This window comes from Myotis nattereri (genome assembly GCF_964212035.1).
Source record: "Myotis nattereri genome assembly, chromosome: 1".
NCBI lineage: Eukaryota > Metazoa > Chordata > Mammalia > Chiroptera > Vespertilionidae > Myotis > Myotis nattereri.
In genome coordinates, this window is record NC_138075.1 from 148,576,570 (window position 1) to 148,720,748 (window position 144,179).

The following is a 144,179-nucleotide window of genomic DNA, read 5'->3' on the forward strand; positions in this document are numbered from 1 at the left end:
GATAAAGAAGGTGATAGAGTCAGAAAGGACAAAGAGACGGCTTATTTAAGAACAGGAGAGATTTGCAAGCATGGTGGATGGATAGAAAAGTGTCAATAATTCCAAATAAATCTAGAACTTAAGGAAGCTCTAAATAATTTCTTCACTAAGAGCTAAAAATATTAATAATATTAATTTTGAAGGAGAGTTTGGCATATGAATTGTAGCAGCAACACAATAATTGCAACAAATATAGCTATTCCTTATTTTATAATAACTGTATATATAAATTGTTACTAGACAAAATTAGTAATTAGTAATTATGCTTTTTATCCATAATACAATAAAATCCGCTTTCTGTAATTTTTCCCCTGGACCGTGTTACCTTAATGGTAATAATAATTTTCTTTTTTCTTTCTTGGCTTCCTCCTGCATTGTTTTCTTCTGTTTCTCCATAGCTAGGATGGAGGCAGGAGACCTACACACTGCTGGGAACAGCCTTGCTTTGTTTGCCCTGGGTCTGGAACCACTTTTGCAGTAACATATTTCTTTAAGAGACATCAAGAGAGAAAATAGTTTTTCTATTGTTTTGCCAATAACTTTCTTGTTGTACAAACATTATCTATACATGAAGAAATCTTTCTTTTAAATATTTTAACCTATATGCGTGCGTAAAGGTGCATGCGTGTTGCTTCAATTCCCTAGTTCCCAGGTTCCCATGATGGCTGTGCAGCTTGGCTGTATGGCCTTGGACATCTTATGTATTCTTCCCAGATTTCAGACTTGAAATGAGCAGGTGGGACGCAACAAGCTCTGAGATTGTCTCTGACTTTTAAATTCTATAATTATATTATTTCTTATCTTTGTTTGGCAAGAGCTTGCCTTCATTTGATATATTCCTAAGCGTATATCTCAGATTGACTCGACAGTCCAATTTTTGCTCTGGTTATCACACCTTTTTGTTTATGAGGTCATAAGTAATGCTCTCTGAATGCTTAAGAACTTGCCCAAGTTCATGTAGGTAGGTCAGCAGGGGTGTAGACAGAAAAATAAATTTAAAGTCTTGCAATTCCCTATTGCAGTATTTAAATCTAGGACAAGCCACTTATAAAAATGTGGACTCTGCATGGCTATCCTTTCTTCAAAAGATCTCAAAGCCTTTTCTACATGCATTGAATGAATCCTTTGCTTTTGAATCCCATTTGGAAGCAACTGGATTGGTACGTTTTAAGCACATTAATGGAGAGTGGTGTGTGAGTTTATTTCTACCACTGGATACTTACTATAACTGTGATGAAAGCAACCAACCATTTATAGGAGTAAATGGATTCCCCAGAGCTTGCATTGAAATTTATTAGTATGATCTGTATTAACACACTTAATTTTTAAACACCCACTCTTGTGTTTGTTTAGTTCACAGTTTGAAGGTTAGACAGTATAATAATAAACTCATCTTGAATTCTCTCATCCCTGTGATACTCGTAGGTGGGGAAGATGATCACAGGGGAGTGATTGGCTGGACAATGGGTTGCCTTAAATAACATTGTTTTTTTCCTGGGATTAAGAGGGGACAAAGTTTCACTTGTGTCTTAGAACTTTAATTAAATGGAACTTTTAAAACATAAGATATCAATTGCATTCCTACTAGTTAAGTGTATGCAATGAAGGCACTCGCTTATCTTTTTAAGGTAAGGGTTTTCATTCTTTGCATGACAGTCTATCCATGGAAATTGAGCAAAATGTTTTCAGTTACAGAACACTTGTTTCTCACAGCACACTGATCCTTAGGTATTAGAGCTGTGCAAACGAGTCGAAGGGGTATGTTCACATGGCCAATTAGAAGTAGGAGTGCTTTGAGGTAGGAAAAAAAAGTTTTAAAAGTGTTTGCCCCTCCATCTTTTGAATGTGAGTGGGCAGGGGAGAAAAATAGGAGGGAGGAAATGAAGAGAGTTGCCTAGGTGCCTTAGGGTGGACTGAAGATGTTTGTAGCTGCTGAGAAATAATGATTTGCGAGTGTCAAAGAAGAATTAGGGAATGTTTCCACACATTTGAATACCTCTTGTAGGACCAGGGCTGAGTGAATACTCCTCCAGGGAGGCTTTTATTGCCTTCGTTCAGTTCTTTTGTTATAACTTATCGACAATGGCTGAAGTCATAATTTTTGGAGACTTGCTTAACTGTTTTATGTGAATGTTTCTCTCTGTAAAATGTGGGGTATTCTAATATCTGGATGATGACCAGCATAACCACAACTTCCCCACTTTCTCTGTGACGTAAAGAGCTCGGAGTACACTTGATTCCAGTTGACATGTCTTGTTTCCCTCCTTAGGGCTTTCTTATTCATCTGTTTTATTTTCCTTCTGCTTTAAAAAAAATCTGAAATATGTTTTCTCATCTAAACCCCACATTTTCTTCAAAACGCATTTCCAAATTTATGGTCCCCTAAAGCCTTTGATGACTAAACTGACCGCACAGATATCTGTGGCTTGTTTTGTTTTTAGCTCGTCAGCCCTGACCTGTTCAGGTTGCACCCGAGAGCTGTCATTGTCTTCCAGATTGTCTACTCGTGTCACGAACCTATCTTCGGATTCCTCGGGCAGGGACTGATTTGCCTGCTTCTTGCTCATCACGGAGCACATGCTGGGCCCGGAGACTTCCGGAATGAATCATTACATGCTGAAGACTGTGAGAGATCAAAAAGAGAATCACCCTGAAGCTCCTCTGGCAAAAGGTCAATTGGAGTTTATGACAAATGTCAGTCGCCGAGGACGAGATAGGGGTATTGTTCTCAGATACGAAAGGGAGATGACACCAGCACAAAGAAATGTGGGGCGATTGTTCTGTATTCTTAACAGTCTGTGTATAATCCTGAGTGATACACGGGGGCTGGCCCGGGGTGCTCGGTCTGATTCCAGGGCTATCTCCGGCTTATTTCACAATGCTGCCCTTACAACATTAGCATGCTAATCTGTGTTATTGGTCACAGACCACATTCCCAGGCATCTTTTAACTAGATGGACTGAGACTATTGCCCTAGAAAACCAGGGTAATATTTAGCATAGTGGCCTAGGATTTTTGAGAGGGTAGCATTAGAGGGAAAACTCATGGATTTAGATAATTTTCCCTCCGTAAGGTTCTTACCAACACACACAGTGAAAAATCCTCTGAAGTTGAAATATTTCTTTCTGTTCCCCTGCTTGTGCTGTGTTATCACATCTGTGCACCTCACTGAGCTTGAACATTGCAAAAGAAAGACCCTGCCTCCCCACCCCCAGCTCCTAAACTACTCTGTTTATAGTCAATTTGCCTCCCTGGACCTTGTGTTTTAACACATGCTGTAGTGTTCAGATTGCAAACACAGCAGAGGGATGTTTAAAGCCTAAAAACAAACTGTTTTCATTGCAATGTGCAAAACAGCATTCCACGAAGACATTTCAATTAATATTAGCTGAGTGAGGGGAGTCCTCTCTCTGTGGCCTGTTCAGTGTTTGGCCTCTCTCTGCTGAGACTGCCAACCAGGGTGCTGCCAATTAATGCCAGCTGTGATCTATTGTTTGCTTCTGACACCTGGGAAGTCCCAGATCATCCGAATCCTGCAAACAGCAGCTGGCTTAGTGGAGGCTGCCAGACTTCAGGGACTCCGAGATCTCTCAGCGAAGGTAGGGGGCTATCTTGTTTTAGTTAAGGCAATAGTCCGGAATAGCCCGTTTAAAATCCGAGATGATTTGCATTAAATAATCCCCAAATTTGGGGAGGACCAGCCCAAGCCGACAAGCCTCACATCTCCCTGTAGGTCCCCAAAGAGTAATCTTCTGAAAAATAAACAAATGGTCCTAATCCTTTCTTATAAAGTCCTAACAAGTGCCTGTTATGCTGTAGAGGTATTTTCAGGACTTCACATAGATTTTGGACAGCGATTTTCAACCTTTTTCATCTCATGGCACACATCAACTAATTACAAAAATTCTGCAGCATCTCAAAAATATTTTTTTTTTGACAAAAAATAGATGTACTGTAATTTTGACTCATTCACACTGGATGGCTATTGTTGTGTTGCTGTTGTCTTTTTAAAAATTTGACAATCTAAGGGAAAAGTGATCAGTGCCCATGACTTAATAGTCAGGTATTGCATGTTTTAAAAATTCTTATGGCACACTCGTTGAGAATTGCGATTCCGGAAGGCTCTCAATTTGGCCCAGTTGTACTATAATGTAATTTTACATACCTTGAAAAATGTGTATGCCCTACATTTGATTAAGTCACACAGATCATTCTGCATGTGACTGTCTTACAGATAAGACCGAAGAGCCAACGTTTACTGAGTGGTTATTATGTGCCAGGCACCGAGCCCTTTGGAAGTTCAGTCATTTCACTTCATTTATCTCTAACAAGCATGCTTCAATGTAGTAGTGACATAAAGTGGATGAAAGTCAGGCAGGTGCAAGGCTTTCTTTTTCACCTTCACATACTATTGTTCTTAAACGATAGTCATGATTTATTCTGAACTTGAGCTCACTTTGAGGAAGAACTTGAGCGAGTGAAATTGCATGACTGCATTTTACGGCGGCGGGCTCGTATGGCCCGTTGTCTCATCCCTCTTCCTTTGGTGGTTTCGGGAGAGTTCGGATATTTCCTCTTAGGCTTCTTTTGTTGTTAATCCTCACCCGAGGATATTTTTTCCTTTCATTTTTAGGGAGAGTGGAAGAGAGAGGGAAAGACAGAGAAACATCGATGTGAGAGAAACATATCGATTGGTTGCCTCCTGCATGAGCCCAACCAGGGCCCTGGCTGGGGAGAAGCCTGAAACCAAAGTATGTGCCCTTGACCTGAATCGAACTTGGGATTCTTTGGTCTACAGGCCGACGTTCTATCCACTGAACCAGACCGGCTAAGTCTCCTCCGAGGCTTCTTGAATTATAAATGTCAGGAGGACCGAAACTGCCTGTCTGTGTCACAGTTGTGCCTGCCCGACAATTTGTAAACCGCAAGAAAAGCCGCGAGCAATAGCAAAGATCATCAGAGACTGCCCTTCCTAGGAGATACAATGTGAGGGGCTGGTCACTTGCCAGGTGACTCTTCTATTCCGGGCTCCTAGGCTGCCATGCGGAAGCCTGCTGATTGTGTTAAAGACAGCCACTTTCTAGTGCTGATCGTGGGAGGCTAAGACAAAGCCGTTTGCACTTGATTTATTCAGTACATGATTCCATGTCTCAGGAAGTGACAATCCAGTGAAATAAGCCACTGCTCCAGCTCTCATTAACAACTTGATCCAAATCCACTCAAAATGCTCACTCTTAATCGGGTAATGAAGATTGCCTGATTTGTTTGCTGAGATCTGTCAATAGGGTAATTAAAATAGAATTTACGTATAGTTTCCAAATAATACTCTATTTCTTACAAATCAATCTGAAGTTTCCAAAATTCGAATGTACTTTTTACATTAATAAAATACATAAATCATATAAAGATGAGAGTGCCTTTATGTTCCAGGTGCCAAATTGCAGTCATTGCACCCATTTCTTTAAAATAAGGTGTGCCAGATCAAGAAAATGGGAAAGAAAAATTAGTAAAAATTATCCTCAATTATTTCTTCCAGATAGATCATGATCAGTTTTTAATTTAAATGAAATATTTGATGCATTTCATCTTGACCAGCTTGTTTCCAAATCTAAAGTCCAAGTGCTCTGGTCCGGACTCAGTGGACTGTCTGAGGGGAAGACTGTGTGTTAGCATGAGCTCCACCACTTTATTCAGAGTTTGATTCAGGGCAGAATTAAAACCATACTTTGTTTTACCCCCCAGACAGTCACTTAGTACTGGAAGTTTGCTTCTATAAACAAAAGGCCATCATCACTTCTTCCTCTGCTCCTTAGATCTTTGGAAATCAAGTCAATTCTCAGAGGCCCTATATATAATTTTTATTGCCTAAAGAACAAATCAGAAGTATCTTGACTTTCCCTACCCACCCCCTTGACACTATTAGATCTAGAAGAGGCCCCAGCATCACATAACATTTGTATCAGACAACTCTCCTTACATTAATTATAGTCGCTCCAAGAATCAGTGTTTTTCTTCTACTGTACTTTGTTAAGTAAATGGGAACACTATGATTTTAAGCAAATCAGATAGCTACTGTACTAAGCCTTAGTAACTAAGGTAAATGTGGCTTGATTCATATTCTCCTGGTGAAAGATCTGTCGGGGGTTAGAATAACATTTTGGGATGCTAGCCAAGCCAAATTTTAAGACTTTTCTGGTTTTGACCACAGCCAGAGAGCTGATAGCTTCTTGAAATAAAACAAGGGTGTTTTACACCTCCCAGGAATTACTGAGCATGTCAAACACAGGTTCAAGAAATATTTTCACTTGGACTTTAAAAAGTGTGCAGGGAGCATAGGTAAGCTTAGAATATGGCTATTTTTAACTGAAAACGACGTTCTTTTTGAAGATGCTGATACAACTCCTGACACTGTTGGTGATGAGTGGTGTGTTACAGCCGTCTCAGCTCTGAGGCTATCAAGTAGTGAAAGGGAATCTTCTCAATACAAGTCCCAGGACACCAGCACGGCTCTTAACCGCCCTCACTTTCCTGAGTCAGTTGGAGATGACGAACTAAACAGTCTGAGGAGAAGTTCCTGCCTAAACAATGAAGGAAGAAGAAAACCTCCAAGAAGGACATTTTAAAGATTAAGTCACTTGGTTTGATTTTGATACAGTGTGGGAACTCCAGTTTAATTTTAATTTATACTAATTTCTTTTAACAGCCTTTCTCCTTTACACACCAGATCAGTTGGGATAAGGGAAGCATAGCTATGAGAATGCTGTTTCTCAGTTGAGTCCAAAAGGCAAGTTCTGTAATCAAAAAGAGGATGTCAGCAGGGAGGCCTAATCATATGTTTTCTTAAACCAAACTCCCTTTTTCCTTTTCATTAGGCTTTCTTGGGGCATTCAGCTAATTAATGATAATAAATAGTTATTGAGCACCACTAATATGCTAAATCCTCCAGTGTCATGCATTTGGAAGTAAAAGGACCAAGAGATAGATAAACTTAAGAAGTGTGTGTGTGTGAGTGTGTGAGAGTATGTGAGTGTGTGTATGTGTATGTGTGTGAGAGTGTGTGTGTGTGCACACACAGCAATATGTCCTAGAACCTGGAATTATGATTGTAAACTAGGAAGTCCTACATAAAGATGGGATGGGATGGCTTCAGTCACAGAGACAGATGGAACCTTCACTCTGTGTGATCGGTCAAGATCTCCGCATATATAATAGGTGTCAATAATTATTTCCACATTTGTATTTGGACTTCGGTCCCTCCCTTAAATCAGAGTTATAAATCCTACAAAGCCAAATTAAACTTATTTCATGGGTGATTATAAAGAAAAAGGCTGTCCTTCATTTTTCCTTAAGGAAAAGCCAGAGACCTTGCAAAATGGAGATGCGAAGAGAGATGTTCAGAGGATATGGTCCCCCAGAGAAACCCTGGGCTTGCTCTTGTTATCCAGAGGGTGGGATTGGAGGTGTCTCATCAACAAGCTTGGCCTTTGTGGCCAGGCACCTCTGAATTTGGATTCTGGCTCTCCACTCAGCAGCTTTGTGACTTGGAACATGTTACTTAGCCTCTCTTAGCCCCAGGTTTCATTTGTGAAAAATGGAGATAATACCCAGATTACAGAATTGTTTTGGGAATTAGGGATGGTTATGTAAAGTACATAGTATTAAGTACATGGCACTTAATAATTGGTAGCTGTTATTATTTTTTGATTGCAACGATGAACAGGCCTCAGAAACCATAATCAGATAGCTCATGTGAGATCATGATAGAGCACTCTCGTCTGAAAAAGCATGAACTAATTAAAGCCTGTGAGAGAAATCATGGATGGGTTTTTGAAAACAGCACAGGGCCTAATTCTCACAGATGAAACTCCATTTGGTAGCTCTCATTGGTATGTACAAGTTGCACCTTGATGTTCTTTTGTTTCCCATGAGGGAATCTAATCTCTGGAATAAAAGTTACTTGGACTTATCGAAAAAGCACATGCTTCAAGTCTGATTTGCATCAGGTCACTAGCAGGCTTCCCTTTTGCTTTCTGACAGTCTCCCTGGCTTAATGGGAGATCACCCTTTCTGATTCACGCAGACAAAACTGTAAGCTGCTAACTTAAAGGTAACTTCAAAACTGAAAGTTTGAGGATCAAATATATAATATGGTGACTGCAGGGTGGAGCAAAAGTAGGCTTACAGTTGTTTGATGGAAAATAATGCAACAATTAATAAATAACAATACAAAAATAAATGTTTGGAGTGCTCACCACTGCAAACCTACTTTTGCCCCACCCTGCATAGTTGGTGACATTGCACTGTGTAATTTGACATTTGCTAAGAGAGTAGAACATAAATGATCTCACTTAAAAAAAAAGTAGGTGAATATGTGAAGGGATGGATGTGTCAATTTACTCAACAGGGGTTCCTTTTTTTTTAAATTAAATCTTTATTGTTCAGATTATTACATTTGTTCCTCTTCCCCCACCCCCCCCATAACTCCCCTCCTCTCAGTTCCCACCCCACCCTCCACCCTCACTCCCCACCCACTGTCCTCATCCATAGGTGCACGATTTTTGTCCAGTCTCTTCCCGCATCTCCCACACCCTTCCCCCCCAACCCCAAGAATAGTCAGTCCACTCCCTTTCTGTGTCCCTGATTCTATTATAATCAACAGTTCATTCTGTTCATCAGATTATTTATTCATTTGATTCTTAGGTTCATTTGTTGATAGATGCGTATTTGTTGTTCATAATTTGTATCTTTACCTTTTTCTTCTTCTTCCTCTTCTTAAAGGATATCTTTCAGCATTTCATATAATACTGGTTTGGTGGTGATGAACTCCTTTAGCTTTTCCTTATCTGTGAAGCTCTTTATCTGACCTTCAATTCTGAATGATAGCTTTGCTGGATAAAGTCATCTTGGTTGTAGGTTCTTGGTATTCATCACTTTGAATATTTCTTGCCACTCCCTCCTGGCTTGCAAAGTTTCTGTTGAGAAATTAGCTGACAGTCGTATGGGTATTCCCTTGTAGGTAACTGAGTTTCTTTCTCTTGCTGCTTTTAAGATTCTCTCTTTGTCTTTTGCTCTTGGCATTTTAATTATGATGTGTCTTGGTGTGGTCCTCTTTGGATTCCTTTTGTTTGGGGTTCTCTGCGCTTCCTGGACTTGTAAGTCTATATCTTTCACCAGGTAGGGGAAGTTTTCTGTCATTATTTCTTCAAATAGGTTTTCAATATCTTGCTCTCTCTCATCTTCTGGCACCTCTATAATTCTGATGTTGGTACGCTTGAAGCTGTCCCAGAGGCTCCTTACACTATCTTCATATTTTCGGAGTCTTTTTTCATTTTGCTTTTCCGGTTGGGTGTTTTTTGTTTCTTTGTATTTCAAATCTTTGACTTGATTCTTGCGCTCCTCTGGTCTGCTGTTGGGAGTCTGTATAATATTCTTTATTTCAGTCAGTTTATGCTTAATTTCTAGTTGGTTCTTTATCACAACATCGAGGGTCTCATTAGATTTCTTGAGGATCTCACTATATTTATCAGTGGTCTCACCAGTCTTTTCAAAGTCCTTTCTAAGTTTATCGGCAGCTTCTAGATAGTTCTTGAGAGACCTTAAAAGTGTGGTTTTGAACTCTATATCCTCCATTTCTGTCATTTTCTCCTGTTTCTTGGTCTCCGCATTTTTTATGCTTTCTTGGTGCACCCCCTTGTGGTCTTTGTGCCTTGATAGTTGTAGGTAATACTGGGGGGGATTTGACCTCCAGGCCAACTGGCTGTGAGAATCAGCTGTGTCTGAAGTGGGAGAACTTCTGTCCTCTAGGGAGGTGCTAATCTAGCCTTTGCCTAAGGCTATCCCGCAAATGCCTCTGTGCAAGGCTTGGGAGGGGCGGGTCCCAGGGGATCAACAGGGCGGGCGGAACGAGCAGTTATGGCTGCTCTCAGTCCTTCCCCTAGAGGCTCTGCCTCTCAGAGTCCCAGCAACCACTGTTAGTACCTCGGAGAGAAAGCTGCCCTCGAGTTCCGACCAATGCCAGACAGTCCCGCTTCTCCCGTTTGAGTCTGAATCCTCAGGGACGCACCCAGAACTGGAGCTCAGAGCCTGAGACTCCCTCCAGATTGAAACAGACAACCGCGCCCTCAGCTGCCAGCCCGCTCCGCATGCACCTCCGCACCTTTGTATTTTCCGCACTGCGCCTCCTCTGAGTCTCGGTATGCTTTTCTCTTTCCTTCTAGTTGTTGAATTTCCCCTCAGCCAGCCTTCCCGTGGTTCTGGGTGATGTCCATTCCGTCTTTTAGTTGTATTTTTTTTAAAATATATATTTTATTGATATTTTACAGAGAGGAAGGGAGAGAGATAGAGAGTTAGAAACATCGATGAGAGACAAACATCGATCAGCCGCCTCCTGCACATCTCCTACTGGGGATGTGCCCGCAACCAAGGTACATGCCCTTGACCGGAATAGAACCTGGGACCTTTCAGTCCGCAGGCTGACGCTCTATCCACTGAGCCAAACCGGTTTCGGCTAGTTGTATTTTTGAAGTGGTTGTGCGAGGCAGCAATCGCCGGTGTTTACCTATGCCGCCATCTTGGTTTCTCCAGGGGTTCCTTTTTAACATATATATTAATCTATACTAATAATAGGGTAATATGCTAATTGGACCAGATAGACCGGACATCTTCTGGACATCCTTCCAGACAAAGCCACGGTGGCAGGAGCCAAGGCAGAGGCAGTTAGGGGCAATCAGACTAGCAGGGGAGAGCTGTTAGGGGTGATCAAGCAGGCAGGCAGAGTGGTTAGGGGCGATCAGGCAGACAGGCAGGTGAGTGGTTAAAAGACAGTGGTCCTGAATTGTGAGAAGGTTGTCTGACTGCCGGGCCTAAATCAGCAGTCAGACATCCCCCAAGGGGTCCTGGATTTGAGAGGGTACAGGCCGAGCTGAGGGACCCTCCCCCCATGCATGAATTTTGTGCACTGGGCCTCTAGTATACATAATAATATATATCACTTTAAATATCTTATAATTTGATTTGTTAATTAACCTCAATAAAACTGGGGGGGGGGAATTAAATTTATGATGAAAATCCTAATGCAAAGAGGCGTACCACGTCTATTATAAAATGTTGGGCATGATAGATTCACATTTGTGTAGTTGTAACATTTTTGCTTTTTTTCCCCCAAGAAGCCTCAAAAAACATGTTAACAAGCTACTTGAAATTAATACTCTGCTATTAGAGTGTGTGCAGATGGGCTCACTTCCTTCCTTTCCACCGTGCTGGAGTTCCTAGAAGACATGACATGTTCCCTCCTTAACCAATTCCATCCCTCAGATCAATAAGGCTTGGCATGAGGCCAGATCGACCTCTCTTGGACTCTGTACAAGACCTTGTCCTGTGTTTTGCTTTTATTAGTTCTTACCACTCTAGTTTCTCTCACTGTTGCATTTTTCATTGGTTCAAACTCTCAGTAGTCTTGCTTTCTTGCCAACTTAAAAAAAAATTAAAAAATAAAACCAACCTAGAGCAGGGGTGGGTTCCCCCTCAACTCACAGCACTAATTATGTAATCACCATTCAGAACTCAACACAGTAATCCAATTTGTTTTAAATACAGGCAACTCTTGAACCTTTGCATTTGGAAATGTCTTTCTGTCCACTTGTTGGGTTTAGAAGGAACTGCCTGTGCAAATGAAGAAGAGCCACTGTGTGTTAGCCTTCCTTCAGCGGTCCATACTCTCAGCTGCCTTTCAGCAATTCACCCCTACAGTTCTTGTGAGGAAGCCTGTTGTGAAAGTTAATGGTTATAAAAAGCACTTATTTACATCTGTTTTCGTGTAGCCATGAAGAGTGCAATTAATTAAGAAGTTTCTGGTGTGGTAAGAATAATCATACAGCAGGAATGCAAACACATGATTTCCAGAGAATTTTATTCCATATGGAATTTTTTTCCCTAACTAAGAATTAATTGCAACTTTAAAGAAGGTTTGATTGTGTCTATGAAAAAACATTTTAACTACTGAGGAATTCTAAATGACTTCAATTTAAAATTTTCTTTCTTTACATTGTGAGAGTTAGGAGAGAAAGGCTTTGATCAAGCTCTGAGTTATAGAATTTATTAGAGTGGAGGGAAGAGGATAACCTTCAGATGTCTTCTGTGGTGAAATGTTGAAGTTAAAAATTTTAAATGTTTGCAGACTAAAGACATATTCGGCTGTGAGGCCTAAAAGGATAAACAAAATGTGACATGTTTTATTTTGTTACTTAACCCTTGTTTAAAAAAGCACAACAAAAATGTATATAAATCATATTTTTATGCCTTCCTGAACACATGGATATGGATTTTTGGTGATTATCCTCCATGTAGTGGCATCATGCCATATGGCATGCAGTGGTTAGAATATATGCGATAGCTTTAATTTTGGGATGGCAGATTTTTAAAGCTGAAAGCATGGAAACATATACAACACAAATTCTGTGAAGGGATGTCTCTTCTTTCTGTTGCCATGTGCTACTCATTCCAATATTTTGCTGTAGTCCAGCAATGAATAATGCAAAGAGATGAAGAGGAAAAAAACAGAACCACAACAGCTGAAGGCAAGGTTGGTGGAGAGCTGGTGCTCATTCCTGCTCAGACGCAGAATAAGAATGTGACATGTGAGAGAAGGGAGAAGGAAGAAAAGCAACTCGGGTGCAGGCAGAGAACCAATCTCGACCAAATGCAGTTACATCAGTTGCTGAGAAAAAGAATTTCGATCAATAATGAAGAGCTCTTATCACATGCAACTTTAATTTGATTGGCATGGCATTTTCATTATATGCTAATGAATTACGGATGATGAGACCGGCTGTCGCCTTCTGAGTGCAATTGAACATCCACCAATCAGTTACTTAAAGGCCAGGCTGTCTGAAATATTAAAGGAGGTTGTTGCTATTTTGGAGATGAAAGTAAACAAACTGGGTATCTTGAATTAATTGAGAAAAGGATACACGCTGATAAGTAGGATTTGGCAAGTTATTAGTTCTCTGAGTGGATGTCAGCTCAGGTGTTCTATTCTTAGTGGAATACGTGTGTTCCTGCAAAGCTAACTGAAAAAAAAGAAATTCTCTTAAGGGAATCCTGTTTTTCTATTGAGTAGCATTATACAATTATTGACTATTACTCTTGGGGAAAAAAAAAGCTGGTCCTAGAATGTAATACAATCACTCTCAAGTATGCAACCCTTTTGACAATACATGTTTAAAAGAAAATAACCACCTGCTAAAATATTTAAATAATCCTCAAAATAGCAGTAACATTCAAATTATTACAACTGAGTAGTACAAGAATCATTAAGAATAATAATATAAAAGAAAAAGAAAGTTGCTAAATTTTCACCTGTTGCCCATCAAAAGATGATTTTAAAGCTGTAGAATTTTGACTAAATTTTTCATCAGCCTCAAACCATTGGAAGATTTCTAAGTTTATTTTTTCATCATCCTTTCCATTTTTCTTTTACTTGGCCTTTTTCTCCAGACATATTTTTCTAATTATTTTAGAATATTAGGCTAAGGCCTAAAATATCTAATCTTTATAAAACATAAATTCTGTTCTGATGTTTGCTAAAACATTGTCAACTTGGATACTTAGGTAATGGCAAAGACTATCAATTTGCAAATATTTTTTATGCTATAAAATTATTTTTTATGCTACCTCATACCCATTAGGATGGCTACTATCATAAAAAGAACATAGCAGATGTTGGTGAGGTTGTGGAGAAATTGGAACCCTGTGCACTCTTGGTGGGAATACAAATGATATAGTCTCACCCTGGCTGGTGTGTTCAGTGGTTAGAGTGTTGGCCCACACACTGAAGAGTCATAAGTTCAATTCCCAATCAAGAGCGTGTACAAGGGCTGCAGGTTTGATCCCCAGCTCCAGCTGGGGCAGTTGTTACAGAGGCAAACAGTTGATGCGTCTCTTTCACATCTCTCTCTCTCTCTCTCTCTCTCTCTCTCTCTCTCTCTCTCTTTCTTTCTCTCTCTTTATTTTTCTATCTCTCTCCCTTCCTCCCTTCTACTTTCTCTAAAAATCAATGGGAAAAATATCCTCAGGTGAGAATTAACCAAAAAAATAAAAAATAAATAAAAAAGATGTAGTCTCTGTGGAAAACAATATGGGAGTTCCTCAAAAAAGTAAAAATAGAATTACCATATCCACTTCTATATATATCTACCCAAAAAGGTTGAAATTAGGGTCTTAAAGAGGTTTCTGTACATTCATAGCAGCATTATTCCCAGTAGCCAAAAGATATAAGCAACACATATGTCTACCTGTTGAAGGATAACAAAATGTGATATATACACATAAAAATATTGTTCAGCCTTAAAGAGGAAGGAAATTCTGATACAATATGGGTGAATCTTGTGGACACTATTTAAGTGAAATAGGTCAATCCCAAAAGGACAATTACTGTATAATTTTCCTTACATGAGGTATCTGAAGTAGTCAAATTCACAGAGACAGACAGTAGAATGATGGTTGCCAGGTACTTCAGGGAGGAGGGAATGAGGAATTATCATTTTCTGAGTACTAAGTTTTAATTTGGGAAGATGAAAAAAGTTCTGGAGGTGGACAATGGTGATGGTGTGATGGCTATACAACAATGTGAATGTACTTAATGCCACTGACATGTACACTTAAAAATGCTTAAGATGGTGAATTTTATGTTATATGCAGCTTACCACAATGAAAAACAAAAATTAAGATGTAAAAAATTGATTTGTTTTTTTTCTTCTGTGACTAGGTTTGCTAATTAAAGCAGTGCTTGCTACTCTAATTAAAGTAGTATTACTGAATCAACACAATTTGTTGAGAATTGGTAGACTCTTCTAACATCCATAGAGAAAGCATCAAACAGACTTGGCTTCCTCTGTTGATACAGAGGTGGCATTAAATGCCCAAGTTCTATTGCTATAGGGGTGCCTCTTCTTAAAACACAGACTTTTGGGGGGTAACTCTATAAATAAATTCGGCAGAATAACAGAGTTAGAGCAAAGGCCTGGAGTGTTTGAGGAAAAGCCAGGAGAAGGGGGAGAGGGAGGAGAGTATTTAAGATGAAGTTAGAGCTTGAACCAGGGACTTAGGCTTCTCCTTTGTGGGCTAAAGGGTGGTGGTGGTGGGGGAGGGTTACGTTAGGGTTCTGAGCAGAGGAATATCATGTGTGTTTAAATGTACACAAACTGTACTATGAGTGAGGTGAAGTAGACATGCAGAAATGGAATTTCAGAGGAGGGTGCAAGATTACGTTTATTTGGGGGAAATCATGGAACAAAAACCTAAGGCAAAGCTACAGAGGAAAAATAACTCTATTCCTTTTCACACTTGAGCATGCTTGAGAAATCTCTAAATAACAAAAAGTAAAAAGAGTCTCTACCTGTAATACTCTGTAGTATTAACTTGTTTATTGATGTCAGTAAATCAACCTTCATTTACTGAGTTCTAGGTGAGGCCAGACTATTTCTGTTCTCAAAGGGTCTGTAGTGACTGCCCCAGAGGTAGACCTCGGCATCCCTGCGTCTCCTATGCACAGGTTTTTCCTGTAGTTTAAAAAGCTTCTGAGATTTTTTTCTGAATAAGAAGTTTCCTTACAGAGTTTTACACAGAATTACTGGACATATCATTTTATACAGTGGGGCCTTGACTTACAAGTGTCCCGACTAACAAGTTTTTTGAGATATGAGCTGTCTCTTGGCTGATTTTTTTGCTTTGAGTTGCAAGCTAAAATTCGGGTTATGAGCCAGCTTCAGATACCCCACCGCTAGTTGGCGCAGTGAACGTCACAGTGAACGCCACAACATCAGCCCCGCATCACTTGTCTCACTCGTTCACTTTTTGATTTGACATATGAGTAATTTGAGTTACGAGCTTCATCACGGAAGGAATTAAACTCATAAGTCAAGGCCCCACTGTATTTCAATTAGAGGCCTGGTGCATGAATTCATGCATAGGTGGGGCCAGCTGGCCCTGCCCCTGATGGGGGTGTGTGGCTGATCAGGGGTGGAGCTGGCCAGGGGGGAGGGGCCGCAGGCGATTGGCTGGCCCTGCCCCCTGGTCGAACTCCCGGTTGAACTCCTGGTCGAGGGGACAATTTGCATATTAGCCTTTTATTATACTTTAATATTTAATTGTCAGAATAATTAATTTTCTAACTGACATTAAAACACTTAGTCTTTGGCGCTTAGTGGTTTAGGTTCCTTTAAGGAGACTATCTCCTTATGTGCCCTAGTTGTCACATGAGATTCTAGTACCACTTTTGAGCCTGGGTGAATATGAGTGAATCTGAAGACACTATGTTAAGTGAAATAGGTCAGTTTAGGTGACCATAGATGATATACTCAGCCTCCTTCTTGAAGGGGCTGAACATAATCAAACAAATGGCGTAACACATGACTTGGGCCAATGATTCTAGAGTTCTTGGAAGAACAAAATGAATCCTACCTTTTATCTCCTTGAGAAAACATTCTATATTTATTTATAGTAACACTTTCCTCAAACTCAAGCTGACTGTAAAAAGTGAAGGAATAAGTATGATGTACCAAATAAAGTCCACACATGCACACACGGTAAGAATTACAAACAACAAATTCTAAACATACACCTCCAATGTGCTAAAAGCTGTACTATGATAAAAAAATTAACTTTCAAATTTGAAATGCCTTGTCAATGTCATCTTTTCTTTAACATCCGAATGTTCACTTAAGATGATCTACCCAAAGTTAAAGTTGGATAGAGAAGAAAGAAGCAGAACTTAAGAGTGTTTCTCATTTGTATATTCAAATAGATTTCTTTGACACTATTCTACTCTATAAATTGGTCACCTAACCAATTAAGAGATTTTAGCTTTGATGAATATATTGAGTTAAATTTTCTTAAATATTGAAAAATCTTGTCAAAGCTTTCCTATTAATTATTCTCTCTTTCTCTCCCTTTCTGAATCTGAAATCTGTATTTGGTACAAATTCAGTGTTTATATATGCTAATTTCAAGTTTCAATTACTACATTTTTTTCTTAGGAAAAAAATACTTGGTTGGTGATTGACTAATTATAAAAGGTACGTCCCAAATGAGAAATAACCAAAGTTTTTGACATTTAAGGAATATATGATCTGTCTCTTTAACCCTAAACATAATTTTATTATTTTTCCTGAAATTTTATTTGTGAATTTCTATAGATTAATTCTAATTTTGTTTAGAAATTTATCTAAAAATACTAAAACCACAAAAGTAACAACTACCCAGGATTACACAATTTAAGAAACAAAACAAATTTACAAGTGAAAGCCACTCTTGCCGCCTTCTTCTGCTTCACTAATTCTATGTTTTTCAACTTTTCCCTCTGAGTGACATTCCTGTGTGTCCATATTTACCAAACAGGTGATCATGCTGTTCATTGGCCTGGCAACGTACGTTTTCCCTGTTAAACTGTATTGTTGGCTATCTTTCTGGTCAGTTCATTTAACTCTATTTTATTTTATTATTTATTTATTTATTTATTTATTTATTTATTTATTTATTTATTTATTTTTATTAAATCTTTATTGTTCAGATTATTACATTTGTTCCTCTTTCCCCCCCCCCATAACTCCCCTCCTCCCAGTTCCCACTCCACCCTTCGCCCTCACTCCCCACCCACTTAACTCTATTTTAGAAGTAAAAGTCTGGACATCTGTGGGGGAAAATAACCTGCAGGTGAATTTTGTTTGGTTTGGGCCACATCATGTTCTTGAAAAAAATTGAATTTGAATCTTTTTTAGTTATAGACATCCTGCTTCTTATTAATTGCACTCAACTCTTCGTTATCATAATCTGCTTACTGATAGGAAGCATTTACGTTTGTGACTCTCCAATATTATTCCATTATATTGTTGTACTCTCATTTATGTAACTCCTCTCCATGCTAGAACTTCAAGTGCCCTCTCCCCCACTTATTTTACTATTAAAAAAATGCTTCTCTGACCCTCTTTAATATCTATTCCATGTTATTATTTCAGTAGGGGTTTTTAGAAGTGAGATTGCTGGATTATGGATCATTGCACATTTAAAATTTTCATTGTTTTGCAACAAAAAGCACTAGTTTACACTTCCAGTAGAACTATGTATATGAGTCAAATTTCCTATACTCTTCACTAATGGGTTCTAGTGACTTCTTAATTTTTTTCATTCTGATAGGTGAAAAAGTTATTATGATTTTAATTAGTATTTAAAAACTATTAGTGAAGTTGACTGATTTTTTAAAAATGTTTATTGGTATATGTATATAGTCTATGAATTACATATTCCTATGCTATACCTGTATTTTATTTGAATTGTTTGTCTGAAATGTAAAATATTAATTCTTTGTTGTAAGCAATGCAAATATCTTCCTTTAGTTCCTTGGTTAACTTTTAACTTTGTTATTGTGGCTGTTGGCATATAAGAGTTTAAAAATTTTAATCAAATTTTTCTTATGTTCCTTCAACAACATTTGTTGTTGTTGCAAGCTTGAAGAAGAATTAATACTTACATCTATTGTTGTTGGAAATGTAAGTAATAGTATAAGTAGGCAATGGTAAGATTTAGTGAAAAAGAATCCCACCATATATCTGTAGACAGCAATATTTAATGCAGCATTAAGTTTAAGAATAAAATCACCAGACGTTTATTTCTTCAATATTCACCAAATATTTATCAAATACTTTTTTAATGCAAAGCATATTTGAAAGTCTAAAACTGAATATCCACATTTTCCCTAGTATATCTTTAATAAACATCATATGGTATGGAAGTTAGCATTTTTTTTGGAATTTTTATTTTAAACTTATATGTGTTTTCTGGAAGCAACAGAAAACATATAACATCACTTCCCCCGGCTGCATTGTTGTATTTAGACATGTTGCAATTTAGAGTAGCTTTTTGCTAAGGATTAGAAAAAATGAAAATTTAATCTCTATTCTCTATTTTTCAGTCTCCTGCTTTTATACATTTGACCTATGAAGACAACTGATTTTGTTTAATTCTACTTTTTAGTCTGTGGCAAAATTATCAATATTAGTTTACCTAAACTAGGTATCTTATTTGTAATTGAAATTTCAACCAAAATAAACAGTATGATGTGGATTCATTTTGAGGATGATACAATGGCTGAAATCAATATAGTAATGGATTACAGAAGTTTTTCTGCATTTTCATCTGGATAAACTTTATAAATCTTATTCCCTAATGATTATAGAAGTTGTAGGTTTGGGGTGGTACTCACTTGTCTCTGTCCAGAGAGTCTGACGCATGGGACACATATATAAAGAATCAAATGTTAAAAAACCCACTACTTTTAAGTATATATTTAAGTGTTTTCTACCTCACAATCCTGGATTCTCTTGAAATACTGAATTTGGGATTTCCTGCTTGACCTTGGGACCTATGCATTCAGGGTTGCTTGTAGAGCTCTTACAGCCTTTAAGACAGATTCTGAAACCAGGTATTGAACCAGTTGTATAAAAAGGATTGAAGGTGAAATCACATGTTCATCTTACCAAAGCAGAGAGACAAAGGTATGCCCACAACATCAGGTCTTCTTACTTACAGAGATGTGAAGGACAAGGTGGCCCCATGCTGGAGCTCAGGAAGGGAGAAAATGGGGACGATCCTGAGTGTGCAGGAAGTTAAAAAAGCTGAGTTCCTGCTCTTGAGGCACAGTAACCCTGCCTAATAGTGAAAGAGCCCAGTGAATAGAAGGCTCTTGTCCACTGGATTAGCAACTCATCCTTTTGAATATAGAAATGAATAGTTTAGTGTGGTTCAGAGGCAGAGAGACCAGAAACATCTTCTTCGGTGATTATCCATGTGGAGAGAAGTTGGAAGTCTTATTTCTCTGAGCTGAAGCTGAAATGTACGAAGAGTGGAGATGTTTGCCTTAATAGCACCTGCAAGGCTCTCATGCTCTTTACATTCATATTTTACAAATTAAGTTGAGCATTGACAAAATTAGCAAACAAGATGCTAATCTACAAATGTCTCTGGAATGCTGTACTGAAGTTTTGCCATGTTGACACTTACACCTTGCAAATTGTTTTTAATTGCCACAATGGTGAGACTGAACTGTAGAAAACCTGATCATATTATTTTAATTAACTGGCTGTGTGTATTTGTTATTGTATGCTAGTCATTATACACTAGATGCTGTGGAAACACATACTTGAGTATGACTGGGTTCTGGCTCAATAAAGGTCACAGTTTAATATAATTGTTGAACATGAGGCTTTCCAATTATGTTGTCTGTCTGAGTACTAGTTCTTCCACTTAATGCCTTCAGCTGTGAAATGGGGATAATGATAAAGTTGTATAAAGATTGAATTAATGAAAAAAAATTGAATTAATGTATTTAAAGCATTTGGCAGAGTGCTTGGAACTAGATAAGTGTTCAATAAATGTTTGCTATATCATTATTATGATTGTGGCCTACTGTACTACTACTGTTACTACTATGGGATAGTGCATGAATTACTGATTGCCTGCAATTCCCACTTCTGAGAAATTCAACCAGAGTTGTTATCTACTGTAAAAGTGATCATATGACCTTGCTATACTGACTGATTAAATCAGGTATTAATACCCATAATCAATAGTTTTGAATTATTATCTCTATGAAATACTTTGAATAGTAGAGCTTTTGTTAGCCTTGAAGAGATTGAAATCTATTCAAAATTATGGCATTGATGACTTGGTCACCTTCAGCACCATATGGCTGTGTAATTATTTGCTACTAGAGGCCTGGTGCACGACATTCACGAACTGGGGGAGGGGGATTGTAGTCTGGGACCCCTCGGGGAGTGGGCCTAAGCCAGCAGTTGGACATTCCCCAAGGGGTCCTTAGCACTGCCGCAGAGGTGAGAGAGGCTCCTGCCACTGCGCTCGCCACCCATGAGCCTGGCTTCTGGTTGAGCAGTGCTCCCTGTGACCAAGGGGCAGCTCCTGCGTTGAGCGTCTGCCCCCTGGTGGTCAGTGTTCATCATAGCGACTGGTCTTTCCGTCACTTGGTTGATTTGCATATTAGCCTTTTATTATATAGGATACTGATCCCACCCATATGCTCATGAGTCATGGCTCTGTCACTGAACTGAAAAGCTAGTCTATATCTATGTCACAGTGACTTATGTCCAATGTACCCCATATCCCACCTACACAGCTCAATGATCTTTATCATGGGCATTGCCTTAAGAAATAGATTCCTCAGTTGTGCCTTCAGATCTGTGAATGATGGAAATATGTAGGTGGGGTAGTGGTGGAGGATTATGGTTTACCACTTGAAAACTACCTCCTTTTTCTAGGAAAGCCACATAGAACAATGGATCCTAATGTTTCAGTATGTGCCTGGGGCCTGGAGCAGGGAATGAATGTATAAAAATTACCTCCACTTCTAATGAGACATCCCAAAATATTACTTAGATAGAAAGCCAATGAACTATTCAGTTGAGACTCTTTATATTCCCCCTTATTAAGATTCAGGATTGCTTCCAACGTGAGAAATATAATTGTATTGACATGTATTGACATTTATGAGTATTTATTGTTTAGGATAAAGCCAGGCTACTGAAATCTAGAGATTCTATAAAATAGTGGCTTAATAACAAGGAATTTTATTTCTAACCTAAGAGTTCCAACATGGCAGGGAAGCTATGCTCCTTATGTTCATTTGAAGACTCAGCTCTCAGAGTCATTTTTCTGACAGTTCCAAGGGCACTGTCATTATCTGCATGGTCTCCACTGGGACACCAGCTTGTCACTGTTTACGCTGATGGCAAGAGGAATAAGAGCATGGAGAGCAACCACGTCCAGTTCCAGAAGTGACCACTTCTCTTCAATTCCATCGGTGAGAACTTAGTACATGCCTATAAACTGCAAGAGAGCCTGGGAAATATAATCTATCCGGGCAGTTATGCCTCAAAGATCAAGGGGAAAAGGAATTTTAGGTGGAAAGCTAGCAGTCCCACCATCAAGCCCTTGCTGAGAAACATGAGTTACACAATTGTACTGTCAAATATTACCTATGACTAAAAAACTCTTATAAAAATTCAGCTACCACTGAGTACTGAGATAAGGAAAAGTTTATGACTTATTAAAATTAGAATTTTATACTCAATTCACTTACATATATATATATATATATATATATATACATACATACATACATACATACATATATATTCATAAGTGTACCTTGATTAAATCCTCAGAATGATATTGCAATCAACATATTGTAAATATGGAAGATGATGTGAGAAACTATAAAAATTAGTATACTATAAGGCATGTTGGTCTCTGATTTGGGATATGGGGGGTTTTGTACCAGCACCGTCATTATCCACATGGCTAACCAATGCATTTAAGCTTTCTGAGCCTTAGTCTCCAAGTTCTCTAGAGTTTTAACAGTACAGTCCTATCTGATACTGTCTTTAAAATATATCTGAAAATCATCTACTGTACTTTTCTTCTACTACTACCATCCTGGTCCCATCTCCTTCCAGAGTCTATACATCCAACTCCTTTTCCTTCTCCTGGCTCACATCAGGTTGTTTTTCTCATGTTTATCACCCTTGATGTTTCTGCAGTTCTTAGGCCACTCTGAGTTCTTTTTCAGAACCTCTGTGTTGATTAGTCCCTCTGACTGCATCTCCCTCTCTCCATCCTTTACATGACCATATCCTCTCATTTTCAGGGCTCAGCTTTGATGTTACCTCTTTAAAAAGACTTCCCTGATCACCCTATCTAAAGTAGGTTTCTTCAAACATAATCTATTTCAAGCACAGTTAACATTCTTCAATCATATTCAGTAATTGTCTTCTTTATTTATTTGTTTGTTGTCTTTCTGTTTCCTTCACTGTACCATCAGCCTTCATTGAACTATTAGGTCTATTAAAGGAAGGGAAATGTCTGCATTATTCATCCTTTCAACTACATCACATAGCACAGTGTCCAGCATTTAGTAGGTACACAATAAATATTTGTGGAGTAAGTTAATATAAGACTTTATAAATATATGTTCTAATAATTTGTTAACTAAAACATTATTTAGTATAATTAAAATAAAAAATTGTACTTTAAATTTTATAGGAAAGATATTTTACAGAATATGTCTGTGAGACCTATTTTAAGACAAAAATTGTTTGTTTCATAAGATGAATTACTTAAAAATGTTGTCTACTTTGTTATTTCATATCCTATCGATCTTTAAATATTCTATTTGAATATTTTCTCATCCCAGTTAAGATGGAAGAGGGAATTCTTTAGTCTTAGGTCTTCATTTTGTTTTGTATAATTTCAATCATGACAGTCTTTATCAGATCATGTTTATTTAAATATTTATTTCCTTTTGCATATGTTGGGATTGAATATGTTGTTTTAATTAGCGGCACTGCTTTCTTGTTGCTAGATGTATTGCTTTGGCATTTGACCAAAAGCAAAACAGAATCAGCACAGTGTAATCTATGGCAAGGGAACTGACTCTCACTGCAGAACACCATTCGTCAGCCATAGGCTGAGATGGCCTATTCCGCAAAGTGTGCATTGTAGCAACCATAACTAGGTACTCCTGAACAGTCAGAGTTGGCATTTCCGGTTTTCAGAAGACACTTTTGTGTTTGGCCTTGGGTCAGCCTACAACTAGATGATAGTGAAATAAAATAAAGCTGGAGAAATAAAAATAACCATTAAAGGAACACATTACTTTAACAAGTTTCTCTTCTGGATGTTTTATAACTGGAGTATTGGACTTCTCAGACTCTGTAATGAGATTTCATCACACAAATGTACAGAGATAATAAAATGAATCATGTGTTTGCTGTGTAGGGAAAATGACATGACTTTTCATGGGAATTGACTTGATAGTGTATATGTATTTCTGGCTAATTTAACATGATAAGTTATTGTATTTAATTTATTAACTTACCACTTCACAATTAGGTGCTCGTTTTCCTTTAACAAACTCCATTTTTATTGAGTTTTCTCTATGCCCAAGGCATAATGGGGATTTTTCCCCCCAAATGAACAATAATCTTAGTTACTTTATTGTGAAAGATACAAATGCAAAATTAATCTTAAAAAAGGAAATCCTGCATCTGTAATATAAATAATGTCTTGAAAGCCAAGTCCATGTCTATGAATCATTTGCCCCTCTCTCTCATCCCTCCTCCCCTTTTTCTCTGAATATTCTGGTCATGGCAGTTTTTTATTTGTTTTTGAACCCCTTTTTAAGTTCTTTCTCTTCTCTTCTCTTCTCTTCTCTTCTCTTCTCTTCTCTTCTCTTCTCTTTTCTTTCTTTCTTCTGTCACCATTTAAAGTAGGCCACTTGGAGGCTGAACGTCATGTGGGAAAGGGGAAAGTTGCCTCACCAGGGTGCAAACACAGTTCAACCTTTATCAGGGAATCAGGTTCTACTGGTTTGATATTGGTTTGATTTGATATTTCCATGTAAAAGGGCAAATGGCACCATAGAACCTCATCAAAATCATCTTCTCTTTAGGGTGCAAAATAGTACAAGGCATGGCCTTCTAAAGATTCACATGAAAACTGTATCAAAATGTCACTGGGCATGGAGTCCCCCAGATATGAAATATCCCCAAAGGCAAGGAAGGGTCAACTTAACCCTTTACAGAATTATTCTAAATGCAGATTGAAAAAGTTTTCAGTACAAACATGCATAGCACTAAATAGTCTGTACATTACATGCGAAACATTTTTACTCAGGAAATTTCTTAAAAGCAGGTTAATTTTTGTAAGACAATGGTCTTCTGTTTCTATGTGTAATGTGTCTATAGACCTTTTCTGTAAAGTCCCTGCTTTGTTTAGTTTCAAGTAATGTGGTAGAGGGTGTATTGTAAAATTACAGTTAAACTCTGAATAACGGGATGGGGGTCTGGAATCCCAGAAACTTAATCAGAGTGTCCCTTGGTATCTGCTGGGAATTGGTTCCAGTCCCCACCCTACTCGGTGAATATGAAATCCAGATCCTTAGGTGGATATGAATGATCAAGTTCCTTATGTAAAATGGTAAATAACAGTGCATACAAATGGCCTTCTGCCTCCATGGATTCCCAATGCGGATTGAAAATACTTTGGAATCCTCTCTGGATGTGAAATCCCAGGTATGGAGAGCCAACTGTACAGTATATTTCTTTCTTTTTAAAAAAATATATTTTATTGATTTCTTACAGAGAGGAAGGGAGAGGGAAAGAGAGTTAGAAACATCGATGAGAAAGAAACATTGATCAGCTGCCTCCTGCACATTCCCTAATGTGGAAGTGCCCTCAACCAAGGTACATGCCCTTGACCGGAATCAAACCTGGGACCCTTGAGTCCGCAGGCTGATGCTCCATTCACTGAGCCAAATTGGTTAGGGCTGTACAGTATATTTCTTGAAAAAATCAAACAAACCTGCATATATTCAAGTGTTATTAAAGGGTCAACTGTATTTGCATGTGTGGAAATCAGAATTTTACCAGATATTTTGGAAGAGAACTTACCTTAATTTTTTTAGGCATAGAGCGCTATTTCTTTTTTCTTTTTCTTAAAAAAGAAATTCAGGAAAGGAATTGAGACAAATGCCTGGGAAACAAAAATCACTTATGATTTCAGGCTGTAGAAATAAAATTGTAGAAACAAAATTATTAAAAATAGCTTATTGGAAAACTCAGCTACCATCCCACACTATGCTATGTCATCATAGCTACATATTGGTAATTGTAACATTCTTCTCAGATGGAAAATAATCAAACGCATTGGAGAATTAGTCTAATTGAAAAGCATTTCAGAACAATATGTTTATAACTTATTCATTTACAATAGCAATTACAGCCCAATTTTATAAATGTGTAGCTTGCAAAATGCCATTTGGATATAACATAGTGAGTTTTAAAAAGCACAAAATCCTTTGCTTTATAACACATTCACAATGGCTACAAACTTAAGCTATGGCTTAGTGTATACCACTGTCACCTATTCATAAAAAAATATAAGATTTGGGGAATCTTTATGCAATAGATTCAATTTTTATTAAAGTTGGCATTTTTTTTTATGGAACATTCATTATAAAGCAACCACTACTATAATAATGATTGTTTATCTAAGTGTTAAAAGTTTTGGCCAAGAGAGAGAATTTGAAGACATCTATAAGATGATTCCTCCTGTCTAGAGATGGATTTAATTGTTTAATATTTTTAGTTCATATTTATTGTGTAATGATATATATATATTTGTGTAATTATATATTTTAATTATAGTATAATTATATATATTTAACTCCCCTTTCTCATGTTTATGCACATGAGTAAATATTAAAAACTAGTTTCTGAATTACTTCTTATTTATTAACTGGATGGTGCCCCCAGGCCTCCTAATAGGTAGAAAAAGTTAGGTGTAATTTGAAGAACTCTTATAGTTCTAGAATTCATCAACATCATCACACAAATGTTAATTGTGCAGTTATCGCATAGGAAGCATTGCTGCATCACGTATAACTTTGAGAACTCTACAGTTACTCACCAACCACATCCCCACGGACTGACATAAAGAGTACACACCCTACAGTATAAGGACATATATAAAGACATATGGACACCATAAAAAATGAAAGAAAATCCTACATAATAGCATTGCGTGTCACTCTTGGGTGGTAACTGAGAGACCGTGAAAAGCATTTCATGTTTAGTCAGGGTGAGGCCAGGAAGAGCTTGTCATTGCCTTTCAATATGTCAAGAAGAGTTTCATGAAGAGACAGACTTATAAGAAGTGAGTGGAGTCACTGAGGTTGCAGAGAGAGTGCATCAGGTGGAAGGTATGTCATCATGAAGATGGCTTATTGATATTAGGGGGAGATTAGACTTGCTTCCTAAGAGTGGCATGCTAATAGAATGATAAGACTTTTCTCTGAGCTATTCTGAGCAAAAGAAAATACTCAGCAAAAAAATAAGCTCACGAGGGTGTCAAGAATCAAACAGACAGAAGTGTACCTGGATGAGTGGTAGTCCATGGATGTATTCCAGCTCATAGGATTGAAAGGAGGAGATATTTGAAATGTGAATAAAGATGGGGAAGGCTTTAGAAAAGACCAGAAGGTGTACTGAAATGGCCTGAATTCTGAAAAGCAAAAGCTCAAGGGGAGAAAGATGTAAATTCCACTGCTCCCTATGCAAGGAGAGGATGATTGTATTTTTCATCAGAGGGTGCATGAAGTCATGTGACCTGAGTTTGAGGAGTTAATTCAAAAGAACTGCTAAAATGTTTCCCTCATGATTTAGTACAGGCCACGGAGAATTGATAATGCCTGTAGAAGCTGTTATGCACTTAGCCGAGCAAGGACTACCTGCCCCAGGGCCATCGTCTTTCTTGTAGCCAAACCCCATCAGAGGGCCCACTAGCCACTTGGCCCAGTTCTAGGGACTATGAAGCCAAGCTTTTGGATCACAGTTTTCAAAATCACACCAACATCTTTTTCTGAGGCATAGCAATCATTTAATCTGCCTGCAGAATTATGTTACTGTGAAAAGTGATGTCTTAAAACCCATAAATTTGTGACATTAGAATGAGTCGTTTTCGATATCCTTTACAAGCTAAAAAGTACTCAAGCCTGTTGACAAAGCAAAGAAATGGTGTCAAAAATAATTTTAAAACCTTTTGACCTATAAGGTTTAAAAGAATTAGGCACAGATTCTTTGCTTTAAGCCTCTTGGTGACAAGAAATATGGTACTCTGCCAGATTGTTTGATTGACAGTAGCGTTTGTAGTTTCAGCTGCTAATACAGTATGCTTCTTGTACATTCTGAGGGGGTAAATATAGAAGACTATTTGTCACCTGGGTTGATGGATTACAAATAAGTGAGACAATGTGGTTTGGGTTCTAAAGCCTAAATGAAAAGTCAAAAACCTTATGTTATTTACAATACAGTGCTTCTATGATTTAAGATTTGTTGTTCCCATTACATCAATAGAAATGGTTTGGTTTTAAAATAAACATGTTACTCATTTTTAATCTCTTTCCATTACATAGTTATTTGCTGCAAGAGTGCATCAATTAAGTGTACCAAAAATGGAATAGCATGAACTTATTATAGATAGCTGCATTTATTTTTAAATATCACAATTCAAGTATCTTAAAATTCTTCCACTCATAGGACCTATGACTAATAACACGTTTCTCCACCCAAATAAAGCTTGTTGTTTTCAGTACCTAATTAGCATTTGAGCTTGTTGTACATACTTATGCTTAGAGTAGCGGTGTTTCTGAGAAATCTTTCTTGGTCAATAGCCCTCTAATAATATTGATTTCTCTTTGTACAACATTTTGAATTTGCTTAAGTGTTCCAAGTGGTCTAACATAATTTCAAAATGATATCATGAATGTTTTAGTAATTAATATTTTCAAAGAATCATATTGTTCAAGATGAAAAGATTATTGAGGTAGATATTACAGAGTCTTTGGGTTTAGAAAAGAAAATTTGCTTTGGAAAGCACATTATTACCTTTCAAGACAAGAAGCAAAATTGGCATTTTTAGCATGCTACTCTTATCTTTATTTGCTGATAAAGAAAGAATCCAGGTTTTTCAAAACGTTAAATGAAAGGCTATGGTGAGGTTCACATTACCAAATCTTAAAGAAAAACACCCCCAAACCCCCACATAAATGAATGGGAACAAAACAGGAGCAATAGCTTTAACATTTTATTTTAGAACTTAAAAACAATTATTACTCTAAACAAAACAGCCATATGAAGCCTATTTGTTTTCATCCATGTAATTAATACAATGTTATATTGAAGTACATGAAAGTTAAAGTTCCATAACTACAGCTTCATGTCACAATATTATCATTTCATCATGGGTTGTCAGCTTCTTTTAGAATTGGATATTCTTTTGATGTGTATATTTAAAGATCATTTATATTAAATGGGAGGGGACGCAGTTATTACTCAACTTAATTCTTGCAACTTGTGGTTTTGTTTAAGAAACTGTGTAGAGCCAAAGATACTATTTTTCTTGAATCTCCATCATGACATATTTGGTACTCAAAGTAACATGCAATCTGCCTGTATATGCTAATAAGAATAATGAAAGAATTGGTTTTAAAATTTTTAAGTAAATTATAATTCAATACTTTGAAATATGCAGTATTTTAAAAATCAGAACTATATAAATGAGAACTCCATATCAATAATATACACTTTGTAAAATAAAAGTTAAGAATTAGTTAAGTGTGATTTTTATCCTTTCTTTATAAACTATTTTTATGTATTACAAAAATTCTTTCATATTCTTGTGCCACCAGCATAGCACCATAGTCTAGACAAAAGTAGTTAATTTCTACATTACTTGAATATCCGTTTGGTTTCTCACCTGTTCAGAGAAATGCTAGATTAGTTTACAAGTTTAAGTTGGATGGCTGACATTAAGTATAACATACATCTTGTGAAAACTTGAAACCAGAGGCTGTGTGTTGTAAGATGAGATTTCAAGCAAATGAGGGCTAACCAGTAGAGCTAATAAAATCCAGATATCAATTTATTATTTTGTTTTCCAGAGAGAATCAGTCACTGGATTTTTAGAGTTTTAAATATATTGCAGTCCAGTCTTCTCATTTCATGGAGGAAGAAATGTGGATGTGAGCTAAGGAAGTACTGCAGTAAGGGTCGCACAATAGTAAGTGGGGTAATGGGACTTGAGAGCAATGCTGCTTTTACCATGTGGCATGGTTCCTAATGGACCACGATACTTAACCCAACATTTCCAGAACTCTGGAGTCCAGATTTCTTGATTAATTTCACAGAAATACTGTACCCTATGTTGCTTACAGAAATGTATTTGGATGCCTCAACAACACACAAAAAAGGCAAAAAACACTCTTGCTTGAAAGAGCACAAATTATAGCTCTTTAACAGACATGGTTATGCACATCAAAGGAGCCGCTTCATTCTTTGCTCTTGACACTTTTACGTTATTCAAAGTGAAGGGAATTATGGGGCATTTCCAGCTGCACTGACTCTAATCTGTGAGGAGATTGGAGTAGAAAATATTTCTTCTCTTATTTTTTTTCCACAGAGGCTGTCTCAAGAAGATAAGAATTGACAATATCTCATATTTGTTTGATTGTCTAAATAATTTGAAGGTACATAAGCATTATTTAATATAATGGTTTCCCACAGTTTGATACAATTTTTCTGAGCAATAACATCAAACTTGACTACTGTGGAGGTGAAAGCTACAAAATAGACTTATCTCACTGAAGTAAAGATTTAACCACCAGGAATCTAAGAAATGGGGTAGAAGGCATAACTCAAAGGCTGCGTGTCCCGTTAGGAGAGACCTGATGTCTTTCTTGAAACATGGGCAGGGATTCTCACTGCTTTACTCATCTTGTATTTGCTGAATTAGAGGTGTTAATTTTTTAAATACTACAAAGTGCAAAATGTTGTTTATAAATGTGGATGATTGTAATTTTTAATATATTTTAAAATATTCTCAGATAGGGTTCAATGATTCACTTGGGGTTAGTGGGAAATCTAAGAGCCAGCCTGTGCCTCTAGATTCTAGTTTATTATCCTCCTCAGTAAGTCCTAGGTTTAGGTGCATTTTATGTCACACATACACAAAGGAAGACGCTTCCAGGTATAGAATCTGAAGAAAATGAGAAGACTATATGGCATGTTAATAAGGGTATAAATAAGAATTTTAAAAAGTCAATCAGGAGCTCTGATGCTAAATGCATTGAGGCCTTTAATTAATCCCCATGTCCTTAATGGTGACATTGGCATTATAAAAATTGTTTTTATGTGTGAGGACAGCTGTGAGAAATTTTCAGGCAATTTTTGAAAATACTGTTGTATGAAGTTTCCCATGTCTGACCCTTTAGTTTTTGGTGTGAGATTTATCCTAAAAGGAATAGGAAAATTCAGTTACTGGATTTTTATTCAAACTAATGGACTTTATATTCTTCAAGCAAAATCTAAATTCAAAAGAAGAGTATCATTCTAGATTTAATAGGAGCCTAGTAAACAATGCTAAAATTGTGAACAAATCAAAGTTAAATCAAAAGGAAATAAAAGTTAGAACACAAATTAAGTCCAATTTAAACAAGCATTTATTTATTGTTTTTGGTAAGTACAGTTAAATGTGATAATTTATGTCAATTAATTGAAGAGACCTGACATCTGAACCTCTAGTAAATGAATTTAATTTTATGTGAGAAATTTAGGGTTTTACAGACTATCAAATTAAGACTTAATAAGAAATACATCATGACTACAATAAGTATATGTTGTGTGAGGAAGCTTCACTAAAAAGTCAAGTTGACAATGGTTGCTTTTGATGTATATTTGTCTTGTGTGCTGTGCTATTCACATGACTATTGTGTTTTAGATAAATAAAGTGAAGGGATTTACGTTGGTCAAACATCCACGGTGTAAGGTGGGGTGATGGTGCCCCACATATTTAAACCTCAATGACCAGCCCTGTGAAACAGAAACTTTTATTATTAATTACATTTAGAGTTGAGAAAATTATAGCAAAGAGAAAGTTAATCAAGTTTCCAAGGTTCTAAGATTGTATTACCAAAAAAAAAAGAAAAAAAAAAAAAAGAAAGGCTTTTGATTCTCTATCGCTTTTGCTTCTACTGTCTCGTACAGTTGTTGCAACTCACTCCCTGAATTTAATGAAGGAGACGTCAGACTTCGCACAGAACTCAGCCCATCTACACACTGCTTGGTAGTACGGTCCTTTCAGTGATACTTTGATTAATGAATTCTCTGGCAACAAAATCCTTCCATAACAATAACATGTTTTTAAAAACCCTCCTCGGCTTTTTGGAAGTGCGATAGCAGCCATTGCAGCTGTGTGTGACAGAAATTCCTCGCGGCACAGATTCTGTTTGTCTTTGGCCAGAAGAAAAACAGGGCCAACTGTGACTAGAGCTGGGAGCCTTTTGAAAGCGATTTTCCTATTTGAATTGACCACAGGTTGAGCGGTTCCATCGTGTCACCTAGCGTGGTAGGTACCGCGCATTCATTTTTTCTGAAGTGGTGTAGCTTATTGTGTCTCTATTTTTACTGTTTTTAGGCTCCCCTCCCCTTTTCCCTTCCATCTCCGTGCCAGGCCAATTCACTCTCTTCCCACAGAACCAGGCAATTGTGTTTATCTTCTAAGAGACGACGGCACTTCATTTTGAAGATGGTTCTTAGTGTCGCCTTAACCAGCGTTTGTACTGTTAAATCCCTGGTCGTTGGACATCAGAGTCATTGGCGAACTTGTAAAAAAGCATATTCCTGGCTACCGTCTAGATATCTTAAATCACTGCATTTTCAGTTAGCATCGCAGTGACCTGCATTTAAAGGAGCCTTGCCTCTTGATGGGAAAGGCTTCTTCTCCTCAGTGGGCAGGATCTTGAGAGCAACAGGGAGCCCGGTGTGCTAGTTAGTGGAACAGAAGCTCCCCAAGAATTGCGATTCTGTAGGCTTTCCAGGTCCAGATTGATGCTTTTCTTATTCATTCATTTGTTTTCAGGCATTTGTGGTGTGCCGGCATTAAGAAGCAGTCATTGCTTGTAAAGACCTTACAGTCCAATGGGGCGACCTCCCTATCATTCATGTGCACAGCATTACCCTTGGGCCCAGACAACAGGGGCTCCTTCCTGGCCTGGGTGGATTAGCAAGCCCCACTCTGGTCTCTGACTTGCTTCTTCCGTGGGTGGGAAGTATGGAGAGCCAAGCGATCACACGGAGTTTGCCTCCCCTTCCAGACTATGCCCTGGACCTGGCGTTCTCTGCACTGTCCTCTTTCCCGAGTCCATTCCCCAAACTGCACCACAGGTGTGCGCACAGCTCAGCCCGAGGCATGGCCGTGGGGGAGCTCTTTGCAGGGATAATCGATGGAGCCTGGACAGGACTGGGGTGCCCACATGTGCACGCGGGGAGCAATTGCAGTGTGGAGGAAAGCCTGGGAGAGAGTTGCTTAAGAAGAGAAGCTGATGTGACCCTGGGGCTGGGGTCAGCTCTGCGAGTGCAGCAAGTTCTGGCTCAGAACAACAAGGAGTTGGGTAATTCTAAAAGAGAATATAATTAAAAAGAGAGTATAATTTATTTCACAATTTGTCAGTTTGATTTATAACTTCCAAATATTTGGGTACATCACAAGTGGGCTTCCACTTGTACTGTTGCCCTTGGCCTTGCACATGTTAGGGGAGAGCTGCACCGGGAATGAAGAGAGCGCTGAGAAAAGGAGTCATGTGCCGTGTGTGTTTCTTGGCATCTAGAAGGGTTCAGGAATCTGGAGAAGGGCTGCGGTAAATTAATCAAGAGTCCAGAGATGAAACATAAATTTGGAAGGAATTTTGGGGAGCCAGAGAAGACTTACCTAAAGAAACCAAGTCCTGCTGTCTCTCTGGACCCCTTGCTTTTTATTAACACAAATTGTCCTAAAGCAAGGTAGATATACATCAAAGGCAAGGTTTAGTACACAGAATCCATTGTCAGATTCGGGGAACTGCCAACGGCTGTTCAGGTGTTTGGCCAGTAGGAGGCAATAACATGTAGATTGAAATGCCCTCAGCTGTCTGGCAGCAAGCAATCATTTATGCATCCTTTTCAGGTTTGGGGAAATGCCCTTAGCCATTTCCAGCAGGCAATAACATATGTGATTCAGTCCTTGCTGAGTCCCCAAGTTCCATCAACCTTTTGATGAAACTTCTTGCATTTATGACATGCTGGAGTTAGCTTCTGGCAGTCATGCAGCGTGAGTGAATCAGGTAACTCTTGAACTGGATGTGGAACAATAACTAGACATTATTTAAGCAAGGTGGATGAGTGGAAGCTGATAGGGAAAGACAGCGCAGTATGGAGCAGAGCACAGAATGCACAAGTGCATTCAATGGCTGAGCAAAGGCAAAGAGGCAGAAAACTGCATGGAGTGTGATTGGAATATGGTTTGGCTTGTTGGATCTTCACATGCAAGTAGAGCAGAATTTGCCTGAAAGCTAGTGAGCTTCAGCCCTTGGGTTTTCTACCTTGAGCTGCGAGGGTTGCTGGGAGTGGGGGAAGCTTTAGATGGGAAGTGGAGGCTAGGTTGCAATCTGGAATCATTTATGTGTAAAAAAAAAAAAAAAATCCACTCCTGCTTAATTGCCTAAGAATATTTCTAAGGAAAGGACCTATATCTCCAGACAGAGAATGAATTTCTGTTGCTTGAAGCCACTTAGCTTGTGTCCTTTGTCATGGCAGGTACCAGTGCTGTGCAGGAGGCAGCTGATCGATGTTTCTCTCTCTCTCTCTCTCTCTCTCTCTCTCTCTCTCTCTCTCTCTCTCTCCCTTCCTCTTTCTCTAAAATCAATAAGAACATATTTAAAAATAAAATAAAATATTTATTTAAAACATAAAATGAGTAATTTAATGAGCTGCTGACAGAATCCTGAGTAAACAAATGTTTTAGTAATGGACAGAGAACAAGGAAGACAAAAAAAGAGAGAAAAACAAGAGATTTTTCTCTCAAAAAATTTAAAAATCACAAAATTAGTTTTTCCAAACATAAAATAATAGACAGTGTCAATTAAGCAATGGTGTAAGAGGTGTGGACTGAAAGGGCAACTGCGGAGATTATTGGAGATGTCCTGGAGTAAGGTTTAAATGGGGACAGAGAAAAGTTTTAGGTGGGGTGAAAAGTGAGTTGGAAATGGATAATGGAGACTGCACCTTTTAGAGTACAGTTACTCAAAAGTTAAGTTGCAAAGATGAGGAGAAATATTATACCATACTCAGCAGGGAACTGAGAATCTACTGAGTTCTACTGTCTCATCTATCTATCTATCTATCTATCTATCTATCTATCTATCTATCTATCATCTATCTATCTATCATCTATCTACCTACCTATCATCTATCCAATTTATTTTCAGGTTAAGAGAGGCTTAGATGTGCTCATGTTCCCAAGAGACTGGGAGGGCAGATATGATTTAAGAGTCTTGATGGGACTCGTTAGCTGCTATGCCAGAGGAAATGAGATGAAGATAGGTGATCACAGTCAAGTAAATTTGTTGGTAGCTGGTGGTTGAGTCTGCTAAAGTGAGACATTATGAATGTAGTGAGTGGCAAAAAATCACTCTGGTATGATTTCCTTAGAGGCTCTCATTTCTCTGCCCAGAGAATTTGACAGAAGTTTATGGATGCAAGTAATGGAGTGCTTTGGAGGTAAGAAAATAGATAATCAACCAGGAACAGTGGGGATTGAGGTTGGACAAGAGAGACAGATAAACCAGGAGAAAGTAGACAGTGTCAGGGGAGCATGGAGGGAGCAGGCTTTGATGACATTAACAGAGAAGTGTTAAAGAAAGGGTGGGAAGGAACTGGGAATGAAACATCATGGTTAGAGTTACTAATTAAGACACACAGGCATAATGGTGTGGGGTAATAACAGGGTTGAGAATCTAGAGAAGTTTTTTAAGTATATGGCTAAAGTTGATTGGAAATAAAAATTATTTAATTTAAAAAGGTCTAGAAACTTTAAACAGGAAATGAAAACTTCTGGAATTCCTAAGATAAGATTGTGAGAAAAAATTTAAAAAAGAGAGAGGAGGTCCCATTAATTTCCTTTGTGTCATTAAGGTTTTTATACCAGTAATTTTATGTCATTAAGGTTTTTATACTAGTAATCTATTTGATAATGTATTCTAATAATTTAATTAAAATTAATAATTTGATAACAGTAATTGTTAAATATAAGATTATTTAATAAACTTATCTATAATAATAAAAGCATAATATACTAATTAGATTGGACAGCAGAACGACCTTCCAGACATCATACTGGACGAAGCCTCGGTGAGTGGGGACCAAGGCAGAGGCGGTTAGGGGCGATCAGGCAGGCAGGCGAGTGGTTAAGGGGTAAGGCAGGCAGGCAAGTGGTTAGGAACCAGCAGTCCCAGATTGCGAGAGGGATGTCCGGCAGTCAGACATCCCCTGAGGGGTCCTGGATTGCGAGATGGTGCAGGCTGGCTTGAAGGGACACCACCTCCCTCTCCCTCCCCTCAATGCATGAATTTCCTGCACTAGGCCTCTAGTATATTTAATAAAATTATTTTTTACTATTAATTTCTTACTATTGTACATCAAGGACAATATTAATGTTTTACTTAGAATGTCTTAAGGACTAGTTTATTTTTAGTATGTGTTAAAATAAGGAGGGATTTAGAAAAAGAAGATTTGATTTAATTCCCATTTCTATTACCTGCTGGTTGTAAAATCTTGAGACAGTCACTTACACTCTGTGGGCCTTAGTTTCTTAGTACATAAAAGGGGACAATATCTATTCTATGGTGGTTAGTGGTGACCAAATGCTTATATAAATGCTTTGTTTGTTTATTTATTTATTTATTTATTTATTTATTTATTTATGTTGGTAAGTCACCTAGTATGAAACAAGACTTAATTGATATGCTTGTGTCATTACTTCCTGAAGCTCAAAATAGCAGAGCTCTAATATCCTCTCTCTAAACTGGAATTCTAGCATTCTTTGTAGCATGTGCTTGGCTTGTTGATTAAACAGTAAACTTAAATCCATGTGTTAAACAAAATCCTTTAAAAACATTTTAGTAAACTATTAATTTAGTTTATGTGTAAACATATAAAACTGTGGCTTTTAGATTCTATGATGAAAACACTTAATATCTCTGGGTAAAAATTTATAAAGTTCACAGTTAAAATATTTTAAACTTGGTTAGCTTTGAATACATATTTTTAAAATTAAATAGATATATTAAAAAATCAGTATTATAAATAGGCCATGTGCTAGATATATGATCTCTTATGGAATTAAATTGTTGGAAGAGTGGCAATTAATTAGTAAATTAATAAAGTATCTAAAAGTTTTCAATTTGTTAAAAAGAAATTGTTTCATAGATTTCTGTGACATCACTTTGCAGCAGGAACTCATCTTTCCTAATTTTTCTTCGAGAGGATGTTGAAAAAGCAGGCACTAAAAAATCAAAACATAAATATCTTAGAAAGGCCACCTAGAACCTTCGCTTGTTTGACGGATGGCAAATAGAGTTACGAAGGGGCAATGGGAAGACTGAGTTCTGAATATGTGTCCAATAGTCCGCCAGGCATTCTACATATGTCATCTTATGTGATCCTTGTGATGGCCCCTGAAGTGTGTATAAATGTCCCCGCTTTATAGATGAGGACATTGAGAAGGAAAGAGGTTAAGAGAGCTAAGCTCACGGATTGTTAGGAGAAAAAACTTTGTGAACTTTGACACCAGGTGGAGCTGCAGAAGCTGGGAAGTGAGTGCATGATGAACAAGTTGATGTACTACCTTATGCCGAGATAGAAACTAGTAAGTGAGCAATGTCTTTTTAATGATGGTGACCAGAGTCAAATCTCCCTCCTTGTTTAATACTTGCATGATCTGGGAAAGGTTGCCTAACCACTCTGTACCTGGATTTCCTTACCTATAAAAAAGGGAGGGAGCACACTAGCTATTTCGAAGGGCTGCTGGGAGAGCAGAATGAAGCAGCGTGGGTAGAACCATGTACTGCAGTTGCCTGAAGATAACTGAAAGTTCAAACATATCATTCAATGTTCCTCTTTGTTTTTATTTTTATTTGTTTTTAGTGGCAAAAATATTTATGGTTAAAAAATCTGGTTCCAAAATCTGTTTCAAACTGTTATATACTGTTGCTAAGCTTAACTGTATCAGCAGCTTTATTTATTTATTTAATTTTTGATTTTTAGAAAGGGGACCATATATTTGTAAGTTTTCCCTGGGACTCAGAAAACATCTTCACTAGAAACTTGTCCTCTGGCCCTACAAACCACATATGCTCACCAGGTAGGTGCCAGTTGATCTGACTGCCAGTGAGCCAGTTATGAGGAAGTAAATGGTTTTAGTGGTGCTCAACTTTTCAACTTGAAAATTTAATTTGGTAAAGGACAGTAACAGCATATAATCGTTATTTACAGGAACCCAATAGATGAACAATGGGAGCAGTACTGGATTTGAACAAGACCAGAAAAACAAAGCCGGTCACCAGCAGCCTCCTTTGCTGTTAGGCACCATGGACAATTTTATGGTTTTTATATCATGCAAACTTTTGGAATTGTAACTACACTTTTCTATGAAATGCCTCAGTTCCCCAAAGAAAGATAGTGGTTTTAAGCAAAAGCAAAAAGCATAACATTTTACTGGCTGGAAATAAAATAAAAGATTCTTGCTCACTAGAATGAATGAAGTACCATGTGACTGACAACATTAAATTCATTGTTTAATATTAATGGTAAACTTAGCTATGTAAAGCAAGACCTTCTATTATTAGCATCAGACACAGGCGAATCTCCAGAGGAGAGGAATTTGGTCCATTTTCCATAAGCACTCAGAAATTCAGATGCTTGTTTAAAGCTCATCTGAACTATCCAAGACCTCAAGTCTACAGATCTTCGCAAAGCAGGATTGCAGGTGAGATTGTCAGCATTTATGCTGCAACTCAGACACAAATAGTGAGAAATAAGACTTTCGCTGGCATGCTATATTATTTCTAGACCTGTTATTGTCAACCTTGAAGTGAGAAAAATTCCTTATCCAATTTGGGATTTGAGGGTCACTTCATTCCTAGTCCCCCAAGGTATAAATTGACTTAGTTCATATTGACAATGCATTGTTGCTCTTAGATATGTGTCTGAGAAATATCCAATGTTTAAAATAGTTAATTGTGCATATAAGCACAAAGGAGCAGAGTCCTAACAGCTTCACAAGTATATGCACCTATCATTTGAGAAGATATGTTAGCAAGTTAATTTAGATGATTGATTATATTCGCACTGGCTTGCCCTTGTCACCTTCCAAGTGTTGTACCTTTGCAATGCAGCTGACACATCATGACTGATGGCAACAGCAGGAAGGCCTAACTATTTAGAATGATTTTGTAAGGTTCAGAAAAAAGCCACACACCTCTAAATTAAACTATGAAAAAATCCTAGCCATTTCTGGACATAAATGATGCTCTCAAAATCCTCTCTCAAATCTGTTCTTAGATGATTAAATATGATCATCCAGGAGCACTATTTTGTTTACTCCAAAGATGAAGAATGTCTGGAATGGGCATGGAGCAGTGGGAGGGGGGACATTAAGATGAGTTGATTTATTCAAACTGCGAATGGGGCAAGACCATGAGACTCAATGGGGACATACAGGGCCTTCAGTCTTTTTAGAGGCCTATTAATTATTTGATATTTTTTTTTAAAAAAAGACTTCATTTGATCCTAAATGAAGAAATTTGCCAAATTGAGATTCATATTCAACAAGAAAATTGTCGCTCATTAATTTTTAATTTTATTATTTAGAAAAGTTCTTGCATTTGAAACAATTTTTAGGTGACATTCTCTCCCAACTCCCCCCCCCCCCCTTTTGAAGGAAAACTGAAATATGCATGGTAATTGCTGAGAAATTATAGCCAGCTGTGACTTAAATTAGTTTGTTTTTTTTTTTGCAGCCAAGCAATACTTAAAGGCAGATTATAACAATCTTAAAAAATATTTGTAGAAAAATTATATTTAATGAGATTCAAGCATCATCTTAATATGTATGACATAATTTGGAGTGAGGTCTCCAAAAATAAGTGAAGTAAAGACCTAGATGCTTTGACTTAGAAGCAAATCAAGGAATCCTGATTTCAGAATGAGGCACTCTAGATACATGGAAATGTATTGGAAAAGTTTGTTTGAATGTTTATGTGCTCAGCAGTGACAGGGGTCTGAATTGCTATAAGTACAAACAACAAACCGTGAATGTTGGTCAGGGAAGGCGAGTAGAACTCTTGGAGTATATCTAATTAGTGTTGGGTTTAAAGTTGTGGTTAATGCATATTTTTTATTTCTTTTTATTTTTTTGGTATAATGTTTCCATCCCCTTCTTCAGATTTGTATATACTGGTGTAAATAATGCTTGCTTGTTTATGTTATCCAATAATGATTTTTCTTAAAAGGGAACTTATAGAAAGGTACACATCGTTTATTTCGGAATGTCGTTAGTGCACTGAGTTTTGCTGTCAGGAAGAGGCATTGATTGGATTAAATCATTAGTGAATTACATCATAAAGTTTGCAAGTTAGTTAACTATGTAGTAGATGACAATGATTAATTGTGATACGTTAAAGCTGTCTTACATTTGCCTGCTTGTTAGAATCATTTTAGATTTTTGTTAAAAGGAAACATTTTTAGATCCCTCTTAATCTGACGATTTAGGGGAGAGGTCTAGCAATCAAATGCCATGGGATGATTCTTCTGATCAGGTATGTTTGGTAAACATGGCATTAGCCCAAGTTTCTCAGAGAACTATGTTATTTGGTTTGAAACTGGAAATGCTCATTATAATAAAACTAGAGACCTGGTGCACAAAAATTTGTGCACTGGGGTGGGGGGGTTCCTCAGCCTGGCCTGTGCCCTCTCTCAGTCTGGGACCCCTCGGGGGATGGCCACCTGCTGGCTTAGGCCTGCTCCCCGGGGGATTGGGTCTAAGATGGCAATCAGACATCCTTCTGACAGCCTGGCAGCCCTCGGGGGATGTCCACTTGCCAGCAGGGAGCAGACCTAAGCTGCAGTCGGACATCCTTAGCACTGCTGAGGAGGCAGGAGAGGGTCCCACCACCACTGCTATCCTGGCAGCCATCAGCCTGGCTTGTGGCTGAGCAGAGCTCCCCCGTGTGGGAGCACACTGACCACCAGAGGGCAGCTCCTGCATTGAGCGTCTGCCCCCTGGTGGTCAGTGTGTGTCATAGTGACCAGTCATTCCCAGTCTTTCTGCTGTTAGGGTCAGTTTGCATATTACCCTTTTATTATATAGGATAGAGGTCTGGTGCACGGGTGAGGGCCAGCTGGTTTGCCCTGAATGGTGTCCTGGATCAGGGTGGAGGTCCCACTTGGGTGCCTGGCCAGCCTGGGTGAGGGGCTGAGGGCTCTTTTCAGGCTGCTTGCATCCCCTTCAGGGTGGGGGTACCCACTGGGGTGCCTGGCCAACCTGGATGAGGGGCTGATGGCTGTTTAAGGCTGCCCTCACCCCCTTCAGGGTGGGGGTCCCTACTGGGGTGCCTGGCCAGCCTGGATAAGGGGCTGAGGACTGTTTTCAGGCTGCCCACACTCCCTTCAGGGTGGGGGTCCCCACTGGGGTGCCTGGTCAGCCTGGATGAGGGGCTGAGGGCTGTTTTCAGGCAGGCCAAGCCTGCAACTGAAGCTCCCAGTCTCTCCTTTATTTCTTTTTTTTTTTCATTCTGGGATTTATTTACCTTCTGTAATTGAAATTTTGTTGCAGCTCCAGCTCCAAGGCCGGCTGGCTGAAAGCGGGTTTCTGGGTTTGTTTAGCTTCTATAATTGCAACATTGTTGCATCCAGAGCTCAGAGCTGGGCCGCCGCAGGTGGGGAACCTTGGCTTCCTCCATCACTGGAGTAAGCAAGCCTCATGTTCGCTTCAGCTGCGTGGCTTCCGGCTGCCATCTTTGTTGGCAGTTAATTTGCATATCACCCTGATTAGCCAATGGGAAGCGTAGTGGAGGTATGGTTAATTACCATGCTTGTCTATTATTAGATAGGATCTGTTCTCGGCTACTCTTGAATTTGGTCAGCTTTGTTGGTTAGAGCATGTTGGTTATGTGGTTGAGGGCCAGTTAGTTCCTGCCCCAGGTTGTAGATTTTAGCCCTAACCCTGATTTGTCATCTTCAACCCACGTGGAAAAGATAAGAAGGAGGCAATGAAAGACCTAATTAACAAAAATGTGGAGAGAAAACTGTACTAAAGTGTAGAAACTCAAAATAATTTTAACTAAAACTTGTGCCATCTTATCAGAGGGTCATGCATGACAACAATACAGTTAAGAATAGAACTTCAATTCCCCAGGAGTAGAAAGCTTATATATTTACACTATAAAATTGGCAATATTTCTAAATTCAAAATAAAAAATAAGTCTAAGTACTTAAAGGGAAAGAACTTAAAAATAATCCTCATAATGTGATTGCTAAATGGGGCAACATAAGATTATATAGTGAAGTCAGGATCTATAGAAAAGAAACATGTTGAGAAGGAGAAAGTAGAGGCAGAACTTAAAAAAAAAACTGGCTTAATTTTCTTGTTAATCAGTATTTTCATATATAAGATAGCACCATGTTAAGTAGATCTGAAGACATAGTTCCCTCTTCTGGACTGTCATGGAACTTATGCAGACCTTTATTCTTGCATCTGTCACCTTTGGTATAATTATTTATGAATCTTCCTTATCTAATTTCTTGAGCTCCTTAAGACAAGAACCATGTTTTTAAAGATTCTTTTATCCCCAGATATTAACATTAGCTAATATGAAGCAACAGCATAGTAATCCAATAAATAATTGACAAATTGGATGAAAGAAAACATGGTTCTTATCCACAGGGCTACTCAATATAGACCCAATCAGAAGAATAATTGTTCTTCAGTATTGAAGTTACCTCTATTATTTAAGTTGTGGGCAGTAATAGTTCAAAAACAGTATTGTTTTTCCAGAAAAAATTTATTCAATAAGGTGTAGCAGTTATTTTAAAAATATTTAAAGACATCAATCATTGGGTTTTTAAACTAAAAAAAGCTGAGTGTCATAAAAAAGAATTATGGAATATTGGCATTGAACAGGTCTTGAAGACACTGTGTCTTAGTGATTTTAATATTTGTATAAAGGGCTATTCCAACTCTGCTTGGAGGCCTCCAGCATTCAGTTCCTTGGTGCCAAGTCCATTGGACTCTAGAGAACAGTTTATTACAAAAATTTTTCTGATTTTGAGCAGAACTATTTTCTTTCCTAGCTAACAGTGCTGATCTACAAAGCAAGCCTAATCCCTCTTCTACATTGATGGCCTTATTAACATTTAAGGGAAGTATCCATACACCTGAAAATCTTCTCATTCTCACATTTTCTATATGAGAAAAATGTATTGTTCGAAATCAGATTTGTCTGCATGTGCAGTGCTACTTATTGTCACTACCGTATCTATAAAATTTGACTAAGAAAGCGAACAAAGGTCCAGGAGTAGCTCAGAGGAGGCTGCCTATAGCACACCTAAACAGGAGAAGTTCTTCAGCCTGAAAAAAAAGGGGTTAAGAGTAAATATTATTCTCACATGCAGGTAAAAGCAGTAAATATTTACAAAACTTTAAAAATAAGGATTGTTGCCCTAGCTGGTTTGGCTCAGTGGATAGAACGTCGGCCTGTGGACTGAAGGGTTTGATTCCGGTCAAGAGCACATGCCCGGGTTGTGGGCTTGATTCCCAGTAGAGGGCATGCAGGAGCCATCCAATCAATGATTCTCTCTCATCATTGATGTTTCTCTCTCTCCCTCTCCCTTCCTCTCTGAAATCAATAAACATATATTAAAAAATAAGGATTGTTTTTAAAGAAGGAAATTTCAAGATAAATAAACAAAAATACTATTTGTACAAATACTATTTGTGGTAAGAATTTGTTGTGAAATTCTTGTGAAAGAATTGTGAAAATTGTGGTAAGAATCTTCTATGCAGAGAATTATCAGTAGGTTCAGGAACAATTTAGACACACTTGTCGGTGGCAAGATATATATTAGTGGTCAAGTGCATGGTTTTTGGATTTAGAAGGGCTTGGGCTTAAATTTCAGGCTCATCATTTATTAGCTAGCTGTACAATATTGAATAAATTATTTAAGTGCTCAAATTTTAATCTTCTTGCAAAATAGAAAAGATTAGAATACCTATATCACTGTATTATTGCAAGGATTAAGTGAATATCGACACATGTATACTGGTATGTTAAATGTATATTAAACACATATGAAGCTTACCAAGGTTATTGGTTGACACATATCAGAGACCCACAGTATTCACTATTATTGTCCTTACAGTTACAAAATGTCATAATGTAAGAAAAGAAGATTTTGGGGGGAGTTTGATTTTACAGAAATATAAAATGTCCCCTGACGCATAGCCACAGTGCCATACTGGAGGACTCTGGGTCTAGTTATAAGACTCTAGTCACTATATCAACGACCCTCCTTGCCAGGCCACCTCTTTTAAAATGTTGGGAATCTCAGTGTGTGAAACAGTCAATTTTACCAAAAATAATCTAGGGCTAATTAGTAGGAAGTGTAAGAAATTGCTTTTTTGTGGCTTTTACTTCTTCATAAAAGCATTGTAAAAGTTTGAATGAAAGATTAAAGAGCAATGTTAGATTTTCACCAAGAAAGAACAATTGACAGTTTCACAGGAGCCAACATAAGTGGTGTGGTCTTGGTTTGCTTCCTGCCTGACTGACTCAGAAACTTCACAGGCCTAGAGCAAGTCAAGTTCAGCATTCCTGATTCATGCTAACAAAGCTCACAAAAGACTAACACCCACAAGTAGAATGCCAGTGTGTGATTGTACAGTGAATAAAGCTCAAGTGAACTGGTTAAACTGAATACCTACCCATGAACTGCTCCCCTCTGGTCATGTTATTTGAGGACTAGAACGCATAGGAGGAAGCTAGTTTTATAATCCTATAATTGACATATTCTACAATAGACATATCTCTACATCTGTGCCTCTTTTATCTTAGGCTTCAGTGAGTAACTTAACTCTTATTTGACTGACTCTACTCCCCGCACCCCCCACCTCCCATTTAGATTTAGTACCTCAATAAGCTTACAATCAAGTCCTCTTGGCCATCTCCTCTCCAATCCATGTTATGCCTATCATGTGCTCTCTCTCCCAGAATGCAAACTTGTTTCCAAGTTCTTAGAGTGGGTGGTTGTAGTGGTTGTGTTGGTAGTAGTGATCTTATTGTTGACTATTTTCTATTACCCACAGACAACTCTGACAAATGTATGTAAAAAGTGCTTCAAATATAATTCAATGTCAAACTAGGTGCAATAAGCTCTTATGAGATCAAATGGGAAAATTACACAAGATATGAGTAAAAAGAAAATTGAATAATGACATTTAATTATAGTTTTTAGCAAATGTCATTGACAAACATAAATCATCCCATATTGACCATATCAGGGAATGGAGTACTTTTCACATAGGTTGAATTTTTAGGTTGATATGATTTATATTTAGCTCTGCCTCAAATCACTTGTGGAGAATGATAACTAAAAAACAACAACAAACCACCTACATAAATATAGTTATTTAAACAGCCTCTTGCTAATGAAACTAAGGCTGTGGCATCTGGTGCTGGTCAAGTATTACATTTGGGTCGAACTAGGATGCAAGTACCATGACAAAATTGTTAACAGATTTGGTCATTAAATGAAGGTCAAGTTTCCTTTTCATGTTTGAGCTGGGCCTGGAAAATGAAGGAGAAGGCAATAATTTGTTGAATTACTAAGTGTGTACCATGGCAAATATGTATGGCATTTCAAGTTGTAAACTTGGGCGATTGAGTCTCTGTCATCCTTCCACATATATATTTCAGTTTTGGTGACTTGAATTCAAATAATAACTATATTGTGAATATAATGAGTGCTCTGTACTTAATCACTTCTCATAATAAAAATACTTTAAGTGGGATCAAGGGCTCCAGATTAAGAGCGGCCCATCATTAGCAAGTTTTCACACTGTTAAATTATACCTAAAATGTATTCCACTTCTCCCAAGAAACTTCAGCAATCAAATAGGAGAAGTTATATTACAGCAATGCTGCCTTTTTAATGTTCACATAGTGACTCACCTACTAAATGCACCACATAAAGCAAAATATTGGTTTGCAAATACCAAATTTTGACTCAAAATTTCTCTTGTTTTCTAGATGGATGCTGTTAAATGTCTGTGAAATCAGTTTTGACTTTCAGTATATTCATCTGTCTCCTAGAAAATGTATAAACTTTTGACAGATAATAAAAAATAAAAATATTTATTTATTTATGCATGTTATTTATCTCTTTGTTTCATTGACCCTCATAAGAAAACATATATAACTAGAGTTGCAAGACAATTGAAAGTTATCATCAAGTTCTAGACATTCAAAGGCCTTGTTGATTATGTGACATTGAGTTTCATCTTTCAAATAATCAAGATGCTTAGGTGGGATGGGTTGACTGTACTGAAAAAAATAACTCTAAATAACTTTCTTAACAAAGCTTTGTTTGTCTGCTGGTTATATTCACTTGCAGAAATATGTATTCACCTTCTCTCTCTTTTTAATTTGTCAAGAGGATCAATGATGAGAGATAATTTAATTTGTTTGTAAAATGAGGGTATATTCTTCTGGAAAAATGTGTGTGTGTGTGTGTGTGTGTGTGTGTGTATGCTGTAACAGCTCTTACAAATCTAAAAAACTGATGGACTCATGTTTTAAGAGTGAAAGAAGGATACCAAATATTATGGCCTTAGCAATAGCTAATATCTGTTGAGTGGTTTTACATTTTAGAAAATGCATATGGTATCTCGTTCATCTTCAATGATCTTGTGAAGTTGATTTTATCCTTATTTTACAGATAATGAAACAATAGTTCAGAGAAGCTGAACAACTTTTTTCATTTTTTCTTGATGTCTGAAAATGTTTTCACTAGTTAGCATTTTAAGGCTTTTCTTTATATATCCTCCAGATAACAATTCTACACTCTCTTCTACCTTAACTCTTTATGTTCAGTTTAGCCAGCTAAATAATTAGTTAATACTCAATCCCTGAGCTACACCAGCCAGGCTTGTGTTGTTTTTGTTGTGCTGCCCCAGCCCAGCAAAATTTGCTCATATGTTCACTCAGCCTCACCTATTGCAGGTCCTCTTTGGTTAGTGCTTTTCTCTGCTGTATCCAGCTTAATCTTTTTAGATTTTGAAAAGTGGAAACAGAAATTCACTCACTTCCAATCATGATTTTAGCATTGGACATTTAGCTCAGGGTGCTTCTGTCTTGAGGCTGTTCTGCTGGCCTTCACTCGATCATTTCTATGGGTGTAGAACACCCAGGACACCGAGGATCATGGTGAAGTTCTCGTGTCTCTTCATTCTTAGAGAGACACACACAGCTTTAGGATTTATATCCGTCCTAAGTTACTAGAATTGGGGTGGGGATGGAAGACCAAGAGACGCGTGCCTGCTCAATGCCGCGGTTACTGTCAGGTATGTGATAATTGGGAAGGTCAGGCTAAGAATTTCCTTTTTCACTAAATGAGATTATGTGTTTATATATATTTTTTATGCTCATGTGTATGGAAAACACAGCATATTGTCTTGGCTATTGGTTAATTGATGACAATAGAATGGACTTAAACTTTCTTACAGGTGGGTAAGCTAAGTGTTTTTAGGTGAAATTCTTGGTCTCATAGAACCTCTGTTTCATCATGTGTAATGTGGAGATCTAAGCACACTCACTCCATGTTATTGCTGGGAGGATTAAAGGAAGTGACACCTCAGCATCCCACCCCAGATCCCACCCCTGGCTCACCTTCCTCCTGTTCCTTTGTGATCAGTCCTGTGCAGGTGCCGCAGCTGGAAGGGGATCAACTCCCCACGGGCACACTCTGACAGCACCTCACCCTATGCCTGCGTCAGATGCATTCACTGTCTTGGCCTTTCCTCATGATGCTGAGGAGTGGGGGGCAGAGGGGACCTGCTCAGGGCCCACGTGTGCTCAGCCCAGTGGGGGAGTGGTGAGCCTTGCAGCAATCTCTGACAACTGAAAAAAAGTAGGGGCTAGAATAAAAATCTTTCTCTTTTCTCCTTCTGGAAAGATCTCCTGGGATATAGTTAGAAAGCATTTGGAAGGATGACACAGTGAGATTAAGCAAGCCAGTTCCACTCAGAGGTGACCAACCTAGTAATGCATCCTCTTAGTAGCTTTCCCTCCCTTTCGGCCTCCTTGCCTCTGCCCCTCGCCGTTGCTCCCTGGGATTGCACTCCTCAGGAACACAGCAGCCCATGAAGTTCTGCCTCACTCTTCACCTTCTGAAGGCAAACAGAATGTCAGCCTGGCTCAAAATAAGTATTGGATGTTTGTTATGATTATCATAATCTATGACTAATGTATTAGTGATTGCTGATGCCAAGGAAAGTAGGTAAAGATAACATTTCATTTAACCAGATAATTTTCATCTTACAAACTCTAGGATTGCTTTCAGGAGACAATATGCAATATCTAACAACGAAAGATGTCCTTATCTAACCTGGGTCAAATTTATGCCCAATACGAAATTTTTAATGGCATCCGGCAAGTGACAACTTGTATTTGACTTCTTTTAGTCAAAGCAAGGCAGAAACCATTATTCACCATGGTCACTGGTTCCTAAAGATGCCGCGCCAGGAGAAAGTATTTTCCTTGATGTGTCTCAAGCAGAATATTCTCTCCCCCGACAAATTAACTTTCTGTATTATAGCAATATGTGCATCCATGCATCAACTTCCACAGGGTGAAGCCAAGAAAGATCCTGGTCACTAATGCTAATCAATAAGTCCACAGTGATGAACACTAAATGAGAACCAACACATATCCCCTTATGCACTGACTCATAGATATAAAGGAGAATTCCAGATTGAACTTTACAAACAGAAATGATTTTTTACATTCTGTCCTACTCCTGGATGCTCTCTTGTAAGACTCTTTAAATCTAAGCTCTCTTCTTTTAAGACTCCTAATTTATGGGGACAGCTATATGTTTGTTCTGAATATTAAGATTAGTGGACTACTACTGTCGGAGAAATCCATTTGGAAACAAAAATAAGGCCCATGTTACGGAGTTTTTTTTGCTGTGATTAGATGTTTACCAAATTTTTTCTCTATTGACTATCCTTTCAGTTTAAAAGACATACTCTTTCTCTAAAAGTAAATTAATTTTCTCTTTTACAGTTATATCTGCAGCTGATAGTACATTGCTCATTCTCATTAACTGCTCTGTAAAGATTCTCCGATTATTTTACAGGCCTGTGTTTGGAGTGTCTAGCAATGTTCTTTAATGACAGGAGCATATAATTTCCTTTTTGCCTTCCACAAGCTGCCTGTCGTAGTGCCGACCATAAACTCATCAGAGTAACTCATTTTATTTTTAATGAAAGTCTAATGAAGGCCTTTTGTTTTTCTAAATGCACGAATCGACTCATGTCTTGGTATTTCCCTTATTAATAGGAGGCATAATGAACTGTGCTCCAATGGTAAATACAAGCTATCTGGGGGGGAGGATAGTGGTTGTTCTTTAAAGTCACTGTACAGAGTGCAAAGATGACTCTGCCAAGCAGAGTGGTAGGAGCTGTGTTGTCAGTAATTGTAAAGGAATAAAGCCCCGCTGGTGCAGCATCAGAAACGCTGCCAAAGCTGAAAAGTACCTGGCTGGGTTTTAAAGGACAGGAATACAATACTCTTACTAAGACACGCTTTGCAGAGTCCAACTCACAGCCAAGGAAAACAGCTTTTGGAGCTTTTGGGTGTCCATAAACAGCCAGATGAATGCAAGGAAGCCAAAACCAGGGATGAGTGGGGTATTTAAATGCTCAACTAGCTCAGCTGCCACAGTGTCCTCCCTGAACACGAATGAGCTGGCACAGAGAGAACCAAGGGATGCCTTATGTGTATGTAATTTATGGGAAAATCTACAGGCGGGGGACTGATAGGGAACACTAATGAGATAGCCAGCTCTTCTTGTATAAATTATGACAAGACAGCCGGCTTGTTTTCTCCCTGTGACTATAAAACATGATGCTAGAGAAGGAGGGAGGCAGGCAAGTCGAGGAGTGCCCCTCAGATAATGCCTTGTGGTCATCCAAGTCCTAGGTGACAATTGCCCGTTGATAAGTCAGTTCAAGTGTTTTCTTAGCCAAGACACTTCACAAACCTTGCCAAGAGAGAAGGGCATGTGGCAGTCAGTTGTAAAGTGATAAAAAGCAGACATGGGTGGAAAATATTTTATCAAGGAAGATAAAATGAAGAAATTATATGAATATGATAAGAGCACAACAAAGAATATTTTACAGAAAAAATTTTGTGATGCTGCCAGCTTCTAAGGCGTTCTGAATGAAGAGCAAACGGGTTGTATTTCAAACACATACCATTACATTGAGCAATGGTTACATTTTACTACCCCAGTCACATTTTTTGACTGACGCAGTAAAATTTGCAAAAGACAGAGAAAAACATAGGATTCATATTGTGTGTTTTTTTAAACAAACTTTAAATTTAAGATGGATTTTTATGGTTAACTGTTGCATAAAATAGTTTTTATAAATGTTTTGGCGTGTTCTAGCTCTGAGAAGTGCCACACTGTTTACAACCAGGACAGAAACATGAAGTTTCCTGTGGCTGCTGGATGCTGGGGTAACCCTAGCACTTTCTAATGGAGAGATTTTAGGCTTTAATACATCCATAATGGTTATATTTAAGTGGCTCATAGTGATTAGAATAGTGCAGTAAGGCTTCAGGAGTTATAAATCGGGGATGCTTTTTGTGATTCACAGAGTTATTCTATACACGATGAGGTAGTTCTACCTTTAACTACTCCATTTGATTTAACTTCTGTTGGTGGAGCCCCAGATTAGAGAATAGATTCATGAAATATGAGACAAAATGATTTTTCTCTAAACCTTTCCTGTTTCTGAATCTTTCTCAATGCTTTTATTCCTCAACTAAAATAAAGGGTAAAGGAATCAGGTTAGTGGTTATGACATCAGCTTCTGGAGTCAAAATGCCAGAATTCAAATCCTGTCTTGACCCTCTTCTTGTTATAGGACCTCAGGCAAGGTCCAGCTTTCTTATCTCCAAAATGGGGAGGGCAGTGGAACTTTCCTCTGTTCTTCTGAGGGTTTTGGTGGTTAATCATGTAAGGTACCTAGCAAAATGCTTAGTGCCTAGGAGACACTCAGCTGGCATGAGAGTTCCTGGGAGGGGAGGATCTTAGCGGCTCCTGTGGTACCTCCCACAATGCCTTGCACCCTCAGGGGCTCCATTCATATTTATTGGCTATTTATTTTGCTGATATCTTTTCACATTTGTTTTTATATGGAACTTCACTTCTCAAGCCATTCTAGTTTGGCTAGAGTCAGGGATTGGGAGGCCGGTGCAGAGAAAAGGGCTTGAGTTACATTAGAAGTAGAAGTAAAAATAGACTGAGCTCCACTAGAGGAGTCTGTGGAATGTCTGTCCGTCAAATTCCTTCCAACTGGAAGAGGCAATGAGCGGTGCACAGTTTCCTCTGAATGGACACACAGTCTGTGCCCCAGGACTTCTGTCTTCTCTGCTTCCTGTGTAAATGGGGGGGGGGGGGGGAGGGCGCTAATTATTTTCTCATGGTTGAGGTTCGTGACCACCTTTTGACAGCCTTCATGATTTCATGTATGATGTGGACCCAGCCACTCCTTAGGCTGGAAATGCTGACCAGGTCACTCCCATGCAGCAGGTAATTCCCGTTAATGCTTATTGGCTCTCATCACCCCAGGGTGCATGTCCTCCCTCGTTTGGGACACTGTCTCAGCTTTGAGGTTACGTTGTGCTGAAGTCACAAACAACCCCCGAATGTCAGAAGCTTACAACATAAAAGCATCTCTTGCACAGATTATATGTCCATCATGGGTCACCTAAGGTCTCTGCCCCATAGCGTCACTTCCTCCCTCCAAAACACCAGCTCAGAACATTGGCCAGAACCATGGAAGAGGAATGAAGTAACTTGGTGTTATTCACAGGTTATAAAATCTCCAACTCAGAAACGCTCTTCATTAGTTCTGTTCACATTTCATTGGCCAAAGCAAGTCAGGTGGAGAGCATTGACACATGATGGGAACTTAAAATCCTGCTGGGAGAGAAACTAGGCTTTGGTGAAGAGTGGAACATTCTACAACTGAGGCTAAAGGATGGCCATTGTCTTTCTCCCTTTTACTCTCCTCCATTACTTTGTAGAGAAACCCAGTCCAGGTCACTAGTCGTTAGCTTCATCTGCATTCTTCCTGGGAGGCCTATGAACACTTTCAGACATGTATTGCCCTTAGTTGCTCACCTTTGGCTTCCGACTTGACCTATGCTAGCTTGCACAGTCATTGTGCAGACTAGACTCTTTTGGGGGCTCTTGCCACAAACATACTTTGATGCCCTGCATCCCTTTTAATTAACAATAACAACAATGCCAATAGCACACACTTGGTAAGTACCATGCACTGTTCTAAGTGTTTTATATGAACTAACATTTAATCTTCACAGCAGTCCTATGAGGGTAAGTGCTATTATTATCACCATTTTACAGATGGATGGTGGAGTCACAGAGAGGTTATTCAGCTAGAAGGGAATACTAGCACTGATAATTGAGCCCTGTGGAGTCTGGATCCAGAGTGTGCATGCTTAGCCATTTTGCTATGTTGTCTCTTTTAAAAAATAGATTTTTATTGATTTCAGAGAGGAAGGGAGAGGGAGGGAGGGAGGGAGAGAGAGAGAGAGAGAGAGAGAGAGAGAGAGAGAGAGAGAGAGAGAGAGAGAGAAACATCAATGATGAGAATCATTGATCGGCTGCCTTTTGCACACCCCCTACTGGGGATCGAGCCCACAACCCGGGCATGTGCCCTTGGCCAGAATCAAACCCGGGACCCTTCAGTCTGCACGCTGACACTCTATCCACTGAGCCAAACCAGCCAGGGCTGCTGTGTTGTCTCGTAAAGTGAATTGTTTAAGCAAAATGCTCAGCACAGTGGCTGAGATATATTAAATTTCTAGTACATGATCATTGCTGCTACTGATGTTCAAATTGGCTAGCTTAATCTTTTCTTTCTTCAAAGGATTGGGATGAGGTTTTCATATAATAACTGTTCAGTCTTCACAGAATTACTGTAAGGTAGGTTTGAGCAAGGCAGTGCTACTGCCATTTAACAGGAGATCGCTTAAAAACAGTGATTATGCATGTGGGCTTGTGCATCCTCTTTTCTGCTATTGATCCGCTGACATTATGCCATATCCAAAATGCAGTGGGAACTTTACCCAGAAAGGATACAGTTCAATATGAGTGTGCTTAGCTCACTGTGTTATTTTTCTATACAGGAATAGGAAGCTAATTTGTAGGTGATATTATATTTTCATCTCATGCTTTATGTGTAACCTCCATCCATGTTAATGGGAATTTTTTTGTGCTTACTCTAGGGAAAATTGATTCCAATTATTGAGTATAATTTATTCCAGCCCCTTGATGGAATAATTTATACTCTTGAGATACCCTTGAAATGTGTAACCAATGGGGATGTCTATTTATACACAAGTTTTTACACATCTTTCAATTAAATAAGAAATCCAAGTGCAAAACTCATCACTCAAGAAAAGCATATGTGCTTGTAGCACTCCCGAGAGGCTTTTTGGTCCATAAACCAATAAATGGATTACACTTACCAGGCAAAATTCTTCTCTCAGGTCCCCTGTGCAGCTCCTATTGACTTACCTGTGAGGCAGCTCACAGGGGATGGAAGGTACTTTAGGCTGCAAAGAGAGAAATAGTTACTTTTCCATATAATCTATTTTAGGACTCCAATATTGGTTGTTATAAAGAATATATTTATCAGGGTACAACCTATCACATGTTTAAATAAACATTTATTTCTTTACAAATACTACAGACAATAGGTTTTTTTTGCAAGAAAAAGTGAGTGTACCTTTTAGTTTAAAGGGCAGTAGATTCCTGTGTCTTCATATGTATAAGTGGAAGACTAGACTAAGATCACTGTGTGGGCTTTATTTAGAGTCATATCATCACACCTTTAATGTGAGATTAGAGACCTTATAAACTTTTTTTTTTACCTCAACATTTCTGGAATTTCATGAAAAACAAAAATGAAAGTTTCTTATAGTAACCTAGCATTGCAATTTATATCTTTTTACTTAAATTGTATTATTTGTAATAAAAATGATCTATGCGAAAGTGGCGTTAATATAAATTCCAGTCTGTTAACATAATTTTTGAAGGTGGCTGCCCTGTATAAAGTGGTTTAAAAACCCATATTATTACGTTTTGTAGTAAACTTCTATTGTAATATTTGGGGAGAAATTCCCCCCACACACACACACACACATCCATTGTAAAGAGTCACTGTTTGACAGAGAGATTTAGGAATTATGTAGCTCTCTGATATTCAGAAGAAGCAAGTATATTTTTTGAGAGTTTCAAACCCTACAAAGCAATTTTCAAACGTGTGATATGGTTGCTGAATATCAGTGTGTTTTGAGTGAGACCCAAGTGTTTCTTGTGAGTCTCAGAGACCCAACACCACAAGATGCCACATGCCAACTCAGTTTCTGAGGAAAAGCTATAGTTTCTAACTCAAGACTTTGCAAAACAAACATATGTATGGTATTAAAGGAATAATTTTACATTTTGAAATAATTTGTATTTTCTAGTATAGACATATTTCCAGGGTTTTGAGGGAACAGAAAAATCTCATGTCCCGAGTGGTAAATATTTAGATAAGCATATATGAAACATTTTTTTTTGATATATGAAAGTATTTAACGTATTAGTAACAGTGACTCCAGGTACTACAAGGTGTCCTAAAAACGTATACACACTTTAACAGCTGATAGCCCAATTTTAAAAATGAAATGTATTTTAATAAACATTGCCTTTATAATTATCCAAAGCGTGGGTATATATTTTTGGGGGACACCCTATCTATAACAAATAATAAAAAAAAGCTTCGTTTCTTCAATAGGAAAAGCCAACCATGATCCTCCAGGCCATTTTTCCTGCCACTCCGTCAAGCCGGCGGGTCCTGTGTGTGGCTATTGCCAATAGCTGGGGTGCAGATAATTTGTTCAGACTGAGTTCCATCAGGTGACAATTTTTTTCCGAGTCAGTCCTTATTCTTGAAAAGCTCTCCGTGAATTCTCTTTAACATCTGCTCTTTTAATATTAAAAACGATTCCAGCATTTGCTAAAGACATAATGAAACGGGGGGCATAACCCACCGTGGCAGCTACAGACAGGTGAGCCGGGCAGACACTCCTGGACGCCCTCCCGGCGGCACGCGGTCCCCATTGTCTCATTCCTGTCCAGGCCCTGGGCATGCGCTGCTCTTCCGCTTGCAGGAGTAAAGCCGAGGAGCTCTGGAATTTCTTTTCTGTCCACAGCCCACTCACTCCGCTGCCTTCTCTCTTGCGGCTTTCATGGGGACCTTTAATGGAATGTCCTGCTGCCGGTTCCATGACGGCTGACAGGAGCAGGGCACAGGAATCCGCTCACCATCTATTACCCTGACCTCCCCTGTTCCAAAAGCATTTGATTTCTTTTTCTCAGCATCAGAGGAGCACTTGCGCAAGTTGACCTGAAAAACTTCTAAGGAGATAAAGCAGTATACACACACACACGCACACACACACACACACACACACACACACACTCCTCTGCCGATTTAACCTGGTTGAATGCCACCAAGCTTCTTGTCATGGTACTAAGAAATGGTAATACCTTAACCAATAAAGAAATTAAAAAAAAAAACAAACAGACCAGGAAAAGATACTCTTTTTATTGTATATGTTGGATGTTAACCAGCGGCCTCTTAAATGATGAGAAGCCAAGGGCTATGAATTTCATTGTTGTTATAATGTGGTATCAGGTTTTGGCTTGTGTTAAAAGTTAACTTTTCTAATGATTTAAATATATGGAGAAATAGGACAGTAATTTTAGTTTCATATTTTTAGGTTCAAGGAAATATTTTTCTTAAACAACAACATTTCCTTTTAAATATAGTTAATAAATAACAGCCAACTACTAACACAATAAGCCTTCATGGTCACATTCGTTCAGTTTCTTGTCTAAGGTCACACAAATAGCGGTCAGTAGTCCTGCATTCTTTCCATCCCAGCTTGAAACAAGCCCCAGTGTGGCTAAAAGTCTAGAAACCATCCCCAGGGATCTGGCACTGACTACTTCAGTTTTTATTAATGAGATTTAACCAATATAAGCCAATGATTGTACACAAGGAGGGCTTGAGATAATTAGTTCAGTCATCGAAGTACAAAGACATGATGGCCCAAGACAGACTAGGTGTTTAATAAGCTTTCACTGAGAGAAAGAATGACTGAGATGCTCTGGTTACTGGTCTTAGAATCAACTAGGTTTCCTCTCAAGTCCAGGTTTGCTCCTTAAGAATTTTGAGACCTGAGTGAATTATGTAATTTCTGCTAAATTTCAGTTTCTTCATCTGTAAAGTAGGAGTAATGACAACATCTACCTCATTGAGTGGTGGGGAGGATTATGAGATGATGCTTAGAATTGTGTTTAGCCATAGTAAATACTTAATATATGTTATTGTTGATGTTTTACATTATTATTGTTGTTATAATTATATTAACTTGCAATTACATTGAAACAGGAAATAAACGACCTACACAGATACCGGTATACTTAAAAGCCATCTTATTACATCCTAAATATATATATATATATATATATATATATATATATATATATATATGGTTGAGAATACTCATTTTATTTTAAACAAACATATATAGCATGTACTATGTGCCAAGCACTAGTCCAACCATTTGACAAACATTAACGTGGTTATCTTCACAACAACTCTATGAAGCAGATGCTGTTATCCTCTTTATTTCAGGATGGGTAAACTGAGGAAGGGAGAGGCTGGTAGGTATGGGAGCCAGAATTCAAAACCTGACGGTGTGGATCCAATGTATGTGTACTTAGCCACACCCGCCCTGCCTCGTGTGGGAGGATCAGCTCCAGCGTGGTGCTGTCCTGCTTCTCTGTGGGCACATGACATTCCAAAATAAGAAGAAGTTGGATTTAAAAGCCAATGTAGAAATAGAACCCTAATTACATAAATATATTTGAAGCACTAGTGTAAACAATCTACCATTTCAAAAGAAAAATAGCACAGCTGAAAAACTGTCTATTGAGACAGTCTAAAATAAGTCATTAGCAGAAGTGATTAGAGGTAGTATGTATTTTCTCTGTGTGTAAATATTTATAAGTTTTGCCTATTTCTTGGCTCCACTCTTGTATATATGTGCATTGGTAACATCATATGCAAATGTGAGGGAATTTAACATCTGGCTAAAATAACTTTGGAATATTTTTGCCTTTAGTCTCTGGCATCATTTTAACAAACGACTAATTTCCATTTGCAATTATTATGGCAATATGGCAACGTAGAATATTTTTTTCTAAGTTAAAATATGGGCAAGTCTGATACATACAAAGACATATATTATTTGCAGGGCTCTTAAATTTAATTATACAACATCTCATTTCCATTCTATTCAATGCTGCTAACCAGTACTTGGAAATAAAATATGTTATTGAGAATGATAATTTTATATTTGTATAATAATTCAGTTAGAAATCTTTTCATGTCATTCAGACAATGGGTTTGAAGTTTGCAATGGGAAGTACTGAAAAATATTACTGAAACGTTTCTCACTAAACTTAGCTAGCAATGTGCATGCAGGCATATAAGATGGGTCATTGCACACATGAATTGTGCCCTTACTTATTCTTCTGTTGCTGGAAATAAGTAACTGACAGTTCTAGCTAAGAGCTCAACTTTATTGAAGATGATCCAGTAGCTGATTACAAATGCCAATAGTTTGGTTGTAAGAAATAGAAAATAAATGCCAATATCAGCTGAATGAAGATCAATAGTAAGCATTGTTCACATTTCCAAGTTTTTATCACTAACGTACTATCATTTTTTCCCTCCGAGCAAATGAATCATTTCAAATAGAAGCAAACTGATCCTCCCATTAGCAAGTCTAAATCTGTAAAGCAACATCTATTTTCAGAATCTTTGTAGCTATAAAGAGACCTTTACAGTTTGCAGCGCTTTGCCCTGTCCCAAAATGACAGCATTCTGTTAGGAATAGAGTATTTGAGCCTTGGTGCCAGCGTCTCTATTGTGGAACTGTTGGTTTGGAAAGCCGACAGCTGGGAGGAGTTCAGTGTTTTGAAGGTTATGATCACAGCAGTTTCATAAGTGCTTTATTTCAGTTCTCTTCTGGCTGCAGAAGGGACAGGTGCTGTCTGGTTCTGATTTCACTGGTCTTAATTTCTTATCTGACCTGGTAGTCAATCAAGGGCATGGGAGAAAGAGAACGAGGGAGAGATAGATGGGTGGGAGAAGGGAGCTGGGGCTACAGTGCAGGGGGAGGGATGCCTGCGTCTGCGAGAGGCAGCGTGCGTGCCTCTGTGTGTGTGTGTGTGTGTGTGTGGTGTGTGTGTGAGTGTGTGTGTGCGTGTGTGTGTGCATGCGTGTGTGTGTGTGTGTGTGTGTGTGTGTGTAGTGCTAAGCATCTGACTTTTCTCATCGAGGAATGGCAGCCCTGCCTATCATCCCGCACTCAGTGTGTACGCACGCTGCCCTGTGCAAAATGGATTTCTGAGTGTTAACCATCATGTTCTTCTTTTCCAAAGGGTCTTCTGTAGGCTTTCATTTGCAGAGCACAGAGGGCAATATCTAGGGTAATTCCAGGGCTTAGCGGCTGTGATCTTTTGTCAACTCTCCTTGTGAGAGAAATTAAACTTGGTCTGAGCACCCGTAATCGCAGGGTATGCAGCGCCATTCCTGGCCAACGGGTGGGAAATAATAAACTCAAGTATTAATGAGAGGGAAAAATGAGATGTCATAATATAATAAGAATATATTCATAAATCTTTCAATTTCTCAGCAACAGAGAAGTCCCACTTCAGTAAAAGGCTTTGAGCAGATTTATCAAGTCTTCAAGAAAAATATTCTTACTTTTATGAGATTTGACACTATGCTAAAGTGAGGTATATTTAAAAGGAGAAAAGTCTTGCAAAAGGAGGAAAACTAGTGAAAAGGTGGAGTTAATATAACACTGGCCACTGGTCGTTGGATGGAATACTGGTTAATGCCTGTGATATACAGTGAAAAAAATCTGAGCACAAACACTAGTACCAAATTATACCTTAGAATGGATGGAAGGAATATACTGACCTAATTCATGCTTTCTAAAACAGTAGCCCAAACAGTTTTATAGCTTCTTATAATTGTCAGGCAACTTCATTTTATTTCAGTATAATCAAACAACAACATTTTCCACTGAAGGCATTTGTCAGAAATATAGCTTTCATAACTGCAGTGTGTCATGGACTGATTTCTACAGGATGTCTTAAGCATGACCGAAGCAGTGCATGATGGGATATAAGACCCTAGGCTACTTCCATTTATATCACCCTGTGTGTTTTTGATCTCTGAGACTCAAGCAGGTATGTTCAGATAAGGACAACTTACTCATGGTTAGTAGTCAATAAATATTTTTAGTTTGTTTATGTGCTGAGTTCAGAATTTTCTAAATCTTTTTGTTGCAGATCCAACCAAGGTGTGATGTGGGGAATGTTTTCAGTGGGTGGGACTTCTCTCAGTTTGAATATCTTAGAATTGAACTAATGTTTGGACATCCTTCAAAGTGGAAAGCACATTGGAGCTACTTTCCATGCCAGCATGTTATACTCTTGACCTTGGAGATAAACCGGCTCTGAAACCAATCTCAAGACTTAGGTTGTGACTGTGCTGTGATCCGATTGGTATTCATGTTAAGATGCTGCATGTTCTCTTAACTTATCTTTGGAAAAGTACGAGTATTGGGCCTGCCTGAGGAAAAAAGACAAATTTGTGACCTTGAGACTAAATTCAGATCAAAGAGTGAAACTTCAGTGGGCAACATTCAGTACTAATTTTATATTCTAAACTGATGTTTGGTGATTAACATTATTACATAGGAGGCTGATTCCCAACAGTACAACTTAGAATAAAAATACTTATGATTAATTTTCATATTTTGAATGAGATTAAAAAAATGTGAGTTATCATGAACTAGTCTTGTTTTAGGTGACTTAAATATGGCCATTTCATTGTAGCCTTGAAAGAAAACAAGTTACCCTTGACACTGAAAATAGAGACAGTGCTATAAAATCAGGGATAATTTGCAGCCAGAATACTCTAAAGCAAACCAAAAAGTGGTTACTTCAGATAATAGTTAAGTGTATGGCAGGAAGAGTGAAAGAATAAAATATACTTGACTCTAAAAGTTAAATTAGAGAACTTTGTTCCAAGTGCATGTTGGCAGTTGCTGCTATTAAAAATAAAACATACATTTTTTGTGTGAATTAAAGTAGCCCCAAGTTACAGGCAAGGTATATTTCGACGAGGTAAGTTGCAGGTTGGGTATGTTTAGGAAGAAGGAAGTAGTTTGTTTACCTTGAGCACTTTGTGGTGGTCCTGCTGGCTGTTTACGCCACATGTCCTCTTCTCTGGCCAGATGCGGCATCGCTCTCATTTATTAGCACGACAGTATGTTGCATGTGAGGTTCGGGAGAATGAAAGATTTCCCAAGGGCTCTCTGCTTATGGTATTTTGGAATGCTGTGATTTGTAAAGGATTTGATAGCTCGTAATTCTCTTTGTGTTATCTGGCATGGGTATGGTCTAGACAAAGTACTTTAGAATGTCTGAATACCATGGAACAACTCAACTCTGATAACATGATGGGAGATGGAGAAGATCAAGGGACAGAGATCAACTTCCTGCTTCCCTATACTCCCTGGACATTCCAAAGAAACATGTTATGTGATCCTTTTATTTTAAAACTTTTTTGTTTTATGTCTGCATCCTCTCAACTTTTTTAGAGAAAAACGTTTTTCTCCGAAGTATTTCCTGGTTGATTGGTATTTGTTTTCTCCTCCTATGTTATTAGGAAACTATTTATGTGCTATACTGTCACTCTACCCACCACCCTTTTGTCTGATGAAGTTTGGGAAAACATGTGAAACTCAGGAAAGTTTGGCGCCATAAAGTAAAAGGAGAAGAAAAATGGAAAAATTAAAAGTGAATTTTAAGAAAAAAATCATTCCCATACTTTTTGAGTTTGTTCATTGTTAAGTGCTTAATTATGAAAATTTCAAGCATTTATGTGTAGACAAACCACTGTAATAAATTGCCAGGTACCCACCAGTGAGCTCCAAAGATTTTCAACTCATGGCCAATCTTGTGCTATTTATTACCTTACCTTTTACCCACATATTACTTTGAAGCAAATCTTAGACAACATTATATTTCATTTGTAAGTATTTTACCAATTATTCCTAAAAGATAAATATCTTTTTAAAACATAACCACAATATCATGACCATATGCATTCCTTAATTGCATATTAAGGAATTAGCAATAATTCCTTAATATGATTAAATACTTAGGCATTGTTCAAATTTCCAATTGTTTCATTTAAAAAAATCAACATTTTTTAGTTTGTTTTCTGAATTGGTATAAAAAACTGTCCACACATCCATATTTCCTTTAAGAATTTACAAGGAAAGGCTTTTTCTTCCATCTTGTTCTTTTTTTCTCTTTGTATTTCATTTGTTCAAGAAATACCTGTTTTTGCCCTAACTGGTTTGGCTCAGAGGATAGAGCATCAGCCTACACACTGAAAGGTCCCAGGTTCGATTCTGGTCAAGGGCATGTACGTTGGTTGTGGGCACATCCCCAGTGGGAGGTGTTCAGGAGGCAGCTGATTGATGTTTCTCTCTCATCGATGTTTCTGGCTCTCTGTCCCTCTCCTTTCCTCTCTGTAAAAAATCAATAAAATATGTTTGTTTGTTTTTTTTTTTTAAAAGAAATGCCTGTTTTCACTCTGCTAATTGCATCCCTGTAGTGTCTTGTACATGTTTTGTTCTCCTATGTGTTTTGAGATTTTATGTTTACACTAGTGGCCCAGTGCATGAAATTTGTGCACATTAAAAGGGAATTAATTAGAGAAAATATTTTAATATTGCTATTTGCCCTTTCTCTGTAATAGAAGTGTCAGAGATGAAAGAAAATTAGTAAAATGTATATGAAAATCTCCCTCTTGTCAGAGTCTGGGGTGCACCGCGGGACCCAGAGTCAAGTCCCTGCCCACCCATGCACGCCTCAAAATCATGCGAGACCCAGACGGGGCCGGCCCCACCCCCGTCAAGCCCTGCAGGGCAGGGGGCACAGCCTCAGGTCCCCCGTCAAGCCCCGCCGGGTGGGGAGGCACAGCCTCAGCTCCCCCGGTGCAGCCTCAGGTCCCCAGGCTCCGGCACGAGGGTGCGAGAGCCCAAGGGTGTGACAACCACTTGCATATTAGCTCTTTATTATATAGGATTATTTCATTCTTTCTATTATATTCTTATTTATAAACATGGTGCATCAGTGCAGTTTTTTTAAGTGAACAATTTAAGATGCTTTAAAATGCTTACCCCCCTTGTTATACTACCAGTGGTTTTCAAAGTGTGGTCTCAGGACCTGAATCAGCAGTGGCACCTGGGAACGTGTTAGGTATGCAGGTTCTCAGGCCCTGCCCCAGACCTACCCACTCAGACACTTCGGGGGTGGGACCTAGCAGTCTGTGTGTTAATGAGCCACTCAGGTGATTCTGATGCAAGTTATGGATCATTATTACTCATTCGTTGGCTAGTTGTATTTTTTAAAATTCAAAACGTTTTGGCACTTATAAAGAAACAACTGTGTAAGTAATTCCTGTAATAGATTGCTAAACATGTTATTATTTTAAAAATAATACCATTGATTTGCTAAACAAAGTGTGTCCCTTCTAATTGTTCCTTCTTCAACCCAATGCATGGCCCTATTTCTTCAATTTCCCCAGTGAAAAGAAGATAAGGAATCCAGTATATAGAGATCTAGTGCACAGTATAATGAATATAGACAATAATATTGTATTATAATTATGCAGTGTGATGTGTCACTACAATGGCAATCATATTAGAATACACAAATGTACCAAAATAATGTGCGCTACGCCTTAAAGTTACACAATGTTACATGTCAAATTTATTCAATTAAAGGTAAAAAGAAATCCAGTAAGTATTGGCATTATTAATTTTTCAGCATTCTGTTAAATTTGCCAGATTAAATTTAATCTGACACTGCTGTTAACTCACACTGCCATTCCTTTTTACTGGCATGACCCGATTTAACTCACAACTTCCCATTATTCCTGGAGCAAGTCCAAAGCTCTTACTCTGAACTTGAAAGACCTACCCCCTTGTGCCTTAGTTCCATCGTGCTTGCAAGTAACGCTTTTACCTTTCTGTTCCACTTAACTTCTACTGGTTCTCTTGGAAAAGCTCCCTATTCTTAAAAAGTATCTGCTTCCCAAGTACCCAAGAATTTATATAACCCATTATATTCTACATCTGGTCTTTTTGTTTATTTGTTTGTTTGTTTTTGTTTGTTTGTTAATCCTCACCCAAGGACCTGCTTAGAGAGAGGAAGGGGGGGGGGAGAAAAAGAGAGAGAGCAACATCAATGTGGAACTGAGTCTGCAAGCTAGGTATGCGCCCTGACCAGGAATCGAACTGGCAATGCTTCGGTGCACAGGACACTCAACCAACTGAGCCACTTGGCCGGGTTCCACATCTGTTCTTTTACAAAGTCTTCCTCGATTAACCGTATAATCTGAAAATGGAACTCATTCTTGGATAATCTTGTATTTTCCAGAAGCTTCAGACTCCTAGACATACATTAGAGTCACTGCATGGATTCATGGACAAGGAGCAGCAGAATAAAGGTTAGAAGCATGGGACCATGGATTTAAATCTTCTCCTGCCTACTTACTACCTGTTAGCCTTAATTTCCTTATCTGTAACACAGCACAAATAATAGTACCAATCTCATTGTGTTGTGAGGATTAAATAATTAACGATATGTAATATGCTGAGAAGGGAGACTAGGACATAGTTATCCTTCATTCTCTTATTATTTATATTTGATCACATAATTCCTAGGTAATTCCGGTTTGAAATTCTACCATTGGATATCTGTTAATATAACATTTTTTTTTAAATTCACTGTCACCCACAACCAGGTGTTTCTTGAATTTAGTGATATTCAAAATACAAGTCCTTGAAATACAGTGGCAGAAAAATATAATTCAGAGTAATGTGCAGAATCTAAATAAAAACTTCGCAATCATGTGTCAAAGGAAAAGAAAACCTTGTAGCTAGCATATATGATGTAATGTAATATAATATAGATGTTTACCAGCTTATTACTTACTTACCCAAGTACCCAAGAATTTATATAACCCATTATGTTCCACACCTGGTCTTTTTTGTTTGTTTGTTAATCCTCACCCAAGGACATGCTTAGAGAGAGGGAGAGAGAGAGAGAGAGAGAGAGAGAGAGAGAGAGAGAGAGAGAGAGAAACTTATGTACTATGAAAACAAGTAGTTTGCAAAAATACGCCTTCATTCCCTAGTTAGGCTGCTTTGGGTGAGGAAGGAAATCGGTGACCTATTCTATCATCACTTGCAAATCGTAAGAATTACTTGTGTTGAAAGTTCTCAGTCTAACTAGTAGTTAACAAAGAAAGCTTGAAAACTGAGACAAAGTGTTAATGGTCACGCCAAGGTAAATCTAAAAGGCGTACTGACAGTTACAATGATTACTTCTGGCAATATGGTTCTGGCAGGTCAAATATTGTCATTGGTTTCAGTTCATGGTGTTTACTGTGCTATGATACAAATCAAACTACTTATGAAATGCATGTAATTTATAATATATGCTATATTTCCCATATGATTGATATTGGTTAATACTAAATTCATTATCAAACATGCCAACAGACTAAACCTCACATTGGCACTTTTGTAATTTACAAAGAATATGTAAATCCTTTATGGTTTTCATATCTAGTATTTCCTTTTTGTCAGGATTTTGTTGATTCATATTGTGAGTGCTTGTCGCTCCTGACTTCCTATAACGCCGCTGTGTAGGTACAGGTCGATAATTTGCACTGCCTCTGTGGGGACCCCTTGGTTCTCTCCTGACCCAGAGTAGGACCTGATTTCCTATTTGGGAGGTGAGATCGCACCCAGGACCACAATCCATAGCCCGCCCATAGGCGTTTTCTGTGACTTTAGTAGCCTCCTGAAGACCATTTTGACGAAAGGACTTAAAGGGGCCCAGGTTAAGTTTCTTCTTCGTGGCCACAAAGGTATGGAAAGGAATTTCTGAAATACTTGCTTTGGAAATAATTAAAAGAAAATGAGAAAGGAGGCTTCTTTTTTTAGATTAACAGAGAATATTTCTTGGAAAGAAAGACTAAGGTAGACCATTTGTCCTGAGGTTGTTAACGAGGAGGAAACATGTTAGCATTTGTAAGGGTTCAGCATAGTGCCTGGCATACAGTAAGTGCAACCTAAGAGTTAGCTACAGAGTTCTCATAATCTTTTGGCTGCTTTATTGTCAGTAGGTTATGAGGCTGCTTGGCAAAGGTATTTGGAGGGAGAGTGGGCTGGTGAATATACCCCTTCTCCCCTTTTAGACTCTCATTTCTCTTTGCCCTGCTTTTTATTCTCCATGGCTCTCAGATCCTGATTTGTTGCCTATAGACCCTAGGTGTGGGCTCTGTGTGCATTTGAGAGCTTTTGTACGGTAGTCTGATTATATATTTCTCTAAGTTTCAGGGACTCAAATGATAAGATTTTATAAACATCTTATAATTTTGAATAGATATATAAACAATATGGAAATTATAGTATAGACTGAAAATGGAAATTAAACCACTTTCACATATGTGCATATATACATACAAGTGTATGTATATACACACATGCACACATGTATATACATACATACATACATACATACATACATACAATGTGTGGAAGAGATGTTGAGATGAAAACAAACCATGGTCCAAGCAGGTGATCATGGGACAAAACCATGAATTTATGAGATGGGAGAAAGGGAACGAATATATAGCACTATGCTGTTACTATTGCATTTAGTGTTAATTGTAGGAATACAAGCCTTGTAGCATGGAGAAGAGGTTGATATACATTTTAAAATTTGATGCCAATAATAAAATAAAATAAAATAAAATTCTCAGGCATCAGAATCTGTAAAGTGTATTGTATTTGCAGGAGCAGGTCACACTCTAAGGGGAAATTCCATTTCCTGCAGTTGTATTTTTATATCGCCCCAAATACTGTGAGAACCAATTAGTGTCCACAGCCTGCCATGTTCCTGTTAAGTGAACCTGGCACAGGAGCCTGCAGCTAATCCTCTGGCAGCCTTGTGTAAAGTACTTCGGAAGCTGGTATGCCCTTGCTCCAAACTTATGGCATCCGAGCCAACTCTGGCCACTGAATATTGACCTTTCATTATGCACTGGTGAATTTCTGGCACAAAATGAGCTGTGGATATTATTGAGCAAGTGACACAAAGTGACTTTTTGAGCTCTCCTCAAGGTCTGACCTTTAGACCTTCAAAGACCTGTGCTCGACTTCATGCCTTCAACATGAAGGACTCAGTTGTATCAAGTGCAAAAATGAGTCAATACTATCACGAGAAATAAAATAGTCCCAAACAAGGAAGAATAAAAAACCTGACTAGGCTGATAACTACTGAAGAAATTGAAACAGTAATCTAAAAGCTTTCAGCAAACAAAAGCCCTGGGCCGGATGGCTTCACAGGGGAGTATTACTAAACATTCAAAGAATAACTAAAACCAATCTTTCTCAGACTATTCCAAAAAATTCAAGAGGTAGGCACACTTCCAAGCTCTTTCTATGAAGCCAGCATTACCTTAATCCCAAAACCAGATAAAGACACTACAAAGAAAGAGAATTATAAGCTAATATCCCTGATGAACATAGATGCTAAAATCCTCAATAGAATTCCAGCAAACAGGATCCAGCATTACATTAGAAAGGTCATACACCATGACCAAGTGGGATTTATTCCAGGGGTGCAAGGCTGGTACAATATCCATAAATCAATAAACATGATTCATCACATAAACAAATTGAGAGAAAAAAATCACATAATCATATCAATTGATGCAGAAAAGGCATTTGACAAAGTCCAACACCCTTTTCTGATAAAAACGCCCAGCAAAGTGGGAATAGAGGGAGCATACCTCAATATAATAAAAGCCTTATATGACAAACCTACAGCCACATCATACTCAATGGGCAAAAACTAAAACCATTTCCCCTAAAAACAGGAACAAGACAGGGATGCCCACTCTCACCACACCTGTTTGACATAGTCCTGGAAGTGCTAGCCATAGCCATCAGACAAGAAGGAAAAATAAAAGGCATCCACATTAGAAAAGAAGAAATAAAACTGTCCTTATTCACAGATGACATGATACTATACATAGAAAACCCTAAAGACTTCATCAAAAAATTATTAGACTTAATAAATGAATTTGGCAATGTAGCAGGATACAAAATTAACACCAAGAAATCTATGGCATTTTTATACAGCAATGGTGAACTTACAGAAAGAGATTTAAAAAACAATCCAATTTACCATTTCAACAAAAAAATTAAGATATCTAGGAATAAACTTAACTAAGGACGTAAAAGACCTGTACTTGGAAAACTACAGGACACTGAAAAAACAGATAGAGGAAGACATAAACAGATGGAAGAACATGCCGTGTTCAAAGATTTGTAGAATCAACATCATTAAAATGTCCATACTACCCAAAGCAATCTATAGATTCAATGCGCTACCCATTAAAATACCAACGGCATATCTCACAGACTTAGACCGAACTCTCCAAAAATTCATCTGGAATAAAAAAAGAACCAGAATAGCTGCAGCAATCCTGAAAAAGGACAAAGTAGGAGGGATCTCAATACCAGATATCAAGCTGTATTACAAAGCCACTATTCTCGAAACTTCCTGGTACTGGCACAAGAACAGACATATAGATCAATGGAATAGAATAGAGAATGCAGAAATCGACCCAAACCACTATGTTCAATTAATATTTGACGAAGGAGGCAAAGAACATACAATGGAGTCAAGACAGTCTTTTCAATAAATGATGTTGGGAAAATTGGTATTTTAATGGGGAGTGCATTGAATCTATAGATTGCTTTGGGTAGTATGGATATTTTAATGATGCTGATTTTACCAATCCATCTGTTTATGTGTCCTCTATCTCTTTTTTTCAGTGTCCTGTGGTATTCTGAGTTCACTATTGGTGTATAAAAATGCCATAGATTTCTTGGCATTAATTTTGTATCCTGCTACATTGCTGAATTCATTTATTAAGTCTATTAATTTTTTGGTGGAGCCTTTAGGGTTTTCTATATACAGTATGAATGTCATCTGCGAATAATGAAAGTTTTACATCTTCTTTTCCAATTTGGATACCTTTTATTTATTCTTCTTGTCTAATTGCTATGGCTAGTACTTCCAGAACTATGTTGAACAGGAGTGGTGAAAGTGGGCATCCCTGTCTTTTTCCTGTTCTTAGGTGAAATAGTTTTAGTTTTTGCCCATTGAGAACCATGTTGGCTGTAGGTTTTTCATATAAGGCTTTTATTATGTTGAGGTATGATCCCTCTATTCCCACTTTGTTGAGAGTCTTTATTAGGAAAGGGTGTTGGATTTTTTCAAATGCCTTTTCTGCATCAATTGATATGATTATGTGATTTTTATCTCTCAATGTGTTTATGTGATGTATCACGTTTATTGATTTGTGGATATTGTACCATCCTTGCCTCCCTGGGACAAATCCTACTTGGTCGTGGTGTATAAGGATTTTTTTTAAAAAAGAAAGGGCAGCTTAGCTGTGGAGACTGACATGGCTGGGCAGGTCTGAATTCCGGTCCAATTTCCCCACTGAGTCTCTCTGCAACCTTAATCAAGCTACTTGTCCTTTCTTATTTCAGTGTTCTCATCTGTGAAATGGCTATAATAGAACTCACTCAGAAGTTCATTATGAAGATTAAGATAATGCTGGGGTCCAGCCCCAGCAGGTCCAGGGGTCCCCAAAGGTGTGGACAGAGTTGGCGAAGAAGGAATGACACGGAGGCAGCGTTCAGTTGATCAGCAGCCTAGCCAGGATCTCCAGCAAAGTTCTGGTCTGGATCTCCAGAGAGGTTCTGCTTAGGATCTCCAGCCAGGTTCTGTGTCCATGTCCTCTTGCTAGGTTCTCCAGCCAGGTTCTCCAGGTTCTCCAGCCAGGTTCTGTAGCCATGTTCCCTCGCTAGGTTCTCCAGCCAGGTTCTCCAGCCAGGTTCAGTCACCAGGTTCTAGTCAGGTTCTCTTGCCAATTTCTGTAGTCAGGTTCAGTCCAGGATCTTTTGCCATGTTCTCTCGCTAGGTTCTGTCTCTAGGTTCTGTTGCCAGTTTCTGTCCAGGATCTTTTGCCATGTTCTCTCCAGCGAAGTTCTTCTGTCTCTAGGTTCTGTGTAGGTCCTGTCTTCTAAGTTCTGTCTTGTTACATCTGTATTTATACCAGTGGATTCCAATCCTATCAATCTCTATTCCAAAGGTTAGGGCGTTTCTTATCTCCATTCCAGGGAGTAAAGATTATGTAGCTTAAGCATGATTGTTCATAGTTAAAGTGATTAATTACCCGCCTGGCACTTAGTTAAGAGGTTTTATTCCCTCCCTAACTTCAGGGGAAAATCCCTACCTGGGGAAACAACCTTTCTCAGAGACCTTGGTTAAAACACATAGTGCCAAGAAGGTGAGCAAACATATTAAGAACAGTATGCCATATATGCCAGGTCCCTTGAAAGAGCAAGCATGGACCGGCTCCCGGCAAGATAAGCCCTTAATAGCTAATAAATACTCCCTTGCTCTTTGCTGTTATCCTGGAAGTATAAATGCTCCCGACTGGTCCTTTCTAAAAAGTTTGTCCCTAAATAAAGGTAAAAACCATATTGAATAAATTTGGAAGAAACAATTTTCCCCGAGTCTAGCAGAAAGTCATAGCTTTTGAGTGTATGAAATTTGACTTGGTTACATAAAATATTTTGATGAATAACAGAGGAAAGTGTAATAGATGAAACATTAATACTTATAAATTCACCTTTATTTATTTTTATTTTTAAATATATTTTTATTATAGATTTCAGAAAGGAAGGGAGAGGAGAGAGAGATAGAAACATTATTGATGAGAAAGAATCATTGATTGGCTGCCTCCTGCACAACCCACACTGGGGATTAAGTCCACAACCTGGGTATGTGCCCTGACCGAGAATCGAACTGTGACTTCCTGGTTCCTAAGTCAATGCTCAACCCTGAGCCACACCAGCCAGGCTATAAATTCACCTGTATTATCCTTGCCAGATAAAATACAAGACACACTGTTAAATTTAAATTTTAGATAACCAATGAATATTCTTTTAGCACAAGTATGACCCAAATATTACATAAGACTAACCTATGCTACAAAGGATGGATTTTTATTTGTAATTCAAATTTAACTAGGTAGTTCCTTCTTTGGTTCCCAATAAAACCTTAAAAATCTGCTCATAGCAATTGAAAAACAAAACAAAACTGGGTGTCCTGTATTTTTATTTGCTAAATCTGGAAATTCTAACCTTTATATTTACATTTTTTTCTGATACAATGTTTAGTTTTGTACTTTTTCTGATAGGTGTTTTTCTTACAAATGCTAATTTGTCAACTTGTTCTGCCTCAATAATGTCAAATTGTGTATAAAATATTAACAATTTGGAATTTTATGAGATGAGAAAAATTTATGAGATGCAAATTAAAAGCTAAATAAATCCAAAGTAATAATAATACTTTTCATATTTCAGACAAACTTTGTACTAATCTGATTATAATAATGAAGCAGTCAGTAATGAACATAATGAGGAATAAATAAGCATCTAGGGAAAATATGAATTCTTGCCAAATGTGATAGTTCTGATATGTAAAGAACATAAACCTAAGACAATATAAATTTCCTAAGTTTCACATTTGTATTATTTTCTCTGTAGGTGTTATTCATATATGTATTTGGGGGGGCACATTTATAATATGATTCCTAACATTTCCATATTTAAGAATCTCTATTATTATTTTTATTATTCAAATAGTACCTAAATTTTATTCTGAACACAAACAGGTCTCAAGGCAAACATTGCCATTAAATTAAGCAGCCTTAGGGTCATTGTTACTTTGAAACTAATATGCTATAAACTAATATTTTTAAGTAGAAGAAGTGTAGATTTTTACTTGCTGGAGATGCTTAGCTGCTGCTGTGAGATGATGATAGATGAGAACCCATTTGTGTAATTCTTTGTAGTTTATAATCACAAACTTTATACTAGGATGCAATTCTTGAATTGAGACCTGTGTTTTCTTTTGCCTGCCTAGTTTTGTAAATTGTTACAACCCACAGCTTCTTAAAATCAGAGAAAATTTCCAGAATTCCTGACAGAGAATTATATTTGTTGATCCTATAAATGCTTCAAACAAGATGATTTCATAGTCTTAAAGATATCTGTGGTTGTAAGACTTTTATGGCGATTTCAAATAAGATGACATCAAAGATCACTACATAAGAATCTAAACACTCATTTTAGAAACTATATATTAAACATCAATGTTAGGTCCTTTATATCCCAAAATTTTACAGACTAGTGGGGTGATGAACATTTACAGAAAAGACTAAAACATTGATAAGTAGGTGCTAGATTTCTTAAATGTTAAGGGGTCAGAAATTAACTATGTTTAGAAATGTCAGTGGGGGTTTCAGAGAGAATATGGTGGATGAACAAACCATTGATTGACAGAGAAATAGAAATTTGCCAAACTGAACTGCAGGGTTTGGGGGGAATAGAGGAAAAAAGCCTTACAGACAGGTGTAAGAGCATAGCCAAAAGCATGGAAGCTTGGAATTACAGAGCTCATTTGGGAACGTGCAAATGAGCTGATGTGGCTGGAGTATTGCTTACGTAAAAGAAAGCGACAGGCAAGAAAATTGAAATTGGCATTTAAAAGAACCTTTTTATGCCCTGCAAAGGAGGAAGCGATAGGGAAGGAACCCAGGTGAATTTTGGGCAGGAATGTGACAATCATATTTGCAATTTAGACCGAAACTGGTGGTTTCATCAAAATAGTAAGGCAGTGGGAGATGCCTAGTGCTATTTTATTTTATATTTTAAGAAATCCAATAAATCCTGGCTAAATTGGCAGTAATAAAATATAATGCTAATAGTAACACAATACAATTCAATTTCTTAAGATGTGGCTCTTTATGATTATATTGTATCTGAGTGCCTTAGCCTTGTTTTTTTTTTTTTTTAAATTGAGATATAATTGACATACATTGTATAAATTTTTAAGCTTTAGATTTTCAGTATGATTAGTATAATTTTACTAACCCCTGCATCAATCCTGTGACTCACAAGTATTATTGTCAGCATTTACAGATGAGAAAACTTAGGTTCGGAGGAGTTAATAAACCTGCCCCAGGTCACACCGCTACGAAAGGCAGGAGTCCAAGCGATGTAATCCCAGAGCCTGAACTCTGACTGATGTACTGTAGCCAGTGCCTCACTTGACTATTGTCACCCAAGATGCCCCAGGCCACATCTGCCTGTGGTCACACAGGGGCTCCTTCATGCCAATAACCCCCAAATGTGTTGCTCTTCCCCTGCCTGCTGCACAAGGCCCTTAGATTGCGCTTGGCTATTTATGGTCCTTCCCAGAGATGGTCTCATGTGAAACTGAGAACTATCTCATGTTCTCTCTGGAAATCCACCCACAGGTCACACCGCCCTGAACTTGTATGCATCATGGTTTAAGCGCTTGCTGGAATTACCCCTGTGTTATTACATACCAACTCCCATGGGAAACCTGGCCTTCTGAATGACCATTCTGGCCTGCTTGTGTTTCCTATGTTTAGCTACATTAAGATGTAGTTATTAGTTTATAGGTTTAAAAAATAGAATTGAGTTGTCTCCCCACATTCTTCTGTTGTTTTCCTATCTTCCCACCATCTTGAAAGAAGAGAGGAAAAAGTTCCAGTTAAGTCATAGAAGGACTTATTAGGAAGAATTATAGAAGGTTTTTCACTAACTTGGAAATTCAAATCTTTAAAAAGAGACCCAGCACAAGTTACCATTTGTGTTATCTCAGACCCAAGAGCAGAAATAAAATCTGAATTACAGTCATACTGAAGATTTCAGGCAAAACATTATTTCACCAGAAAAACACTTACTTTGCTTGTAGCTCATGTTTTTCCTTTATAAAACCAAATAACTAATTGCCTAGTATATGGTTAAATGCTTATCTATTCTGAGCAAATGGTAGCCTTTAAAAATATATTTATTGTTGAAAGTATTACATATGTCTCCTTTCTTTCCCCATGACCCCTTCTGACCTGCCTCCACCCCACCCCAGGTCTTCACCACCCTGTAGTCTGTGTCCATGGGTTATGCCTAAAGCCTCCTGTTTTGGTTGATCTCTTCCCACTCATCCACCCTCCCCCACCTTCCCTCTGAGATTCAACAGGCTGTTCCATGCTTCTAAGTTTCTGGCTCTATTTTGTTCATCAGTTTATTTTGTTTATTAGATTCCACATATGAGTGAGATCATGTGATACTTGTCTTTTTTTACTGGCTTATTTCACTTAGCATAACACTCTCCAGGCCCCTCCATGCTGTCTCAAAGGGTAAGAAATCCTTCTTTTTTGCTGCTGCTTAGTATTTCATGATATAAAAGTACCACAGCTTTTTTTTTTTTTTTTTTTTTATCCACTCGTCTACTGTCTACTAATGAGCACTTGGGCTGTTTCCAGATCTTAGCTATTGCCAATTGTGCTGCTATGAACATAGGGTGCATACATTCTTTCTGATTGGTGTTTTGGGTTTCTTAGGATCAAATGGTTGCTTGTTAAGGGCAGGAATATTGTTTTGTTTGTTTATTTGTTTCAGATATAATTGTTGCCTCAGCCCTGAGCACAGTGCCTTACTCTGGTAGATTCTCAATAAATATTTATTGCACACCGGGAAGAATGAGCGAACAAACAAACTGGTAGGGGAGGTTTCTAGCCCTCATGCATTGTAGGTGCTTGATAAGTAGGGGTGATGGTGACCTTTGGCATACCGTTTCAGAAGACGGGTGTTAAACTCTGAAAGGTGTGGGCTGCATCAGGTGTGGTTCTGTATCAGGATGGAATGTCCCATGACAACTAACCTGAAACGAGGCTTAAATCAATGTTTCAGTATTTTCTAAGTTCCTTGGATCAATAGCAGCAGCAGAGAAGGGGATTTCTTTCCATTGGAAAGAAGCCTTTATTAATATTCTTCTTTGCTTAATTGTTTCTAAAAGACAATTTCAACAAGTTCTGTACCGATTACTTGCTTGTGAGTGATTTGTAGAAAGAAGGCTGGCACCTTATCCTTAGTGATAAGTCCAAATAGCTTCCTAATACCCAGACTCTCACAGTTCTTAAAGAGCCCAGTCCAGATTTTATAGCTCCTCAATTTGAAAATCCTTTAAATAACTGCATATGGTTTAAATATTATTTCTGGAGTATTTGATGACTTCTCTCTCTGCTCTGAATCACCAATAGCCTTATTTGACATAACTGTAGATTTGAAAAGCAGAACCCTTAAGAATCTCTGGGAACTATAAGTTCCACCTAAAGGAATTTGAAATTCCCTGTTCTTTTGGTGGAGGAAATTAAAACTTTTGAACTGCATTCTAGAAAACAGTGTTGAGGAACTACTCTGTGCCTAGGCTCTGGACCACCTAAAGATGAGTTGGTATGGTTTCTCACCTTAAAGTTGTTACAATGTGTACATTTCAATCTGGAAGTTAAAGAACATTCTGCCATATTTACTCATATGTTCCTTGGTACAGGACCTGATATTAAGGAGCCATGAAACACTTAGCATATTTGACAGGAGACTTAAAATAATATCATGGACACTTATAGTAAAACTTCAATAATTAATTTGTCCCAGGTTTACTAAAAGGTCAAAAAGAAACCTAGAAGTAGAACAAATGATGGGTTTACTAGCATCTCATCATTACAATTCATTGTGCATGAAAAGTGTTTCTTTCAATTTATCAAGCTTCAGTCACACACACACACACACACACACACACACACACACACACACACCTTTGTTTCAGACATCTACAAGAATGATGCATTGTCTTTTCATTTCATGGAGTATTAGCCCTTCCACAGGGAGTGGGTAGGGTCACGTCAAGGAAGTGAAATAAACGTCAATCCATTTGGTGGTTCTCTTACTCTTTGTCTAATGAATGCTCTCCCCCTTATCCTAATTTCATCATCAATTTTTCCTATGTGAAGAAGGAGCAATGGAGATTATAGTTTAACTTTGATTCCGCCTGGGTCAAAACCATATTTTCTTTCATGCCTCCCTTCTCCTCTGAAAGCAGAAAGTGAAGGATTGTTGCTCAAAGAACATAGCCATTGGCTTACTAAAGTTATGGTACCGCCAGGGTTTTTCAGAGTCAGTAAGAAGGAAATGTTGCCGACAGCACACTAATATTGGAAACAGTAGCTCCAAAGTTGTAGCTACCTCTTGTGCTGTTGTGTTGGATCAAGAGAGAACATGATGTTGATTTTGTTTGTAAAAGAAGTCGCCTCTGCCTCTGCTGGGATCACTCCAAGAGCTGAGATAGAACGAAAGCACTAAAAGGAAGTGACAGTGATGAGTACAGCCTCAGCTGGCACAACTTCAAAACATTTCAGAGGATAGTGTTCCAAAGAGATATTGCAGTGTGGCTCCGGTAAGTGCTATACAAATAGATTTAGTGCTGCTCTACAGGAGGCAAAATAAGTCAGAGGAGCAGAAAATGAACGAAAACAACAATACCAACAGCAAAGCCCTCTGGCAAATAAGTCATTGCATGACACAGCTAAACTACAAAATTGTAAGCCAGCAAAATCTTCCAAATATGAAAAATCATTTCTGGAATGGATTATAGAGGCCAACAGTTGGTTAGTTAGCTCTCCCGGGACACATATCTGATGAGTGAGGGCTCCCTTCATTGGGAGGCAGCCAATCTGATTCTTGAACTATTTTGAGTTAATAAATAATTTTTCTTTTCATTGACTAAAAAATTTTCCCTTTCTGTATCTTCTTAATGGGTCCTTAGTCTGTTTTTTGGAGCAACTGGTACTTCAGCCTCCCTGTACATTTCAAACACTTCATTATGTCTATCCTTAGCCTTCTCTTTACCAAGGCAAATAGATTCTGCTTCACCTTTTCTTATATTACACTAGAGGCCCAGTGCACGAAATTCGTGCATGGGGAGGTTTCCTCATCCCGGCCTGCACCCTCTCCAATCTGGGACCCCTTGGGGGATGTCCTACTGCCTCTCGCAATCCAGGACCGCTGGCTCCTAACCGCTTGCCTGCCTGCCTGATTGCCCTTAACCCCTTTGCCTGTCTGCCTGATCGTCCCTAACCACCTCTGCCTCACCCCACATCCAGGACCTGGGCTTCCCTCCCTCTTGCTGGCCGCAGGAATCCAGGACCCGGGTCAGCTTCACCAAGGCTGGCTGCAGCTGCCGGAGAGCATGGGCTGGCAGCTTCACCCAGGCCACAGCTGCAGATGCCCAGGACCGCGGGGCAGGTGGCTTGTCCCTCTCCCAAGCCACAGGCACAGGAGCTGGTGCCTGGGACCATGGGGCAGGCAGCTTGTCCCTCTTCCGGGCTGCAGCCTGGCTGGTCCCCATTGATCTCTCTCAAGCTCATTTGTGCATGGCTGTCCCCATTCTTCTCTCTCCAGTGTTGAGTGTTTGAGCCATTATGGTGAGTGAAGGCATGATGACCATTTGCATATTAGCTCTTTATTATATAGGGTTGTGTTCAGACCCCTATCTATTGAGATCTCTCTGAAAAAGTGGTTTTCAGGAAGTGAACAGTTGTGATTTTACAATGTATGATGACTATTCCTGAAGAAGGGCTCTATACTTTCATTATTTAGCCTATGGTTTCACTACTTAAAAAAATATTGTAAGAATTTTTGACAAAGTTGAGCCCAAAGTCCAATAATCTTCACAGTCTTTGTTCACATAAACTATATCAAAAATAGGAGAATAGCAGAATATGCTTAGAAATTGGTGTTTTAAAACTAAATTGAAGTCCTTACATTTATTTCTGTTAAATTTCACTTCAGTTGGGGAGATTTTGAATTTTAATTGATAAAAAAATAAAAAAAATCTACCACTTATTGACTCCATTCTACATGCTAGATGCTATGCTTTAAGAATAAAAAAATATAATGTAAGACTGACAAGCAAACAAAAAGGTGTAATAACACATTTGACAAGTAGAAGGACAATTGTGTGTTCTGGTTACCCAGAGAAAGGAGTCCATGAAATTTCTAAAATGAGTTACTAATAATACTTGACTTGAGCCTAAAGTCTGACTAGAAGTTTTCAGGGCAAGGAATTAATGTAACAGATGCTCCAATATTACAAACTAGAGGCCTAGTGCACGACATTCATGCTCTGGGGTGGGGGGGTGGCCCTCAGCTGACCTGTGTACTTTTGCAGTCTGGGATCCCTAGGGGGATGCCTAACTGACAGCTTAGGCCTACTCCCTGGAGCAGGCCTAAGCTGGAGGCAGGAGAGCCTCCCACCACCTCCGCTGCGTTCACCAACCATCAGCCCTGCTTCTGGCTGAGCAGCACTTCTCCTGTGGGAAGGCACTGACCACCAGGGGGAAGTTCCTGCATTGAGCCTCTGCCTCCTGGTGGTCAGTGCGCGTCATAGAGATTGGTCCTTCTGCCGTTAGGTCGATTTGCTATTACCCTCTTATTATATAGGATGTCCATAAGTGAAAGAGAAGGGTCAAGAAAAATAAACACTAAAAAGCGTTCATTGGTGTTAGCAGTTTCATTGGGATAGTGGCTGCAAACGTCAGGTCTTAATGTTAGATCTCACCAGCAAGTAAGGAAAATAGAGAACTGAAAGAGTTTGCACATGGGAGGGAGAGCAGTGTTTTAAGATGGGAATAACCTCCGTGTGTTTGTGTGCTGATGAAAAGGAACCAGGGAGGAAGGTGGAACTACAGGAGTCACAAGATACATGTGATAAAACAAGTATCAATCAGCTTTTGCTGTATCACAAATCATTCCAGAACTTTGTGGCTTAAATTGCTTATTTTTTCTCACAAATCTGTGGGTTGACTGGGCAGTTCTTTTCTTTGGGGCTGGTTGAGAGGGTCTCTGAGGCCAGCTGGTGACTTGCTCGGGTTGAATGATTCACGGTGGCCTCCTAGGTCTGGCAGGGGGCTCCATATGAGCTGTGCACTGACCAGGCCATGTACCTTTCATCCTCCTATAGGCTAGCCTGGGATTATTCACATAGTGATGGTCCTAGGATTCCAAGAGCAGCAAGAAAAGGCAAACTTCAATGCACAAACTTTTTTCCAAATCCGTTTACATCACCTTTGCTCTTATTCCATTATCCCCGGCATGTCACATAGCCAACTGCAGAATCACTGTGAAAGGGTATGGATACTTGGAACTAGGAACTGTCAGAGGCCATTGCTGCAGCTATTTACCACAGCAGAGATGAGATGTAGGGCTCATGAGAGGTTTAGACTTGGAGAAAAGGAAGAGAATAATGCAAGGATAGCTCTTGAGGTAGTTAACTTCATAGATAGGAGGGCATTGAGTTGAGGGAGTTTATTGCTCATGGCTTCTTTTTCCTCTTTGAAGTGGGGGCTGTGTCATCTCTGGATACAATGGGAATAAATGTAAGAAATAGGGCTTAAGAAGAGTTATGAACTTTTAAAATGCTAGATAAAAGAGAGGGAGCTCACAAGAGACATGTAAGAAATGATTGCCATTACATTTTGGGAGTTCTTTTAAAGATCTAAAACCACAGAGTTGTAGTGCTATCCATCTAAATGTTGTTTAGATTTTCTCCCAGCGTGGCTCAATGACTTCATTATAGAAATGGAGGAAGCTTAGGTTGAATGGATCTGAAATTAGAATTTTATGAAAGTTGCTGAGGTGAGTTACTATGGAGTCTTGGTATGAAGCGGTAGTAAATTAAGTATAAGAGTTCAGAGTTTTTTGTCCTGATAAGTTCAAAGTGCAAGTGTTGTGAAACAAAGAGAAGTGCAAGAGGGGAATCTGTGGTCAAAATAGGCTGTTGGCGTTTATGCTTTCAGAGATGAAGCATTTCTGATTGGCCCCCGAGTAGGTTTTAGTGAAGTGAGGTACAGGGGAGGCCATTAATGAGGAATGTAATAGGACAGGAAGGCTTATAGGGCGTCTAACATGGATGTGGATACCGGCATTTCTTGGGGACAGGAGGGAGGCTAAGAACCACTGGTTATAAAATGTACCTCCCTTTTCTAGGGGATGGTTTTCAGAGTATCCTTCCCTTAATGAAAGAGATGGGGGCAAAATAGGCATTGGTAAGTCTTTTGTTTCTCTATTTTCTGTAAAAATTCAACACCCTTCATAAACAGCTGCCATTTTCCTACCTTTTGGGAGGTTTCCCTTTTATCAGTTTTAAAAATCCTATTGATGACTGAATTCCTTCGAAGCCCCAGTGCACTCAGGGTTAAGATCTAGCCACACTCTTCCAGAAGATGTAAGCTCCTCTCCCTCCTCATTTATCTGCCTTCATGCTCTTCTAGATTTTCCAGGTCCTCTTGAAATCCGAGAGCTCTTTTGTAACTTGATTGATTTTTCTAAATATCTTTTCACTTCCCCCCCCCCCACATTTGGGCCATTCTTGGGGCCACATTGACTAAATATCTGACTATTCCAACATTAAAAAAACACAACCCAACGCTTTCCCTGAGTGTAGAAAAAAAAACAACCCACACAATCAGTTTTTCCTAAAGTTTGTCCCATGGCATAAATTGTGGAATCAAATTAGTCTAAATTTAAATCCAACTTTACCATTTGTTATCTGAGTAAGGCATCTTTTGAATCTGAATTCTCATGTACTAGATTTATAAAGGTGTAAAACTTACTTCTTGTGATAATAACCTGAAATAATGCATGTTTTCTATGCATAAAGCCTGGTACAAATATTAATTTGGTAAATATTAATTCCTAACCTTATTTGCTAATATTTTATTGAGGATTTTAGCATCTATGTTCATCAGGGATATCGGCTTATAATTTTCTTTCTTTGAAGTGTCTTTGTCTGGTTTTGGAATTAGGATAATGCTGGCCTCGTAAAGTGATCTTGAAATTTTTGGAATAGTTTGAGGACAGATATTAGTTCTTTCCTGAATGTTTGATAAAACTCGCCCTTGAAGCCATCCAGCCCAGGACTTTCTTTTTCTGGGAGTTTTTTGATTACTGTTTCCATCCTTAAGCGCTTAGAGTTGCATGCAGTTTTGAGGGGGAAGAAATAGAGTGCACTTTGGCAAAGTATCAGCGGTCTGACCTTGCTCTTGGGTGGACAGTTGAGAGATTTTCTCCACTGCCTCTGAGGTCTGTGTGACATTTCTTTTCAGCTCACGTGTCAGCATTGTTGTCTCTTGTCATAATAGAGACACAGAAGCCTTTCTCTTATATTGTGCATCAACCTGACCTAGAAGGGAGGATATGTAAGTTTGAAGAAGGCATTTTCTCCCTTTCATTTCTGCAGTAAAATTACCCTTATTAAGTGTTTATAAGATTATTTCAAATAATTGTCATTTCTTATGCCATCAATTAGCTTATGGTAACAGTTTGTATTTTAGATTAAGAATGTACCTAATCATTAAAAATATAGGTCAGTTATCTATTCTTAGGTGGACTAAATTTTCAAATTATTAAATATCTTTGGCCTCACTTTTTCCCTCTTCATGTCTAAACTATTATTTATTCATTAAATGGAAGCTAGAGAAAATTTTACTTTAATCATGTATTTGCTTCTGCTAATAGTAATTTAAAAGTAGGATGTATGTGCCCTGGACTGTGTGGCTCAGTTGGTTGGAGCATTTTCCCATATACAGAAAGGTCATAGGTTAAATTCCCCATCAAGGCACATACCTAGACTGTGGACCCAGTCCCCTGTTGGGGAGCATATGAGAGGCAACTGATCAAAGTTTCTCTCTCACATTGATCTCTCTCTCTCTCTCTCTCTCTCTCTTTCTCTCTCTCTTTCCTCTCTCTCTCTCTCCCTCTCTTTCCTCTCTTTAAAATAATTGAACATATCCTTGGGTGAGGATTAAAAAAAGGGATGTGTGTGATTAAGGATCTTTAGACAATAAAATAGTGTCTTAACACAAGGATCTTTAGACAATCTTGACTTGGACTTGGAGACAAAATACCTGAGTTGAAAACCTGATTGGATTAAGTTACATCGTGGTTAAGTTGCATCTTGATTTGTACCTTCTGCTTGTGTGAACAAAACGAAATATAACTAGCTGTTAGGATAGCTGAATAAGGTCTGTCACATGGGTCTGGCACTGGATTGGGAATGATGGGGTGAAGCAATACTCCATCACTGAATTTAGACTTCACTTACTCAAAAGGTCTCACATATAATCTTTTTGATATCTCTAGAATAATTACTATCATTTAGTTGCAAGGATATATTGACAGGATTCAGAAAACAAGCATTTAATAGTTTGGATAAGGTTGTTCTGTAGTAAGAGACCTAATAATAATTTTAGTTGAAAGAAGAGAGACTTTTTTCTTTGTCTGATAGAGCAGTCAGAGGCGAGCATTCTCAAGGCAGTGCGCAGCTTTGTCCTGTAGGGTCATTCAGGAATGTGTGTTCTTATATCATGTTTCCCTGTCACTGCCTAGCGCCCTGCCACCTTCCATGGTTGAGGCTGGATCATGATGAGTTCCAATGTGGAAAGGAAAAGGTAAATGCAGGAGGTACACTCATGGTCTTAAGGTCTCCCAGATGGAGCAAACATCACTTCCTCTCACATTTTTTTGAGGGAGCTGAGTCACATGACCACATTTATTTGGAAGGAGGATGAGAAATAGTTACGTAGAAGGTGTCTTCATCTGTTTGGGCTGCTTTAACAAATTACCATAGGTTGGGTAGCTTAGAAACAACAGAAATTTATTTCTCCCAGTTCTGGAGGCTGGGAAGACCAGGATCATGCCTCTGGCAAATTGGATGTTTGGTAAGGGCTTCCTGGCTCAGAGGCAGGACCTTCTCATTGTGTTTGCACATGGTGGATGGGGTAAGGGATCTCTCTTTTACAAAGGAACTAATCCCATTCATGGGGGTTCTGTCCTCATGACCTAATTATTTCCCAAAGGCCCCACCTTCAATACCATCACCTTGGGCATTAGATTTACAATATATGAATTTGGAGAGGACCCATTCAGACCATAGCAAAAGACTTGTTCAGCTACAATTCCATCAATTATATATATCTCAGGAAAGGATACATTTTAGGGGACAGCTTGCAGTCTCTATCAGAGAACACATTACTAATCCTACAATTTTCAAACATGTGTCCTATTTCAAACCATACCATTTATATCACACTATGAATATATATTTTAAATGTTATAAACAGCAGAATTATGTGTGTATGTTAAAAGTGAAAATTTGTGCTATCAAATGTTTAGAATATATCTTAATTTTTATAACTCTAGTTTGAGATTATTTATTTTATAAGCTGGGGAATTTAGAAATGGACATGGCTCAGATTTCTCTCAACTTCTGAAAGATCTTACTATGAAGGTCAAAGCAATGAGTAAAAATGCCATCTCATATGACACACCCACAAATGCAGGGTCTTCTGATTACTTATCACATGTTTTTAGTGTGTTGATTGGCTCAAATCTTATACAGATATCTCAAGCACTTTGCTCAGAGGTATGCCATGGTGGATCTCTGGTGATCAGAAGGATTCTGCTGAAGGCTGAAATGAGAGTGGGGAGTTTTACAAAAGAGCACCTCCCTACTTCATAATTTCCCTTCAAATACCAACCTTGTTAGTCCTTGGATTCCAAAATAAGTGACAGAAGATAATAATTTTATTGGAAACTGTTAGAGCAGAGTCAGTGGTTATGGACTCAGGAAGGGAGTATGGAACTGGATCTTGGCTTCACTCTTTGCTTTTTTTTTAGTCCTCAAACCAATTATATGTTTATTGATTTTACAGAGAGAGGGAGGAAGAGAGAGAGAGAACGAGTGACTGGGAACCAAACCTGTAATCTTCTGGTGCATGGGACGATACTCTGACTGCACCACCTGGCCAGGGCTCCACTCCTTCCTTTCTGAGTGGCTGTGGAAGTGAATCTACCACTTACCTGTAAAATGAAGGTGGTAACAGTGTTTTTCTCATTGGTGTGATGTGAAGGTGAAATGAGAGCACTCATGTATAATACCTCACATTGCCTCACACATATTAAATATTCAGCAAATGTGAACTACTGTTTAACATTCTAAAAGGAACCACAATGACCACACCAGTAATCACATTATACATCAGAGAAGCAGAAACTGTAAACTGTACCTGTTTAAATGTCAGCTGATTGTTACTCTGGTGATGATCTTTGAAGTGACTCATATTAACTCAAATATCTTAATGTCTTTGAACTCAAAAGACAGAGTTTTCCATATGCACTATTACTATTCTCCATATTTCAAGACCTGATTTTGTTGATACCTTCATATTCTAGAATATAGATGTGGGTCTTCATTGAGGTGATATTTTAGTTGAATATTAGAAACGCATAAGCAATGAAAATAATTTCAATATTATTCTGTAACAAACCTGCTATTAATTTAGAAGGGTGTTGTGAATTAACTAGGCTTTGAAATGAGACTTGAAACACTGGTAGAATTTGGATAGGTAGAGTCGGGACAAAGGAAGGTATAGCATGTAAATTTGCTGGATGCAGATATAGCGCTAGGTAAAGAAGAGAATAGTGGGTTAACAGTGAGCCTACATAATTCAGAGAAGTAGGAAATACTGATGGACACTTAAAGTGAGGATAGATGGTGAAGCATATGATAGACACAGAGTGATTTCTTCTGAAGATAGATTATGATAATTATGACATTTAAAAATTTAGACTGATGCATGAGACAAAAAGACTAATACATTTTCTTGAGAAGATTAGTTACATTAAACAAATAGTTTCTAGACCTCTTTAAACTTTATACATTTTGTAAGCTGTATATAAGGAGGAGAAAATCAGGGCTTAATCTAAGTTTGGAGGAAAAGATATGCCATTATTTCTTCTGTAGTTATTGTTTTTTTGTTTTTGTTTTTTACTTGGAAATTGACTTGCTTTAGGCCCTGGCCTGCTAACTCAGTTGGTTAGAGCATCAACTTGAAATGCCAAGGTTGCAGGTTTGATTCCAAATCATGGCACATATTAAGAATCAACCAATGATATGAAAAAATTCTCAAAGTCACTAATCATCTGAAAGATGCAAATCAAAATGACAATGAGGTACCATCTCACACCTGTCAGAATGGCTATCATCAGCAAATCAACAAATGACAAGTGCTAGAGAGGACATGGAGAAAAAGGAACCCTTGTGCACTGCTGGTGGGAATGCAGACTGGTGCAGCCACTATGGAAAATAGTATGGAGTTTCCTCAAAAAACTAAAAATGAAACTCTCATTTGACCCAATAATCCCACTTCTAGGACTGTAGGGAGCGGTTATAGGGTTAAGCCTTGGACTGACCTGTTGGCAAAGCCACAAACAAGTCCCAGCTTAGAGGGCACAACCCTCTTAGCATAATTAGGCTTGACCTTATGACTCTCCCTAGATCTTATCTGGGTAGCTAATGGGCTGTAGCAGATGCAGCAAGTGCTGCCAAAACAAGTGAAACTCACAAGAACATTGTAACTATGGTTGCCCACTACCTTGTTTACCTCTGGCTGTAAAATAAAGGCTCAGCTTGTTGTCTGGATCTCTCTCTGTGGCCTCAGCCAGGCACAGGAAGATCCACCTAGACCCAACTTATTCTCTTTGTCTGTCTTTTCTACATCCTTTGCTTCACCCCCCCCCCCCCCCCCTCAGGCTCACCGAAACCTTGGCTGTGCTGGCACAGCACATAGGACTATATCTCAAGAAATCAGAAACACCAATCAGAAAGGATATGTGCACCCCCTATGTTCATAGCAGCACAATTTACAATAGCTAAGACTGGAAACAGCCCAAGTGCCCATCAGTAGATGAATGGATTAGAAAACTGTGGTACATCTACACGATGGAATACTATGCTGCTGTAAAAAAGAAGGAACTCTTACCATTTGCAACGGCATGGATGGAACTGGAGAGCACTATGCTAAGTGAAATAAGCCAGTCAGTGAAGGAAAAATACCACATGATCTCACTCATTCATGGATAATAGAGACCATTATAAACTTTTGAACAATAATAGATACAGAGGCAGAGCTGCCTCAAACTGATTGTCAAACTGCAGCGGGAAGGCCAGGGAGGGTTGGGGGGCAGGAGGGAGGGGGGCAAGAGATCAACTGAAGGACTTGTATGCGTGCATATAAGCATAACCAATGGACATAAGACACTGGGGGATAGGGGAGGCTAGGGGACTGTCTAGGGCGGGGGGATAAAATGGACACATATGTAATACCCTGTGTAATACTTTAAGCAATAAAACAATAAAAATAAAAGTAGATGGTGGAGCATCATTGTGCTTTTTGCACTAACAAGTACTGAGAAGCAGGGAAGGGTTTCTTTTCTTGTGTTTCACTGTGACACCCACTGATCTACACCTGGCACGCTGTACCACCCGTGAGATATACATTACAACTGATAAGAGGCCTGTGCCATCAGCCCAGCCCATGCTTTGCTATGTCAACCTTTTGGAAAAGTATAGCTGTTATTCCTACCACAACAGTCAATTCAAATGGAAACATCAGTTTGAGATGATGTGTGCTTTCTGTTGTAAGAACATAATTTAGGGAGGTGACATGATTGCCACAAATTTAAATTTTAAATTTAATAGCCACTATAGTAAAAACATAGGAGGAGAGGATAGACAATTTTGATTTTATCAAAATATAAGAATTGCTATTTGGCTTAAAACAAAATAAAACAAAACAAAACAAAGCCAACAGGGAAGTCTTAAAAAAGGGCTAAGTCACGTCCTTTTTCCAATTTTTTTATTGCTTAAAATATTACAAAGAGTATTACATATGTCTCCTTTTTTTCCCCCTTGACATTCCCCTGGCCTCCCCTACCCCCCAGTGTCTTGTGTCCATTGGTTATGCTTATATGCATGCATACAAGTCCTTTGGTTGATCTCTTCATATATCTTTTTCATTTGTGTATAAATGTCTGTGTATGTTTCTTGTGATTCCACCTATTATCACTCCCAAATAAAACTAACTCTGTCATTTGAAACCAGGGACTAAGAGTGAAATCAAATGAAATATTTTTTTAAAAAATTATTGCAAATAAATTAGAAAATAGACAGGGAAAAAGTAAATAGAAAGATAATTTGAAAGGATCTGCATTTATTTATTATTTAATTCAGTAATCATTTATGGAGAGAGCATTATGCTATATTCTGGTGATCAAAGGTAAAAGATAAGCCTTGACTTTGAGGATTTTTTAGTCTTTTAGAGAAGAAACATAAAATTGGCCTATCTTACCTCATAATAGACAAACTTGTAAATTAACTGTCCCTCCACTACACTCACCAGCCAATCAGGAGAGTATGCAAATTAACCCCAACAAAGATGGCGGTTAATTTGCATACATAGGGGCGAAGTGGCGGAGCGAAGACTGAAGGCTCCATCCAGAGCCACAAAGACTGAAGGCTCTGGCCAGTGCGAAGGCCTGGGTGCCGGGTGCAGGAGGAAAACCAGTGTTGGCAACCAGGGTAAGGGAAGACCTATTGCACGAATCTCTTCGTGCAATGGGCCTCTAGTCTATAATAATAAAAGTGTAATATGCTAATTAGGCTGGAGAGCTGAATGACCTTCCGGATGAACTTCTGGATGAAGCCACTGTGGTGGGGGCTAAGGCAGAGGTGGTTAGGGGCAATCAGGCAGGCAGAGGTGGTTAGGGTTATCAGGCAGGTAGGCAGGAGAGCAGTTAGAAGCCAGTGGTCCCGGATTGTGAGAGCGATGTCCAACTGCTGGTTTAGACCTGATTCCGCAAGGATCCCTATGAGGGAAGCCGGTGCTAGCAGCCAGGGGAAGGCCTACTCTTGCATGAATTTCATGCATCGGACCTCTAGTAGTAATAATAAAATCTTATATAATTATCTAAACTTTCTTGTGAATATGAAGAAAATTACTTGTTTTCTTTGTGTAGATATCAAATCGTTTAGAATTTCGTCTTCTTTTTGGTGTTTGATCTTATATTGAAAGGTTTAAGGAAACATCATAATTTTAATTAATAAATTATGATCAACTAAGGCAAAAATAATTATGTGAATGGCATAGACCATTTAAAATTTTAAAATAATGTTTGATTTGTAAAAGCTATTAAATAAACTTCTTTGATTATTTGGGGTCACATATATATACACACTACCTGACACAATAGAAATGCCAAATGCCCTGTCTTGTGGCTTTTACCTAATATCTTTACTTTTCTTCATCTTTACTGTCATCACTGGGATTAAGCCATCATTATCTCTCACCTAGATTTCAGCAAAAGCCTAATTTATCTTAATTCTAATCCATTTTTCTTTGCTATACACCATGCTACTTTCTCCAATAGTCTTATCTAAGTGTCATTCTCCTGCTTAAAACTCTTTAGTAGCTTTCCATAGCCTTTAGGAAAAACCCAGCATTTTCAGTCAGTCATCTATTCTGTCAATATCTGGCTTCCTTTCCTGCCAGCAACTATCTCCTTGCCCTCCACCCAAACACACACACACACACACTCACACACACACACACACACACGTTATTGTTTTGTAGTGTACAAACCTATACCTTTTTGATTGCTTATATGTGGCTTTCACTTAGAAGAAAAAACAGAGATAAATTATTCTTCTCCTGGAGTCCCCTGTCATAGCACTTTTCACATTGTTTTGAAAGTATCTATTTATATTTTGCCTTTAATTATTAAATTCTAAGCTTCCTTTTACATTGTTTCTGTCATTAGCACGTGGTACAATACCTGACACATAATAGAAATGCCAAAAGTATTTGTTCATCATGGAGATGTTTTTCTCTTAATAGATGCTCAAGAAATGTTTCAGTATAATGACAAGAAGACAAACATTACAACATAGCTAAGCTGGGAGTTTAGTAGTTGTCACCAGAGTACAGAGGAAGGTGAAATAGGTGGGATTGTGAGCAATGATTTTCTTATTCTCCAGTCTCTAGCCTCTAGTCTGGAGACAGTAGATAATCACTGAACTTTGGATGCACATCACCGAAGAGTATCTTGAGCTGGAACTTGAAGTGAGGGGTGTATTTTTATAATCAGAGAACAGACAGAGTTAAATTAAATCTGTGGAATAGAGTCAGCAAAGTTTGACAGTTAGGAACTGCACATGGTATTATTGGTTTTAGTTGAGATAATTGAGACTTGTTGTCTATTATATATGTTGGTGTCTACAATCCTAGATCAAGGAATTTGAACATCATTGTATCTGTCAGTAGTTGTCAACAATTTTCACTGCAGGGTACATATAGAATATGGAAATACTTAAAAGGCATAGTGGCGTTAAAGAAGATAAGACTTGAAACCACCAGCGGCTGTGGTATGTGTGTATGTGGTGAGTGTGGAGATGGTCCTCTGGCTGCCTCAGGCTCTGGCTGTTTGAGGCCCAGCTGTCCCAGTCCAGGCTGGTTGACCTGATGGCTAGGGAAACGGATACACTAGCACGCCTGCAATCCATCTGTAGGCCACATCAATTGAAAAACTCTGCCTTTGACAACGGGAAACAAAGTTTACAAAGTGGTATTTGCAGGAGATGAATCTGACAGTAATATGTATGTGAAAAGAATGTGTGGGACAGGACCATAAAATAACTGATTACCAAAGTCCAGGTGTGAAGTAATGAATACTCGCAGAGACATGGCATACTGACAATGAAAAGGGGGAGGAAAGAGACACACAACTTGATAGGAGAAAGGAGAAGAAAAAAGATATCTTAGCATTCAACCTGGGTGCCTGGGAAAATGAAGAGAAAATCCAGAGTGAGAACTTGTTTTTGAAGAAAGATGGTGAGCCAGGCTGTCCATATTAAGCTCAAGGTAACAGAAGAGCAGCCAGGTGAAAGTCAAAGAGTGAGAATGAAACTTAGCAGAGGGCTTACCATTAGCGATAGCAGTTTGTTATTTGCAAGAATAATTCGAATGATTTGTAGTTAAAATCATGACAGTAGGTGACATTTCTGAAGAAGAGTAGGAAAGACAAAAAAAAAAAAAGAACAAACTAAGCCTTAGGGCAGTGGTTTTCAAAGTGTGGTCTCCTGACCACTGTCAGCATCATGTAGGGACTTATTAGAAATGGGAATTAAAGGTCCACCCGGTTAATTCCAGGGTCTGTTGGGGCACAGAATGTGTTTTTACAAGCCTGCCCTGCTGTCACACGATCAGTGGTTTGTGCACTGCATCAAGGTCAGGGCCGTATTCTGGAGGCAGGCCAGGTAGACGGCATTGAGGGGACCCGCAAAGACCAGTCCGAGGGTGGAAGGTAGATTGTAAGAAGAACAATGAAAGCAAGGACAAGTGAGTTTCAAGAAGTCCAGGAAGGATAAAGAATGTCCAACTGACCAAAAAGTCAAAAGAATGATTGGTTGTTGGAATTATGGGAAGAAGCAGAGTCATTAGTACGTTATTTGTGAGCACCCAGTTTTATGAATATTGAAGAGTGGTGAGTGAAAAACCAGCTGTACTGTTATAAACCTTGTTAATATTAATAAGGATATTAAATAGAATGAGAGCACAGAGGAGAGACATATTTAAAAGGAATGTTACCACCTGGCTGGCGTGGCTCAGTGGTTGAGCGATGACCTATGAAGCAGGAGGTAAAAAATTTGATTTCCCGGTCAGGGCACATGCCTGGGTTGCAGGCTTGACCCCCAGTAGGGGGCGTGCAGAAGGCAGCAGATAATGATTCTCTTCCATCATTGATGTTTCTCTCTTTCCCTCTCCTTTCCCCTCTCCCTTTCTTTCTGAAGTCAATAAAAATATATTTAAACAAATAAAGGGAATGGTTTTCTCCCTGTGATATAGGAGAGACTTGAGCACATGTGTTAGAAGGGACGGTACCAGAGGGGAGGGGAGAGGAAGGGTCAGGACTGCAGTATAAACAAGTCCCTGCTTTATTTATTCTTTCTGCAATCTGTATTTGTCAATATCTATGTTTATATACATCATATTTGTAATATAGCTGTTATGTTCTAACCATGCCCGTATTCATGATGCTGAGAGGGTACCACATGGATATTGAATCATATAGGAGTCAGAATAGCCAAAGGAAATGTCTTACATGATTAGCTGATGAATTTAATATATGTCATAACATTTTTTTGAGACAACAACCATCTTGCACACTCCTTGCCTAAAAAATACAAAAGTGCCCTTCAGGATTGATACCTGAGTTGCAGAAACACTAGACAAAGTCTTTATTTTCATTTTTTTCCCTCAGGGATTAGGTGGTTCAGGAAGAATTTAAACTAACTCATTGAAACAGTAATCTGTTCTACAAAACTTTTCCTCCTTCCTTCTTCTATAGTTACATAGAAGTGTCATAATCTTTATTTATGATATTATCTGTATTATTTTTACTATAAACTTTAGCATTCTAATTCTTTCAAGGGTTTTTCAAGTTTTTTTGAAAAATAAAACATTGGGGTAGGTAAAGTAGTATTCATCTTATGGTCCTATGTGTTGTTCTTTATAATCTGTTATTGTTATGAGGTTCACATAGCTTTTTATTTTTTTAAAAACTATTTTCAGTAATTTAAAGTAGTTCTGAGAGGTGTGATCCTTGGAGAGTTATCTGGCATCTTTGTATGCCAACGGTCTCCCCAGAAAAATTACTTTATAACATGAAACCACTTCAAAGCATTTCAGAGATAATAGTAAAAATAACATTGAACAAATAAAATGACAATTATAACTCAATTAGGTAATTTCCTAAATAATCAGTACCTAAAAATAACACCTTTCATCTGGATTTATAATTGGGAAGGTTGTGATTAAATAAAGCAACGTGTTTCTATTTAATTATAATTAATTATAATTTAACTCCATTTATTAAAACATCCACAACTCTCCCCCTAACCTTCATAGTATAGACTATTTTCCAGAGCTACACTGTAAGTAATATCATGCTCCCCAAAACTTAATAGATCCACACACATACACACACTATATTTAAGTTAGTCTGAACTAACAGAAGAACAAAAATCTACGCTCCACACTATTTATATAATTAACAGTAAGGGAGAAAGTGGCAGAATCCCTGTAATTCTAAAAAAGTAATTCGATGCTGTGGTAATGGAAGTACGGTGAATCTTGGAAGTCACTCGGAATCTTTAGTTTTTAATTAGATTAGTGGACCAGATTAGATACTTATAATGTTTCTTTATCAAATGTTGGAAAATGACAAAGCTAATTTTTACTTGTTTAATTACAGAGAAGGCAAGATTGTGTGTGTGTACGTGTGTGATTTGGGGAGGATGGAGCAAAATAGGGTTTGTGAACATATTGCCCTGCTTTGAAGATTCTAATGAATACCAGGTAGAACTTGTCACTTATATTTGTGTTTTATTAAATGTATGACAAGATGACATGCAAGGTACTGAGTTTGAATCTTTTTTTTTAAATGTGGGTTTTTTCAAAGAAACTTGCAAAAACACAGCTTACTCTGAAAAACATTGATAAAGATATTACTCTTCTGTATGGACATAGAACATTTTTTCTTTAGATGCATCTTAGTGGTCTTTGCTTTTAAACTTTTCATTTTATAGATGACAATGAAGTGTGGAATATTTATAAGCCTGTTCACCTGTTGCCATTTCTGTTATTCTCACTATTCTCAGACTGACCATATTCACTCATTCCAATTTCTTTCTAAATTTGAACCTGCACTTACATCAATGATAGATGGATAACAATTCCCATTTTTGTATTTTCATAGGCCTTACATACTATTGTTTTCTCTTATTATAGATTTGGAACTGGTTATTTAATACAATTGTGTCTCATTTACCGACCTATGAAATGGGCATTATTCATTCTAATCCATGTGTTTCATAAGAATTTTAAAAAATTGTCACTTCTAAAGTGTTTGAGCTTGAAAAAAATAGGCCCTGCAAATACTGGGGATTCTTTTTATTAATAAATGTATAGATACCAGCATGAATTTATTGTTCATAGCAGTTCTAAGTTTGATCTTTCATATTGTTTTTCTTGACTAAGTAGAATAAATCACTGAGAACATTAGAATTTCTGGATATATAGCCATGTTAGCCTTATACTACAGAATTTCATTATTTAGTTCTGGTCAGTAATTCATGTGCTAATAGTTAAAGCATTATCTTGTCTTTCAACAAGTTTTCACTATTATTTCAGCCTCTCTGATAGTCTTAATTATAGCATGTGAAATCAGTTTTACATGTTCCAATGAGTAATATTTTCCTTTCAAAAATAAACTTAGACATAATTGTTTTATATTAGAATTCATCATCAGAGCATTGCATGTGAAAATAGAGGTGGTTCAGTGCTTTCTCTACCTATTCCTCACTGTAGGCTGAACTCTGCCTACAGATATGCACGCTTACCTCATGTTCATGTTATCAAAATTTGGAAAGTCATCAGGTAGAAATTTTCTCTTCTATCATTATAAAACTTGACCTCAGATAAAAATAACAGGCTCGCCGAAACCGGTTTGACTCAGTGGATAGAGCATCGGCCTGCGGACTCAAGGGTCCCAGGTTCTATTCCGGTCAAGGGCATGTACCTGGGTTGTGGGCACATCCCCAGTGGGAGATGTGCGGGAGGCAGCTGATCGATGTTTCTCTCTCATCGAAGTTTCTAACTCTCTGTCTCTCTCCCTTCCTCTCTGTAAAAAATCAATAAGATATATTTAAAAAAAAAATAACAGGCTTGGTTGTCAATATCTTCTTCACCCCTTCATTTTAATACATAATAGTGTTGCAAAATCTAATTATGGATACAGGAGAGAATAACTTAATATTGCACACCTTGATTATTCTCTTTGGTCTTTGATTATCAGGCATAATTATCTTTTTCTTCAGATTAAAAATATATTAATATATTTTATGTGCTGCTTTTCTTATGCATTTTAACCTCCTCACTCTGGTTATGTCTGCAGAGAATGTAACACTCATCATTTGTACCCCTGTTTACTATAGATGTTATGTTCTGATTTTTCTGTTTATTGGAGTATTAGAGGCCCAGTGCACAAAATTCGTGTATGGAGGTGGGGGGGGGGGGGTCCTTCAGCCCCGGCTTGCGCCCTCTCCAATCCGGAACCCCTCAGGGGATGTCCGACTGCCGATGATCCCCTGGGATCAGGCCTAAACCGGCAGTCGGACATCCCTCTCACAATCCAGGACCACTCTGCCTGCCTGCCTGATTGCCCCTAACCTCCCTCCCCTGCCAGCCTGGTCTCCCCTAACCGCCCTCCCTTTCTGGCCTGAACGCCCCTAACTGCCTCTGCCTCGGCCCCTGCCACCATGACTTTGTCTAGAAGGACATCTGGAAGGATGTCCAGAAGACATCTGGTTTAATTAGCATATTACCTTCGTATTAGTATAGATTATTTATCTTGTCATCTTAGTGCTACTAGTAGCCTACACTTATTAGTCCTCAGTCTTCTAATCCTCATTTTGTATTTATTTATTATAATTTTATTTCTGAGTTTTATGGTTACAATTTATTGTAATGCATAAAATAAAATGTATCTTTTCAATGTGTTTCTTTCTAACAGATATATTCTACTATAACTTATTTCTGGTAACGACGGTCCTGGTTATGGCCCCTGTGTAGATGTTTTGGATCTAGCTAGTATATGCTCATGACATCATCACAAAAATAATGCCAATCTGCTTTCCGTGGCTGTTGATGTATTTTCTTGGTACAACCTGACAGTTTGCCCATGTTATTCTTTGGGAGGACACCCTGAGAGGTCATTGTCTTAATGTAAGTAGCATCTTCTCATGATAGAAGGAATTGGCACAATAAAACTTCAAGTATGAGTGAATCCAATGAGAAAGAGATGATCCCGGGCCCTTGATCTAAGAGGCATTACTAAAACAAGGCAATTGTTCTTTTCCTCTTTCCTTTGTTGTGAAACATATCACACACAAGAAAGCATGTAGAACGTATATCTACATTTGAAAAAGAAATATAAAGTGCTTCAAGAATTTTCCTGTAGTCCTTGTATAGAACCACATGAATATTTTATTTCCTTTCTGTTTTAGCGCCTGAACCCTGATTCATTTCTTAAAGTCAATCTTTAGCTGTCCTGGTTTCCAAAAGAACTTTAGAATCTCTTCTTATTTTCCTACTCAGGGATTCTAACTACCGAGTTAAGGCCTGGGCATCTGAATTTTTAAAAATTCCCCAGTGTTTATGATGTGCAGAGATTTTGAAGAATTGCACTGAAGTCTGGTGTCTTTATGTGTATCCCTCCCTCGGCTCCTTAATCCCTTTTTTCTCTGGATCAGCTCACTCACTCACCATGGCCCACTCCACTCCTTTTTACTCCTTTTTAACTCTCCTGACATTTTAATTTAAAAATTTTAAAATTAATTTATTATTATTTTATTTTTTATTTTAAAATCTTTATTGTTGAAAGTATTGTATATCTCCCCCTTCCTTCCCATTGACCCCTTCTAGCTCACCCCTGCCCCCACCCAAGACTTTCACCACATTTTAAGGTGAGTTAAGCATTCCTTACTTTTTTTTTTAATATTTTTTATTGATTAAGATATTACATATGTGTACCCTCTACCCCCCCTCTCCCCGCTCACCCCCTCACCCCCCCGTTGTCCGTGTCCATTGGTTAGGCCTATATGCTTGCATATAAGTCCTTTGGTTGATCTTTCCCCCTTGCCCCCACCCTCCCCTACCTTCCCTCCAAGGCCCGACAGTCCAATCAATGCCTCTCCGTCTCTGGATCAGTCCTTGTTCATCAGTTTATGTTGTTCATTATATTCCACAAATAAGTGAGATCTTGTGGTATTTATCCGCTCTCCAGTTCCATCCATGCTGTGGCAAATGGTAAGAGTTCCTTTTTCTTCTTCCTCTTCTTAAAGAATACCTTTCAGCATTTCATATAATGCTGGTTTGGTGGTGATGAACTCCTTTAGCTTTTTCTTATCCGTGAAGCTCTTTATCTGACCTTCCATTCTGAATGATAGCTTTGCTGGATAAAGTAATCTCGGTTGCAGGTTCTTGCTATTCATCTCTTTGAATATTTCTTGCCACTCTCTTCTGGCCTGCATGGTTTCTGTTGAGAAATCAGCTGACAGTCGGATGGGTACTCCCTTGTAGGTAACTGACTGTCTTTCTCTTGCTGCTTTTAAGATTCTCTCTTTATCTTTTGCTCTTGGCATTTTAATTATGATGTGTCTTGGTGTGGTCCTCTTTGGATTCCTTTTGTTTGGGGTTCTCTGCGCTTCCTGGACTTGTAAGTCCATTTCTTTCACCAGGTGGGGGAAGTTTTCTGTCATTATTTCTTCAAAAAGGTTTTCAATATCTTGCCCTCTCTCTCCTTCTGGTACCCCTATAATTCTGATGTTGGTACGCTTGAAGTTGTCCCAGAGGTTCCTTACACTATCTTCGTATTTTTTGAATCTCTTTTCTTTTTTCTTTTTCGGTTGGGTATTTTTTGTTTCTTTGCATTTCAAATCTTTGACTTGATTCTTGGGATCCTCTTGTCTGCTGTTGGATCTCTGTAAAGTATTCTTTATTTCAGTCAGTGTATGCATAATTTCTAATTGGTCCTTTTTCATGACCTCCATGGTCTCACCATACTCCTTGAGGGATTCATTAAATTTATCGGCGGTTTCCATAAAATTCTTGACAAACCTTATAAACGTGGCCTTGAACTCTATATCCAGTCGTCTGGCCTCCTCCGTTTCTGACAATTGTGACCTGTTTCTCTGTCTCCGCATTTTGGCTGCTTCCCTGTGTTGATAGAGTGTCCCTGCGTGCCAGGTGTCCTGTAGGGCCCAGTGGCTCAGCCTCCCCAGTTACCTGGGGTGGACACTCTTGGTGCACTCTTGGTGCCTTGGATGTTGTAGGATCACTGGGAGGAATTGACCTCCAGGCCAATTGGCTGTGGGAAGCAGCTGTGTCTGAAGTGGGAGAATGGACCCCCTCTGACCACTGGGTACAGTGGCTCCTGGATCTAAGGAGGTGCTAATTCAGCCCCTGCCTGAGGCCACACAGCAGGAACTACGAAGAGGCTCAGCTGTGAAGCAATGCAAGCCGCTGCGGGGCCTTGGGCCTTCTCTTGGAAGTTCCGGGTCTGGCTGGCCCGGCTGCAGTTAGGCAATTATCAGGTTGCAAAGTTCTGGGGCATTCACATGCAAAAGCCTCTGCCGCAGCCCGGGTGGGGCGTGGTCTCAGGGAGTCAAAGGGCGTAGAAAGAAGCAATGGCTGATTCTCCGCGCCCGGAGTCGCGCGTCTCAGTGTCCCGGTAACGGCTGCAAGCACCTCTGAGGGAAAGCGGCCCTCAAGTTCGCCCGCTGCCGCCTGAGAGAGCCGCCTCTCCCCGTATGAGTCCTAAGTCCCCAGAGACTTCCCAGAACCAGAGATCAGAGCAGTCGGGAGCTTGTGATTCAAAAAGACAGCCGCGTCCTCAGGTGCCACCCCCTTTCCGCGCGCGCGAGCCGCCGCCGTACCTCTGCACTCAGCCTCCGCAGCTCCTCTGGCTCTCAGCGTGCTTTTCTTTTCTTCTAGTTGTAGAAATTACACTCAGCCAGCCTTCCTGTTGTTTTGGACGATGTTTGCTCCGTCCTTTGGGCTAATTTTCAATTGTTGTGGGAGGCGACTATTTCCCGGTGTTTATCTATGCCGCCATCTTAGTTTCTCACATCTCCTTACTTTTTTTTAAATCCTCATTCAAGGATACTAGTATGTTTATTATTTTATTTATTTATTTATTTTTTTAAAATATATTTTATTGACTTTTTACAGAGAGGAAGGGAGAAAGATAGAGAGTTAGAAACATTGATGGAGAGAAACATCGATCAGCTGCCTCCTGCACACCTCCTACTGGGGATGTGCCCGCAACCCAGGTACATGCCCTTGACCGGAATCGAACCCGGGACCTATCAGTCCTCAGGCCGAAGCTCTATCCACTGAGCCAAACCGGTTTCGGCTTTTTTTTATTTTAGAGAAAGAAAAAGGAAGGGAGAGAAACATCCATGTGGATGAAAGAGAAATGTCAATTGGTTGCATTCCGTATGAGCCCCTTACCGGATCAAACTCAAAGCCAGGCATGTAGCCTGAAGGGATTCGAACGAAAAACCAGACAATGCTCCAACCAACTGAGCCACCTGGCCAGACGAGCATTCCATATTTTGTGTATTTTCTTTAAATCACCGTTAATGCCCTCTCAGACCGTTCTGCATTTACTGTCTTTGTATATGCAGCATTATTTTCCAGGCAGGGACCCTGTCGTTCAGTTTGCATTATCAGAAGGTGGCACAGAGCCTGGCATGGTGGAGACATTTATTGAATGTTTGTGAGTGATTTCCAGATCAATCACATTTCTTCCCCAAACATCATGTTTTTTTTTTTCTCTTGTTATAAATAACAGTAAAAGATCTGTGTTTCTAGTTAATTAGCACTAATTAGAAAATGCTCTTTGAATAAATTTTATTTTATTTTTAAAATTTTTATTGTTGAAAGTATTACACATGTCCCCCTTTTCCCCTCATTGACACTTTCTAGCCTGTCCCTGTTCCCCACCCCAGGCCTTTACCACCCCATTGTCTGTGTCTATGGGTTTTGCATCTATGCATACAAGTTCTTTGGTTGGTCTTTTCCCACCCCCCTCCCCTGCCTACTCTCAGATTCAACCGTCTGTTCCATGCTTCTATGTCTCACAATTTATTTTTTTTGTCATTTTATTTTGTTCATTAGATTCTACATATGAGTGAGATCATGTGATGCTTATCTTTCTCTGACTGGCTTATTTCGCTTAGCATAATACTGAATAGATTATAAATTTGAATCTATTATTAAAAAATAAATTTTCCTTATCAGTACTTAGTAAAGAATCTTTTTAATGGCTCTTGATCAACATAATTTACAAAAAGTGACAAAAAGTGTGCCTACATTAGTGGTAGGTTGCATTTCTAAACTGTACGCCCTGTTTCACTCATCTCTCTCATTCTCGCTCTCAGGAGGTGGTGCCGTGGGGGGCTGGACATGAATAAGGCCTTGCACCTGCACAGAGAGCTGGAATCCTGGACTGCCCCTGGACTGGCTCTGTGATCTTGCTCAAGTTTCTTCACTTCTCTGATTGAAAACACTCTACTAGAAAGAGTTGATGTAAGGGGTAAATGAAATAACACATACCACACACTAGAATCACTAAATATTAGCTATTATTTAGATACTAGTAGAGGTGCAAATACTTCTGCAACAGATTGGACTCAACACTATTATTTATTTATTTTTTATTATTTATTTATTTTTCTTTATTGGAAATAAGATATCTTATCTCTATGTATAAGAAGCCAGCTGCTGTAACAGCCATAACAACCTAACGACCGGTTGCTATTATGCCCACTGTAGCCAGTGAACGGGCTGATCAGGAAGGTGGGGTGAGCAGCCAACCTCGGGGCTTCTCGCCCCTGCCAGCTCAGACTCTCCCACCGCGATCAAGAGCTGCACCGGCCAAACTCCCCCTCCCTTCCCCCCCAGCCCCGCCCCCGATCAGCCTGCCCCACCACGATAGGCCCCTACCCCTGGTCACCCCTCCAACCTCAATAGTGGGCGAGGCCGGCAGGCCAACCTCCTGCAGCCCCTCCCCCCACCCAGTCCCATCCCAGATCGGCCCCTCACCCTGATCAGGGGCAGGGCTGGCCAGCCAACCAACCATGCCCTTTCCCCAGGCTGCTGGCCCCTGATTGGCGCCCCCCCTACCCCATTCAGGGGCAGGGCTCGACAGCGCACCACCCACAGCCCCTCCCCATGGCTGGCCCCACCCCCAATTGGCCCCCTAACCCCAATCAGAGACAGAGCCCACTGGCCAATCGTCCATGGCCCCTTCCCCCAGCCAGTCCAGCCCTGTTAGGCCTGATCGGGGCGGGCCAGCCGGTCAACCTCCTGGCACCTCCTTCTCCCAATAGGCCCAGCCCCAATCCTCCCGGATTGGACCAGGCCACTGGCCAGACCCCACCCATGCACAAATTCGTGCAATGGACCTCTAGTTTTGAATAAAATACACTGTAGTTGTTAACGACAGTTACCTACGTGTTGGTGATTTATATATTTGATGGGTATCAACAGTGTGACTTGTAACTGCTACTCAATTCTCCTCCCATCCTTCTTTTTTCGGTTAGGTCATCCCACCAATGGGACCGTTTGCAATGATAAGCTTAAAAGTGTATCATACTTAGAAAATTGTTACTACTTACAAGTAATGGTAACACTTACTGGTAGTAAAAGTTGGAAGCACTGGCTTATGGCACTGTATATCTTTATTTTGAGAAAAATATAAAGGAGAGCATCCCGACACAGCTAAGTCAGAGGATCTGCACACCACATAGAATCTTTGTCCTCCTGCTGCACGGGGGAGAGACTCGCTCCGCGCCTGCTGTCATCTCCCTCCACATTCATGTTGAAATGGGCAACCAATGTTTGCTTATATTTTCTTTTTATCGCTAACTTGGTATTTTATTAACCCTCTCTCGCAAATGGATCCAGAGTTAACCGAGATTGAAAGAAAAATAATAAAAAACCAGTTTTATATTTACTTAGCCTTGCAGGGTTATCTAGCAAGAAACTTATGGGACCCCTTCCTATCCCCATCTCAGTCATTACTATCATATATAAACGGAAGCATTTTAAAATGATTTATTTTGTATCAGTGTACATCTTACACTATTTTTTTTTTTTCTGTCCAACACTGGACAAGGCTTGTGTTAACAGGATTTTCAAACCTCTTTTTCTTGCACCACGAGTTCAGGTTTTACCAACGAATATACAAAGAAAACTTCGCGCGCACTACCCAGTTTAAAAATACGAATACCTAAAGAAAGAGAGATGCCGAAGTTTAAAATAACAGCGTGCAGATTTCTTTATAGAATTTAAAGAATGGAAAACACTTGAGAAAATATCAGCAGGCGGGGGCAGGAAGAACAAACGGTAACCAAATTGGTTCCTGTGACAAACCATAACATTTACTTTAAACCATCAGTGCGCTACTCAGTAAAAGGCAGGCTACCACTCTTTTAATAGATCCCAGGCCTTGTTAAACTCACTGGTCTGCAAGAATTATCCAGGTCAAGAGCAGGTCAAAAAGTGAAAACCCACGTGAAAGTAAACTTTGAAATATCTGCTTTTGAAGAGCCCCAGCCAACTGTCTCCTCTGTAGTAAATACACTTCCTTTTTGTGTACGCTATTGTTCAGTACACTGTCCCTAAAATACACCCAGGCGACAGAACCCGCACTACACTCTCTACACTTCCTACTACGTGCAGTTCGCACCTCGTCCGTAGTTGTGAATCTTTCTGAACTTATTTGCTTTCTAGAGCCTTAACACAAAAGCGCTGAACTTGAAGGAAAAGTTGTGGCTCTGCTTTGAGTTGTCGCCTTGATTTTGTTTGGAAATATCTATGCTCTATTTAAAAGTAGAGCCGTGATTCCCTCAGAGGCAGAGTAAAGAAGCAGGAAGGTGACTCACCGTGGAATTTATTTGCCTGGTAAACTGCGTATTAGTCTGGCCTACAATACACTTGCTCCAGATTTTGTTCAAGTGTAAGGTCATACTGTGAAGCTGTTTTTCATTTTGTTTTATATGTGTTAATATAATGCCTTATGAATTACCCTGGAGTTTTTTTCTGACAGCTAAAAAGCATAATCGTTTTTCCTTTTAAGGGGATTGAAAAGCCAAGCAATTGACTCTCTATTTGAAATAATTTATCTGAGATCCTTTCTCTCACATCTTGCTTTAATGTTTATAGAGAATATTCCTGGAGTTTTCACTGGTAGCGTTGTATTTATCAAGCTCTTTGCCTCTTAGCCTGTTTCACAAAATTGAGTCCATCTTAGGGTATGATCTTTCTGAGATTATTGGCAAAACTGCCTGCAGAGTTAATGGGCACCATCCTATGATTTTGATAGGAAAGGACTTGTCTTTTGAGACTTAAATCAAGTTCTCTTGCTAGAAAAGAATGAGATCACTTTGCTTTCTTCCAATGAAATGATGGCATGGTTTTCCATGCATTTGACTGTAGATGAAATGTCTGTACACAACAGCTGTCAATTGACAGTATTAATTGTAAAAGATTCAGTGTCAGTCTCATCTCAATAGGAAGATCCAAAGAAGATCATGAATCACCCCTGAAGAATTTTCCCTGAACACACGCAAAAATAATGAATGCACAAGAACATAGAAGAATGGTGCCAAGCGATGATGGTGGTGGTGGAAGGTGGGAGTGATTAGATAATAACAGCTGACAGTTACTGAGTGCTCACCGTGTACCTGGAATGCTCCGGGCTCCACAGTGCTTGATTCATTTAATCGCCACAACCGCCATAAAAGGCTGGTACTATTACTGTCCTCATGTGCCACAGAGAGATTAAGGAACTTGCCCAAGTTACAGAGCTAGTAAGGGCAACAAGAAAGTACAAACCCAGTAATCTGGCTTATAGGCCTATCTTTTAAACGTAGTGCTAAGTGCTCTAAGATTTAAGAGAATTTTAGAAGATTTCAGAGTGAGAAGAAATCACTTCCAATGAGGGTCACTAAGGAAGGCTTTTGCAGAAGGTCGGGCTTCCGTTGAAGTTGGAGATGAAATAGCTGAGTGTAGTTGTATGTGAGTGGGGTCTGTGGCTGCTTCTGTCACACTGCTCACCAGGCACCTAGCACTGAGCTGGTGCACACCAGGTAAATGACGATTAAATATGATCTACATCCTCATTGACTTGATTCTATATTTAGCTGGACACAGACTTTTAGGAAACATCCATGGAGTATAAGTGAGCATATGCATGTTCTGCTCAAACCGTCCTCTAGTGAAATCTTTTTTAAAAACCCACACGACTCCATTTAATTTTCTGTCTACTCAACATAGTTCTAAGAACTCCAAAGAACTGGTTGATATTTGTGTCCTAGGTCTTTAATATCACTTGTCCTCTTCTTCTTTTACACTCTTCTAGGTTCTTCAAAGTCATAGTTATAAATTTTATTCCAGATTTTAGATCCTTTATATTTTTTATCCCATTAATACAGTAAATTGCCAGCAATGGAGATTAATAGATGATATGAAAGAGGATGAAGTAACAAAGGAGATTCAGATACTCTGTTTAATCTATTTAAATAACACTACATATATCCTTTAGCAATCAATAAGGTTTTTGTTGAAGATCTCCAAAATCTTTGCCTGCAAGACAGCTTTGTGATGGGTATGAAAGAAATATATAAAAACAATATTTGATATTTGTTAAAAAATGATTTTAGATTAGACACTTGTGTTTTCTAATTCCAACTCTCTTGCCTTCTGGTGCAATGACAAAAGAAAAATAATTAATTCTTTGAGCTTCAGATTACCCATCCTTCGTAAGATTTTTCATGAGAATTCCATAAAATAATATAGTATTTTAATGTATAAATGCTTAGCATGACTCATTGTACATAGAAAGAATTCAATAACTGGTGGTGTCTATAATAGTAATTGTTGTTACTATTTTTAGTGTAAAGGGAATAAAAAAGAATAATATAACTATTCTGGTTGGGCCTCCAAGAGGCTTTCAAGGGGAAGGTGGACCTTGAAGACTGAGGGAGAGAGGAAGGGGAAGCATTTCAACAAGAGAAAGAGCATGACCAAAGGAATAGAGGAGTAAGTCTATCTTCTGTGAAGCCACAGAAGTTGGCCAACTGGGTGAGAAATGGGAGCATCAGACTCTGCCAGGCAGGCCGCCAGCCAGTGTTATTGGTGCTCTGCCTGATGTCGGGATATGCAGGGACAGACTTGCATTCTTTCTGAGCATAAAATGAATAGTTAATTAATGCCTCCTAGAGGGAAGACGGGAGATGCTTAAAGTGGTAATTTAGAAAGGTCTGATCTGGCTGGGATTGTGGGTAGACTGGAAGTGGAAGGGGCTCTGGGTAAGAGGGCTTTTGTGCAATCATTTAAAGATGATTTGGTGAGTATCTCACAAAATGAGTATGAAACCAGTAAGAATGTGAGGTGAGGAGACCAGGAACCTGAGAGATGCTGCAAGGAAAAAAAAGATGACGTGGAATAGAGCAAAGTTATAAAAAATGGAAAGAAAAAATAACCTGGAAGATTCCGGTTTTTAAAAACAATCTTTAGGCATTCTAACATTTAAAAATGACTGTTTCAAAATATTTTAGTGATCACTGTATAATGACATTGTCCTGCATATTTTGTATAATATCGTGATGATGTAAAAGGTTAACTGGACTGAGAATGTAAGGCTTAATATAAATAACAAGGCCTTCTAAATCTTATCAAATCTTGAACCACATTGTTTACATTGAGTTTTATCATAACTATCTCTCCATTAAGTAAATTACTTTCTGATGTGCCAGGGGAAAACAATCCTTTCATATTAACCAGATAAAGTAACATCAGGCTGCTTTTGAAATTGTTCACTTTATTATCTCATAACTTATTTTTTTTTTCTGAAAAGTAAAACCAAAGAGCAAAGAAAACAACAAAAACCCCACCCCTTTTAAGACAATGTAATGATAGTTTTAATCATCTCAAAGGTAGAACTAAGATATTTTAAAGTAGGGCATTAGGATCATTTTAAAAATACTGTAAAGGGGAAGGGATCTGTGTTACATTACTCAAGTTGATGGACTTGAAACTTGACCAGGAAAAAGTCACTTTCTCAGAGGGTGGATACATTATTCATATTGGGGGTTGTGTAGTCCAGTCTCTTATTTTTAAAAACTGTAGGTCTCTTATCAATGCCAATGATACTAAGATATTCTGTTTTATCATATGGTGTCCAGTTATTTCTACAGCAAACATGATTGCTGAAATAATATGTCTGCCTTCAGTTGCTAATAAAAAAATAATAGGATGAAAGAGTCATGGAAATAAAGTGATATAGACATGGCCAACAGTTTAAAACTATTGACTTTTTTTTTTTTTGACTTACCAAGTCTCTCTTTTTCATTATTTTACTCAGAGACATAGCTTTTAAAGTGTAAACTTCTGATCTGACTTCTGAAATGGTTAGTAATTCATAGTATTTTAGTTTTAGATGCATACCAGGAAGCAGAATTATCACAGGGAGCGGGGGGGCGGGGGGTATTTTATTAATATTATTTTGCCAATAAATATATTTTGTGGTTATTTATTTTAACTTACATATCTTCTTAGATTCTGGATATTTGGTGGATGCTAAGCATCATTTTATAAACTGTACACCTTAAAAATCAGTCATAATATTTAGAACATTAGTACATAACTTCAAAAATAAGAGAATACTCAAAATTTATGAGGTAATGAGGTAATAGTTGCCAAGAAATAATATGCTACCCATTTTTATTAATTTGGTTTGATTAAAATTTCTTTCTGAAAAAATATAGCCAAGATGATTAGTAAAAACTTTAAAAACGTTCTTTGCAGTTCTATGTCTCACCTCATTTGACTGGGAAAAAACCGTCTAGGGAGGAAGACTGGGAGCTTTTGTTACTGAGTTCACACTGTTTCCTAGATAGAACCCCAGTGACAATCTCTCTTAATCTTTGTGTTTAATAATTAATTATTCCGATTGTTTGGCTTTGCTATCTGGCGGTATTGTTTTGAGACTACCTGGCACTATTCCATTTCATCAGGAAGCTTGCATTTTTATTTCTTACCTAAAGACCACATTTAGTCCAGTTGGAGAACAGCCTGGGACGCATGGCAAAGACATGCAAAATAATAGCTTTTTCTTAATCTTTAGACATGAGTTCATAATTTAGAAAAACCTCATAGTTGTTCCTCAACAGCCTGGATAATGTGCTTTGTATTGAAAAATCACACTGGAGACTGTTTATTTACAAGGGTCTAAACATCCGTATCTTTATGGCTTTCTCCTGTCACAATAAATCACCAGCTATAAGTTGTCCTTTGTTGGTTTTGGTAAAAATCAAATGAAACCCAGCAGGCGATCTCAAAGTGCATTGTCCGAGAGTGTAAAAATGCTTCGTCGATGACAGATCATACTGTTCTTATTAAAGCTAAGAACATGGACTTCACTTTGCTTTTTGACCCTGGTACTCTACTGTCAAGGTGATTTTATTTCTACAAATTTCCCTTCTGCTGGCCTCATCAATGATTCACCATAAAACATCAGACAAATTCCCATCATCTGTACATGATTACAGCAGGTTCTGTGGTGCTTCTCACTGCAATGAAAATGATGTTTTTCAGCTTTGTCTAAAGAGGAATCAGTTTACATGTTCTCCCCTTGTGCAATGTCTTCTTGTTTTAATACCACATTATGAAATGATATGGAACCAGTGAAAAGCATCCTGATGTGCCATTGAATACCATTTGCTAAGATTTTAGCTAATCTCCATATATTTTTAAAGAGAGAGAAAAATACTGTACTTAGCCAACAATGACATGTGCACAGGACATGTGGGATCATCCAATCTCTTTAAGAATGTAAATGTGCTGAAGCTATAGGTTCTCAGACCTATGACCTGCACTGTATTTTTTTAAAAAATGTTTACAAATAGCTTTGAAAGTAACTAGGTAAAACAGTAATATATACAAGAGTCTGAAGCTACCAACGCTGCTAAGCAACCAGCAGACCGTGGAAGAAACAGACACTGACTGGTCTTCCTCTTTGAAATCTCAAACTGGTTTTCATTGTGTCACTTCTATGGTGTGGTGTTATTCTATGACTGAAAGCAGTTATATACAGGATGAAAATATTTACTGCATATTTTCAGGGGATATATATTCTACAAGATTACACAACAACAAAAAATAATAGTAAGCATTCACTGAGCATCTGCTAACTGCTGGGCATACACTATCTCATTTTGCATACACTATCTCCTTTAATCTCAACCTAGCAATCTATAATAATAAAAGCATAATATGCTAATTAGACCGGACGTCCTTCCAGACGACCTTCCGGACGAACCTGGGGCTGCAAGGGAAGCCCGGGTCCTGGGTGCTGGAGGGAAGCCAGTGCCGGCAGCTAGGGGAAAGATGGCCTACTCTTGCATGAATTTCCTGCAGTGGGCCTCTAGTGTAGATATAATGATGATAAAAATGGCGTCTCCGAATGACAGTAGCTTATCCAAAATTTCAGAACAAATTAGTGACAGCATAAAAACTGAATGCAGATTTGTTTAAATGCAAGTTAGCGCTTTTTCTACTGAGCTATACATTTCTTTGGCAGACAAAAAAACAACAACCAAAACACAACAACAAGAAAAAAGAAAAATGAAAAACCTAGGCAGGTTAGCTCTATGCTGAAGTGTTCAGTGTTGCAATATACTGTCATTGTCACTCTGAGAAGCTCCCATTATATTATAATACACTTCCTACAAACTTCTAAGTGGCTACATCTTGCCTAAGAAATTATGTAGAAATATTTCATTGTATCAGAAGCTTTCACCCTCATCCCCACTATGTCCTTTCAAATGTCCGGAACTCCAACAAGTTAGACTTCATGATCATTTCCACTACACATTTTGGTAGTTCTTACTGTAGAAAAATTCCTTCCTTTACTCCTGGTTTCTATGAGGAGAGATTTTCCCTCAGCACAATATTAGTCCTTTTCTGTCTCATGCTTCCCTAACTCTGGGAAAATGGAGTAACGTTTTCTGGTGGATGCATTTGGGAAAGGATCGGGAATTCTTGGCATATCTCTGCCATTCCCATGATGGGACCTCGCTGCTGAATTGGGCTCTTGCTGTGCCAGGGCACAGGTTTGGGGGTTGTGACACTGGTTGATCAGCCTGGTTGCCTCCAGGATTCCATTAGCACGTGCATTTGGCTCTTGAACTAAGCTGCATCCTTCAACATGACACCTACCAATAGTAAAGTCTGTATTTTAGTTTGTTTTATTTTTCAGCTTGTTCACAACCTGGGTGGAGAAGTGAGGTGCTATTTATTGAAGAGTTTCTCTGAGATTCTGAAAATGCTGTTCCCCCTACCTAGATTACCTCCTTCACTATCGACATACCAAAATCCCATTTACCATTCTTAAATGCCTTTTCTCCTGTAAATTTCTCTACATAACAGTCTCATGTGGGTAGAATCTTTCCTTCTTTCAAACCGCCTTCGAACTTTGTTATAACCTCTTTGAATATTTATCGTAGCTTTCATCTTTTACTTATGTATTCACTTTAAAAGTATAAAGTCCTACTTTGCATTGTTATACCTGAGGTTACAGTAGCCCACAATTCAGATGAGGTCCTTATCTCTCTTGAACTGTTAGCTTAGCAGAGTAGGCACAGATAGGAAAGTAATGACAAATGGAATGACTGGTGAATGGGAGTACAAGGGGCCATGTTAGGGGGAGGGGAGGCATGTGGCAAAGGCGTCTAACCTAGGTGGGGGCATGGTCAAGGTCTCAGCCAGACTGTGCTCCTTTTTGGAACTTGAGAACTTCTTCCAGATTACTAAGTCACTTTCAGAAGTTACTTTAAAGCTTGTAGTTAAAAATGGGAGTAAGAGTTAGCTGGGCAAATGGACTAGACAGCTAGGGAGCAGATAGTGAGAAGGGAGCAGCTTTCGGGAAATGAAATAGCGTGTGAAAGGGGCCCAGGGTTGAGCAGACAGCAGAACACATCACAGGTGTTGGCAGTAGGCCTTATTTTGGAGAACAGAGCATCACACAGTAGAATAAGTATTTGTTGAATTGAATTATTTTTCATTAAAGTGAGCTCTCTTAATCTTTACTTGGGAATACTCTAAAACAATAATGATTATTATTTGTAAAACGTTTATAGTATGCCAGACACTGTGTTAAGACATATCAGCTTATATAACCTTTTAAATAACTTAATTATGGTACTATCATTTCAATTTTAATATAATAAAATGAGATTCAGATACATTAAGTAATATTGTCAAAGATGTCAACACTAATTTGAGACAGGGCCTGGGACCAGGAGTCACCTCATTCCAAAGTCCTCTCTATGACAATTACTACAGCTACGGCGGCTGCTGAGTATCACCTCTAATCAGTGTTTACTATCTGCAGTCATATTCTAAGTGCTCTACGCACATTGTCTGATTTAATCCGCATAACAGCCCTATGGTTGGCAGTATTATGTTTTATCCTTGGTTTACAAAGACAGACCTTCAGGGTGGCCAAGAAGCCGGGTTCACAGAGCTATTAGGTGATGGGCCGGGATCTGCATCTAAGCTGTCTGTCTCCAGAGCTCAAGTTTCTTAATCACAATTTTCAGGAAAAGAATTTACAGCAATAATAAAAATTTTGTCTCAGTGCTAAGAATCTTGGGAGGAGAAGTGGTAAAAAATATGTAGATTTTTCAGAATAATTGGGTTTATGGAAACCATGAAAAACGATCGTTGGGAGGCCTGATTTTTAAAATTAGTATATTCGTGTATGGATATTACTTAGAAAAAGTTTATAAAGCAGGTTGTGCTGGAAGAAAATGGATAGTGGTTAGTAAATACTTTTGTTTAATTGATGCAGCAAAGAGTACAAACTATATGTGGTAATAAATCAGTTTTGAACAGAAGCTATGGCAGGACAGGCAGTAGAGAGGCAGGTGTAAGGTTCATGAACAGGACATACTATTTGATTTAGAGAATGTTAGATACATTTCCAATTCCTGAAAACAGGATCTTCATAACAAAGCAATGGTTTAGGATGATTACATACTTGCAAAATCATAGATTTTTTTCAATAGCACGCATATCATCTGTAGACCACCGGATATATGGAATTTTGCTTTGGGGAAATTGATAAAAAAGGAGTTAGATATATGCTATTCAGAGATTTGCTTTTATGGAATTTTAATATTTTTTAGGACGCAGTGAATTCTGAAGATTATTTAATACATTCATTGCTAATGACAGTGATTTCGGAATCGCTCTGATGACATGTGCCGGGGGGATATGAAGCCACCTCAAGTGATGTCCTGAGGGTATCCCTTGGAAGGGTAAACGGGTCTCAGTTGTGTTGAGCCATGACCTACTCCTTAAGCCCCTCATACGCTTGTTTCTATCTCATTTTCTCACACCTGGCTTTCCAGCTTGCTCTAATTGGCTCGAAGCTGCACAGAGAACTTTCCTGAGACTTAAAAGTTTGGTCTTCTTTGGCCTGACCTGTGTTCCCTTTGCCTTTCCCATTAAAAACCCTGGACCCCAGCTCTTAAAGTCTTCCACGAGTCCTGAACATGCAGCCTAATAAATCTTGCTAATATTTTAATGCTGGTGCACTTATAGGGAAAGTCCAGCAGCTGGTCTTCTCTCATGGGTACCAGAAGAATGATTTCATACTAATTTTTTTTTCTTAAAAATATGAGACCAAGGGTTGAGAGGAGGGTAGAGCAGAAAGATAATACTTGCTGGATTGGGTCTGTAAATGTACAGTTGTTGCATGTTGGGTAAATCATGGTACTTTTCTGGGACTCAGATTCATCAGCTTTAAAATGAAGATACAAATACTTGTACTAATTCGTTTTACTAGATTGATAAACCCATCCAATGACTTCCTATTTTATAAATCCCACTTGATGATGAACTTCTGGAAATGGTGTTCTTTACTACCCAGCAGGCATCTGTAAATATGTCTGTATCTGAAAATGGGAGTTATGTCTGATTCAATGTAGTAACATAAAGGGAATTTCAACTTAGGTCAAAGAGGAAGGTGGCGGGAAAAGTTTTTCTTTTCTTTGTTTGTTTATAAGGCAGATGGAATTTTACAAGTTCCGAATCACTTGGGCTAGATAACCCATAACAGAATAGTAGAGGAGGAGAAAGAAAGGACGAGGAAGAGGGAAGGAGAGGGAGGGGACAAAGAGGAGGTTTGGATTTTGAGGAGCAGATGAGTTCAGTTTTGAGTTTGGTGTTATCCATGGGTTCAGGCATCCACGATGGTTTTTGAAATATATACCCTGTGGATAAGGGGAGACTAATCTATACGTAAATCCTATCCAACAATGAAATGTTTTTTATGCTTTTCTGCTTTTTTTGACAACTGTTTATTGAGTGCTTACTTTATGCCAGATATATATGTTTAAATTAACTTTGGAGAAGAAGGGAGAGGGAGAGGGAGAGAGAAACATCAATGATGAGAGAGAATTAGTGATGGGCTGCCTTCTGCATGCTCCCTACTGGGGACAGAGCCCCAAACCCAGGAATTGAACTGTGACCTCCTGGTTCATAGGTCAACACTCAACCACTGAGCCACACCAGCCACAGTTCTTCACACTAGCTCTGAGCAAGGTCCAGGCAGATGCTGTTTATGGCCACGTGGAGCATTTGGCCATGTGTGCGGATATGACACTTAACCCATTTGTCCACCCATTGGCCTGTCTCCACCAGTGGGGAGTGCTGGGATTCACATGTGAAGAGGCTGGTGGGCAGGGCTGTGCCATTGACTTGGGGATTTCTGGGGGGAAGTGAGTTTCTAGATGGTTCTGTCTCCAAGGATGAGGGAGCGTTTGTTGGGGAGGATTCGGTTTCCAGGTGGAGACCACTGTGGTCCTGTGAGACCCAGGGCAGGGAGCGGGAGCCAGACCCTGAGCCTGGCCCCAGCTCCTGGAGGAGATGGCTCCACTGAGCCAAGGAAGGGTGTATATGATATCAAACTATATTACATCAAATCAACATGGTACTTGCTTAAAAACAGACACATAGCTGAAACCGGTTTGGCTCAGTGAATAGAGCGTAGGCCTGCGGATTGGAGGGTCCCAGGTTCGATTCCAGTCAAGGGCATGTACCTGGGTTGTGGGCATATCCCCAGTAGATGTGCAGGAGGCAGCTTATCGATGTTTCTCTCTCATCAATATTTCTAACACTCTGTCTCTCTCCCTTCCTCTCTGTGAAAAATCAATAAAATATATTTTAAAAAACAACAACAAAAAACAGACACATAGTTCAATGCAACAGAATAGAGAGCCCAGAAATAAACCCATGTCTATATGGCCAATGAATCTATAACAAAAAAGCAAGAATATACAATGTGGTAAACACATTAAATTCAATAAATAGTGTTGGAAAGACTGGACAGATATGTGCAAAAACAAACAAATAAAAACAAAACCTACAGACAAAAACTGACCACTTTCTTATTCCATATAAAAAGTAAACTCAAAATGGAATAAAGACTTAAAGGTAAAACCTGAAACTGTAAAACTCTTAGAAGAAAGTTAGGCAGTAAACTCTTTGACATTGCTGTTAGTAATATATTTTCTGATTTTTCTCCTTGGGCAAGGGAGACAAAAGAAACAATAAACAGATGGAATTACATCAAACTAAAATGTTCTTGCACAGTATATGAAATCTCAACAAAACCAAAAGACCACCTTCTGAATGACAGAAGATATTCACCAATGATGCATCTGATAAGGGGTTAATATTTAAACTTCAATAAAAACGTATGTGACTTAACACAAAAAATTTGATTAAAAAATGGGGAGAGGACCTAGATAGGCATTTCTCCAAAGAGGACATGCAGATGGCCAATAGACATTGAAAAGATGCTCAACATCACTAATCATCAGAGAAATGCAAATTAAAATCACAATTAGATATTACCTCGCACCTATCAGAATGGCTATCATCAATAAATCAACAAGCAGCAAGTGATGGGGAGAAAAGCAAACCCTGGTTCCCTGATGGCGGGATTGCAAATTGGTGCAATCACTTTGGGAAACAGTATGGAAATTCATTAAAAAACTAAAAATAGAACTGCCATATGACCCAGCAACCACACTGTTGGGTATATATCCAAAGAAATCTGAAATAGTAATTTAAAAAGGATATATGCATCCTTGTGTTCATTGCAGCATTATTTAATATTAGTAAGATAAGGAAGCAACCCAAGGGCCAATCAATAGATGAAGGAATAGAGAAGAGGTGGTATGTATATACAATTAAATATTATTTGGCCATAAAAAAATAAAATCTTCCTACCATTTGCAACAGCATGGTTGGACCTAGAGGGTATTATGCTAAGTGAAGTAAGTCAGACAGAAAAAGACAAATACGATATTATATTACTTACTAGAGGCCCGGTGCACAAAAATTTGTGCACTCGGGTGGGAGGGGGGTCCCTCAGCCTGGCCTGTGCCCTCTCGCAGTCTGGGACCCCTTGGGAGATAACGACCTACTAGCTTAGGCCTGCTCCCAGGTGGCAGAGGGCAGGCCCAATCCCTAGGTGCAGCACCTGGTCGGGCTCAGAGCAGGGCCGATTGGGGAGTTGGGGTGCTGCCCCCTATCATACACAGAGCAGGGCGATCGGGAGGTTGTGATTCCACCCTCAGTCACGCTCAGGGTAGGGCCGATTGGGGGGTTGGGGCACCATCCCCTGTCACACTCAAGGCAGGGTCGATGGGGAGGTTGCGGTGCCACCTCCTATCATGCACAGAGCAGTGCCAATCAGGGGGTTGGGGCATTTCCCCCTCTCACTCACAGAGCAGGGCCCATCAGGGGGGTTGGGGTGCCGCCACTCTCACACTCAGGGCAGGGCCGATGGGGAGGTTATGGCTCTACCCTGTCACACACAGAGCAGGGCCCGTGGGGGAGGGAGGTTGGGGCGCCGCATCCTATCACACACAGAGCCGCAGGGTGATCAGGGGATTTGGGCGCTGCCCCCTGTCACCCTGATCCCAGTGCCAGGAGGCATATTACCCTTTTACTATATAGAATAGAGGCCTGGTGCATGGGTGGGTGCTGGCTGGTTTGCCCTGAAGGGTGTCCTGGATCAGGGTGGGGGTCCCCACTGGGGTGCCTGGCCAGCCTGGGTGAGGGGATGATGGCTGTTTGCAGCTGGTCACACACCCTTCAGGGTGGGGGTCCCCACTGGGGTGCCTGGCCAGTCTGGGTGAGGAGCTGAGGGCTGTTTTCAGCCTGGGGGTGACTAAAGCTCCCAACTGCTCCTTTCTTTCTTTTTTTTCTTTTTTTATTCTGGGCCAGCTTTAGCTTTGAGGCTTGGCTTCAGCTCTTAAGCCTCCACTGCTGAAAGTAGGTTTCTGGCCTTTGCTTACAATGTTGTGATCCTGCTGGCTGAAGCCCGGCAGGTTTCTGGGATTTTGTTTAGCTTCTACGTTTGTTACATAGTTGCTTGCACCTCAGAGGCCTGCAGCGGCAGGCAGGGAACGTTGGAGTCCTCCGTCACTGCAGCAAGAAAGCCTCATGTTAGTTTCAAGCTGCCTGGCTGCTGTTAATTTGCTGACAGTTAATTTGCATATTACCCTAATTAGCCAATGGGAAGGGTAGCTGTCGTATGCCAATTACCATGTTTCTCTTTTATTAGATAGGATATGTGGAATCTAAAAAATAAAATAAATGAGCAAACAAAACAGAAATAAACCAATAGATACAGAGAACAAACTGATGGTTGCCAAATGCAGGAGAGTTTTGGGAACTGTGTGAAAATGTAAAGGAATCGAAAAGTACAACTTGGTGGTTCAAAAATGGTCACAGTATGTAAAGTACAGCATAGGGAATATAGTCAATAATATTGTGATAAGTATGTATGTTGCCAGGTGGGACTCTAGACTTATTGTGGGGATCCTTCATAAGCTATATAAATGTCTAACCATTATGCTGTGCACCTGAAACTAATATAACATTGTATGCCAACTGTAATTGAACAATAAAAAATGAAAGTTCATGTCTTTTGTGATATACTTTGCTAATGTAACATAAAATAATAACACTTCTACAAATAGTATGACTTTTGTATCAGGTAGATAATGACATTTGGTGTTGTTCAGTGATAATAGTAGCCCAGGAGTTTTAATCGATTTGCTACATTGACAAAAGGTAAACAGACATCTGCAGGGCTGTCTTATGCCTTTATTTTCTCAAAGCAAAGGACCCATAAACTAAACAGTTCAAATGCGTGTTCTTCTCTGAAAGCATTATGCCTCTCAGAACAGGCAGAAGGGAACTTCGCTCACTGAGCGCCCTATGGTAAGTTGTGAGTTTTAGGGCTAAGCCAAGTTGGCATGCAGAAGGGGCTGCTGTTGATCTTTTGTACCAATTTTGGATTAATTGTGATCTACAGCACTGCGTAAACATGCTATCCTAGTGCTTCAGCTTCTCCACAGCTAAACAGTAATCCTTCTTAATGCTCTAAGTCAACTTTTAGGCCTTAGCAGAATTTCCCTTAATCTCTGGCTAGTAAGTTAACTGATTTACAAAACATAATCCATGAGCCCAGAATCTTAAGGATGTGTGAATAGCAGCAACCTACCTGTACAGCTTCTCTGGACTGGAATTATTTAACTGCAACACAAGCTGATGAAAGAGATGACCCCCAACTGTGAAATTTTGGAATCTGGTTATTTTGTATTTTAATATAACAAGTCAACAAGTGATCTATAAATGTGCACACACACACACACACACACACACGTGTGTGTGTGTGTGTGTGTGTGTGTGTGTGATTGCCATTTGTAATTTTATAAATTTTGCTCATTGGAGAAAATTACTTTTCTGTTTTGTACTCTTTCTTCTTAGGTTTTTGCAACTACTGTAGTCAGCCATCTTAATTAGAGACAGATCTTTCTCCATGCTTAGGTACCATTTTATTTTATTTCCTAATTCTTTAAGCATGTACATTATGATGATAGAAAACTGCCCTATATATTATGCCTGGATTTAGCCCTTCTAATTGGAGTATAACTGTGAGTATTAGTGATGACAACCTCAGATGTAGTTTGGTTTCGAAATCATTCATGTTGCCTGGTCTTTTAATTTGAAACTCACTCGACTGTCAGGTTCTCCAAGGCTGCCTTCTCTCTTCCTTCTGGCCAGCCAGACACTTTTATATTTGGTTGCCTGCTCCAGTGCACTCCACGCCTCTCAGGGCCCTCTGATTCCTTGCCTACCTCTTTCCTTTGTTAAGGTTTCTCTCAGATTGTTCAAGTTAAATTAGTTAAGCCTCCCAGTTTCATGGGAGACGTTCTGTATAAGTTTGAAACGATAACTTTTCTTTACCCAATTCTGACTTCATAGATCTTGGTTTTCTTCAGAGAATTATAAATGTGCATATGGCCTTCCTTGTACTTACAGATGTATTTGGAATTTTGGTTGAGTCTTTGTATAACCATCAATGTAATTGTTGGGTCCCTGTTTGCTCTCATGGATGGGGTGTCCCCCCAAAATATCTGCAGATTGTATTACATTTGAAAATGAAATATATTTTAATAAACACTGCCTTTATAATTACTCAAAGTATGTATACATTTTTTGGAACACCCTGTACATGACAAATATAGCCTGGAAATGGAGGCAAGCAAGGGGAGAAGAAACCTTGTTACCTTTATGGGGAGAGCGTGCTTAGAGTATTTTGAATTTAGGGACTTCTTCTTCCTTAATATAGACCACTATTTCAGAGCATGAGTGTGTCTTTTGGGTGGTGTGTGTCTGTGGGGGTGTCTGTGCATGGGTGCACACTCACCTTCAGGTGCTTGATTCATGCCACTGGCAGGATGAGCAGGGAGAACCCTCACTGTGCGCCTCACCAGGAAACGTTGGAGCAAACTGGCATGAGTACGCTCAGGCCAATGCTGGATGTTCAGGATGTACCTTCAAGGTTTATTTTGTCCCATAGATTGTCTAGTAGTGGGAGGAGGAGCATAGCTAGGAAAAGAAGACATCCTGGAGGTAGGGGTGAGAGTTGCCTGAAGGAAGCTAGGGAAGAATTGGGCTATGGAGATCTGAAGTGGCCCTCTCTCTGTGGACGGAGGTCCTGAGGACAGGTGTGCAATGGTAAGTACTGGGACATGTCTACTGAGAGCCCACTTTTTAGTGAGTTAAGATTTTTAGCTCATAGAGATGGTCCTTTGGACTATAGCAGTGATGGCGAACCTTTTGAGCTTGGCGTGTCAGCATTTTGAAAAACCCTAACTTAACTCTGATGCCGTGTCACATATAGAAATGTCTTGATATTTGCAACCATAGCAAAACAAAGACTTATATTTTTGATATTTATTTTATATACTTAAATGCCATTTAACCAAGAAAAATCAAGCAAAACAATGAGTTCGCGTGTCACCTCTGACACGCGTGTCATAGGTTCGCCATCACTGGACTATAGAGACAGGCCCATAAAACATACTATTTGGACGTTCCACCTTTATTCTGCTGTGACCTTCCCAGCTAGCCTCCACCCTTAGCAACGTGTGAAACTTTACCCAGCCTGGAGGGAATGTGATGTGATGTGGACGAAGACCTGGGAGTGAAGACCTGGCTTCCCACAGCGAGCCTGGGTGAGGGAGGCTGCAGTCCACGGTTCCAGAGAGATGTGAGCGGTGGCAGATACAGGTTGAAAAAGCAAGACAGGACAGCTGCCAGCAGGAGGACTCAGGAGTGACACTCATGCATTAAACATATTGAGCACATATTATGTGCGTGGCCCTGTTTTAGGGATAACCCAGCAGGGAACCAAACAAAGATTTCTGATCTTGAGGTGCCTATATTCTAATACAGGATGGGAGTAGGGGCAGAAAATAAACAAGAGACATGGTAAATAATGTGATGAAAAGTATTATAGGACAAAAAAAGAGAAAAGAGAATAGATCAGGATTAGGGAGATGAGGAGTGCTGGGCAGGAATGAGGATGAAATTTCAAACAGGTCATCAGAATGAGTCGTTGAAATGATGTAATTGACTTTGGGAAGGTCGTGATATGCTAAGAGAGTGAGCCCTGTAGTTTTTGAGAGGAAGAATTTTCCAGACAGAGCTGACAAGGACTGCGAATGTCCTAGGAGGGCATGTGTCCAGCTTTTTCTGAGGAGCAGAAAGGATGCTGATGCCTGGGTCGCGGAGTGGGCAAGGACGAAGGGGAGGAAAAAGGTCATGGGTGTCCTGGGAGCTTGTCCTCCTGAATCTACAGTGTTTTGCCACTACTTTGACTTTCATCCTGAATCAAATGGGGAGCCATTCGGTAAAGTGACATGAGCTGACGTATGTTTTTAAAAGAAACTGTGGCTTCTTTGTTGAGAATTGACTTTGAACTGGTACAATTTGGAGCAGGAAGACCTTTGGGAGCTAATGGATGGTCCAGGCAAGAGCAGATGTAGCAATGTAGATGCCAGCTGTGTTTCACTATCAACCAAAATGCTAACTTCTTCAAGTTTTAGAGATTGCGTTAACACTGTTGTCACGGTTAGAATTTAGTTTTTAGATACAATGAAAAGGTTATTCATAGTTTCTCTAATTGCTTATTATTCTTTTTCACTTTTCTAATTTGCATATCTTGACTTAAAGTGCACATTTCATTTTAAATCCTACCCCTGGATTCTACAGATAAGTGGTTCCTATAATATTTTATATTAGTGGCTCAGAATTTCAAAGGAAAAACTATGATTTACTGGAAATTTCTGGCTGTAGAAATAGTGTAGTAGAAAGCATTAAAATGAGGATGGATGTGGGGAGTTGGAGTGGGGGGGTGCAAGAGAAATATAAACTCATCGCAGTAAAGATCTGAAAATCAAGTACAGAAAATCTGAAAATACCAGGAATACAGGTGTGCCTTGCTTTAAGAAAAGATGGTATATAAAAATTCAAATGTTCAAGGCAGTCTGTCTACTTGACAAGAGAGAGATCAGATTGTCAAACCCTCTCACTTTTCAGGTGAGGAAATGGGTGTCCAGCAAAGCTGAGTGCCAAGTTCGATGACAGTACCGATTTCCTACCTCCTGCTGGGCTCCCGCTGTTCCATGCTGCTCATCAATTAAAGGGGAGTGATTATGGCTGTTGTAAAACTGGTCCCCTTTGAACAGTCGGCTTCCCTAGTGATTTAAAATATTTTACAGGTCATTAATTACACATTAAGAGATTGGTGGCTACAGGGGTGTCTATACAGCTCTTGCAAATAACGATGAGATAGAAATAAGAATTTTTGAAATTATAATTTTAGTTAATAAGAAAATACGTTTTAATTTTCAAACATCAATTAGTATGTAACTGGTGCCATAAAGTTAGATATTTCTCTAAACACTCATATATTTTACAAACAAGACTGAGCAAATTGAAGACAGAGAATGTGTCCTTGTGATCTCTTTGCCCAGTACAGTGTCCTGGACATAGACTCTGGAGTTTATTGTTGAATTAAATCCAGTTTAATACACAGAATATGCTCTCCGCACAGGAGCCCAATGGCAACATTGTAAATATATTTACATATAGTATACAATTTGGTCAGAACTTTTCTTAGTCATTTAAAAATGGAAATAATTTGTCTTGAGTTATTTGTTCAGACCTCACAGTCGCACAAAGCATTATTTGGCAATCAAATAAATCAAAGGGAAATATCAACTTTTAATGAGTGCAGCCATATATACCAAAACTGCAAATATGTATTTTTATATATTTATTAATTCTCACCAACGGTCTTTTGCCCATTCTAAAATGCCCAGGAGAGGGAAAAAAAGGGGTGGGGATGGGGGAGGGATTGAGAAAAAAAAAAAAACAGTGAAAAGTAAAATAGAAAGTTCTAACACTTAACAATATCCTTCTCCTTCTTATGCGTTTGTTCCTTCACTAACTCCTGCGTATTTGAATATAGAGAAGCAGTGTGATATAACAGTTTAGATCAGAGGCTCTTGAGCCTGACACTTGGCCTTGGATTCCAGCTCTGCCACCATAGTGGGTGGGGATGAGGGGAACCTCTCTTTCTTTGTCTGCAGTTATATGTCATAGTCTCTCATCCTATATAATAAAATACTAATATGCAAATCAACCAAACAGCAGACTGACCAGTTGCTATGTCATGCACTGACCACTGGGGGCAGACACTCAATGCGGCAGCGCTAAGGATGTCTGACTATTGGCTTAGGCCCACTCCCCACGGGCCTAAGCTGGCAGTTGGACATCCCTCGGAGGCTCCTGGACTGTGAGAGGGTGTAGGCTGGGCTGAGGGACCCCCCTGAGTGCCGGGGTTCTTGTCCCAGCATCAAGAAGGGTTCAGGAATCTGGAAAAGGTTGTACATAGATGACATAGGAATCCAGAGGCTAATAAAAGTCCGGAGATGAGATATAATTTTGAAAGGCATTGGGGGTCAGAGGACCTTCAGCTAAAGGAACTGAAGACTCCCTCCTTGTCTAGGACCCTTGCTTTTATTAACACAATTTGTCTTAAGGCAAGGTGGAGACAATACACTTCAAAGGGTACAGAAGCATTGTCAGTTTGGGGAATAGCCTACGGCTGTTCAGGTGTTTGGCCAGTAGGAGGCAATAACATGTAGATTAAGATGCCCTTTAGCTGTCTGGCAGCCACAGTCAGTTTCCTATTCAGGTTTGGGGAAATGCCTTTAGCAGTTCCCAGATGGTGACTACATGTGTGACTCAACCCTGTTGAGTCCTCAAGTCTCATCAACCTTTTGATGAAACTCTTGAAATTATGACATGCTGGAATTGGTCACCGGCACCCAAGTGCACAAATTTCATGCACCAGGCCTCTAGTATAAATATTATAAGTAGTAAAGTGGTATTTTTGCCCTTGTTCTTTCTGAAGTTTATAACTCTTTTTCAATCAGTTCAGAACTCTTGTAGACTATGGGGATGTCATTTATTGGGCTTTACATAAACTCAAAGATTATGCAAGCAGTAAATGGCCAAGGAATTCCTAGGGCTCAGGTCTCTTGACTTGAAGCCCAGTTTTGCTACAGTGTTGCCTTGGTAAAGTAATATCCTGGACAGATGCAAAACATCTAACAACTTCTGATTTAAATATAATATCCTGTGAAATTCAGAAATTCTTCTGGAAAATGTTAATGGATAATTTAAAATAATGAATAAAGCTGCTTCATGAGTGGAGTGTTTGAATAAAATGATAATTCAATTAATTATATAATTTTACTATATATACTGCATATGTAGTAAAAATATTATACTTAAGAATAGCATGTAGATAAGAAAAATGCACAGGAACTTTTAGCCACTCTGAGCTGACAAATGAAGCATGCTTGGGTAGAGTTATAAGGTTTGCAAACCTCTAAATGATGTTGGTTTATGCTGCTCCATATAGGATATTAGTCCCACACATTCGTGTTATTTATCACTGTCATTATGTATTTTTTTTTTTATCCATGCAACCTCCTAGAAACCAGATTGTTAGTTCAGATGATGAAGGATACTATTTCAAATTTTGGTCTAAAGCATCTTAATGGAATTTTTATTATATATAGGACCTCATACTGTTTCAGACCATGCCCTGCAATTTCTCTGCTTGTTGAGGGTACAGTTAATACAGATTCTTTTAACTTCAGAAATTTGTAATATTACTCTATACTAAATAATGAATACCTTTCTTTTAGACTTTGGTTTTTAAATGAATTATACCTTTAAAAAGAAAAAAACCCTCTTTTATCTTGTTCCAAAGGTTTGAAGTGAGGGCCATGTAACATGTGACTGTGTGTCTTTGTTTTTTATGTATCTCATTTAGACATTAGGCCTCACCAGTCTAGCAGACTTAAGGCAAATCCACAGGACATGAGAGAGCATGAATGAAAGAGTAATTATATCAAAAGAGCAATTCTGCTCCTCTCTTTTGTTATTGTCATTGTTGCAATAATTTCGGCAGTGAAAAATCTTCAAAAGTAAAAGAATTTGACCAGACAATCCTTTTAAATATAAGAATTTAAAAAATTTGCATATTTAGACACACACACACACACACACACACACACACTCATATACTTGTTTGAGACTGGGCGAATATTTTAATTATTTAATCTGAACTGCTCACGTGGTTAGAAAATACTATCTTTGAGACCAACATCATGAGTTCAAATTCCAAGAGGCCAAGATAATTTTTCAAGGAAAACAATTTTGTTTCAAAGCCATGGATTGCCTCCTTAATCTCAGTCCATTGTGCAGCATTTTAATTATTGTATATGTTAAGTACAGTGAGCTGATAGTTTCTTGCAAACCTGTCACAGGGACTGGAATGACCACTCAGAAAAAAATGGAATTGGTGAGTCAACTGCATTCTTCTTGGATGTAAAGAGCCTATGCCTTTCAGATGATCTTCATGATGACCTTGCTGAAGCAAGATTAAAGAAAAGCTCAAAAATAAAGTCTACTTTTTTGGTTAGTCACAAGGTGTTGGTTTGAGAATTTATTGTGAGAAGTAAGACTTCAAATCAAAATATCTATGATAAAAAGGGCCACAGGGAGCCCTAAAAAACCAAACCTTTAATATTATCACCTGCTTTCACTCTAAAAATTCCTTCTTCCCTTCCTTATATTTCTCATTTCATCTCTCCCATCTTCTAGCAAAAATTACAACTGATATACAACATATAACTAGATGCTTTATAAAAATTCTTATAAATGTTTACATACATGACAAACACACAGAACTAATATCATATTGTATGTCAACTGTAATTGGGAAATGAATTAGAATAGAAAAAACACAAAGCAAACACAAAATTCATACAGACTTGAAGTTTCAAGACCAGTTAAAAGCTTCCTTGAGGCATTAATAAGGTAGCTTAGTTCATTGCTAAGAGCTCAGGGATGCAAATACTAGACAGCAGTAAACTTTTAAGCCAAACCACATGGAAATAAATAAGTATAAGCAAGAATTCTTATGGCTTCTGAAGAGGACTGTTTTTAAGTTTCTTCAAAGCTGTTAAGTTCAGTGCTTAGTGAGTGAGTTCTTTAAGTATGTTGACATGGTAAATGTCACACACCAAATAGACTCACAGAGAGCTTACACTAAACCTTTTTTTTTAATAAGAGCATACAATGATTTTAGTTTAATGCAGGCTAGAAAAAAATAGGAAGGCAAGAAGCAAAAAGTGCCACTTAAAGCTCTGTTACTTTGGCCCTAGCTGGTTTGGTTCAGTGGATAGAGTGTCGGCCTGTGGACTGAAGGATCCCAGGTTCGATTCCGGTCAAGGGCATGTACCTTGGTTGCGGCCACATCCCAGTAGGGAGTGTGCAGGAGGCAGCTGATCGATGTTTCTCTCTCATCCATGTTTCTAACTCTCTATCCCTCTCACTTCCTCTCTGTAAAAAACCAATAAAATATATTTTTAAAAAAGTACTGCTACTTTGAATGCTTATTAGATAAATTTGATCTTTCGAGTTGATCTTACGTATCCACATCAAATGGGCGTCGAGCTCACTGTTTGAGATCGTCCCTGCGGCCCAGAACATTTCGTAGCCCTCGTTAAGTGTCTGGGCAGGGCAAGTGTCTGCAGAGTATGCGGCCGCACGATTGAGAAATGGCCACACTAACCCCATATGAGCCTAATCCAAGTGAGCCAGAACTCGGACCAAATTAAATCTTCAAGAAACCGGGACTAAATTTTGTTTTAAAAGTAAACAATTTTGAGAGCTGGGAGCCTTCTTCTCAAGCATCCCAAAGACGGTAAGCTTGCAAAAGTACTTCCCTAGGAAGGGGGTTGCTTTTCCTTCTTGGTCACTGCTGATGCATTCCAAAGCTTCCTGTCTTTGTACAAAAGTGCATGGAGAAGGGGAATTTAAAATAAATGTGATGTGGTTGGCTGAGCTGATGACCACAATGTTGTTTACACTTTAGAATTTGGAAACCTGAAGTACATTGAGGTTAAATAAATTGCTCTTAGGTAACAAGAAAGAAAAATAATAAATCAACATAAGCACCCTTAAGATTTTGGCTTTAGTTGTATGTTTGGGTCCCTGATGAACACTATTCTCGTGTAATTTATCCCTTTCTTTATATTCTTTCAGTCATCATAAACTTGCTCTATGATGTTTGCCCCTGGAATTTTTATTTGTTTTAAGCTAAACATTTATATGAGCACACTTGTAATATAGAAAGGCAGGGCTTTTCCCAAGAGGTTTCCTCAAAGGGAGCTAGATACATTAACAGTGATAAGAACTTATGCTAATCTTCAGGGTTATCTTCTCCTCCTGGTGTCAAAATACATTTAATATGTGTAAAGAGTCTCAGTTGCTCCTTAGAGGAAAATGAATTAGGCAGTCATATACATACATATATACACACATGACTGCCCAATTCATTTTGCTCTAAGGAGCAACTGAATTTTATATATAATATCTGACCTCCTGAAAAATTATATCTGTGACAGAATATATTGGTCTTTCCTCAACAAAGTGAGGAGAATTTAAGTTTTAAGTATGACACATGTTCATATTTTTCAAATAAATACTAGATAGCAAGGGGTCAACAGAGGTGATAAGAGATGTGTCTGGTGATTAGAGCCAGACACTGATGCTGTGTCGAGTGCGTCTTAAAAGCACACAGCTTTAAGGACATGATCTCTATGTCTTTAACAGCTATGTTTATACCACATAGAGGGAAAAAATCTTTATTTTGATGTACAGGGAAACTAAGGTCAAGTTCTGCAGAAAATTTCTCAAAATTATCTCCAAAACATAAAACCTATTTAACGTTTTCTTCTTAATATTTTTCAAGAATTTTTGGTACAAGCGCTAAGTCCCAAAGTTAATTATCAGCCAACTCCTATTACCCATCATTTATCCTGAATGTTGCAGCCTATGAACAGACCAAAGCCCCAGAAGGCAAAGGGACACAGAGCAATAGCTGTAGGAGCGGACTGGAAAGAGCTAGAAGTCTTAGAGTCCAGATCTGGTTCTTGTACAAACTTGACATTCTCTCTTGGAAGTTTCAAAGACACCTCAAAATCAGCATATGTGAGACTGAACTCATGATCTTCTCTCAGAACCGGTCATCTTTCAGTGTTTCCCATCTCAGCCAACCGCACACGCACCCACCCAGTTTTGCAGCTCAGAATCCAAAAAGTCGGGCATTACACCTCCATCTCCTTAATCACGCTGTTCAATTCATCACTTGATCCTATGGATTTTGCCCCTGTGATATCTCAAATCTGCCAGTTTATCTCCATCTCTGCTGCCTCCACCCTAGCTTAGGATGTCATTGTCTCCTCCTTGGGCTCATGAATTCTAATTGGGCTGAGTAATCACTCAGTGTGCGGACCATAGCGGGATGACCCATTCAAAATGTAAATCTAATCGGACCACCTCCCTGCATAAAACTCTTTTGTCATCTTCAGATAAATGTGGGGTGAGGGGATATTAATCAGAACGATAAGGCACTGCACGGACTGTCTGCTACTCACCCCTCTAGCCTCACACTATCCCATTGTCCTTTCTCTGTTATGGTCAAATGAAACTACCTTTTTATTTTTTTTTTAAAGTCACTTATGTGTTCCTGCCATGGGATCTTTGCACTGGCTTCCCCCTGGCCTGGGACACTCTCTTTTTCTTTACCTGGTTAACTCCAACTTCAGTTCTTCAGGAAAATCACTAGGTCAAATCTCCCACTTAGAGACCTGCATGGCTCTCCTTGCTGTGCTTGTTGTGGTAGCACACTTCCGTTTGTTGTTGTGGTCAGTTCCTATAGCAGTGTCGGTAACTTTCCACCTCCCTCCCCCACTATAGACTATATGTTTTATAGGGTCAGGAACAGGACCTATGTTTCTTTAGCAGTATATTTCTAGTATTGAGTAGCTTTCTCGGTACCTAACAGTTGCTCGATAAATAAATATTTATTGATAGAATAAACTATTAAATGATCTGCCTGTATTTTTGGGTTTATTGCTAACTACTTAGGCCATGATATCCTTATCTTTAGAACAGAGGAAAATTTAATATTTTTAAAGGGGCTTTCAGAGTTGTTTTTCTAATTGTATTTAAAATATGTCTAAATTGAAATCAAATATATGAATTAGTTTAAAAAATCTGTGAATCACTCACCCATTATGTCAACCTAATACTTTTGAAACCTGTTAAGCACTTACTCATCATATCAATCCAGGGAGAGTCTAAAAACTAAAGAAGAGAGAGCAGTGAGGAGAAGAGAGGAGGGAGAAGATAAATCAATGCAAAAGTCTGGAGGTAAGCAAAGAAGAGAGAGTGAATAAAGTTAAAAACAGATAAAGCCAGGGAGACGTGTGTTCTTTTCTTTTACTCTACATGATAGGGAGAAAATGACAGAGAAAAACAGTTTAACCTTCAGACAGCGAAACACTTTCATGCCTGCATGCCCCCCACCCTAACACACACACACACACACACACACACACACACACACACACACACATGGCTAATAGTGTCCAGTCTGGCTATCTAATTGACTGAATTAGTTAGCTAATGAAGGATTTATGATCTGAACTCAGGATTTCTCTGACTCCCGGTCTATTGTACCCTTGCCATTCCCTTCATCAAATTAAAATCTCTGCACATCCTTTATGTGTGGGGTGATAAGGTTAAAGTATATCTGAGCTGACATTTAAAAACTTGTAGTCAATAAGGAAATTAAGGCAGAGAAAAAAAAAGAGAGAAAAATCTGGATTGGGTTTCCCTGACCCATAGGAATTTTACTAAGAAAACAGGCTTTAATGTAAACAACCTCTGTATTGTTCATGTTGTCTTTTAAAATAATGATTCTATAAATAACTTTTCCTAAAACGCACAAATTGGATTTGTAAAGTCCCTGCTATTGGAAGCGTGGTTCAGGTTCACCAAGTATAAAATCACCCAGACCTTTGATATTCTTTACTCACAATAGCTTTTCAAAAGGTAGATGACTAGAAAACACTTTCATTCTCCGCTTAGGGCTCAAACATTAGTTTGACTTTAATAGGCTGGGATGATTTCAGCTTATAAATCTTCAACTGGAGGATAAAGTTCAAGTAGATAAAATCAAACAGATGTTGGTGGGAGGAATTCTTCATGACCCATAAAAGTGCTATCATCAAAGCTGAGAATCATTTGTTTTGAATTATTACACTGTTATCAAAAGGACTGTAGCAGTCTGTTTGTTGAGGAATTGGATCTGTTTATCTGAAAACAGAACAAAGATGCTATGCTAAGGCGTTCCTGGGAAAGTGTGATTCAGATGATGGCTGGTGCACTGGGGCAGCTCGGAGATACCGTGATTGACATTTGTCAGCAAACACAGTAGTCAGGGCATGCCATTCTGGAAGAGCCCCCTATTAACCAAAACTTGGCCAAAGGCAGGGTCCGGGTCAGTGGGAGGAAAGCCCTCCAAATTAAACAAGGAAGCTCATTTCTAAGTGAAAAATTAGCTGTTGGTGGGGAAAATCATTAATTTACTAAACATTTGAACGAGTGGCTAGTACATGGTACTGAAATGCTCACCTACCAGCATGTGTCCTGGAACTGGTTGCAACATGTCGACTATCTCCATGAGACTTAAGAAGGAATAGTTCCCAGTTGTGCACGCAGGCAGGCCCAGGCCTTATAAAGGAACTCTCCAAAATGTCTCTAGTCATTCTATGAATTTGGTTGAGAGGGCCAGGCATGTTTCAGTGTTGGATGGGCAATGCAAAAATTCAAAACACACGAAGAGATGACTCTCTTAAAACTGTCAGTAATCATGGTGCTGCAGGGTGAAAAATGTGTAGGTCAAAGTTTCTTTCATAACTAATTCATTAAGAACACTTTCCCTTACTTACAAAGTAGTCATTCATGTGCTGAATTACTATACTGGTAGAAGAATCAAACTGATTAATCCTAACCTCCTCTTTTGGACTCTGCAGATCCTTTATAATATGGCTCCTTCTAAGGAACATAGCTTCCTCCCCACCCCAGCACTTACTGGTGACTTATCTTTTCCTCTCACATCTGGCTGTTTATTGCTCTCTGACTTTTAATTCTACTTATTACTTTTTTTCCCCTTCAAGAGCTCTTTTGAGTCTTTGATAGCAAAGCTATAATCTTTTCCCAGAAAACCCAATTATATTTAAAATTTTGCATGCGATCATAAGCATTCAAGATCTGCTGAAGTCATTTTTGGTCCCTATCCCCAACCCTCAGTATAAGAATCTCTGATACTAGTAAATCCTTTAAGACCCAACAAAAGCCCGATTTCTCTATGAAACTGAACTACTGCAATGCATTGTGTAGACTGTTGAATGTAACACTAGAGGAAGAGAGCCCCTGGATTTAAGAGGCTGGGTGCCAGCCCTGCTCACTGCTAGCTCAGGAACCCTAGGGCCCAGTCTCTCTGGAATTCCCCCCACCATAAGTTGAGGGATTGAACTTAATTTTCTCTAAAAAGTTTATGATTAATGTCTTGTTCTTATTGCCCCCACTAGATTGTGAGCTCTTTGTGGGAAATAGCCATATTTTACCAGTTCTCTCTATTTTGTAGTTGACTTAATGTAATACTTATTTTCAGAAATTAACAAACACTTATCTATTGTATACTTCTAAGAAAAAAGAGCAAGCAGTGTACTATTTGGCTTTTTCTCTGATCTTTCTTTGTGTCTTATACAGAAGCAAAGAAAATTTAATGTAAGTGAAAAATCACGTGACATAATCTTTGCTTTATTTTCTTACACTTTATCCCTTTTCTTCAAAAGTTAAGGCTACTTTGCCTATAATATTGTCTTAATAAGGAATCTTGGTTTTCATTCTTAGAAAGTATTTTTCTTTTTCTTTTTGGGGAACGTGTATAGAAGTTGTTTGAGTGGGTGTAAAAAATCGTGGTGCATGAAATATCATTTTAGATTTGCCTCTGCATAAATCTTTTCTAAACCCATTTAATTGCAAAGTAAGGAAAGGAAATGCTATAAACAGGAAATGTTACATGTGGGCACCACTGCTTGGATGGAAATGCAATCAAAGGCCTGCAGTGTCCAGGAGAGAATGCCTGGTATATCTGGCACTTCCCAGAGGGACACTTTTAAGCAGATAATAGATGTCCTTTGATAACTGGTTGGGTTGGTAGTAGAGATATGGTGGTCTTGGTGACATCTCTAGTGAGTTATTCTAACATTATGGGGACTTTCCAGTGAAAGTTACTATGCCTAACATTGCCCACACCATTTGGGAACATACAAAGGACTTTCTCTTCTCTTCTTCTTCTAAATACATCCCTCAAGGAAGATGAGCTCTGATAGGAATTAAAGACTCAAGGGGTGACCTTCATGACAGAGGGTTTATTTTGGGAATAAAAAATTTAAATAAGAGTGATTAAATTAGGACAAAGTCTTGTATTTCTTTCTTTAAAAAACCTCCAATATGTTTTTATTGATTTCAGAGAGGAGAGAGAGAGAGAGAGAGAGAGAGAGAGAGAGAGAGAGAGAGAGAGATAATAAAAGAATCATTGAATGGCTGTCTCCTGCACACCCCACACTGGAAACCAAGCAGGGAACCCAGGCATTCACCCTGATTAGGAATCAAACCATGACCTCCTGGTTCATAGGTCAAAGCTAAACCATTGAGCGAGGCCAGCCAGGCAAGGCTAGCCTTTCCTCCCTCTTTTCCCCTCTCTCTTTGATGGCCAATGTTTGGGGTTTCAGTTCTTTATGGGTCTGGTTTGTTGGATGTGCACTGGATGTGTCTCTTTTCCATCCATGTTTCATCATCTTTTCCCCCTCCAACACACACACACACACACACACACACACACACACACACTCCTGATTAGGTGGAGCTAAAATAAATAAGAACCTGTAGTGAGAAACTTAGCTGATTTTGTTAGTTTTATCTTCCTTGTTTATTTCCTACTCAGCTTGCTACAGGGCCAAGTTAGATTTGAATTCTTAGAGAAAGGGAAGCAAAGGGGCAGACTGTGGAAACCTCAGGATCAAAGAATTAGTGATTATCTAGGCATACTTTTGATAGAATCAAGTTTGCTAGCATGGAGATTCACAGAAAGTTGGAGAAAACCCAACTAAAAATAAATTTTAAAAAAGAAAATAAAGAAAAACAGAAAGATGGAAAAAAGGAAGAAAGAAGGAAAGAAGACAGAAAGAATGGAGAGAGGAAACTGTTCATCTATCTGTGGTGTTTCCTGTACAAATATCTTTGAAAATTCAACATAATGGTTGGTAATAGATTTGTGAATAATGATTCTAATCTCTTATCACCTCTAAAGATGACTAACATTTAACTAAAATAGAAAAAAACAAAACAAAAACTTTAAGATCTTTGGCCACATCTGGGGCAAAACTTGCTTTTTTTGAGCCACATAGTAGATTTTTGTTTTAACATATATTTTTTTTAATTACCAACATTTAAAACTTGGAAAATTTCAATAAAAATGTATAGTTTAAGAATTCTCTTAAAAACAGAAAGTTCTAGCAAATATGGGTCCAAGTTCTTGCAAGGTGCAATGATCTGGAGGGCTTAGAAGCTGAACTGATCGAGCAGGGCATTCTTTGCTGTGTAGAAATCCTTACCATTCCTCAGTGTTACAGCCCAGCATTGCACTCATTTCACTTACTTGTCCAGTCACTGTATGCATTTGAACACATAAACAATGTTTAAATGTTTCCAGGTAAAGTATGATAATACATTATTTTCAGTCAGAAAAGTTTTATGATAAAGTTATATAATAAAAACCATTATATACTCTATTACAGAAGCCTTCACTTTTATGAAGATAGTAGAGGCCTGGTGCGTGAATTTGTGCACAGGTGGGGTCTGGCCGGCCTGCCCCAATGGGGGTCAATCGGGCCAGGCCAGCAGTGGGGAGGGGATGCGGGAGGTTGGCCAGCTGGCCCAAGCCTGATAGGGGTGGGGGGCAACCGGGGGTGGGACCAGCCAGGGGTTGGAGGTATGGGAGGTTGCAGGGGCTGATCAGGGCCTCAACTGGGCCAGTTAGCCACCCCAGTGTTCATCATAGTGACCGGTCATTCTGGTTGTTCTGTTGTTCTGGTTGCTTGGCTTTTATATAGATAGATTATGTTACCAAGTAGTCATTTCTTTTCTAGGCAAAATAAGAGTATTTCTCTTTAATAATTATTTTCTAGGATTTTAATCGTTTTCACTGTTTTTCAGTGAAATTTTAGTGAATTTCAAAATCTATAAATAGCCAAATCTATAAGGTTTAAAAACCACATAAATACGACATTTCTCAGTTTATGTTACAAAAGGATTGGTATTTTTTAGGGACTTCTTAGTGTCCAATGGCTCTAACACACTTCTGAATAGTGTTATTTTTTTTTATATAAGATGTTTTGACATTTTTTATTTGACTAAAATTCATAGTTGCTTTTAGTTCTTTTTGGAGTCTACCTGCATCCATTCATCCACTCAAACATCCATCTACCCTATCTATCTATCTATCTATCTATCTATCTATCTATCTATCTATCAACTATTTGTCATCTATAATCTTTCTTTCTTTCTTTCTTTCTTTCTTTCTTTCTTTCTTTCTTTCTTCCTTCCTTCCTTCCTTCCTTCCTTCCTTCCTTCCTTCCTTCCTTCCTTTTTTTCCTCTTATCCTCTATAATCTGTCTATATCTATCATCTACCTATCTATCTACTTACCTACCTGTATTTGGCCAAAGCTAACGACTGAGATAATTAATTTTGATAGATGGAGAAGCGGGTTCTTCTTCCGCCTACTCTCTCCCCTTCCTATTCCTCCCCCTTTTTCTCACTATTAGGTTTATACTTTCACTTATACATGTAACAAAGTATTAATTTATGGAGTCTCTATTTTATATCATATACTATGCTAAAAGTACTAAAAAATAACTAAGCATGAGTAATAATTTCAGATTTTAAGATTCACCATTTTACAGAAAAGTAAAAGCTGTAGCTAACTAGTTTGTCTAAGGTTGTATAATTAATTAAGGCAGGAAAGGATTTGAACGTCAGTCTATTGGATCTGGAAGTCCTTGTTTTTTCCATTATGGTGAATTACTTTCTAAGCATCAGAAAATTGCAGGTAATCAGCCATAAATTAGCATGATTTATAAGATGTAATTAGAACATTATTTTTGACTTCTCTTACTGTCCCAGGATGTGAACTATGACAGAATCTGTGACTTATTTGGTCACTCTTAATTAAGAGAAAGTACAATGGTCACTTTCACTGGCAAGCACAATCTAATTCAGAAATCAGAATTCCAGATGGATATACTTAGCAAATATCCCTATTCCCCCAGGGCATAATATTAAAGAGCTAATTAAAAAGCATCATGACAAGTTGAAGAAAAGAGACCATGGAAGAAAGGAAATAAATTATATATTTATATATGGTACTTTTTTCAGCTTTAAACAAGGCGCTATGAATTTTTATTCTTCAATGGTTCCTGCAAAGGAAGTAGGTTGCCTAGTATTGAGACTAGACAGAGTGACAAGGATAGAAGCTGTGAAAGCATTAGCAGGCTCAGGATTAAGTCAGGCCCTAGATGGTGGTGCTTTGGCCCAAAGTGAAAGCAGCAGTATTAGTGACAATAGGATAAATTTATTTCTGAGAAAAAATATTCACACACACACACACACACACACACACACACACACACACACACACACCACAAGTCCTCCTTTAACATTGTCCATAGGTTCTGTGATTTCAAGCAAAACAACATACAACAGAATGAATTTTATCACAGACTAATTGATATAAACAAGAGTTAAGTTCTTACAGCATCTCATCAACACTATAATAAAATGATGTTGAAGGAATCAATATTAGTTGAGAACCTGCTGTGTATGGTGTAGATGTACATTTTCCCCAAAATTAAGTATACATAGGGTGTATTGGCAACATTTTATTGCCCCCTCACTTCAACATATATGGCAATTCAGATAATTCTTAATTTGTAGAAGATTTTAAAAAAAAGAGCTTTGGATAAATTAGATAGACCAGATATAGCCATTTTCAATATAAAATATTCCCTAAAACACTTTTCTGCTAAATCACAGCAAAAATTACACTTAGTAGGTACTCCTTATTTAATAAATCATTAATGTCGTGGGTGGTTATGATTGGTAGTGACATTTCTTTATAATGGATGGCAAATGCACATAAAATATGTAAGTAGATTGGACACACATGTGAATAACTCTCCCACAGGCAACACAAACTGTCATGACCCAAATGTTTTGTGGCCACTTTTTTTGTTGTTACTATATTCCAGTGATGGCGAACCTATGACACGCGTGTCAGAGGTGACACACGAACTCATTTTTTTTGGTTGATTTTTCTTTGTTAAATGGCATTTAAATATATAAAATAAATATCAAAAATATAAATCTTTGTTTTACTATGGTTGCAAATATCAAAAAATTTCTATATGTGACACGGCACCAGAGTTAAGTTAGGGTTTTTCAAAATGCTGACACGCCAAGCTCAAAAGGTTCGCCATCACTGTATAGTCCCATCATAAAGAAGACCGGAAGTATTTACATGTATTTAGAGAAGCTGACTGACTGGAAAGGAACCCAATCGCCACCTCTTCATGTCCACTGCTGTGATTCTGAACATCATTAAGTCTTTTAAAAAGCTAAAAAGAAACACATTGAGCTTCTTTTCCGTATTCCTGGTAAGTCACGATCCATCCCAGACGGGTTTGGGGTGTGGGCTCAGGCGCTCCTCCCCTGGATGCTCCCCTGCTGTTGAAGAGGAGGGAACGTGCTGAAGAGGAAGAGAACGGCAGCAGGGGTCAAGCAGAGACTGCCCCCACGGAAAGCAATTGTGTACCTGCCTTTTGGCTGGATCAAGAATCACAGCTGGTCATTAGCAGGGCATTTGTTGGTATTATGACATGCCGGGCCCATGACTTCTTTCTCTCTTTTTTCTTCTCTGAGACTTGTCCCAAGGAGCAAGCAGTGTGTGTGTGTGTGTGTGTGTGTGTGTGTGTGTGTGTGTGTGAAAATGATGTGAGAATTAGATTAAAGCTGCCTTGCACTGTCGAATGCTGAGCCTACATGAGCTGCTGGATCAAGGGCCAGCCCTGGAAAAGCTTTACCACAGTTGCTAAAAGTAAGCACAGCAGCAGAATCCCGTCCTTCTCCAATGCTGTCTGCTTTCAGTAAGGGTCACTGGTGGTGGGGGGAGGCCCCTTGAAAAATCAAGGATAAAGAATAAATAACGGTAAGCCTTACAGACTCAAATTATTTTCTGGTTGGCAGACAGAGTGCTAAGTGAGAGGCAGTTAGCTAGTACCTGAGAGTCTTGATTGGCAATCAAAGCCAGCCCTTCTCTGTGCCGGAAAAGCTTCCAACTAAGAAACACATGATCAAGTTTGGTAACACTCCTTGAACACGCAGACAGGTGCATAGCACAGATTTTTAGCACCAGGGACAGGGTGAGAAGAAAACATTTTATTGTTCAATTTTTTTTGTATGTTCTTAGTTTGGACTTAAAACATGTATCTTGGATGATTTGTTACTTTATATTTGGAAGAAATATTTTATATTTTATACAACTCAGTTATTAAATCATGAGTTTCTTGTCATTAGTGGTGTAGAATCGGATGCGTCTTTTGCTTACCACACATTGTTAGAAGTTGGCAAATTCTGGGCAGTCAACCTCAAAAAAGGCTCTTTTTTTCTTCTTTTTTACTGGGATTTCTTTTATTACACTTGTCATGCAAATATTGAAACATTTTATTGAAATTCTGTGTGTTTTATTGGGGGCTTCATATATTCAAAGCGCTTATTCTCCTGAAATATGTGCAATGCAAGGCCTGGCATGAACAGCTGCTCTCCAGCTGAATTTCCGTTTGCTGGATGGCAACTCGCATAAACAAAAGGTCTGCTCCTGGGGTTGTTGGCAGCCACAGCCAACCTGTCAAGGAATTACTTAGGGCTATTTCTGGTTTTCTAGAGGGAGTGCTGAAAACTTACAACCTCTTTGGGAATTTCATTTTTCTCCATGAAGCTGTATGGGAAGCCATGTTATGTACTTTTAATTATGAGCTATTTTGAATGTTGAAAGTTCTGTCTCAGATGATCAAATTAGAGGAGAGTATGAAAATAATCTCTAGTTGCTCTAAACAATATAAGCAATAATTGTGGGATTTTATTTAGCTAAAAAAGGCAAGTAAAAACTGAACTACTTAAAATGTTATAACAATGGCATCAATAACACTAATATCACTTACTTATTGAGTGTTTATGTTTGGGCAATATTCCACACCTGGCACGTATTAGAGTTACGTTTAACTTTCTCTCCACACCCCTATGAGTAAAATAGTATTACCATCCTCTATTTGAAGCACAGAAAGTTGAAGAAATTGGTCCTAGGTCACATTGCTAAGTGTCTTAGTATGCTCAGACTGCTATAACAAAATATCATAAAGTACCTAGCATATAAGCAACAGAATTTATTTCTCACAGCACCAGAGCCAAAGTCCAAGATCAAGGCATGAGCAGATTAGATGACTGCAGAGGGCCGGCTTTCTGCTTCATACACAGTCATCTTCTTGCTATGACCTCACAAGCATACGGGGCCAGGGAGCTCTCTGGGATCTCTCATGTAAGAGCACTAATACAGCACATCCCTAAGACCTCCCCAAAACCTCTGTCCTCATACCATCATAGTATGGATTAAGTTTTGGAGGGATATTACATTCATTCTATAGCAGCTAGCATGTGACAAGCAGACACAGGTAACCTAGATATACATACTTAAGCATTAGGCAACATGTAGTTGTATATTTCATTACAAATGATTGATTTTATTCCTAAAGCTTAAAAATCGTGAAAAAGTAATAGAATAGTAAATGCTACATTTGCAGAGTGTAAAAACACTTCTACAACTTTATAAAGAACTAGGGGCCCAGTACATGAAATTCATGCATGGGGGGTGGGATCCCTTAGCCCAGGCTGTACCCTCTCCAATTTGGGACCTCTTGGGGGATGTCTGACTGCCTCTCGCAATCCAGGACTGCTGGCTCCTATCTGCTCACCTGTCTGCCTGCCTGATTGCCCCTAACCCTTCTGCCTGCCTGATTGCCCCTAACCACCTCTGCCTGCCTGATTGCCCCTAATTCCTCCCCCATCAGCCTGATTTCCCTGAACTGCTCCCCTGCTGGCCTGATCCCCCCTAACTGCCTCTGCCTCGCCCTGCACCTGGGACTCAGTCTTCCCTCCCTCTGGCCAGCTGCAGGCACCCAGGACCCAGGCTGGCTTTGCCTGGGCTGCAGCCACAGGCACCCAGCTCCACAGGGCAGGTGGCTTGTCCCTCTCCCAGGCCACAGGCACTGGTGCCTGGGACCATGGGCCAGGAGGCTTGTCACTCTCCTAGGCCACAGGTGCAGGCGCAGCAGTTGGTGCCTAGGACTGTTGGGTGGGTGTCTTGTCCCTCTCTCAGGCCTCAGCCTGGCTGGTCCCTATTCCTCTCTCATGAGCTTATTTGTGCCTGGCTGGTTCCCATTCCTCTCTCCCCAGTGTTGAGTGTCTGAGCTGTTATGGCATGATAGTGTGACAACCATTTGCATATTAGCGCTTTATTATATTGGATAATAGAGGCCCAGTGCATGAATTTGTGCACAAGTGGGGTCCGGCTGGCCGGCCCTGCCCTCAATTGGGGTGAGGGGGGGCAATTGGGAGTGGGGCTGGCTGGGGGTGTGTGGCACGGGGATTTGGTTGGCTGGTCAGCCTGGCCCCTGGTCAAACTCTGGGTTGAACTCTATGTTGAACTCCTGGTTGAGGGGACTATTTGCATATTGGCCTTTTATTATATAGGATTGTAATTTAGCAAGGCTAGTTTAGATTCTGAATTTAACATCGTCTTTAAAATGCTAATGAGTGAGAAAATAGTAAGCCATAAGAGGGGCATCATGGGTTCAAGGTGATAAAAAATTAATGTCTATAAACAGAGAAATGGTTGAAAAACAGTGGCACATGGATACTATGAAATACTATGCATCCATTAGAAATGAGTTGATTTGGAGGAATTTCCAAACTGTATTAACTATGAAAGCAAAATTCACAGGAATACTTATAATATGATCTCATTTTGTAAACTTAACACTGCTAATTCTCTTATATATGTAGGTGTGTTTGGGTGAGTGAGCGGGTGCATACATACATGTGTTAGTGTTTATATCAGCATGGTGAAATGTATGAAAAGATATACTGTTAAAATTATTTCTCCAGGAATAATGAGTGGGGTATAAGGTGTGCTTATGTCTCTCTCTCTGTGTGTGTGTATAGGCTGAATGAGAGAGAGAGAAAAGGAAAAGAGTATATGCACATAGATAGGCATAAATAATAATTGTATTAATAATAGCAATAACAGGAACACAGTCCTGGTTATTAAGAACCATGGTTCCTGAAGCCAGTTTTGATGCTGGCTCATAGTGGCACTATAGATACTTTTTATATGGTTCAGCTTTCTCATGTATAAAATGCAAATAATTCTAGCACTTTGACCTATTTTACAGGGTTATTATGATGAAAATTATATACATCAGGGTGTTTTGAAAAACCTGAAGGACTATGCATACATATTTATAGCACTCAGTACTGTATATATATTTTGATATTGATGGTAGGAACTTAAAAAAAAGACTTGGCATTTAGATATATATTTACCAATCGCTCCCCTGCCCAAGTTTTCCCTTGTGTTAATTAAAGCTAACTTTAACTTTTACTTCTAGAAGCACAATACCATCTTGTGTAGGAATTGTGGTTATTGAATAAGCAGTTATACAAGTTTAACACTTTTAAACATCAAAATGTGCCCAGAAAAAAAAGTTAGTTAAAATAGGATAATAAGAAACTCCAGGAAAAATTAAATATTACTTTACAGAATCACAATGTAAATGCAGCATAGTTTTCTAGCTATAACTATGGTATAAATTTTGGGATGATGGAGCACAGGTAGTAAATATCTGTATCATTATAGGTGAGGAGGAGGTATTGGTAGTAAAAATGAGCTAAACCATAATCTCCCAAGTGGAAAATCAATAGATGATGCCCACAAGGTGAAAAACCAAAGTTAAGAAGAGAAAGTTACTTAAAGATAGGAAGGCATTTGTCAAAAGAATCAACTAAAAGTATTAAGAGGGATTACCCCTGGGATGAAGAAATTGAAAGAGAGAAAGAGGCTGGTTGCTTTTCCCACCTTTTAGCATTATTTGACACTTTAAATTATAAAAGTTTATTAAAGAATCCTATATAATAAAAGACTAACATGCAAATCGACCAAATGGTGGAACAACTGTTTGCTATGACATGCACTGACTACCAGGGGGCAGACGCTCAACACAGGAGCTGGCCCCTGGTGGTCAGGGCACTCCCACAGCGGGAGCGCTGCTCAGCCAGAAGCCGGGCTCATGGCTGACAAGCACAGTGCGGTGGTGGGAGCCTCTTCTGCCTCTGTGGCAGTGCTAAGGACCCCTCAGATGTCTGTCTGTTAGATTAGAGCACAGGCCAAGCTGAAGGTGCAGGCCCGGCTGAAGGACCCCCTCACACCCCCCCGCCAAGTGCATGAATGTCATGCACTGTGCCTCTAGTTATATAATATTAATTTAAATCATTTTGAAATATGCATGATATAGCAAAGTTTTAAATTATTATTTATTTATTTATTGTCTAAAATTTTACACATGTCTCCTTTTTCCCCGCTTAACCCCCACTCCTCCCACCCCCAGCCATTCTCACCCCAGGAAAGCCCCCACTGCCCCAGTATCTGTGTCCATTGGTTATGCTAATATGCATGTATACTAGTACAATTCCTTCGGTTGCTCTCTAAATGCCCCTCCCCTGCCATTTGTCTCTGGATTTATTCTTGTTCATCAAATTATGTTAATCATTATATCCCACATATGAATGAGATCATGTGATATTTAGTGTCTTTCTTCAACTGGCTTATTTTATTTAGCATAATGCTCTCAGTTCCATCCATGCTGTTGCAAATGGAAACAGTTCCTTCTTTTTTATAGAGGTGTAGTATTCAATTATGTAGATGTACCACAGTATTCTAATCCACTCATCTGCTGATGGGCACTTAGGTTGTTTCCAAATCTTAGCTATTGTAAATTGTGCTGCTATGAACATAGCGGTGCATATATCCTTTCTGATTGGTGTTTTTGGTTTCTTGGGATATATTCTTAGAAGTGGGATTACTTGGTCAAATGGAAGTTCTATTTTTAACTTTTTGAAGAAACTCCATATGGTTTTCCACAGTGGTTGCACCAGTCTGCATTCCCACCAACAGAGCTCGTGGGTTCCTTATTCTCCACATCCTCAGCAGTACTTGTCCTTTGTTGATTTGTTGATGATAGCCATTCTGACAGGTGTGAGGTGATACCTCATTGTTGTTTTGATTTGCATCTCTCAGATGATTAGTGACTTTGAGCATGTTTTCATATGTCTTTCAGCCTTCTGTATGTCCTCTTTTGAAAAGTGTCTATTTAGATCCTTTGCCCATTTTTAATTGGATTATTTATATTCCTTTTGTTAAATTGTATGAGTTCTCTGTAAATTTTGGAAATTAAACCCTCATTTGAAATATCATTGGCAAATATGTTCTCCCATGCAGTGGTATTTCTTATTGCTTTGTTTATGGTTTCTTTTGCTGTGCAGAAGCTTTTTTATTTTGATGTAGTTCCATTTGTTTATTTTCTCCCTAGTCTCCATTTTCCTAGAAGCTGTGTCTGTAAAGATATTGCTATGCCATATATCTGCTATTTTGCTGCCTATGGAGTCTTCTGAGATTTTTATAGTTTCCCATCTTACATTTAAGTCCTTTACCTGTTTTGAGTTTGTTTTTGTGCATGGCGTAAGTTGATGATCTAGTTTCATTTTTTTTTTTGCATGTATCAGACCAAATTTCCCAACACCATTTATTGAAAAGAATGTCTTGACTCCATTGTATGCTCTTGCTTCCTTTTTAGAATATTAATTGAGCATAATGGCTTGTTTAGATGTCTGGATTCTCTGTTCTGTTCCATTGATCTACATGTCTGTTCTTGTGCCAGTACCAGGCAGTTTTGAGAACAGTGGCTTGGTAATGTAGCTTGATATCTGGTATTGTGATCCCTCCAACTTTGTTCTTTGTTCTCAAGATTGCTGTGGCTATTTGGGGTCTTTTTATATTCCAGGTGAATTTTTGGAGAGTTTGTTCTAGATCTTTGAAGTATGCCATTGGTATTTTAATGGGGATTGTATTGAATCTGTAGATTGCTTTGGGTAGTATGGACATTTTAATGATGTTGATTCTACCAATCCATGAACATGGTATGTTTGTTTATGTCTTCCTCTATCTCTTTTTTCAATGTCCTATAGTTTTCTTAGTACAGGTCTTTTACCTGCTTAGTTAAGTTTATTCCTAGGTATCTTAATTCTTTTGGTGTGATGGTAAATGGGATTGTTTTTTTCATTTTTCTTTCTGTGAGTTCATTACTTTTGTATAAAAAAGCCATAGATTTCTGGGTGTTAATTTTGTATTCTGCTACATTGCCGAATTCATTTATTAGGTCTAGTAGTTTTTTGATGGGGTCTTTGGGGTTTTCTATGTATAGTATCATGTCATCTGTGAATAATGACAGTTTTACTTCTTCTTTTCCAATTTGGATATCTTTTATTTCTTCTTGTCTGATCACTATGGCTAGCACTTCCAGTACTATATCTAACAGGAATGGTAAAAGTGGGCATCTCAGTCTTGTTCCCATTCTCAGGGGAAATGAGCTTAGTTTTTGCCCATTGAGTATGATGTTGGCTGTAGGTTTGTCATATAAGGCTTTTATTATGTTCAGTTATGATTCCACTATTCCCACTTTGCTGAGAGTTTTTCTCAAGAAACGGTGTTGGATTTTGTCACATGCTTTTCCTGCATCAATTCATATGATTCAGTGGTTTTTGTCTCTCAATTTGTTTATGTGATATATCACATAATTTATTGATTTTAGAGATTGTACCATTCTTGCATCCCTGGAATAAATTTCACTTGGTCATGGTGTATGATCTTTCCAATGTAATACTCATACTGATTTGCTAGAATATTGTTGAGGATTTTAGCTCCTATGTTCATCAAGGATATTGGTCTGTAGTTCTCTTTCTTTGTAGTGTCTTTATCTGGTTATGGGATTAGGGTAATGCTGGCTTCATAGAAATAGCTTGGAAGTGTGCCTTCCTCTTGAATTTTTTGGAATAATCTGAAGAGGCTAGCTTTTAGTTCTTCTTTGAATGCTTGGTAGAACTCCCCTGTAAAACTGTCTGGACCAGGGCGTTTGTTTGCTGGAAGATTTTTGATTGCTGTATCAATTTCATCAGTAGTTATCGACCTATTCAGGTTTTTTTTGACTCTTCTTGATTGAGTTTGGAAGCTTGTATTTTTATAAGAATATGTCCATTTCATCTAGGTTGTCCATTTTGTTGGAGTAGAGTTGTTCGTAGTATTTTTTCATAATCGTTTGTATTTTGTGGGGTTGGTTGTTATTTCACCTCTTTCATTTCTGATTTTGTTTATTTGGATCCTCTCTCTTTGCTTCTTGGTGAGCCTGCCTAGAGGTTCATCATTTTGTTTATCCTTTCAAAGAACCAGCTCTTGTTTTTGTTTATCTTTTGTATTGTTTTAGGTTTCTATTTATTTCCACTTTGATCTTTATTATTTCCTTCCTTCTGCTTACAGTGGGCTTTTCTTGTTGCTCTTTTACTAACTCTTTAAGTTGTAGGGTTAGATAATTTATTACCATTTTTTTTTTTGAGGTAGGCCAATAGAGCTATGAACTTCCCATCAAGACTGCTTTCACTGTGTCCCATGGATTTTGGATTGTTGTGTTTTCATTGTCATTTGCTGCCATGATGCTTTTTATTTCTTTTTTGATCTCTTTGGTAGCCCAATCATTGTTTAATAGCATGCTATTCAGCCTCCAGTTGTTTGATTTTTTTTCATTGTTTTTACTATAATTGATTTCTAATTTTATGCCATTGTGATCTGAGAAAATGTTTGATATAATTTTTATCTTCTTTGATTTGAAGAGACTTTGGCTGTGTCCCAATATGTGGTCTATTTTTGAAAATAACCCATGTGCACTTGAGAAGAATGTGTATTCTGTGACTGTGTGGTGAAATGTTCTGAAGATGTCAATTAATTACATCTGATCTAGTGAGTCATTTAGGACTGATGTTTCTTTGCTGACATTTTGTTTAGAGGATTTGTCCAGTGGTGTTAGTAGGTTATTAAAGTCCCCTACTATGACTGTATTGCTGTCAATCTCTCCCTTGACATCCTCCAGAAGTTCTTTTTATGCATTTGGGTGCTCCTGTGTTGGGTGCATAACAAAGTTTTAAATTTACTTTTCCATCATCTCTCTGCATTTTGTTGTATAAAAATGATCTATGTTGGTCTTTAGAGACATTTATATAGTAAAGCGCATTTGGGAAGATATATGCACAAATATAGCTATATTTGGGATGTAGCAAGTAGGAATTCACTGGACCTGGTCCTCTTTTGTCATAATCATGGGATTTTACAGTAGAAGGGGACCTTAAAATATCATCCACCTAACTTCTTTCAGATAAAGAATGTGAAGCTCGGCTTGAGCAAAGTGGCCATGCTGCTCTTTAACTTACTTCAATTGTGTAAGAACACGTATGTTTTGCTGACAAACAAATATTACAATAACACATTAGTTTTGAGGCTAAATGTACCTTAAAATATAGATTGATATCTGTTTACAGTATCCAAAATAGACAAAACATGCTTTAATTACCTAATGTTTCCAAGGATTGCCGTTTGCAATGAATCTATTTAAAAAATAATTTTATTCTTGAATACAAATAATGAAATAAGAGAGAAAGTTTTAGAATATTTTCAAGCACTATTCAGGAAAAAAAGTGAATTCCTAATAAATGAAAGTCAAACTGATGTAATCCTCACAAAATTTTGTGTTTTAGAAACTTCAGAGCCATCTTGATCAGATGAATTTAACATGTGGATCTAGCAGAAATCATCTTGATGCAAATTTGAAATATTATTTCTCTCTCTTTGGTCAGTTTGTTTCTCATTAACTCACATTTCAACATCAGTGTTTCTTATGTTGCTTGTATTTAACTAATGGTCCATTATAGATATACATTAAAATATAGATGACAAAAAATAAGTATAATTTAAGACTCAATAATCTTCAAAACCAGCAGAGTGGCTGGTGGTGTTTCGCTGAGTGATAAACTGAGTGACTAAATCATGAACATATGCATCTGGTCTTTCAGCATCTGAACATGCACTGTCTCTCAACACTTTCCATTTTTAAGGCATAAAATATTTAAATGATTGTTTATTTAGTTATAAAAGCAAAATAATGTCATAACTTCCTATAATGGTTGAACCCTGTGGAAACATGCTTGTCAAGTGTTAGGGTTGTTGAGTTACTATACCTGCATATGCTGTAGATCTCTATGGGAATGAGTGTGTGTGTGTGTGTGTGTGTGTGTGTGTGTTAAGCACAGTTGAGATGATTCTCTGCCTTTTCTCAATTGTATCATAAGCATTTACTAATTATAAATATTCTTTGACAGCATGATCTTTTTCCTAAAATATATTTCAGTGTATGAATGTTTCTGGTTTGTATCCTTCTTAGAAATTGTTTATTACAAGGAGCAGAAACATATTCAAGCTATGTTGGGGAAGGGGGATTTTTGCCAAGGATACCTGGGGAATTCATGGAACACTCCTCAGAAAGGACAGTTGAGTGGAAAGCTGACTTCATCTCTTTTGCACTCTCTCTTTCCCTTTCTGGCTGTACACTCAGTTTTAGATTCTGTCTGAACGCCTCCCTCACTGCTTTGCCTATAGCCTTGCCTTTCATATGACTCAGGCTGCCAGAGCTCCAACTCTCCTCTAGGCTCTGTGCTAACTTTACCTCTACACACCTTCCTGATTTCTCTCTCTCTCTCTCTCTCTCTCTCTCTCTCTCTCTCTCTCTCTCTCCCCTTCTCTCTGTGTGTGTGTGTGTGTGTGTGTGTGTGTGTGTGTGTATGTATTTGTGTGACTTCATATTCTGGAGAATGAATCTTTTTGAAGGTTTGGAGCCATGAATTTGATGCTTTAAAGTTACTCCTGGTGGGTTAGCTGTGGAGGTGAATAGGCTTGTGGGTCTGGATCATATAGCCCATTCTCTATGGTCTCTCAATAATAGATTCTTTAAGAATGAGTCTTATACAGGGCCACCATACTGACAGATCTAACTCCAATAGCCAGAAAACCTGCTTCTTCCTAAATTTAATCTTTGAACAGCATCCATACCACTGAGTTTATCTGCCCCTCTAGGTTCCAGTAGTGTTTTCCGGAGTGTGGTGATGCTGGTCTACAGTGAAGGTGAAGGGATTTGCATTTTTAAATACACTGTTTATCATTTCAGTAAACGGAGTTACAATGAGGTATTTTAATTTTATAGTTCATTTTTATATGCTCTTTAATGAGGCGCCTAAGGAAAAAAGAGTTATTCCTTCTTAATTCGATCACTCCTATGCATCAATTAAGATCACATTATTTTATTAGCTATACCTTTTTTATGTTCAGCATCCCTATTTTCCATTCTAGCTACAATTCACTTCTCATTATTTCAAATTAAGTTTTAAAAATTTTAAGCTGCCCCTGCAAGTACTTAAAAATTATAACAACAAACTAAAACAGTTTTTTTGCAAAATTCCCAAGGCCCATATCAGTAGTAAATACTTGAGATCTTAAGTGGAGAAGCAATTAGAATCAGGACTTTGCAGGGAGAAGAGTAAGAATGTAATGTAAAATGGGGAAGAAGCGAGAACTGTGGCGAAGAAAGTTAAGGAGACCCGAGAAAGAACCATGAGGACATAGAGTGAAGTGAGGAGGAGCTTTCAAGGTCAGAAGACAAAAAGGATCAATAGAGAGATCAAGAAGAGTTAGGACTGAGAAAAGCTCACTGGAAAAATATGATGAAGCTAGTGTGTCCACATTTTAATGGTTTGTAGCAAAAATTGGTAGTATCTTTTATAAGGCATTTTGGCAGCAATCAATAAAGGCAAAAGCTATAAATATTTTTATGTCCTTTGTCCTGATATTCTGAGTCTTAGAAATTTATTTTAAGGGGGAAAAAAGGGGACATTTGTAATACTTTCAACAATAAAGATTAAAAAATAAATCTATTTTAAAGATATAACCTAAAACAGGGAAATACTAAATTGATGAAAATGTTCTTCCCAATTAAAAATAACGGTTAGAAAGTAAAAACTCATGTAAGTCTAATTATAGTAAAATAGCCTAATTGTACCACATCAACATGTGGACATCTTTATATATAAAAGTTATAGCGATGATTTAGTAACTTCTGATATTGGGGTATAAAAATTCATCATTGATTACAACTATATGAATGCAAGTATAAGAACTAAAAGCAAAAATAAACACATGGAAAGAGTTGATTCTTAGTATGGCAAAATTTTGTGTGATTTCCATTATAGAAAAGGCT